Source organism: Pogoniulus pusillus, chromosome 5, assembly GCF_015220805.1.
Source record: "Pogoniulus pusillus isolate bPogPus1 chromosome 5, bPogPus1.pri, whole genome shotgun sequence".
Taxonomy (NCBI): domain Eukaryota; kingdom Metazoa; phylum Chordata; class Aves; order Piciformes; family Lybiidae; genus Pogoniulus; species Pogoniulus pusillus.
Window position 1 is genome coordinate 20,941,354 of NC_087268.1, and position 143,457 is coordinate 21,084,810.

A 143,457-nucleotide genomic window follows, 5' to 3' on the forward strand; every position below is an offset into this window, starting at 1 on the left:
ACTGGAAATAGTCTCTAGGAAGTCAACAGAAGAACTAAACCTCAAGAGAATGAGAAATTTATTTGCTGCTTTTATAAAACAATGATTGCATGAAAAATTATGGAAGCGTATATATAAGAATATAAATATGTTTGTATGTATTTTTATCTATCTATCTTGAAAGGAACTCTTACCTGGCTGTTAAAATTCCCAGATAATGAACCTTGCCAAGATCTCCATTGCCTATATTCAAGAGCATCTTGAGTGACTACCACTGATGCAGACATCTAGTGTAAATGTGCAGTGCTAGATGAAACAGCCCCACCCTTGCCTCAGATAATACAAACAAGAGGTTGTGGCATCAGATCTGCTGTCATCTGGGGAAGAGAGGAAATATTTTGCTGTGTTGGAGGAACCTGAACCCTGTCTAAAGCAGGCAGATGCAGCAGTGCTTTCTGCACAAGGCAGGGTGGCTGTGAGCAGTGCTGAACAAGGTGGTTCCGGCCACCCACTGTGCAATAATCCAGAATACTGGTCCTGGAAGTGGAAGACCCTTGAGTCTGGACAGGTTCAGGCTCCCTAGTTCCACTTTCTTGGATAACTCCCTCGACACATGACTGGGATGTGCAACTTTCCCAGTCCTTTTGGTGAAGCTGGACTGCTCTGCTGAGAGGAATCAAAGATCTTACAGGATCTGAGTCACCAGGTCTTGTAAGTACTAATAATCTGAGAATAAACCTCTTTCTGTAACCCACTATCCACTGGACAATATTGAGCTCTGTTTTTTGTTACTAAGGTTAAGTTGTTCATACAAAGCCTTTCCCTATGGAAGCATCTATGGAGAACAGGCTTGCTAACAGTCATGCTTTGTCAGCTCAGCTTTGCTGAGAACAGACTAGATTCTTACCTCTTTTAGATTCTGTGGACTTTTGACATGCTTTATGCCCAGACTACAGATTTAGCTATTTTTCCAAGAGAAGACTAAATCCAAACCATTATAGCTGAGTGCTTGAACCATGAAACTGTTGTGTAAAAGTGAAATTTGGTGACATTTCTAGTCTCTCTTCCTCTATGAACATCCAACTCTTGATGTTCCTGCATGCCTGATTTTCACCTAGAGAGCCCCTATGCATAAAAATATCATATACCATATGCCTGTCCAGACTGCAATGTATGCTGCTCCTTTTGCAGTGGATGCTGCTCCTTTAAATAACTTTTTTGTCCTTGTTCTGTTGAGAACTGCAACACTGAGGTTGTGCCGAGAATAACGTTCTAAATCTCTAGAGTTAGGTGCTCAAGCCATTACTTAGTAATTTCTACACTCCACATAAGTTTCACTTAAGAGCAAAACGTACTTGGTCACAGTTAGGCAGAAGACACTGCAAATTCTTTCTTCCATGGAGGCGATCAGAGTCATCTCTCTGTAAACCTGCATATTCTTAGTGCAAAACAGAAGTCACATTTAGGGCATGCACCAAAGTGCAGTAGAATGGTAAGCTGAATTTTTTTACTGTAGTTGAAAAAGTCAAGACAGTGAGGAAGGAGTTAATCATTGCAAAATACGTGGTCATTTCCTGAGCTCTGTGGTTGGATGAGTACAAATTTTCCACTATTTCTAATTGCTTTTCATTTAAGAGGCTTCCAAAGTGCACTGTACATCCTAGAGCAGGTAAGGAGTACAGCTTTTCACTTCTTGTTTATTCAAAAAAGGATTATCAGTGGAGTCAGCAAAGTCAAGACTGATTTGTTTTTCCTCATTTTATTTACATCTGAAGGAAGAACAAAGTTTATTGCAATTCAAGAAGTACGTGTGTGTCTGTGTCAAATGATTGTGACTGTAAAGAAAGAACTGCATGGGTTAATAACAGAGCAACGATAGTGAAGAAATTATGTTACACATAGGCAGAAGTCAGAGCTATTGCAGAAAATGCTTCAGTAAAAGAGAAAGAAAACTCTTACTGCTAGCTTTAAGCATTTCATTTTGCATAAACCACTAGCAAAATAAGGCGTTCTCAGGTGTATGGTTTGCTTTAGTAAGGACAGTAGTAAAAAATCATAGTATGTCTTCAACAGTGTTTTGCAAAGGAGAAAGAATCAGCTTCTACATATTGGAGGAGCTAAAAAAACTCACCAAAACAACAGATCATTTGGAACCAGTTTTATTTGTAAATCTGGACCTGGCATCTATCATCAGGTATTGCAGAGTCATGTAATGTAGTCATCCTGATACCGTCCCTGAGGCTTGTAGCAATGAAACACACACACAAAAGTGACTGTGGAACTGTATCATAAACCGATGTAATTTCATCAGGGTCTTCTGATGCATAAAAACTGAACTCAGACAGACGGGCACCAGAAGGAAGTCTCATAACACAGTGCACTCTTGCATACTGTATTTGTTGTCTCTTAAGAGACAAACAGAGAGATTATTTGCATGAAGGATTTTTTAATAGTTCAGAGACAAGAATAAAATGGCCACCCATAAGGCAATTATTGCAGCGATGGGCTTTCACCAGGTCGCCCTACAGAAAGTGAAATTGTATATATTTTGAGGATCCTTGGGTCATATACTGGAGGTTCAAGTCTTTGGCATTTGCTTTTTTCTAAGTCTTTGTGTGTAATCAGTTTTAATGTCTGGGCAATGTTTTCTTAGCTGTGCTCAGTGTTTGGTGTAAAACTGGATTTTATTTTACATAGCTGTACGGAGAAACTACCTAGGTTTTCAAAGGCATTCCTTTGGTTCAGACACGTAAGTCACATCAATATTTGGACTTTGTTCCTAAATCACATCCATCTTATGAGATTGAACCTCTGTAATGAATTTCATCCTTAAAAGACTCTCTGTGTCCCAGATATTTAGTCACTGGGGGCAACTTGGATGAATTTCAGTTGATGCCAGACTTGTTGCCCCGGTTTACAAAACTCTCCAAGTGCAGGTGATTTGATCAAGATTCCCAGGTTTTCCCTTACAAACATCTGTGCATCAGTTTAGACATAACCAGAGAGCATGTCACCATTCTGCTAAGGAAGAGGTTGTGGCATGTCTTCTCCCTTTGGGTATCAGTGCTAAGAAATTTGTGTTCCTCATAGCTCTGTATGGCCTTAGCTGTAAAATGCTTGCGGCCTGTTGTGCAGCTTGTAGATGAAAGCTGCCTACCCATCCTGCAGTCACATTCCCCAGTTACATTGCACAGGCACAGTCCAAGGAAAAGTACTCAGAAGCTCTGCATGGGAAGAGCAAACTGAACCCAGACCTCCCTTACCACCAGCAAGCACCTTGCCCATTCCTTCTGCCTTCAGTTTTTAGTGTCTCTTCAGATACAATTATTGAACATATATATTCACCTTCTGTCTTTCAGTGTGAGTTGGGATTCGACTCAGATGCATCTGCCTGTGCAGACAAAGTTTCTCTCACTGATGACTGTAAGTGCAGAAAAGCCTAGCCTAGGTGATTGAAAATGCTCTCTTTCAGCATATATTTTATGGCGTGAAAAGATGTAGTCCTCATGTCTCTGTCAGAGGGAGGCATGTGTTGTATGTAGCAGCACAAGAGAATGGAACATGAACAAACCCTAGCGAAACCATTCCTTGTATGATAAATGTGGTCTCCCCTAGTAATTGCTGTGTTCTAGTGGCTAGAAGGGAAAAACCCAGCAGGCCACAACCCAACCTCAAGAAGTTGTCCTGTGGTGGACTCCCTCTGTCTTACTCAAAAATGAAGGGACACCAAGACTATTTCTCTATGTGTTTAAAAGATGTGGTGGCATTGTGCACACATATAGCCACCTAACAACTATACTTTGTTTAGTTTCCAGGAAAAAAAAATTCTTTTAGAACAGAAGTCCAGAGGAATTCACCAGTGGCAACTAATGTTTGCAAAGCCTCCAAACGGGCAGAAGAATGATGGTTTTGTTTATTTTTGGTGGTTTGTTCATTTTGTTGTACTAGGCAATATATATCAACACTGTTCTCATATTTTTCACAGTGCAATATTAGTTTGAAAATGGAGCACTTCGCTGAAAAAATTACTTTGTCTAAAAGGGAGCATTTGGCCATTGACTACTGCCTCAAAAATTCCTGCATTAAATGAGCTCGTTTTATAAGTAAATGTCTTCAGGACTGCTGTTTGGGCTTGTTGACTCCTAGTGCCAGCTCCTGAATGGGAAGGTCAAGTTTATGTGCATTAGAGAGACTCTTAGCCTAAGAATTAGGGCTGTTATTTTAAAATAGGTTTAAAATGAGTAACATAATCAATTTTCCCTCCATTTATATGCTAATCAGTGAGAAATATTCCCCAGAATTCATTTTCTACATCATTTAAATGTGGCAATATCAGTTTTATCTGCTTTCTTTTCAGATATTTTTAATCTGGAGCTTTCCCTCCTTACTAAAATTTTCGATCAACGGTTTTATTTTTCACTGTTGTTGATTATTTAACTAAAGCTAAATACTCATATATATATAGAGAGAATACTGTACACATTTCATGGAACAGCTCAATTATTTTAGATGCTGGATATTAGCTCTTACTGATGCCTTCACACAGAAATTCTGCCTTTTTGCTCACAGGCTGCTGAGGGCCCAAGAGTGGTTCAGGCTAAGGTAAGGAATCTACAATCTGGTTCATCAAGAGCTGCATATTTTTACCATGTTTTCACACTACCACCTGAGAAATTTAGGTTCAGCAGCTGGTGAATTGAAATAACAACAGAAATTGCACACTGGTACAGGTCATGATGAAGCAGCTAGAGTTTCTTAGCATATAAGCTGCACCTGATTCAGTTCTGCAAAAGTAAAAGGGGAAATTATCAGGCTGCCAACGAGTATATGCTCTTTCATCTTTTCTTCACCTTCAGATGTGGATATTATGCATCTTTGCTAATCCTGCAAATGTACGTTTTAACAGCTAGTGAACTGTGTTTTGGTGCTGTGAAAGGCAGTGTTGTCAGTGCTTGTCACTGTCTCGCTGTCTGGCATTATCTTTAGATGTGCCTCATGTTTGTTGTTTGGTTTTGGTTGTTGTTTTATTTAACAACTGATTCTCAAAAGATCTTTTTTTGTGGTCATTCTTGCAGCTCTTACTCATAGAGGAAATCTGATCTACAGCACGGAAACATCAGCAGTGACCACGTCGAGACAAATTCCTGAGGGAGCTGCTGGTAAGTCTGATCAACATTTAAGATGAAAAGTTTCACATTTTCTTTGGCAGGATGTTACATGCAGAGTTTAGCTGTATGAAGCAAATGCTGAGGCAATAAGGGAATATTCAGGAACACAAGCCTTTGCTTTGAATAGATGAGTTAACACAAAGAAAGGAATCATCTTGGGTTTTTCTTTCAATTTTCCCCTCATAACTTCTCAAAAATATGATGAGTCTTTGAGAGTCTAAATCATGACCAACCGAAATCTTAGGTAGACCACACTTCTGGCATACAATGGTTAAGCAGATGGAGAGAGAATAAACCTTTTGTATTTTTGTTAGTTCACCTTGTGACAGTCGAGTACTGCAAGGATCAAAGTGAAATCTTTTTGGAGTACAAGGAGTGATATGCACTAGGATAGGGAACTGTGGATAACCAGAAACAGAAATGGTGAGGAGAAGGTGAAAAAAAGAAAAAAAAAAGGGAAAAAAAGAAATAAAAAAGAATAAAAGTTAAAAACCAATCTAGGACAAAGGTTGGTGTCTGGACAGTGATTAATGGGAGAATGACAGGCTTTGGGTTACATGCTGCAGGTGATGTAAATGGGCTTGTGGAGAACATCAAGGTGTGACCCTTTCATCTGTTTTCCTCAAATACTCTAGAGAAAAACCTGAGATAGACCAGTGTCTCCGACCCGACACAGCCCGGTGTCTGTATCCCGAGACAGCCCGGTGTCTCCGACCCGACACAGCCCGGTGTCTGTAACCGGACACAGCCCGGTGTCTCCGACCCGAGACAGGCCGGTGTCTGTATCCCGAGACAGCCCGGTGTCTGTAACCCGACACAGCCCGGTGTCTGTAACCCGAGACAGCCCGGTGTCTGTAACCCGACACAGCCCGGTGTCTGTAACCCGAGACAGCCCGGTGTCTGTATCCCGAGACAGCCCGGTGTCTCTAACCCGACACAGCCCGGTGTCTGTAACCCGACACAGCCCGGTGTCTGTATCCCGAGACAGCCCGGTGTCTCTAACCCGACACAGCCCGGTGTCTGTAACCCGACACAGCCGGGTGTCTGTATCCCGACACAGCCCGGTGTCTGTATCCCGACACAGCCCGGTGTCTGTATCCCGAGACAGCCGGGTGTCTGTAACCCGACACAGCCCGGTGTCTGTATCCCGACACAGCCCGGTGTCTGTAACCCGACACAGCCGGGTGTCTGTATCCCGACACAGCCCGGTGTCTGTAACCCGACACAGCCCGGTGTCTGTATCCCGACACAGCCCGGTGTCTCTAACCCGACACAGCCCGGTGTCTGTAACCCGACACAGCCGGGTGTCTGTATCCCGACACAGCCCGGTGTCTGTATCCCGACACAGCCCGGTGTCTGTATCCCGAGACAGCCCGGTGTCTCTAACCCGACACAGCCCGGTGTCTGTAACCGGACACAGCCCGGTGTCTGTAACCCGACACAGCCCGGTGTCTGTATCCCGAGACAGCCCGGTGTCTGTAACCCGAGACAGCCCGGTGTCTGTATCCCGAGACAGCCCGGTGTCTGTAACCCGAGACAGCCCGGTGTCTGTATCCCGAGACAGCCCGGTGTCTGTATCCCGAGACAGCCCGGTATCTGTAACCCGACACAGCCCGGTGTCTGTATCCCGAGACAGCCCGGTGTCTGTATCCCGAGACAGCCCGGTGTCTGTATCCCGACACAGCCCGGTGTCTGTATCCCGAGACAGCCCGGTGTCTGTAACCCGAGACAGCCCGGTGTCTGTATCCCGAGACAGCCCGGTGTCTGTAACCCGACACAGCCCGGTGTCTGTAACCCGACACAGCCCGGTGTCTGTAACCCAAGACAGGCCGGTGTCTCTAACCCGACACAGCCCGGTGTCTGTAACCCGACACAGCCCGGTGTCTCTAACCTGACAGTATCTCTTCAGGGAGCAGCAGGTTTCTTGGCACCCTCTAGTGGTCTAGACAGAAAATACGTTTTTACCCAACTTTGCACCGCAGCTGCTTGCTGGGACCAGGGATGCACTGGGCTTTAGCTTACTTTGCATGTCTGGAGTAAACGTTCTCAGCCTTTGAAATATGATCTCTGTATCCAAACTCGGTTTTTAGGAATGGTCTTTGGTCGATGATAATTCCTGAGCTACAGAAGATGATTGTATAGGGTCTAGAGCTGTTTAAGGGAACATTAGTTGGTGTGAAGCAGAAGTGTGCTGGAACTGTAATTGTGCAAGCAATTGAATTTTTCAGCCTAAGCTCGGATCTTGACAGAATTTCATTTACTAATATTGATATACACTTCAGGCAGTAACATCTCCTCCTTATTAGTTTGCTGCACTTAAGATACTTGGGGACCAGTATAGACCCCTGGTCAGGCCACACCTTGAGTACTGTGTCCAGTTCTGGGCTCCTCAATTCAAGAGAGATGTTGAGGTGCTGGAATGTGTCCAGAGAAGGGTAACAAAGCTGGTGAGGGGCCTGGAACATAAACCCTATGAGGAGAGGCTGGAGGGAGCTGGGTTGTTTAGCCTGGAGAAGAGGAGGCTCAGGGGTGACTTCATTGCTGTCTACAACTACCTAAAGGGTGGCTGTAGCCAGGTGGGGGTTGGTCTCTTCTCCCAGGCAACCAGCAATAGAACACAGTCTCAAGCTGTGCCGGGGGAAGTATAGGCTGGCTGTTAGGAGGAAGTTCTTGCCAGAGAGAGCGATTGGCACTGGAATGGGCTGCCCAGGGAGACGGTGGAGTCACCATCCCTGGAGGTGTTCCAAAGAAGACTGGATGAGGCACTTAGTGCCATAGTTTAGTTGACTGGATAGGGCTGGGTGACAGGTTGGACTGGATGATCTTGGAGGTCTCTTCCAATTTGGTTGATTCTATGATTCTGTGACCAGTACCTGTTTGTAGCTGCGGAACAACTGGATTTTGACAGGACTGAGAGGGCTAGCCTAGTGCCAGCAAGGAGCATGCTTGAGGCACATGAGGTGTTGGGGTTTTTTTTAGAAGTACAAGTACTTTCATTTCAAACAGAGTCAAGAAGTGGAAAATAGTGTAGCTCTTTCTCTAGATCACTCTTCTAGAATGAAAAGCATGCACATTCAACACTCTCTTTAGAAAGTATTTAAAACTTCATACACCTCCCTCCTTACTAGCTATCTAGTATGCTGGCTATCACAGTCTGGGCTGATTTGCATCTGGCCACCCGAAGGTGGAAGAGGAGGCCATGGTTAATGGACAAAAGAGGAGCCTGTGCTATTGTTCAGACAGAAGGGAGAAGAAACTATTTCACATTTAGTATTCACTAGATAATCCCAAATGCCAATCTGGTGAGTATGTGACTAGGACATGTCCACCACATTATAGTTAATGACTACACCTGTAACTAGGCTAGAGAATCTCTTGTCCTCCTGCATGACATCTTTGTCTTTCCTTGAGTTGTCATATCAATAATTTCTCATTGCACATCTTTGATGTGAAATATGGGCATTACCCAGCAGCTTTGTTGTTGAAACAATCTCCTTCTCAGATGATTAGTCCCATGGTCACACCTGGAAGGCATTTTGATGCGTTTATTTGCTGACCTTAGCTGCTACTCTGTCATTTAGACAGGGAAGGAAAATGTTTGTTTTCTGTCAACCATGTTAAAAGATTGGAGCTAATGGAGATTGGACTCCATGATCTCTTTGGATCCCTTCCTATGCCTAACATCCGTGCTGTGTGTGTGTAATGATATTCAGTACCCAGAAAGAAAACACATCAGGGAATTTTCATAAAAGAAGTATTCATAAAGAGGTTAAAGATTCGGGTCTCCCAGTACTTTTCCTGTGAGACAGAAGATGTTCTATGAAACTAAAAATGCTTCCCCAAGTTTGCACGTTTCCAAGACTCATCCATAGTCTCCTCCAGATGACCTGTGTGTGTGGCATGTGTAGAGTGATGATTTCACATCGTTTCTAATCATTTTACTAACTATCTCAGATCCCATTCTGAGACACTTAATGTCTTCATTAATGCCTTAATTCTTCCACTCATATGATGCTCATTTTACAGAACCTGAAATCCTGTTTCAAGGGGTTAAGCTTTTCGAAAGAGGCACCAAGTTTGAGTTCCTCATTTTCAAATGTTTATTAAAAGACACCTGGATCTGACTCACAGAAGTACTGAGTACCCATAGATCCAGATATAGTCAATAGGAAAGTGGCTTTGAAACAGTACATTTTGTGTAGTGCCAAATGCTCTTAGAAGTCAGGTCCTAGGCAACTCGGGGTCTCTGTTCCTCATTTTTCCATTTAATATATGGTGTTAAATAATCTTCGTATTACAGGAAGGCTACAAAGAAGAAATTTAGCAATCTTTTTGAAGCACTTTGATATTACAACACTAGATGCCACAAAAACACCCACAGACAAATTCTTTATTTGTTATTTAGGACAAGAGTTTGAACAGTGCACTGTACATAGACATAGTGTTACTCACTGAACAAGGAGAAGAAAAACGTCAAAATCTTTCTGATGAGGTATTCTGACCTTAGAATATTATTGGCAGGGCACTGGTTCCAACAAAGATCAGGTGGCTTAAACTCATTCATTTTCCAACTGCCTAACATGTACAGTTTCTCCACAGCTAAGTTGATGCCTTTCTCCAGCTCTTTAACTTCCAGCTTTTCACTACTAGGATCATTAAACTGCAGAGCAACCAAGGGAACCTGCTGATGGAATTCTGCTCCCAGGCTTTTCAGCCTTGTATTTGTCTAGGCTGCTAGAGCAGTGTTGTGAAGGGGTTTTGTTTGGGTTTGGGGGGGATGAAATATGAGGCCGAATTTAAAAAGGTTTAAATAACTTAATATTATATACACAAGGAATTCCCCCCCCCCCCGTTTTCTCCAAACTTATATACAGCTACCCTACACAGGTTCTTTGTATGCAGTTGTGAAATTATATTACAGAATGTCTATTTACAGCAAAAATCAGGAATTTAGCAGAGGTTTGGAAAGTTTTTAGATAGAGAGTTTGCGGCATGAAAGTGCCACTGGTAAAACTACTGAGAGTCTATGCTGCCCAAGTTGGGATCGCTCAGTTACTCACTGGATGGATTCACAGTTTCTGTAGTCCCAAATATATGTAGCAAAGCCACGTTGTTGACCCTCGTGGGCCTGAATAGTTCAGTTCAGGTGTTATTTGGGGCGCACTGTCTGAAGGCTCCACGGGCACGATCAAGCTGGGAACAATGGGCTGGGGCGGCAGCTGGCTGGGAGTGCCTTGGTCGATTTTCCCTGGGCTGGTGTGAAGTGCCGTGGGTCTGAAATCATGCAGTGGCAGTGGCCCCAAAAGCAGCAAAGCAGCTAGGAGCGGTGGGTGGAGGAGGGTGGCAGGAACACTGAATTGTCCCTTTTATGAGGTTTGAGCCCGAGATTGATGGTCCTTGGCCACAATCCTGTCTAATAAGAGTCTGGCAGCAGGCCAAAACATACCAAATAAGGTGAAATACACAGGTCCGGCACCCCCAAATATGGAGGGGGCTCAGGTGGATCCTCACCCTAGGCGCGTAAGCTTACATAACGTGTTTGCTTCAGCCTTGCAAGCAGGCAGGCCAGATTCGAAGGCACCAGGCTTATTATGCTCCTTTGTCCCCCTTAATTTGTTTTCCCCAGGTTTGGGCAGGACAACACCTTTTGGGGGTCCGGGCAAGAATAGGTTAGTAAACACGGCCATTGGGCCTGTGTACCCTCCACCACAAGCAGTAACCTTCCTGGGATGTATGAGCATTGTGAGTATTTTGACAATTTTGTCATAATAGACACCTTCCTTTCCCCTCACTCCCAGGTCTCTTCAAAGCCTAAGATCTCTATTACACAGTGCTTCAATACTCGGTGCATAGGTCAGAGAGAAATACCTTGTTAGTTAAAAGATTCATAGAATCATAGAATGGTTTAGGTTGGATGAGACATTAGAGATCCTCTACTCCAGCCTTCCCTCCATGTGCAGGGATGCCTCTCAACTAGACTCAGCTGCTCAAGGCCTCATCCAACCCAGCCTTGAATGCTCCCAGGGAGGAGGCATCCACAGCCTTCCTCAGCAGCCCATTACAGAGTCCCACCATCGTCACACTGAAGAACTTCTCCCTCAGATCCAATCTAAACCTACTTTGCCTCAGCTTAGAAGCATCCCCTGCATCTTAGCACTAGATATTCTCATGAAGTGTTTCTCCTCTCTTCCTGTAGGATCTCTTCAGGTATTGGAATGTAGCTATAAGGTCCCAGAGTATCCTCTTCTCTAGGCTGAACAACCTCAGCTCCCCCAGCCTATCCTCATAGCAGAACTTTTTCAGCCCTTGGATCATCTTTGTGGTCCTCCTCTGGACTCACTCCAACACCTCTGTGTTCTTTTTATGATGGGGATACCAGAACTGGATGCATTATTCAAGGTGGATTTTCACAAGAGCACAGTACAAGGGCAGAATCATGTCTCTTCACCTGCTGGCCACACTCTTCTTGATGCTGTCTAGGGCACAATTTGCCTTCTGGACTGCATTAGCACACTGCCAGCTCATGCTGAGCTTCTCATCAATCAGTACACCCAAGTCTCTTTCTTCAGAGTGGGCTTCAGAGTAGCTTATTTGTGACTGCAGCTAAAAGAGATTGGCTGCCAGTAGTAGAATGTGAGACTGAGTTAAGATCAAGTCCTTAAGCTGCTTTCCACACCATATGTCTTTTTATCAGTCCTGTTCATGACCTAACTCTGTACATGCTTGTCAAAGGAAATATCTGGAACCCACTCTTTCACATGAAGACGTGACTTATCGGTCATGTACTTTTCCCCATGAGGCATAGCGATATCATTAACACCTCTAAGATGCTGAAGACTAAAAGCTTCCTGCTAGATGTCTGGCTTTCATGTTCTCACTGCTCTATAGATATGCAGTCTTTAAACCTGGTCTTGGCAGATAAAATAGCCTCACAAACTCATCACTTAGATGTTTTGGATGCAGTGTATATTAAATGTTTGAGATTTTAAATCATGTACATTTCTGAAAGCTTTCTTTTTTCTTCAGATTTTTAAATTACAAATTTTCCATCAACATTTCTCAGAGAAACTAGCAGTACATGGTATAGTTTTGCATGTTATAGTAAGCTGATAGATTTGCTTGACTCACATATGTATTCATGCTAATGTTTATGGACAGGCTTACACGAGTTTATGTAGCCTCATATGACACATGAAGAGATCATAACTGATATGGATATCAATAATATCAATGGCTGTTCAAACCTCAGCTTGAAAATGTTTACACTGAGTATGGTTGAATCTTTGCATCTCCCAAGTTGTGCTGCTGCAGTACTGCAAAAACAAACTTTGAAGTTTCTCACAGCAGTGCCTGGGGATTACTCTGTTACATGGGGAACACTAGCACACGGAAAGATTATTCTTATCACAGTCATCAGTAAGAGACCAAAGAGAGACAAATTGTACTACAGAAATATAGGCTCCCCTAGCTGCCCCTAATCTTCTGGTTGCTGTGACTTGTCTCTGAGACTAGTGTAACCCTGAGCATAGAAGGAAAAACAGGTGGTCAGAAGCATCTTTGCCTACTTCTAAAGAGCACAGGGGCACCTGGGGATTTGAATTCCTCATGTCTGAAATAAATGAAAAAGAAATGTATTGTTGCAGCTTGCTGTTGCCAAGAATTTCTGGGTTCAGGCCAACATGCTGCAGGAGCCATAAATGCTTCTTTACCCCCACCTGTCTTATTAAAACAAAGAGTTCTCACCATGCATATATCATCAGCTTTCTTTTTTCTAGTAAACAGGAAACAAAGAAATGCATAAGTAAGAGTTTGATCACAAAGGACTGCCCAGAAATTCAAAATGTACCAGCTATTAGAAAGAGTCATGCTTCTATAACAAAGATATTTTTTGTGTCCAGCTGTGGGCCCAAGAGAGCCAAATGGTAAATATTCTTGCTTTCTGTTGCCTTCAGTGGAAAACAAATGTATTCACCAAGTCCTAGCCCATTCATAAATCATCTGTTATGTGTCAAGTCAATCAATATTCTGTGTAGGATTTGTAGACCGTTTTTTGTAACCACATGACATATTCTTCCATTTATTCTGAGGTGTGGTTTTATTGCTTTGATCCCAGGCTGAAAACTGGATGGGCAAGAGGCATTTTGAGCAGCTAGCATGAGACTCACGATGACACCCTCCCAAAAGGGGATATAACACCAGCAAGATCTCCAGTGGCTCTATCAGCAGTAGAATACACTGGCTAATTTTTTCCCCATAATTCTGTGACTAATGGTAGATGAACTTACAGTAAAGATTATCATTATTGTCATTGCACATTGCATTGCATTGTCCTGAGTTAATATGGCCATGACACAGAGAAAACCATATGCAGCAATCAGGGAAAGGAACTAAAACCAAATTAGGTGGAATTTTAAATATCTGAATTCTAGACTTTCATCCAACTAGCCAAATATTTTAATGCAGTGTAGAAAAGCTTAGTTAATATCGGGATCTATAGTCTGTTCCCAAATCTGTTCTGAAAAATCCAAGTCTTTAAGTCCAAGCAGCCTATGTTGTTTCTGTGAACATATTTATTGACTGGCTCTTAGAAAGTGTTGCCTGGCTCATCATCTCAGTGCACATCACCTGCACAGTCCTTCACAAGTTTCTGGCCCTCACCCTCCAGTTCTGCAGACCAGTGCTGTTGTGCCCTCCTGCTTTCTTCTGGGAAGAAGAGAAACATCCAAACTTTCTCTGAAATAGGTTCAGTCTTTGCTTTCTTTGTCAAAACTCATGCCTCAGTGCTCTCCTCCTCCAGAGGAGAACTGTGTTGAAGAGACTGTCTTGTGGCTGCTTATTTTCTTTGTTGTGATCTGAGATGAAGCATAATTTTCTTCACCTGTAGTCATCAAAGGCAGTGAAGACAGATAACTGCATGATGCTGGTTAATGGAAGTCTTACAGACTGTTACATGCTGTCTTATTGCTTCATGCATAACTGTTAAAGGGGATTGCATAGAAGCAGCAAGTTTAGCTTGCAGCAATTAAACTACTAAATAGCTGTGAATATTAAAATAAAATATTGTCAATTTATCCTGTTTATTTTATATTAATTTCATTCACATTTATTTCTCTTGTGAAATAAATTAATCCTAAAGCATCTCTAATCTAAATCCTTTTCCATAGCCACTCACACTAGTGAAACACCATGCTTTACATTTTGGCAATGACCTACATACAGACATTTGCAAATGACAGCACCTTTTTGAAAGACATATCTGTAAGACAAAGAGTTAAAGCTTCTTTTTCTATGTTAGGACTATAAAGACTGTACTGCTGCTAAATGACTACTGTCCATGATGACAAATGTCAAGAATATTTCTGCAGTGGCTAAACAGACCAATGTAAACATAATGTTTTAAAAAAAGCTTAGCATTCATAGATGATGATCTAGAGTAAGTAAATGTTCTTCATAAATCAGTTCGTAGTTGACTTTTTGACACTGACAGTCCAGCTGTCATTAGTGGTAAACCCCAAGGTGAAGTACTTTATGGCACTCATCCTCTTTTATATCCTTTTGATCTAAGAGATCTCAAATTAAATAACTGAGTAGAAAAAATAATGCTGCCCTATGCTGGAAGGGTTTGGAAATCAACCTCTCTTTTCATTAGATACAGTCCCTTCACTTCAAGATTCAGTCTGGGTGAGCAAGAAACCTGTGCTTTTCTTTGGCTAAAAGTGTGGTTTCTATTTCTGAAGTTCCTATTACAGTTTCCACTAGTTCTGAACACGCCTGCTCCCCAGGAAAAAAAGAAAAACAAAAGTCATTTGGGGCACTTCTGTGTTGTTTATACACTTGTTTAAAATATTATCAAGACTTTTAATTTTTTTTTATGCTTAAAAGCAGGTTGTTTCAACCACTACTTCCTCATTTCTCCTCCCTTCCTCTTAACTCTTTACTATACAATCATTTAGATACTTGCAATTTTCTTCATTTACTGTTTAAGAATAAGTCGATCTATGCATCTTCCTGACCAATTGGGAGTATGAAAGCCAAGAAAATTTTCAAGCACCTTCCTATCAGAAAAGTAAAATAGTGTTGAAGAGGGGACAGCTTGGAAGGAGTAGGCTTTTGCCAGTCTTTCTCCACTGAAAATCTTATGGCCTTCTAATAGTGTTGTATTTTGAGAAGCCTGCATCACACACTGCATCAGAAGTAGTGTGATTGCTTGCCGTCTGCCACAACACAACACTAAAAATGACCTGGTCACCTATCTGCTACTTCGCTTCACATTGATGCATTCATAGACCCACTGACATGAGTCAGTCACATCAGCAAAGACAAGACATCACGAGAGATAGCTGAGGTCTTGTGCTGGGATGAGGATGTGTGTGAACTGCTCCATGGTATGTTCCATGAGCCTAGATCTGTTTAAGAAGCATTAGGTTAGTCTCCACTCTGAGGCCAGCTTGCCCTATATTGTTAACTCCATGAGCCCCGATGAAAACAGCTTCTCAGGTATCTCCCTGTGTAATCCACCCGCTTGGTGGATGTGGAGAGGCCTGTGGATGTGGTCTATCTGGACTTCAGCAAGGCCTTTGACACTGTCCCCCACAGCAAACTGCTGGCTAAGCTATCAGCCCATGTCTTGGATGGCAACACTCTGTGCTGGGTTAGGAACTGGCTGGAGGGACGAGCCCAGAGAGTGGTGGTGAATGGTGCCACATCCAGCTGGCAGCTGTCACTAGTGGTGTCCCTCAGGGATCAGTGCTGGGCCCCATCCTCTTTAACATCTTCATAGATGATCTGGATGAGGGCATCGAGTCAGTCATCAGCAAGTTTGCAGATGACACCAAGCTGGGGGCAGATGTGGCTGGGTTGGAAGGCAGAAGGGCTCTGCAGCGGGACCTTGACCGCCTGGACAGATGGGCAGAGTCCAAGGGGATGGCATTCAATAGCTCCAAGTGCAGGGTGCTGCACTTTGGCCACAACAACCCCATGCAGAGATACAGGCTGGGGTCGGAGTGGCTGGAGAGCAGTCAAACAGAGAGGGATCTGGGGGTGCTGATCGATACCCGCCTGAACATGAGCCAACAGTGTGCCCAGGTGGCCAAGAGAGCCAGTGGCATCCTGGCCTGCATCAGGAATGGTGTGGTCAGCAGGAGCAGGGAGGTCATTCTGCCCCTGTACTCTGCACTGGTTAGACCACACCTTGAGTACTGTGTTCAGTTCTGGACCCCCCAGTTTAGGAGGGACATTGAGATGCTTGAGCGTGTCCAGAGAAGGGCGATGAGGCTGGTGAGAGGCCTTGAGCACAAGCCCTACGAGGAGAGGCTGAGGGAGCTGGGATTGTTTAGTCTGGAGAAGACGAGGCTCAGGGGAGACTTTATTGCTGTCTACAACTACCTGAGGGGAGGCTGTAGCCAGGAGGAGGTTGCTCTCTTCTCTCAGGTGGCCAGCATCAGAATGAGAGGACACAGCCTCAAGCTACGCCAGGGGAAATTTAGGCTCGAGGTGAGGAGAAAGTTCTTCACTGAGAGAGTCATTGGACACTGGAATGGGCTGCCCGGGGAGGTGGTGGAGTCGCCGTCCCTGGCCCTGTTCAAGGCAGGATTGGACGTGGCACTTGGTGCCATGGTCTAGCCTTGAGCTCTGTGGTAAAGGGTTGGACTTGATGATCTATGAGGTTTCTTCCAACGTTGGTGATATTGTGATACTGTGATACTGTAATTGCCCCTCTTGGCAGGTAAGTATAGTCAGGGTAGAATCTTTATATTGTTATTCTCCCATCCCATCTTGGGGTAACATGTTGGGGAGGGGAGTGAGGGATGATATATAAAGGATCTCAGCAAGAGGTAGAGCAAGTAGATATCTATACCCCTATGACCTGACGTTCATCATCCTTTTCTCAAAAACTGAGGAAATCAAATATGTTTGTGCAACAGAAGCAGTCCTACTACACTCCTGCCTGTCAAGAGGGAAAGAAACATGCACACTCAGCACGGTGATTTGCAATGAAGGCACCATAAGCCTCTGCCAAAGTCACCCTCATCTGCCCCTGCAAGTTCCTTATATCTAGACTGTTCTGCCTGCTACAAAAATTCAGAGCTGAGCCAGGCAACTTTTCTCTTTTCAATGCATTTCCTAGTCTGCTCCAACAAGCTATATGGACAGAGTATATGTTCTCAAGGTATCTGGCTAGGAAAAGGTTACATCTGCATGATCTGGGAAGACTGACTAGCTGATTGAGTGGCAGTACAGTATGAAACATCTGTCAGTATGAAATTTCTGACCTAGAGAAAAGCTACTTAGATGGACATAAAAGCAGGAAAGGCAAGTACTTTTACTTGACTGCCACAGAGGCTAAAAACAGACAGTCCAAGATGGGACTATGCTCACTAAGGGACAAATTAGCTGCACAAGCCAAGCAGATTGTTTTGCAAAAGGGGCACAATCCCAAAAGGCAGAGCAAGGCAAATCTGCATTTACAGTTTACATTATATGCCCCATATAATGTAAACTGGGGCAGGCTTCTATACGTTTATAAACCTGACCTATTTGTTAGCATTCATAGATTCACAGAATCTATGAATGCTAACAAATTGATCCCAACCTCACACTAAAGGAGAAAATATTTCTTCATAGGCGAACTTTCCAATATCTGACCTTATGACTAGCATTGAAAAAAGGCCTTAGGAGCCAAATTAATCTGTTGTTGTTGCTCTAAGTACTAAAACTCTAGATTGAAGTCTTCAACTGCTCAGATTTTGCTACATGTGCCCAACATCAATACAATGAAGCCTAGTCACTAAATGTTCAGAGGTGCGTGTCTTAATACCCAGTTCAGATTGAAGGCCTGAAATGACCCACAGATGTAGAATTTAGAAAGTCTGTTCCTCGCACTGTATCATTTTGAGGACTCAGTATACCGTAAATAGTCAAAGTACTTACTGGGGACTTACTGGAGTAGATTCTGCATGGGATACAGCCAGAAGAAAGGTGGCAATGCCATATGCCCTTGAATTCTGTGGATACCTATAGCACTCTCTACAGACTAGAAATGTTTATATAACAAGATTGGAACCAGCCATATATGCAGATATACATTAACCACAATGTTAATATCATTTACCTACAACTTATCCTTACTCTTGCACCTGGATTTGTTCCAGTTTGCATGGTGCTTGTGGGATAGAAAGTCAATGTCTTCCTGGCCAAAATACGGTTGCTACTTTTACATTGGCAGTACTGGCAACAGAAGAGAAGCTTGCTTTTGATTTTGCAGAAAGATTCATGGAAATGCATGCTACCACCAAGACTGATACCTAAAAAAACATATGTGGATGTTTAACTCCCTTTGAGTAGTTAGGCCAAAATTAACTTCTTGCTCAAATATTGTTTTATTGCAGGTGCTTAAAGAAACAAGGAAAAAAATAGCAATATCTATGATATGAACAAAAGCTTGACCTTTAATTGAATGCAAACGGTTTCCTTTTCATTCTTTGCTTCTGTCAGATTATGAATTTGAGCATGACGAGTAAGAACAAAGAAATAATGAAGTATATTTCTATTTTTCATGAAAACTGAAAAACTTGTTTCATTTATGATCAAAATACATGGAGTTGGCATGTGATGTGATCTAAAAAAAGGACACTAACGTAAACATATGTTCAGCCTGAACAGTAGTCTGTCTTGTGATTAGTGCGACCATTTCAAAATATTTCCTGTTGTGATTGTATAACCTTTAACTGATGAATTGCTAGGTATCTTCTCTTTCTACTAGGCTTTGGGGGAAAAAAATGATAGATTTCTTTTGTATTACAGAAAAAGACACGCAGAACTAAAAAACAAGCCTCTTGTGTGTGTGTGTGTAAGGTAGTTTATAACATGATGTAACAATGCTCTAACAATTACCATATTATGCAGTGCACACACAAACAACTTTGATATGTAGTTTATAGTTCGTCTTATAGCTGACCTCTCCAGAGATGGTGTTGAAGTTATGGGAGGTGTGAACTGAGGAAGCCACTTTCAAAATTTGTTTTCTTGTGCATGTGCAATATTTTTTTTTTAAGCATTTCAGAGAATTGAAAGGGGAACCTGCACTGAGCAGCTAGTCCTAACTCATACAAAACTTTCCACACATCATGTGATGAAACGTCTTTTACCACTGCACTCTTATCTTTGGTATCTGAGATGTTTGAGCACTACAGCTTTGATCACCTTGCATGGCTGGAAGGGTGGTGCTAGAAGAGGTTGTGAGAATTTATTTTGCCTTTCCAGGCTCTTCTATGAAAATGTAATGCAACATTGTATAAAACCCAATTCTCAAGAAAATAGACTTATTTTAAAGCTTAAAACTCTCCTTTTCTTCCTCTGTCCCTCTCTGTAGATGTCTATGACAACGTGGCAGAGCAAGAGAGAGGGAAGCACACACAGAAAAAGAAATCCTACTAAAACTGCTGTCCTGGAATTTACATTGCATTTATGTTTTTATAAAAGACGTGCTCAGATGTTAAAATAAAAAGGACACAGACCTGTTTCCTTCAATTCCCTGAACCACTTGCTTGCCAAATCACATGAAACCCCCTGTGGGCTGTAATGCTAAGAGATGATCACAGGCATTGGTGACTTCATCTTGCACACCCTGCTAAGCCTCTCGATTGCCTGGCTGGTGCTGCACAGAGAGGCTGGCTGGCCACCACATGCACGATCAGAAATAGTGCCCTGACTCCAGGTGATTTTGGCAGGACTGGGGAGAGCACAGGCTTGTCAGGTCTATGGGAATAGTCTGAGATGGCTCAGAACTTCCTATAAGCAAGAACAAGCTATGGGTCCTGGCACAGAGCTGGAAATCAAATGATATCCACTATTCTCAGAAAGAGAAGTAAGAAATGGAGCAGGAGGTTGAGTTGTGTTTTCAAAAGCATCATTCCATCTCTACTCCCACGAAGCTCAGGATATCCTTGGGGTTTCAGAGGAGAAAGTGGCTAGTATAGGGGCTGGATTGCATTTCAATCACTGTCAAAGCATCAGATGCCTGTCAGCAAAGAATGTCCCAGCAGCAATTTTCCTTTGAGATCTATGGCACTATAAGAGAGTATTTGAAAAAGGGAACCAAAACCTTTTGACAGGGAAGTCCTCATGACACCTCAGGTTTCAAGCTTGCTGTTTTCTAACCAGTCTCATTTCTCATCAGATACATCCATGTATGATGCATTTCTTTAGGGCAAACATGATGTATGTTTGCATTACATTTATGCTAATACATTCATCAGCTCCAGGGAAAGATTTTTGGCCACTGGAATGTGTTTCTCTGCACTGCTAGCTCCCTGGTACCAATTTGGTTTGTGCTAGCTGGCTCTTCTTCTCTACCAGCTCCCAAACGTAGTTTGCTGGCTAGGACTATTGTAAGCAGACAGGCTGTATGCCATTGCCCATCTGAAGAAGCCTGTGTATAATGTCAAGCTCAGCCATAGGCTCCCCTCTCGGACAGATTTTGTTGCTATCCACTGCTGCTCATATCAGTGATCAAAGAAGCAACCTGTTGTTTATCTTCCAGCTGAGCACTTCAAGGGTCTTTTTTCTGTCCAACTGTTTTACGTGATCTGTTTCATACACTTTGCATGTGGAAAATGTTTGTCCAGTTCCTTCCTGGAAATTTGTTGTAACACAGAAGATTTAGTAATATTCTCAACCCTAAGTATGTGTCACCTTCTGTGTCCGTTGGCTTTCTCTAGTCTTTAGCTTAAAACCTATCACCTTAACATTTAGACAGAGGAGCCTTACCCTTTTTTGGTTTAGGCCAAACTGCATTTTCCTGAATAGGCAGCATCTTCACCAAGTATGTCCTTTATTTTTAGTACATTTATATTATTTTTCTATGCATCTATTTTCAGTTACACACTGAAGCTTCAGGAATGCACCAATATTTCAAAGCAGATCACGTAAAGGTCTTCAGAGGTACTAACAATCCAAGTTTTGCCTTCATCCATCTCTTATTGCTCTATTGTTACTAGTCTTTTATCAGGCCACAATTGCTCAAACTGCTCAAAACTACTTTAGAGATTGTCTGTATATACCTCACGAGTTTCACAATCTTCATCTCCAATAGGACATCTTCACAGAAACAAATATCTATAAAATCTATAACCAGTACACCAGGGGCTAGAATTTCTCTTTCTTTATCAGGTGATGTTTAAATGTTAATGACAGTGGAATCAGTGCACCCTCAGCAAGACTGCAGATGACATCAATCTGAGTGATGCAGGTGACATGCCTGAGGTATGGGATGCCATCCAGAGGCACCTGCACAAGCCTGAGAAGTGGGCCCATGTCAACCTCATGGGATTCATCAAAGTCACCTGGGTTAGGGCAGTCCTCAGTATAAGTACAGGCTGGAAGATGAAAGGATTGAGAGCAACCTTGCAAAGGAGGAATTGAGGGGACCTAGTGGATGAAAAGTTGCACATGAGCCAGCAATGTGTTGCTCACAACAGATTTCTACCGATGCTAAATTCACATGTCTAGCAAAGACCAGACATCAAAGGTGCAATCTATACCCAAATCCTGCTATTTAATGCTACTGCTTTGGGAAAAAAAATGCAAATCCATATAAATCTTACAAGAGGAAAATCTTACAAGTCACAGTTCATATGGATTCTGCATAGGCTTTTGGGGACATGTCTGTTTATCTAGAAGGTAGTAGGAGGTTTACACAAACTGAGACCAATCAGTGGAAGTAATGGAAAAAGGCCTGTTTGAAGATGGCCTACATGCTCAACCAAGTTCTTTGATTCGCCCCTAACAATATTTTTTCCAGTTTCTGGCCCCAGTACATTACATGAATGTTAGAATTACTCTACATTCTTTGCTCAAACTGTTTTCCCAGTACCATGCCAAATTATCCTTTCAGCTACACCTACAAAACTTTTTGGCTGTCCTATTTACGGACTCTGTCATAAGGTAAATTGATCAAGGGTTACAGACTGTGATAACCTTAGTGCAAGTGCAAGAAAAAGCAATGTGTGAGCTTTTTTTTTATCTCTACAGATAATCTTCAAAAGTAAGCACATAACCCTGCCTCAAGTCCTTTGTGGACTGAAAAGGAAAGAAAACATTTTAAAAAGTGTTTCACAGAAAAGGGAGAAGAAAATACAGAAAGTATAGATTTCAAGTAGTATGTACATTTACATGCACATACATATATCTACATGTATATATATACATACAGGTGTATATATATGTGTATGTGTGTGTGTTTACTGTAAAATGCCACTCGGACCATACAGATTCAGTATAAGATTTCTGAAGACTGAGAAATTCTCTCTTGGGAATCTGTCATAGTGCCTAGCACAAACACCTTGTACAAAAAAACCTGCTACTACTTTTCCTGGCATATCAGGTCAGAAGGGGAAAAAACAACTATTTTTCCTTCTTGATGGCTACGTAAGCCAATTACTTGTAGTATAAAGAAACAAAGACTGGAAGGCATTTCTCTCAGTTCTTGACACAGACAATATGCGAAGGATTTAAAGTTATAAAGGAAATCTGTTCATGTGTTATTTAAATTGAGACTTGATCAGGAACTTTCTGTGGTCCAAGCTCTATAAAAACATAAATCCTCACCATCTTGCCATAATTCAAGGGCAATCTAGCTGCGCTAGGGCTTTCTGGCACAGAATAACTCCATGCTACCTGGGATGTCTGACAAAGTAGCTAAAAGGAACTTTGCAAGCTGGTTGTCCATGGCCATGCACCATCTGATAAAAAATGTGGTCTGAGCTGATAAGTTGAATTCTTAGAAGGAGTTGCCTTAGTTTTGCTACTTCTTTTTAAAATACCATCTTGGAAAACATTAGGCTTACAAAGCCTGTGTATGTAGGAAAGACCAACATGTATATAATATTCTAGCTATTAGCTCATAAGCTGGAATGTCTTTATATCCAGATTAGGGTACTTTGAGTGAAATTTAACCAGCCTGGAAAATCCATCAGTGGAGTTACGGAAGTTGGGTTTCAATTGACCTCACATTTTGCTCACAGTATTTTAAAAAGCTGTCTCCTTGCACAGTGATGAAGAAAATTACAGACTGTTCTATTTTGTAGTGTAACTGGTTCAGATGATGACTGGTTTTCGTTAATACTGTCCCAGAGCGTTACTATTTCCATAAACTTGACTAATGAAGAAATGAACTTCTTAAGACCACATTGACTAGTTTCAATCTGAAGTGGGCTATTGACACAAATGATAGTGACTGTGCTTTTGAAGACCTTATCTACATTAAGGTGAATGTTGCTAACAGCAGTACAGAATCCTGACTTTGCTAATTTATAGTTATCAAAGATTCAAGTGAGCTAAAACTCAACTATCAGCAAAACTGCATAGTCCAGAAGAGACATGGCAAATTTAAAGTATGTACAGTTAATATTACTACTTAGCTAGTTCTGAAGAATTGGCACAGGATTTCCTTGTGATGTTTGTTTGCTTTTCATCAGTATACTTAGAGTTCACACTTAGTAAGACTTTTTTGGTTGAGATTTGGAAACAGCCCACTTGCACTCTCTCAGGTTGGAGAAGAGAAGCACTCTCTCATAGGTAGCAATGATAGAAATATTTTTCTTCACTTTGGAATAAAGCTGCTTTTGTCTAGATTGTTAACAAGCTGAACAGTCATGCATTCTTCCATTACATTAAAGCTGGTAATGCTTCTGCATTTTCTTGCATTCTGCATTTCTCTCAGAGTGAAAATCTTGTGGAGAGAAGACACTTTTATTTTAATGCGTTCTATCTGGGGTCAGAACTACGGCCACCATAACGTTTACTTTGAGTAGGTGTACTGAGATAAAGACTGAAGTTTGTCTCCACAGAGTTTTTGATTAATATATCGATTATACTGTAAACATTTCATTGTGAAATACATGCCATCTTTTTTTTTTATTGAAGGCATACACGTGATTTTCTTATGTCCTTTATCTGAAGAACCTTTGGTGAAAAATCCACTTTTATTTTCCTAATAGGTCAGGGATATTACAGCTAGTTAGATGCTTTCAGGTTTGTTTTATTTGCACAGAAATACTTGTGCACACAGAGGGCAGAAGCCTCATTTCCCAAATGTGCTAATTCTAAAAAGAAGATAAGCTAAAGCCCAGAGTGAGATAATGTCTTTGTGATAGAGTATCTATAGGCTCGGCAACAGTTTCTGATCTGTGCAATAGTGAATACTCAGAATAAAGAAAAAAAAAATCAGAAAAAAAATAACAGGGAAGACTCAATACAAAGAGGTTTCTTAGAAGATTCAGATTCAGATCTTGATTATGTGAACCAAACCCTTGCTTTTAGACGTGGGAAACGAAACCCTGCAAGCTAAAATTTGCATGAAATTTTATTGCAAGGGTGAGAAAGAACCATCCAGACAAAACGCAAAGCCCCTTTCGGTAAAGCCCATATTCATTTTAAGGAACATGAAGTCAGAGATGCACTTATTTACATTCCTCAGTTTGGTGAATTGGAACATCTGCAGAAGTGTTTCTCTGAATGAAATCAACGATACTTTAGGAACAATAACTGAGATGTGTCATAGAAGGGTACTATTGTTTCTTGTTCCTCATATTGAACACCCTTACCCTGCCATAAATCAAGGTTTGTCACTTTTCCAATAATTTAGGTGGAAAAAAAAAACAACAAACAGCAAAAGGAAAAAAAATCTTTAAAAAAAAATAGATTTTCCAGCCACATTTGTGTTGATTAAAAATTGTTAATACAATTTAAATATTTACAATAAAAGCTGTGCTTTCATTTAGCTTCATTCTGAATCTGTTGCAATTGAGGTAAATTGGATTTCAGTTTGTTTTTCCTATAATATGACATGTGTCATCCTACAGTCTTCAGCTGCAAAGATCAGTTGAAGAATTTATTAAATAAGATGTTTTTTAGCCCAAAAAAGCCTTAAGCATTCATTTTCAGGACTTCCCATTCTAGTTTAAATAGCCAACACCTTACAAAAAGATAGTGGTTAGCTCTTTGTTTTAAGAGGACTGGGGAGAGACCATTTACAAGGTCTTGTAATGACAGGATAAGGGGTAATGGGTTTAAACTGGCAGAGGAGAGATTTAAACTGGGTGTTAGGAAGTTCTTTCCAGTAAGGGTGGTGAGACACTGGCACAGGTTGCCCAGGAAGGTGTTCAAGGTCAGGTTGGATGAGGCCTTGAACAACCTGTTCTAGTGCCTATGGCAGGGGATTGGAACTGGATGATCTTTGAGGTCCCTTCCAACCTAAACCATTCTATGATTCTATGATTTTGACAGATAGCAAACTAATAATTATGAACAAAATAGATACTGGAAGGCTTTCTACTGCATGGTAAGTTTTGATTTTTAAATATATTTTCTGTCTTAAATCACAAACCAAAGGACAAAACTTTTTATAAAATGCTAAATCTGGTTTTCATTTGGCTCACAGTCTTCCCAGTCTTTTTCACAGGTGCACTTAAGATCAACAACAGGAAGAGAATAGATAAAGAGTGGAAACACATTAGTTTAATTTAGTTGTCTCCTAAAAAGGAAGTAGACACATCTTTACTATTACTTTTCCATGACAAAGAAATAACATGGTCCTCTTCTTATTTTTTTGCTGTTTGATTTTCAGTATTCTCTTTAAGGTTTTATTTGCCATCTTTTGTCTGTTGAGGGGAAAATAATCATCATGACTGTCAAAAAGGCATTAAGCAGCTGTTACCTTTGCTTACAGTTAGCTTGGATGAACATTTGGCATTACTGAATTTCCAAGTGAGCTTTCTGTGCAGTGAGTAGAAGTGGTTACTTCAGAGACTGTAGATGCTCTTAGTACCTAGTATAAAACTTAAATATATCTATACACTAGATGTTTCAGAAATGGGGCAAACAAAAAAGCTTATGATTTATGTTTCTGTCTCAGTTGCTTAGGGGCAAATGTAAATGGCATTAAGACTGGATCTTCTCAATTGAATCCATATTAAGTTTTCACTTCAGTCCACCTGTATGTCCATTTGCCTGTTATAGTTCAGATACAGCTTTCCTCAGAACAAAAGCAAAGCCATGTTTTTCTAACAGTGATATTTATGTAACAGAACTATACTTTTACAGATTGTGCATGTGAAACATTAGCTGAAGGCTGTTTTAAAATTCTCCTGCAGCAAACTTTCTCTTACAGACAATCCATCCAAGCTCCACTGCTCTAATTTGTGTTGAAAACTTGAAATTGAAAGGAAGCAACTCATAAAACACAAGAGGAACCTAATTCTACTCCTCATGAAGGTTCTTTTTGTCTCTTAATTTATGACATTTTCAAGTTAAACCACAAGACACAGAGAAAGACTGTGGTTGGAGTGGAGGAAGGACCTAAAGTTTCTCTGAACAAGATGAAAATATCAATACAGTGTTCACTAAAACTAAATAGACACAATAATGGGAGAGGTAAAGTATGTTGAAATGCCACATAATAGTTCCAGCACTTTAACCTGGGCATTTAAAAAGCAAAGCACCAGAAGTAAGGGTGACTCAGAGCAGGAATGTCTGCTAGCCCTGAACAAGGAATTCATCACCAGACTCTGGCAGTATCTGGCAAAATGAAAGGCAAATTTTGAAGGAGGACTTTCTGTACTTCACTTTTCCCCAGGAGCCTATTCGTCCTCGAGAATGACTTGCAGTAATTGTCTCGAGTGCTTTGCTTGCCTCTTCCTCCCCTGCAGGAAACACTAAGAAACCATCACATTGTTCTTCTATTGCTCTTTGCGATGGACATCTTTCCTACTGAAAATTACGCAAGGCTCTTGTAGACACCTAACCACAAAGTCTGGCACCTTGCAACCCCTCTTCAAGAGATGCTTAAATTTGGGAGGCACTTATGTTTTACTGACAATAGTGCTCCACAAATGCAATTTCCTGACGTTGTCTTGTGTACTGCAGCATCTGTGTGTGAAGTTTTTTAATCTCTTTCTCAACTGGATGCGCTCTCAGAATAAGCCAGTCTAGAAGAAAAGGTGTTTCTGATTAGCCCAAACACGAAACCAAATGCAAGAGGCATTCAATAGCTCTATGACCAATGTGACAGGGAAATTTTCACCTATACACCTACATTCTAAACACATAGTTTTTCTGTATGAATTGTATCTAAGCATGAGATCCCATGGCCTGTGAGAGTAAATATCTTTTTTTGCAAAGAGCTCTATATACTTCAATATTTTTTCCCTGTTTTTTTTGGTGGTGTTTTTTTTTTTTGGGGGGGGGGGGTAGGTTTAGGGTTGTTAGGAAGAAAGGTGCACCACTTCAGAAGGACTTTTCAGGCACTAGAGTTCACAAATAAGTAAGTATTTACTACTGGTAAGCCATAGATAGAAGAGTTTAAATGGAAAGTATTATGGATTTCTCCCAAGAGCATTGTGTCGGTGTGTGCTCTTTCAAGTTCCCCTGAAAACTGAAGAGTTGGTTTTATTCTTTATACAGCTCCACTAACAAGACCAGAATTTAATCTGCAATATATTTAGCTCAAAGTTTTTTAGCAGTTGTGGTCATGTGACATGCTCACTACTTGAAACGTGTTTGCTCTATACAGTGTGCATGGTATATTAGGAGCACATCTCTCACTTCTTTGCAATCCTTCTTTTCATGTGCCTGTTTTCTGGATTTCCAGCACCTCATCTGCAGGCTCCTGAAAGACTGGTAACATTAGTCACTATAATTTATTTGATTCTGACTCTCACTAATTCTGAATACTTTTAGCTAACATTTAAAGCGCTATGCCAAATTGATCAGATCAAGAAACAAAGGAAAAACTCTCACTGAGCTTCTTGCTGAGGTAGCTGTGCTTTTTCTGGATCTGCACTGTTTCTTTTTAGAGTTTAATATCTCTCTGTCATACTACAGTCTTCAGTAGAGACTTCACCTTTGCCAGGTCTCAGGAACCATCAACAGTCAATTTGTGAAAGGTCTAGCAAGTTGTTCAGTAAAAGCCTCTGACAGAAAGCACAGGGTTTTGTTAGAATGGTGATTTCCAGATAGAGTTAGCCAGCACCTAGGGCTAATACCTCAGAGTGACCACCTTGTTACATTGCTCATGGGCTATGACCTCACAACTACATTAATCATAGAATCATAGAATCAATCAGGTTGGAAGAGACCTCCAAGATCATCCAGTCCAACCTAGCACCCAGCCCTATCCAGTCAACTAGACCATGGCACTAAGTGCCTCCTCAGCCAGTCTTCTCTTGAACACCTCCAGGGACAGAGACTCCACCACCTCCCTGGGCAGCCCATTCCAATGCCAATCACTCTCTCTGGCAAGAACTTCTGCCTAACATGCAGCCTATACCTCCCCTGGCACAACTTGAGACTGTGTCCCTTTGTTCTGTTGCTGGTTGCCTGGCAGAAGAGACAGCCCCCACCCGGCTACAGCCTCCCTTCAGGTAGTTGTAGACAGCAATGAGGTCACCCCTGAGCCTCCTCTTCTTCAGGCTAAACAACCCCAGCTCCCTCAGCCTCACAGGGCTTGTGTTTCAGGCCTCTCACCAGCTTTGTAACCCCTCTCTGGACACATTCCAGTATTTCAACATCTCTCTTGAATTGAATCGAATTAATGGTCTCGTTTAAATAGATCTGAAGTTGACAGACATGACTGACACCAACTGACTGGCATCTCCTTTTTTGTTGTTTGTTTGTTGTTGCTTTTTTAATCTACCTTTATAAAGTGCTGTTGGTTGAAGTCATCAAGTAGGAACCCTCTTTTGTTAGCTAGATGTACCCACAGTTATTGTTTGCCTTGGCCTAGCACTGTTTTCAGGTCCCTATTGCCAGTCATTACAAAACTTGCAGTTGCTCTGTTCTTTGCCTTTCCGGTCATTCATTGTCATTTCTTCATTATTTTGACCCTGCACTGCAAAATCGCATCCAAGGACTTGCAGTTTAGTGGAAGCAACCATGCGTGCATGCAGCACACTGAGCCCTGAGTTCCTGCTTGCAGCTGGTAAATGCTGCTACATTGTATGAAGTAAATGAGCTAAACCATAAACGATTGTGCCTGCCAAGAAAGATCTATGTTGGCCAGAGAGTGAAAGCATAATTTTGCTTTGCAGACTGCTAAACTGAAGGTAATTTTGCAGAATTAAAAGTGATGCCAGTAAGACAGCTGCAAAGAGAACATTTTTAATTAATTTATATCTTGCAGAAACTGAACCGCAGTATCTTTTCTTTTTGTCAGAAGCATGCTTGTTACTTCTTTAGCCTGGTACCTTCAGTCTGTAAAACACTCCAAGCAACTGTAACTTGTACCTGGTTCTCAATTATTGAATCATAGAATGCTTTTGCTTGGAAAGGATCTTTTAAGTTCATCCAGTCCAACTGCATCTTTAACTAGGTCAGGATGCTCAGAGCCCCATCCAACATGGCTTTGCATTTTTTCAAGGGATTGGGCATCTACCACCTCTCTGGACAATCTGTTACAGCATTTCACTACCCTCACTGTAAAATATATTATTTCTTGTATTTATTTCTAATTTACTCTCCTTTAGTTTATATCCTTGTCCTACCACAACAGGCCCCGTTAAAGAGATTGTCCCCATCTTTTTCATAAGCCCCCTTTAAGTACTGAAAGGCCGCAGCAAGCCTTCTCTTCTCAGAGCTGAACAACCCCAACTCCCTTAGCCTTTCTTCAGAGGAGAGATGTCCCAGCCCCCTCATCAAATTTGTTTCAATGTCTTGGAACAATGTCTTGGAACAATGTCTTTGTTCCACGTCTTTCTTGTGTCAAGGACCCCAGGACTGGACGCAAGTACTTCAGGTGAGGTCTCACCAGAGAAGAGTACAGGGGCAAAATCACCTTGCTCAACCTGCTGGCTATACTTCTTTTGATGCAGCCCAGGATATTGCTGGCTTTCTGAGCTTCTAGCACATGATGCTGGCTTATGTGCAGCTTTTCCTCCACCAGTACCCCTAAGCCCTTCTCCACAAGTTTGCTCTCAATGCCTTTATCATCTATCATGTACTGATACTGAGGATTGCCCCAACCCAGGTCCAGGACCTTGCACTTGACTTTGTTCTATCTCATGAAGTTCATATGGGCCCATTTAGTAAGCTTGCCTAAATTCATCTGGGTGGCACACCACCCCTGGTGTATCAACTGCACACCACTGGTCACTCAGTTTGGCATCACCCACAAACTTGCTGAGGGTTCCCTTGATCTCACTATGTCACCAATGATGGTATTAAACAGTGCTAGTCTCAGTATGGATCTCTGAGGGACATCACTTGTCATCAATCTCCATCTGGACACAGAGGTATTGATCACTACCCTCTGGATGAGACTAACCAATCAGTTCCTTATTTACCATCCCATTCATCAAATCCATGCCTCTCCAATTTAGAGAGAAAGATGTTGTCGTGGACCATGTCAAAGGTCTCACAGAAGTTCAAATAGATGACATCCACCCTTTATCCACTGATGTAGTAACTCAATCATAGAAGGCCACTTGGTTGGTCAGGCAGGACTGTCATGCTGGCTGTCTTGAATCATCTCCCTGTTCTTCATGTGTCTTAGCATAGGTTTCAGGAGAATCTACTCCATTACTTTCCCAGACACAGAGGTGAGACTAGCAGGTTGAGAGTTCCTGGGACCCTCTTTTCTACCTTTTTAAAAAATGGGTGCAATGTTTCCCTTCTTCCAGTCATTAAAGACTTCACCTGACTGTCAAGACTTTTCAAATATCATGGAAAATGGCTTGGCAGCTACATCATCCAGTTCCCTCAGGACTGTGGGATGCATCTTGTCAGGTCTCATAGACTCATGTGTTCAGGTTCCTCAGGTGGTCACAAATCTAATTTTCTCTTACAGTGAGAGGGACTTTGCTTCCCTGGTCCACTTTTTGTGGTCCGTCAACTCAGAAGGTGTGAGAAGTTGTGAATGAAGATCAAGGAAAAAAATGTAATGAAAATATGATGATTTCCTTTTATTTTGTCTCTATGATATAGCAGGAACAACTGGTTACATGTTCTCCTTTTCCTAATTGGAAAAAAAAAAAACAAAGAAATGAAAAAAATCAGCAGTTATTTGTAATGGATCACCAATTGATTAGGGGGAAAAAGTAAGAAAATATTATGTATTACAAGAAGTGAGGTCATGACATCTACAGCAGACAGGATAGACTTAACTCGTGAAGATCCTATAGCAGAGTATTCTCATGTAGGTATTGATTAGTTTGAGTTTGTAACACATGGCTTTATTTTACAATAATATAAAAGGTGTTACAATGTACAACTGCAAAAAGTATGAAAACACCATTCAGCAGGGAAAAAGCTAGAAAGAGGTGAGATTCATAAAACATTACCACGATTCAGAAGGAGATAGTTTTCAGAAAGCAATTCTAATGGATTCGGTTCATGCAGAGACAGTCTGTCAAACTACATAGGACTTTTTCTTGGTTTGATTAATAAAAGAAGTGGGATCATAGGATGTTAGGGGCTGGAAGGGACCCAAAGAGATCATCGAGTCCAACCCCCCTGCTGGATCAGGACAATACTATCTAACACATGTGTGCTCTTAATTTCTGGTTTGATATACTGTTTATCTCTCTTGATACTTGTCTTCTAGGTTTTTACGCCAACTGTTCATGATATGATCCAGCTGTCTTCTAAGAATCAACAACCCCCTTGTGAATAATGGTTAAAAACGGATCTCGCCTGGATATTGAAACGCTGGCAATGCTCCAGAATAAAGCTATTTCTGTCACCCTTCCAGTTGTGTATACAATGGTGGCTATGATCAGTATCCCTGGCAATTTGTTCTCCCTTTGGGTGCTCTGCTGGCACATTAAACCCAAAACACCATCTGTTATCTTCATGATCAACCTAAGCATCACGGATCTCATGCTGGCCAGCTGCTTTCCCTTCCAGATTTCTTATCACATCCAAAGCAATCACTGGAGCTTTGGCAAGACCCTTTGCAGCCTTGTGACTGTGATGTTCTACTCCAACATGTATTCTTCCATACTGACCATGACTTGTATCAGCATTGAGCGGTATATGGGTGTGGTATATCCCATGAAGCTGATCAAGTGGAGAAGAAAAAGATATGCCTTTGCTGCCTGCCTGGGTATGTGGATTTTCTTGCTAATAGCCTTTTACCCACTAGAAAGCACAGATCTGACCTATGAAGTAAAAGAACTGGGGATAATAACCTGTTTTGATGTTCTCAAATGGGATATGCTGCCCAACTTTGCAGCCTGGGTAGCCTTTCTCCTCACATTATTTGTCGTGCTTTTCCTGATCCCTTTCATTATAACAGTTGGATGCTATATTGGCATAATTCGGAAGCTTATTCAGACATCGAACAGGTATGGCAACAGGCAGAAGACTAGATCCATATATCTAGCCGTTATCGTCCTTCTGGTATTCATCACTTGCTTCGCCCCAAATAACTTCATCCTACTTGTGCATATGATCAGCCGCCTATTTTATAGCAGGAGTTTGTACCCTGCCTACAAGCTCACCTTGTGCCTAAGTTGTCTCAACAACTGCATAGATCCATTCATTTATTATTTTGCATCCAAAGAATTTTACCAGAAGTTCATGCAAGTGTTTCGTCCTAAGGTATTGCTCAGTGACAGTCTGGAAACCAGAAGAGAAAGCTTATTCTCTGGCAGGACCATGTCAGCCAGGTCAATGTCAAGTGGACCTATGGATGGATTAGAGGGTGTAAAGGTCTGTTTGCAAAGGCAGGAAAGTGTTTTTTAGCCTTAAATATCCCAGAAGAAAGGCATCTGTGAGATCCACGAGCAGACACAGAAAACATTTCTTTTTGAATGGCTGCCTTCAAAATGCCATCCTCCAGTGACAAAACTCAAGCCATACTTACATTGTGCATCCTACTTCAATATTTTCTGGTAAGAAATAGGAACTGAATTTATTCAGAAAGGCACTGAAGCAAATCCAAAACTGATGATTAGAGGTTGCCTTGGAATTAGTCCTACAGCATGCAATCAAGGGACAAGTTTAGAACGGAAGTTATTATCACATTGTATAGCCTCAGTGATTAACCAAAGGCTTGTGATTCTCTGTGAAAGGGAAGTATTGCTGTGTAAGAATTACAGCACACACTGGGATTGGATTTGGGGTAGGGGAGTTAATTTTCTAAGCAACGTGCTGAGGGTTTTTTTTTGGCTGGGTTTTTTTAATGTGTTGCTTTCTCTGTTGTCGCATTTCTATAAAAGAACAGGTAAAAATAGCTTGTCATTTTACCATCACTGTATAGCCACTGTGAACTCACCACAACACTCACCCAACTGTTTATCAGAACCAAACCACACCAACCATTGAAAAGGTTTGACTCATATTACTTATTTCAATTTTATATAGTAAAATGTCTCCTACAATGAAAGCTAGAACTGATAATGTTTGAGACTGCTTCAGCTGCTGAACGGATGACATTTTAATGTCTTGAAATTATCAATTTCAGAGGACAGTAGGGAACAATTTATTTGAGAAAACAGATTTTCTCACATTACCCTACTAGAGTAACACTGATGCTGCTTGTATGTGATTGGTATCAATAATCCAGTTTCACCAGTTCACTACAGGCTATATGCAGAAGCACTGCTCCCCTCAGCAGAGAATGCAACTTTACACTGTGCATGGACAGTGAGTTTATCTTTCTTATGGCAATGGTGTGGGTAATTAACCAGATTTTCAGCTGATTATATGAAAATTCAGCCACAGACTGGAGTGATTCTGTATCAGCAGAAACAGATGAAAACCTGTCCCTATAGTCATATATCAGAAACATTCTTTTAAGTGGGTAAACAGAAAAAAAAGAAAAATTTGAAGTAAGGTTTGAGAATGGGAGATGTGCCAAATACCCTGGGCATAGGCTGCAGTGGGTTAATTGTTCATTCCTACATTTGGGATTCCTCTCTGAAATATCCTTCATCTCATTTGTATATACTGTGTCATGTTTTAATTCTCACATCTCAACAACTGCCTGTGTCCCTGCAAAGACAACTGTTACAGAGTATGTACTGGGCACAAAGGCAACGTTCTGAAATCACCTCATGTGTGCTAAAAGAAAGCAGCCCACTGAATATGTTCTTGTGTGTGTCTAGGGCTCTGAGCTCCTGTGTCAGCTCATGCCCCCTAATGCCTGCTTGCACCACGACCTCCAAAGAAAAAATGACTGCTCTTCCTAATCCACCAGACAGAAATTCAGTTAGTTTACTTAGGTTTTGTAAATCTGTGTGTTGGTATAGCAGTCCATGGTTCCACCTTGCTGCTCAAGTCCCTTCGCCATCCACTTTAGCACAATTCCAGCGTTCTCACTACCAAGCATTTTGCTGTGGCAGAAACTTTTTTGAAGGTTATGCTGAATTTTTTTTTCTTAATAATTAGGTATCTTTACAATTAAAACCATTACTCCTACTATATGTAATGTAATGCCAATTTCTATTCTCTTTTACCTTGAATCTGATCCTCAAATACCTCCTAAATTGTGTTGCGGTGTGCCTGATCTGTAACTGACACCGAACAGAGCAAAAAGGGCAGAAAGTACACTTTAGACAATTTCTACATTCTGGAAAATACTGAATTGCTCCTTTTGCAAGAGCAAAAAGATGCTCAAAACTGACTGGAAATATTCTCTACAACCTCAAAGAGCTCTTTATAGGCATTCATCCCTCTCCTGACAGTCTAGAAAGGCATAGGAAGGATGCCTAACTCAGGTATCTTCATGTCATTTTACTAACTAGCCTCTAGTTAACTCTAGTTAGGCCATCCTTCCTTGAGAAAGGCATTGAAAAAATTAACCCAAACCCAGCAATCTTCTGAGTCTAAAGTTTTGGAAGGTTTTTATTTAGAGTGAAGTAGAAGAACTTATTTCTAAAAGCATCCCAATGTACTGTTCTTTGACACTGGAAATTTCCTTCTGGGGCAGCATGAGGTAGCAAGGCTTCTACTCTCCTTGGTCACTAGGTGTGACTTAACGTACATATGTATATAAATAAATAAATAAGTGTAGATTGCCATTTGAGAGGTTATTGAGAAGGTCATGGCTACATTGCCTTTGCTGTGGTGAATATGGGTCCTGGGCAACATGTTTACTTCATTGCCTCTGTGGCTAATGCAATTTTCCTGAGAAGACATGAATGTACAGGCTGCTTTTTTTTTCTTTTTTGGGAGGTGGGGGTGGGATTGGGGTTTCTTTTTGTTGTTGTTTGTTTGTTTGTTCTATTATTATTATCAATTGAATCTATGAATGTGCTTGGACTTTTTTTGTATATATAACAATAAAACCAAACATAAAAAGGACACAATTTATGACTTTTTTCTCCTTTGTTTGCCTGTGCCACCTGTGAGAAACTTCAAGCTTAGAAGAGGGCAGGAAAATTATATCATGAAATTAAAAAAAAAAAATTTCCAATGCTATTGTGGTTTTTTTAAGGATTTTTTATTATTACGACTGTTTTAAGTCTGTTATTTTTTCCAGGCACTTCAAAGGTTGATTTTTTTTTCCTGTGCATGCCTGTTCTTTATACATATATATCTATATTTTCTGAAGCTGTCATTGGCATACCTCCTTCACACAAATTTAAAAATCATCAATGCTTGAATGAAATGTTGGCTAACTTGGAATCTTTCTTGCCCAACAGGTGCACCAAATGCATTCATTTTCACATTCCAATGAATTTCCTAAGAGGCCTAGCAGCCTGGACCCATCCCACTCCTCTTCAGAATCAAGACAGCTGACTGGCACTGGGGCAGCCCCAGCTTCCAGCAATGAGCACCTCTCTGGGGATGGAGTTGGGTCATAGAGCCCCTGGTGGGCCTGACTTGGCAGAGACTGTGGACGGACAGGGCTCTGGGGACTGGTTCCACTGCAGCATCACCAGGGCAGGGGCCGACTGTTTCTGACATGGGATCCTGTGCCCTGAATAGGGTTGAAGGAACCCCAGGGGGCTGGACAAGGATTGGTAGTACCTTTGCAAACATTCCCTAGGTTGACTACGCTCCATTTTTGGTTCTGGGTCTGTTTGGCTACATCTATGGTGAGAGATGAGAGGGACAGAGGTCATCCTTAAGCCACCCAATTATTTTTTGGTCACTTTTTCCATTTTAAAGTGTTTAAAACAACATGAGGTCTACATTAACAACCACCAAAGTGGTTTTTAAGGACATGCTCAGCGTACATGCTATATACCCAAAGTTGTGCATGATAGCATGAATGTTTGAGGGTGAAATTCAGCATTGCTAAGTGTGAAGTAATGCACTTACAGAAATACAATCATAGCTTTGTGTACAAAATTATCTTGCTTGGCTATTAATTATAGGACATAATTACATGCATCATCTCAGCATTGTAGAAATCCATGGTTCACCCACACTTTGTTTACTTTGTGCACTTACTGGTCTCTTCATTGCAGATAGGATCTACATGATGTGGAAAAAATCAAGACAAGGTCATGTGGGATGATCTAATATATGAATTTAAAACCTTATGAGGTCTCTTCAGATCAGAAGAGACAATATAGGCTAGGCAAGAAAGAGGTCTACAAAAATGTAGAAGCTCATTGGGATGAGTTTCATTGACTTTTTCCAAAGAACAACTGGGGAATAACATATTATGCTAATAAGATCCAAACTCAAACCCAGGAGAAGTTAATACCTCTTCTCATCTGTCTCTTCTATTTGACACCGTCTGCCACAACAAGCTCCTGGCAAATCTGGAAGCTCATGGCTTGGACACATTCACTCTGATATGGGTCAAGAACTGGCTGGATGGCTGGGCCCGGAGAGTGGTGGTGAATGGTGCCACATCCAGTTGGCAGCTGTCACTAGTGGTGTTCCCCAAGGATCAGTACTGGACCCAGTCTTGTTCAATACCTTTATTGATGATCTGGATGAGGGGATTGAGTCCAGCATCAGTTAGTTTGCAGATGACAAACTATTCTGTACGTCTTCACCTAAAATGTCTATATTTGAGTTCTGATAACAAGAGGTATTTTCCCCAGATATTGCTGATAAAACTAAATTTAAAGGCATACAAAACTAATATAAAATACAGTTGATAACTCTGATCAAACTGAGATGATAGAAGAAAAAAATTGAGCCTGGCAGTATTTATAGTTTTATTTTCATATTCACTAAAGATATTTGGGTGGAATTATTCTTATTCTTATAAACATGGAAAATTGCTGATGGGGCCTAAGCTCTATTACAAACACATGTCAGTACCTGTTAATGCATTTATGACATCTCATTAAAGCTCAAATTATAATGCACCTCTTTGCTTATTGGTAATAATATTATCCCTGATTGTTCCTATATGTACACACACATACATGCCTACTCAGTTATATTAAGTGATCCCTATCCTTAAACCTTCGACTGTTCGTGGTGCATTGGCTTCAGTCCTGAAAAGTTACAGCTCTCTACAGCTACTAGAAACTTTAAGGAAGGAAGAAAACACTGAGAATAAAATCTATGGGATGCACTGCCCTCTTGTGGAGGTTTAAATGATGTACATATTCTTAAGAGCTCCACAGCATGCTTGACTTGGCACCCCGGAGTGTCATAGTTTAAGACCAGTGTCTTAGTTGTAAATAAAAGTGTTTAAGAGAATTCGAGAGTACATCCCAAAAAGGGATTGAAGAGAACATAAGAGGTACGGTTCTGCACTTTGGCCACAACAACCCTAAGCGGAACTACAGGCTGGGGACAGAGTGGCTGGAGAGCAGCCAGGAGGAAAGGGACCTGGGGGTACTGATAGATAGTAGCTGAGGATGAGGCAGCAGTGTGCCCAGGTGACCAAGAGAACCAATGGCATCCTGGCCTGCATCAGGAACAGTGTGGCCAGTAGGACAAGGGAGGTTATTCTGCCCCTGTACTCAGCACTGGTCAGGCCACACCTTGAGTACTGTGTCCAGTTCTGGGCCCCTCAATTCAAGAGAGATGTTGAGGTGCTGGAACATGTCCAGAGAAGGGCAACAAAGCTGGTGAGGGGCCTGGAACACAAACCCTATGAGGAGAGGCTGAGGGAGCTGGGGGTGTTTACCCTGGAGAAGAAGTCTCAGGGCAGACCTCATTGCTATCTACAACTACCTGAAGGGAGGTTGTAGCCAGGTGGGGTTGGTCTCTTCTGCCAGGCAACCAGCAACAGAACAAGGGGACACAGTCTCAAGTTGTGCCAGAGGAGGTATAGGCTGGATGTTAGGAGAAGTTCTTCACAGAGAGAGCGATTGGCATTGGAATGGGCTGCCCAGAGAGGTGGTGGAGTCACCGTCCCTGGAGGTGTCCAATAAAAGCCTGGATGATGCACTTAGTGCCATGGTCTAGATGACTGGATAGGGCTGGGTTGGACCCATTACCCTGACCTCAGTGCCAGGGAAACTGATGGAGCAGGCTATCTTGGGGGCAATAACTGCGCACCTGAGGGATGGCCAAGGGCTCAGGTCCAGCCAACGTGGGTTTAGGAAGGGCAGATCCTGCCTCTCCAACCTGATCTCCTTCTATGATCAGGTGAGCCGCTTGGTGGATGTGGGGAGGCCTGTGGATGTGATCTATCTGGACTTCAGCAAGGCCTTTGACACTGTCCCCCACAGCAAACTGCTGGCTAAGCTGTCAGCCCACGGCTTGGATGGCAACACTCTGTGCTGGGTTAGGAACTGGCTGGAGGGCTGGACCCAGAGAGTGGTGGTGAATGGTGCCACATCCAGCTGGCAGCTGTCACTAGTGGTGTCCCTCAGGGATCAGTGCTGGGCCCCATCCTCTTTAACATCTTCATAGATGATCTGGATGAGGGCATCGAGTCAGTCATCAGCAAGTTTGCAGATGACACCAAGCTGGGGGCAGATGTGGCTGAGTTGGAGGGCAGAAGGGCTCTGCAGAAGGACCTTGACCACCTGGACAGATGGGCAGACTCCAATGGGATGGGGTTCAATAGCTCCAAGTGCTGGGTGCTGCACTTTGGCCACAACAACCCCATGCAGAGATACAGGCTGGGGTCGGAGTGGCTGGAGAGCAGTCAAACAGAGAGGGATCTGGGGGTGCTGATTGATACCCACCTGAACATGAGCCAGCAGTGTGCCCAGGTGGCCAAGAGAGCCAGTGGCATCCTGGCCTGCATCAGGAATGGTGTGGTCAGCAGGAGCAGGGAGGTCATTCTGCCCCTGTACTCTGCACTGGTTAGACCACACCTTGAGTACTGTGTTCAGTTCTGGGCCCCCCCAGTTTAGGAGGGACATTGAGATGCTTGAGCGTGTCCAGAGAAGGGCGACGAGGCTGGTGAGAGGCCTTGAGCACAGCCCTACGAGGAGAGGCTTAGGGAGCTGGGATTGTTTAGCCTGGAGAAGAGGAGGCTCAGGGGAGACCTTATTGCTGTCTACAACTACCTGAAGGGTGGTTGTGGCCAGGAGGAGGTTGCTCTCTTCTCTCAGGTGGCCAGCACCAGAATGAGAGGACACAGCCTCAGGCTGCGCCAGGGGAAATTTAGGCTTGAGGTGAGGAGAAAGTTCTTCACTGAGAGAGTCATTGGACACTGGAATGGGCTGCCTGGGGAGGTGGTGGAGTCGCCCTCCCTGGGGCAGTTCAAGGCAAGATTGGATGTGGCACTTGGTGCCATGGTCTAGCCTTGAGCTCTGTGGTAAAGAGTTGGACTTGATGATCTATGAGGTCTCATCCAACCTTGGTGATACTGTGATACTGTGATGATCTTGGAGGTCTCTTCCCACCTGATTGATTCTGTGATTCTATGTTTATCTCATTTCATTGGTTTATGATTTTCCTATATAATCTGAGGTTCATAGTGGTTTTGCTCTCTTGCTTGCTTGCTTTTCCCACTGTATTTCCCTCTGGCCTTGCTTGCTTCTCAGCACCGATCATTGTTCAGGCTACGGTAAGAAGGCTGACTGGGAGTGGGGAAGAGGTAATATCGTGTTAGCTGGTAACAGCCACTGGGCTTTGTCCAAGGGGTTCCCGAGCTTTGTCCAGGGCTGTTAGATGGGCTACTGTCTAGTTGTTTATGTATAGATGTATTTGTATGTATTTATTACCTTTTATATTTGGCCTACATTTGTAAATAACAATTTCATTTCATTCCCAAATTCTGAGTAATGTGGTAATTTACCTCTGAGGGTATAAGTAGTGCAAACCCACCACACAGAGTAATTTTCTTGAGTAGCTGGGATTCCATTTGAGCATCTTATCTTAACTCTCTGCATTTTATCTTAATTTCCTCTAAATCTATATCATTGTCTTTGCAGTCATCACTATACTACACAAGTCGAAAGAAGACTTGTTTTTCATACTTGGGCAAATATATTTATGTATCTTACATTATGTATGTGTACAAGTGTTGCATATAAATGCAGATACATAGCATGTGAGTGTTGTGTCTGTAGCACACACCTTACATACACACATTTTCTGAACTCGTTTATCTGTTTTTTAAATATTAAAAAAAAAAACAAACCAGGAACAGTGGTCTTCATAGTGTGACACACTATTTATTTTTCCCTAGAAACTGCATTACCTGGGGCAATCCTGAAGCTAAAGGTGGAACTACCTATGCAGCGCAAGCCAGCCATGTGACTTTAAGGGAGGTTCAGGGATTGGATATAATCTGCTGTCCCTCAAACGCAAAAACACTAGAGATGTTGTCAGTGAACACCCCTCACTTCCAATGATTACAGTTATTGGCCACGGTCTGGTCTTCCCCTCTGTGCCGTTGGCCTCGGCCTCAAGCTACCAATGTAGAGAAAGCAGTCTACAGATCAGAAAGTGCTTTCAGAGCAGACATGGCTATGGCAACAGCTGGGAAAACAACAATACTGGAAGCATGTGCAACTGTTATGTGCTTGCAGCACACTGTTTCATGCTGGAAAGGGCTACTCCACACATTTTATATCATCTGGAAAGCAGCAGAATGGAAGCATTCTTCTCTTTCTTCTGCCCTGTGTTGCTGCTTTGTATAGGGTTAACACTCCTGGGGGAGTGACCCTGAACCTGACCCTAGGGGTCTTGGCCCCTCCTCAGGGGTGGGCCACACTCCAGGTGATGGTTAGCCCACTCCCCCCACTTCCTGTGGTATAAAAGACAGGAGTTCTCCTGTCTCTTCCTCTTTTCGCCCTCCTTCTCCCTACCTGCGTTCATCACACACACACACACACTGATACTGCATACCAGCCACGAGGCAGAGACACCATCACACTACTCGGGTTGTATCCATCCCTGTTTTGTATTTTGCTGTTTTCCCTTCCTTATCCTTTGTAAACTCCCCTACCTCCAATCCCTTTTTCTAAGTTATTGTTAAACTTTTCCTTTTTTACTTCCAAATCGAGTGAGATTGATTTATTGGGGGTGTCCCTACCTCTTATCTCTCTCCCTGTCTTTTGGGGAAAGGAGGGGGAGGAGGGGAGGGCACTCTATAAACTCTATAAATTCTATAAATTGTCATTGGGTCTACCAAATTTATAAGAGTCTCTGGGAACTTGCATTTGAACCCAAGACAATTTATTTGGCGTCTCAACGTGGGGCAAAGGTAGAAAGAATTCTTTCAGAGAAGATTTGGAAGTTAAAAAATGGATATTCTGACAGTCTTAATCATTAACGCTTTTGGATGTCTGTTTTGGGGCTGGCTGTTAAAGTTTATAAGTTACCATGTCTTCTGGATGGTCATTGATATGCTCTGGGAATATTCTAAGCATTTGCCTGCCCGAGTCTATGCCTATTTCCTGAATTCTGTTAGTAATATCACTGTGTTTAGAAATGTTTCTGGAACATGGAATCAATCTGAGTATATGCATTGGAGCACAGAAGCTCCAGATATTTTGGGCGAGAAATGGTACTGGATAGCTGTTATTTCACTGTGTGTAAATCTGGGTTTGGGAATTAATAAGATAGCGGTGAACTGGGACACGTGGAAATATCGAGTGGGCGCCGCCATTAGGGTGCTTAGGGGGAGGGGTGGTCCTCACTGCCCCAGCTGCCGCTGCGGGGGTTGGGCGACAGGGCAGACCGCCCCTAGCGCGGCTCCGCCCCGAACTCCGCCTCCGGTCCCGCCCAGGGCAGCCCCCCGGACCCTGCCCCCTCAGCCCAGCCCCCTTCACCTAGCGCCAATTACCACGCGGCCAGCAAGATCAAATCAAAACCCTCCCGCAGACACAGATCCAGGGCAAGGGACCTCTTCGGGAACCAGCACCCCCCAGCAACAGCAACCAGCTGGAAATGGACCTGATAATGGAGTGATCCTTATCAGCTCCACGCCCAGAAAGGAAATCAGGCACATAAGGCAGGAGTATGTAAGGGCAAACGGACAGTCCCTTTTAGCCTGGCTTTTGAAATGCTGGGATGCAGGAGCAGAAACAGTGGACCTAGATCACAGGGAGGCGAAGCAGCTGGGATCCTTGTCGAGGGATGGAGGTGTGGATAAGGAGCTGGGAAGGCTCGATGGTACCCACTCACTTTGGGCCAGGCTTCTGATAGCTGTGAGGTACAGGTACCCGACTAAGGATGACATGATTTTCCATCCCCTTAGATGGACAGATATGGAACAGGGGATCTCATACCTGAGGCAAATGGCGGTTCAAGAGATAATTTATGGAGCCGACCAGAGGCCCTCGGACCCTGATGATGTCCGCATGAAGCCAGCCCTCTTAAAGAAACTGACTCAGTGTGCCCCTTCCACATATGCCCCCACATTGGGAGCACTGCTGCTGGGCAGAGACCCCAACAACCTTCCCACAATCAGGGAGTTTGTGAATGACCTAAGACAGTTTGAAGACAGTTTGTCGAGGAAAACCTTAATTGCCACTGTAGAGACCCTCACCCAAGAAATGAACGAGCTGAAAGCCTCTTTCTCTGAAATGCAGAAGGCAGAGGAGGACTGCTCTTCACCTTCAGAATGGGTGCAAGTCTCAGCTGTAAGGAACACACGCCGCCGTGCTCCTCCTCCTCCCCGCAGGAGACCAGCCCAGAGCAGACAGGGTACACACAGGGGGTCACTCTGGAGAACACTGTGTGACCATGGGGAAAACATGGACAGATGGCATGGCCAGCCCACCTCAGCTCTATGGGCCAGGGTAAGGGAACTGCAGGGGACAAACACAGGGAATAACTCCTCCAGAAGAGGGGTTGCCCCAGTGTCCCGCAGGCAGCGCTCTCGCTCAAGGGGTGGTGAAGCCAGTAACTCAGGTCCATGTGCCTCATGCAGTCACACTGCTCAGAATTAGAGGTGCCCTGTCTCCAGCCAGGCGGAGGCCAGGGATAACAGAGTATATTGGGACGTGTTTGTGAAATGGCCTGGCACTTCTGAAGCCGAGAAGTACAGAGCGTTGGTAGACACCGGTGCCCAATGCACTCTGATCCCCTCCAGCCACAGGGGGACAGATACTGTTACAATTGCAGGAGTCACAGGGGGGTCTCAGGAGTTGACTGTGCTGCAGGCTGAGATAAGCCTCACCGGGAATGTGTGGGAGAAGCACTCCATAGTAACTGGCCCTGATGCACCTTGCATCCTGGGGATCGACTTTCTCCGGGAAGGGTACTTTAAAGATCCGAAGGGGAACAAGTGGGCATTTGGCATAGCAGCTGTAGAGACTGCAGACAAAGAGCAGCTGTCTATCATGCCTGGCTTGTCAGATGACCCTTCCGTGGTTGGTACCCACAAGGTGGAAGATGTTAAGTTACCTATTGCTTCTCGTGTAGTTCATCGCAGGCAATACCGCACCAACAGAGACTCCCTGCTACCCATACAGCAGCTGATTCGCCGCCTGGAGCAGCAGCTTGTCATCAGCAAGAGCCACTCGCCCTTCAACAGCCCGATATGGCCAGTGCGAAAGGAGACAGGGGAGTGGAGACTCACGGTGGATTTCCGAGGCCTGAACGAAGTGACTCCTCCAATCAGCGCAGCCGTGCCTGACATGTTGGAGCTGCAGTATGAACTGGAAACGAAGGAGGCCAAATGGTATGCCACAATTGACATTGCTAATGCTTTCTTCTCCATCCCCATTGCAGAAGAATGTAGGCCGCAGTTTGCCTTCACCTGGAGAGGAGTCCAGTACCACTGGAACAGACTGCCTCAAGGGTGGAAGCACAGCCCTACAATCTGCCATAGCATCATCCAGACTGCACTGGAGAAGGGTGGAGCTCCGGAACATCTACAGTACATCGATGACATCATTGTATGGGGTGAGACAGCAGAGGAGGTCTTCCAGAAGGGTGAGAAGATCATTAATATCCTGTTGGATGCTGGTTTTGCCATTAAGAGAAGCAAAGTGAAAGGGCCTGCCAGAGAGATCCAGTTCCTGGGAGTTCGCTGGCAGGATGGCCGACGCCACATCCCTATGGATGTGGTGAATAAAGTGGCCACTATGGTGGAACCCACTAACCGGAAGGAGACACAATCCTTCCTGGGGTTTGTGGGCTTTTGGAAGATGCACATTCCCGGGTACAGTCAAATTGTGAAACCCCTCTTTGACGTTACAAGAAAGAGGAATAACTTTGAGTGGGGACCTGAGCAGCAGGTGGCATTTGACCAGATCAAACGAGAGGTGGTCCATGCCATGGCCTTGGGACCAGTTCGAACCGGCCCAGAGATTAAGAACATTCTCTACACAGCAGCCGGTGAGAATGGTCCTAGCTGGAGCCTATGGCAGAAAGCTCCTGATGAGACAAGAGGCCGCCCACTCGGGTTCTGGAGCAAGGCGTACAAAGGCTCAGAGACCAAGTATACCCCCACAGAGAAAGAAATCCTAGCTGCCTATGAGGGAGTCAGAGCTGCCTCTGAGGTGATTGGGACGGAGTCACCACTCCTTTTAGCTCCAAGGCTTCCAGTCCTGACTTGGATGTTTAAAGGGAAGGGTTCGACTCCGCACCATGCCACGGATGCCACTTGGAGTAAGTGGATGGCTCTGATAACTCAGAGGGCTAGGATGGGGACTCTCGAACGTCCAGGCATTGTGGAGGTCATCACCAACTGGCCAGAGGGCACTGACTTTGGAAAACCAGCAGAAGAGAAGGCAGTGACCCGTGCCGAGGAAGCCCCCCCATACAGTGACCTCCCTGAGGAGGAAAAGGCATATGCTCTCTTCACAGATGGATCCTGCCGCCTGGTAGGCAGCAAGCGAAGATGGAAGGCTGCCGTCTGGAACCCTACACGCAGGGTTGCAGAGGCAAGAGATGGAGACGGCGAATCCAGCCAGTATGCTGAGGTGAAAGCCATCCAGCTGGCCCTGGACATTGCAGAACGAGAGCAGTGGCCAATGCTATACATCTACACTGACTCATGGATGGTAGCAAATGCCTTATGGGGGTGGCTGAAGGAGTGGAAGAGAAATGATTGGCAGAGAAAAGGGAAGCCTATTTGGGCTGCTGATCTCTGGCAAGACATTTCTGCACGCCTGGACAAACTGCCAGTTAAAATCCGACACATCAGTGCTCACATCCCAAAGAGCAGAGCCACTGAAGAACAGCAGCATAACCACCAAGCTGACCAGGCTGCCCACATCTGCCAGATTGACCTGGACTGGAAGCACAAAGGTGAACTGTTCTTAGCTCGGTGGGCACATGACTCTTCTGGTCACCAAGGAAGAGATGCCACATACCAATGGGCCCGAGACAGATCCGTGGACATATCCATGGAGGCCATAACTCAGGTTATCCATGAATGTGACATCTGTGCCACCATAAAGCAAGCCAAGCGCATGAAGCCTTTGTGGTACGGGGGAAGGTGGTCAAAGTACAGGTATGGGGAGGCCTGGCAGATTGATTACATCACTCTGCCTCGGTCTCGCAGTGGCAAGCAGTATGTGTTAACCATGGTGGAGGGAAGCACGGGGTGGCTGGAAACCTACCCAGTACCTCATGCTACTGCCCGTAACACCATTCTGGGCCTGCAGAGCCACATCCTGTGGAGACACGGTACCCCAGAGAGAATTGAGTCAGACAATGGGACCCATTTCAAGAACCACCTTGTAAGCAACTGGGCAAAAGAGCATGGGATAGAATGGGTTTATCACATCCCATACTACCCACAAGCTGCAGGAAAGATTGAGCGACACAATGGCCTGCTGAAAACCACCCTGAAGGCTATGGGAGGTGGAACTCTCAGAAACTGGGAGAAGCACCTTGCAGAAGCCACTTGGCTGGTGAACAGCAGGGGATCAGTTAACAGAGCTGGTCCTGCTCAGTCTGCCCTACTGCCCATAGTTGAGGGAGATGGAGTTCCTGTAGTCTGTGAAAGGAATCTACTGGGAAAGACTGTGTGGGTTGCTCCTACCTCTGGTGGGGGAAAACCCATCAAAGGGGTGGTATCTGCAGAGGGTCCTGGTCACACATACTGGGTGATGATGGAAACTGGTGTTATCGAGTGTGTCCCTCAGAGAAACCTCTCTTTAGCTGAAAAGGTTTTGAAATCTCAGAGTTGATTCCATGTGTTCCAGACACTTTCAGGTTATCTTGTATTATAGTTGTATAATAGTTGTATCATAGTTGTGCAATACTTGTATCATAGTTGTACAATACTTGTATCATAGTTCATAAGGGGTTACAAGTTGTTTTTTGTAGTTATACCCTCACCACTACACGGCGTCCAACAGAACCTACATGACAGCAGCAGCTATCCAGAGTCCTACAACATCGCATCACACCACGGCGTCCAACCAGAACCCTGCATCTGATTCGTCACTGATGCCCTGCAGTGAGAGACTGTTCCTGATTTCCCTCCAGAGGATGTCTACAGCCATCTCATCCACACCTGTTCCCCTGATGCCAGACACCAAGAGAGACTGTTCCTGATGTTTTCTTCGCAGAGGGAAAAGACTTTCCTGAGTTCCAACAAGAACTGTTCCTGTTTCACTGACTTTTCTTCCGTTCCTGCCCTGCTCACATCTAAGCAACCTGCACCGGACCAGAGGAGCACATCGCCTTGAGATACAGCCGGGGACCAAGAAGGACTTCACGAACTCTTAACCCATGGACAACTTTTTCCCATCTTTGGAGAAGAAGACTGTTCTTAGGAAGGTGGAAGTGGTCTAACCAAGGGGTGGAATGTATAGGGTTAACACTCCTGGGGGAGTGACCCTGAACCTGACCCTAGGGGTCTTGGCCCCTCCTCAGGGGTGGGCCACACTCCAGGTGATGGTTAGCCCACTCCCCCCACTTCCTGTGGTATAAAAGACAGGAGTTCTCCTGTCTCTTCCTCTTTTCGCCCTCCTTCTCCCTACCTGCGTTCATCACACACACACACACACTGATACTGCATACCAGCCACGAGGCAGAGACACCATCACACTACTCGGGTTGTATCCATCCCTGTTTTGTATTTTGCTGTTTTCCCTTCCTTATCCTTTGTAAACTCCCCTACCTCCAATCCCTTTTTCTAAGTTATTGTTAAACTTTTCCTTTTTTACTTCCAAATCGAGTGAGATTGATTTATTGGGGGTGTCCCTACCTCTTATCTCTCTCCCTGTCTTTTGGGGAAAGGAGGGGGAGGAGGGGAGGGCACTCTATAAACTCTATAAATTCTATAAATTGTCATTGGGTCTACCAAATTTATAAGAGTCTCTGGGAACTTGCATTTGAACCCAAGACATGCTTGTATTAGGTTTGGCTGAGCTGGAGCTAATTCTCAAAGCATCTTTTTAGTGCTGTTTTGCAGTACTGTAGCTGTTGATGCAGCAGTGTTTTGGCTACTGCTGAACAAGCATCCAGGGTGTACTTTTCCAACATTTCCCTACCCCAAGAGTACATTGAGGGATAGGCAAGACATTGGGAGGGGACACAGTCAACCCAGCCAAGCCACACTGGCCAAAGGGGTATTCCATGCCATATCACGTCAGCTCAGATGTAAGAATGAAGTGCAAGAAGGAAGTGTGGGACATTTGTTGATGATGTCTGTCTTTCAGAGTAACCATTATACATAGAGCCTTGCTTCCTGAGACTGACCACAGTCTGCTGATGGGAAGTAGAGAATAACATCACTCTTCACTTTGCTTTCCGTGCATGGCTTGTGCTTGTCATCATTATTATTAAATTGCTTCTATCTTATTACTAACTTACTATAGAGTGGCTTTGGCGGCATTTGGCCCCCAGCTAGGGCCAAACCACCACACTGCTGTGGGCCTGGCAGCTCATCATCTTGGACAACATAGGGACAAAACTTGTCATTCTATGTTCCTTTCTTTCAAATCTCTAGATCTTTCCACTTTGTAATACTTTCTTTGTGGCAGAGGATAAAAGCAAAGCAGTTAGTATGAATCCCTGGCATTCCTCCTTTAATTACTCTCCGAAGGAAACTATACTATTTAAACATGCTGGCAAAGGATGCTTCAGTGGGGCTTAGATAATGGTTTCTACATTGTTAAAGGATGCTTTAGAAATGGCCACATTCCATAGGGGCATTGGTACATCCATTTTGATGTAGCTGTTTCTCTTTGTCCCATGAAATCTGAAAGACAGGCTGGTACTCTTCTAAATACTAGGTTTACTGCCTTCTCTCAACAGCTATGAAGTTTCCTCACATTCAATAACTATGTAGAATAAACATCTTCAGATTAAGCATATTGTAAAAACATTTACAGGGACAGTACATACTATACAGCCCATGTATTTAACTTAAAATCTTACTTAATCTGACTTCTTGTGGTTTCCCCAAAATACGTCTATGAGTTTGTATCACCACTTTAAATAGAAAGTAAATTCTAGGAAGTGATCTTATAGACACACTGAACCATTGTGGGCCTTCCAAGCTGGATAGAAAAGAGGAAGGCACATTTTGACCTGAGCTGAGGAAAATCAAATTGATGTGGGCTCCTAAAAATAGTGTATGAGATCACAGAGCTAAATGGTAAGACTGGTGAAAGAATCATAGAACCACAGAATTATAGAATCATAGAACGTCAGGGGCTGGAAGGGATCTTGAAAGATCATCAAGTCATCCAACCCCCCTGCCAGAGCAGGATCTCCCATACCGGATCACACAGGAATGCGTCCAGGCAGGTTTTGAATACCTCCAGAGAGGGAGACTCCACAACCCACTGGGCAGCCTGTTTCAGTGCTCTGTCACCCTCACCGTGAAAAAATTCCTCCTCATGTTTAAATGAAACTTCCTATGCCTCAGCTTCCACCCATTGCCCCTTGTCCTGTCATTGGGCATCATTGAGAAGAGCCTGGCTCTATCTTCCTGGCACTCACCCTTTACATATTTATAAACATTGATGAGGTCACCTCTCAGTCTCCTTTTCTCCAAACTAAAGAGCCTCAGCTCCCTCAGTCTCTCCTCATAAGAGAGATGCTCCATTCCCTTAATCATCTTTGTGTCTCTACGCTGGGCACTCTCAAGCAGTTCTACGTCCCTCTTGAACTGGGATCCCAGAATTGAACACAGTATTCCAGATGTGGCCTCAACAGGGCAGAGTAGAGGGGCAGGAGAACACCTCTTGACCTACTAGCCACAGCCCTTCTGATACACCCCAGAATGGCATTGACCCTCCTGGCCATGATAGCATATTGCTGGCTCATGCTCTCATGGCCAGGAGGGGCAATGCCATTCTGGGTGTATTAGAAGGGCTGTTACCCATTCTGAAAGTACTCTTTGAATCTGGAAAAATGGCTCTTGAAACTCTTACCATTTTCCTGTAAAACATCATCAATATTCTACAAGAAACAATGACAAAATAATTTGAAAATCAACATGCACCTCTGTTTTCTATACCCTGCAATGATCTGACTTAATTTTTAAAATCTAGAATCCTCTTCATAGCTCACAAACCTAGTTGAATCCTAACAGATCGAGCAGATGGTGCTACATGGAACAGGTAATTTTTTCTTACCAGGTCTATATAAAAAATAATAAAAATAAAACATTGCACAGGTAATGTTCAATTACACAATTATATTTCTAAACAGAGGAAAGCTCCTAATGATTAGCAGGTGAAACAGAATCCATCTGAAAACCACTCATGTTCTTTTCCCTATAGTAATAGAAATTAGATATATTATTTCATGAACTGTGCAGAGACATCAGACTATGACAAGGATTTCAAAGGCAGAAAGAGCCTGGATAAAAGCATAAATCTGAGCTCTTGCAACGAGTAAGGTTTTGCTACAAAAATCCAAGCTGCCTTGTGAAAAATGAAACTCTTTTTTTCCGTAGCAATGTCCCTAGGATTCACTAACATCTTCACATAGGAAACCTGTTGTTCCCCAAACAGGTTGATCTTGTGCTTGCACAGGTGACTCAGCCAAATAATACATCTGGGCTGAAAGTCCAAACATTGCAATATGGGCACTATAATTTGATTATCATAGTGTTCTTTATATACTTGCAAGTATTACCGTGATGGCCATCACAGAAATAGAAGCGCAGAAAAGTCCAGAACAATGAAAAAAAATATCGAGGAAAGGTCTCTGCAGTTCAGAGCTCTAACTGCTATTTTGCTTTTTTTCAAAATACCTTGGATATTTGAAAAAGTCAACAGTTTCATAACCAGCCTTGGACAAGCTAATCTTTTACTAGCACAGCCAGAGAAGACAGAAACATTTCTGATAACTGCTGGTGTCATTGATTTTCACTTTGATCAGCTTGCTGCAGTCTCATACTTGTTCTGCCTGGCTCTTGTTAGGCTGCTATGGAGCAGTTAATAGTGAACAGTTGTCAAGACTCTCCCAATTGTAATAATTTACATGATGTAGTTTAGCATTTCTCATTGGGTTATTTGGATTAACATTTACACCATTTACACTTATTTACATAAATGACATAATGGTAAATGAAAGCATGCATGTCAACAGCTTCATGGTTTTATCTTTTAAACAAACTAATTCACTCTGCCATGTAAGTTTATCAGAATACCAAATGTAGTAACTACTATTCCTTAGAATAATTTAAAAGCCACAACTAATTTAATAATAATAATCTATATTTTTTTACATTATCTGAACTTTCAGAGAAAATAATCTATACAAATTACACATTTATTTATTTAACCTTTAACAGATCTGTTGTGCAAATCAGAGGAGCAGCACTCAAACAGAATTCAGCAACAGGAGGCACATGAAGCTTCTCTTACTTGTAATAAGTTGCCACATTTATGAAAGGTGAGTTATTTTGTATGCATCTCTACAGGCTCTAGAGATGACTAGAGACAGGCCTGTTGTCTATCCAAACAAGTTTCTGGGAACAAGTCAAGTCCATTCTTTGTGTGTGTGTTGGGTCAGAGTTACAACTTCATCACTTTGTTTCTATGACAGTGGAAAAAAAGCTGAATAAAAGACCAAATGAAATGAGAAAAAGAAGAAAATAAGGCCCATTGGTTTGACATGGAAAATTTTGCACTACTGTCTTGTTCTTCTGGAGTGTCTGAATTTTGTCAGTCTTGCCTATACCCCACACAAAGCAAGGCATAGTATAGAAAGATGACTCTGAATAAGAAAATGTTCCTAAGCACTAGAAGCATCCATGCAATTGCAATTTTCTTTTCTTTGATTAGTATTGTAGCCATGTTAGAGATGTACACATACTAGGATTTACAATTATATTAAACTTGCAGGCATTAGGGATAAGGATGTAGTATTTTTTTTCCAAGAGGAGTAACTCTACATCTTTGTCCCATGTGTGTGAGGAATCATGTTTCTGTTATTTGATGAGATTCTTATACTTTCATTCAGTCAAAAATTGTATTAGTATCATTTGAAACTCTCTTTTCCATTTCTGCAGCATCTTTCAAATCTCCTTGTTTGTAAAAAGCAGCATTGCTGTTCCCAGTCTGAAAAACAACAGTGAAAAAAGATGAGCTCTATGACAAGCACAGACTATTTATCTGATCTCCAGTTATCCCAAAACTATTTCCACTATTATGGTTTTGCAGAGGACAGCTGTCTCCATTCACAGCTGTACTTAATGTAATCATTTTCTTCCTGTTTTCAAGTTAGTATAATTTCCCTAGGTTTCTCTAGGTTTTCCTTAGGTTCTCGGTTCTTTTCAACTGAGGAAGAAATGTCTTTAAAGATAAATTTTCAATTCTGCCCTCAAGTCACTGCCACCCATGAAAAAAAATTAAATTCTAATACTCAGGATGATATGCAACCTGTTAGGTTATGTTGACAAATAACTGATCCATACGCACTATGGCAAAAGTAGAAAGCCAAAGGGTAGAGACAGTCCCAGCAGCACCACAAGCAAGACTAGAGCCCCCTGCCCCAACCCCTCCCTGATGCCACAGGAGTCCTGTCTAAGGTCTGCTTTTGGAAGGGTCCATTTTGCATAAAGGTAGTAAGCAGGTAGGTGGGGGAGATGTCATTTTTGGCAACAGATCTTCATCCTGAGCAATCAGTTAGAATATAGGAAGAGATCTTTGGTGCTGCTTGTGTTCAAGTGTTATATGCGTGTACCTGTGATGCTCTGTGTTGTTTGCCATACATCCATGGACACACAGAATGACATAATTGCTTTGTTTGGAAATCCCGCCGGAGTCCAGACATCGAAGGTGTGTGCGTGTGTGTACCTGCTGGGACTATGTGCTCAGCCTCACTGCTGGCAGCACCTTGGGAACAGCAGCACTCTCACGTCTATTTGGCTCACGTTCGACAACCCCTAATACATGCGAAGCAGCAGACTGTCCACGAGATAGATGTCAAGGGACACAATCATTCAATGCAAGTTGCCATTGCTGTGACTGGACGAATTTTTTAACACTACATATTTCACTTTCTTAGTAAATAACAGAAAACATAGCATCACACTGTCTGCAAATTACTGGGAATAATCTAAGTTCTTACGTTGACCTTTTTCTACTCTTAAAAAGGCTAAACATGGGTATCTAAAATGTGCGCCAAATCAGATGATCGTTACAGCTCGTTCTGACGGGAGGGTAGGGGGGTTGGGGGGGAGTGGGGAGGAGGAAGCCCTTCGCTGATACTCATTCAGGAATTAAGGGAGTCGAATGTTAACCGTGGCTCCCACAGCACAAAGCACACCCGTGCTTCCCACTCCTCTTTATTTAAGTCACCAGCCGTTATTTAGGCACTGTACAGACAGTTAGGGATGCCCTGCCCCTCACAGGTACCGCATTGACCACTTCCGTGAGGTCGCCAGAGCCCACTGCCTGTGCGGGACGCCGGCGGCGGGTGGGTTGAACCACCCCTTCCCCGTCCAGGCTCCGGAATTACCGGCCCCCCTTGGCTCCGCGGGCACTCCGCGGCTCACCGGAACAGTCCTGGTCCGGCTCCGCCCCGCGGCCTCGGTGCAGTATAAGTCGGCCGCCGCCAACCCCCACCCCGCTCCAGATCTGCGGGGAGCGGGAGTCTGAGGCGCGTCTGCCGCCATGGTGTTGAGCCCGGTGCTGGGGAAGCTCGTCAGCAAGAGGGTGGTGCTGGCCAGCGCCTCGCCGCGCCGGCAGGAGATTCTCACCAACGTGGTGAGTGCGGGCGGGCTGCTCACGCCGCCGGAACAGGAGAAGGCCGCCGCTGCCGAGCGCGGTGCAGTGCGCAGGCGCCGAGCGCGGGAAGCCCCTGCCAGTGGCCACTTTGGGCCTGCTGGGCCCATCGCCTAGTGGCTCACCGAGCCAACAGCTCTCGGGAGTTGGCGGCACGGGCTGAGACGTGCCCCCTGCAGCAGCCAGGTTCATTATGTTTGGGGGTGATGGCTGCGGCATAACCGCCGGGCTTGCCCGCTCCCGGCTACTGACCCGGGCAGCGGCATGCAGAGCTGGGTGTTTCGGGGGCTCTCAACGAAAACAGCCGACTGCCGTCTCGTTTCTGCTCGCCGAGCTGATTATGAACCTTACCTATGATTTTATTTTGTTTCAATCCAAATACATCTTGGACAGTTTTCCTCTAAGCAAGTATATTTGTGTGCGATCAGATTAATAGAAGAGTGGGTTAAGCTGTTCTTGCTCTGGCTGAACAATGCCAGAATAATTACTTGCGGCATATCGTAGAAAAGTTTGGAAGGTCTTCAAATGGACTGCGGCGATTAAAAATGCCCTTCCGCGTACTGAAATTTCTGGAGTTTGACCTGAACTTCATGAGATTACTATTCTGAGCAGGGGCGGGGGGCTAGCAGGGGAATAGGGTAGCTGACCCTTGTATCCGAAAAGCACTTGTGAAGTGCAAAGGAAGCCAAAACTCTATTTAGACTACTCACTGCCTGTGGAGGAACATGTCGATCTCACTGGGTATACTGCAGGAGAGTTTGGAATGGCAGTTGCATATTACAGTGCAGCTAATTTAGATTGCTTATAGTGTGGCTGTTCGTCATGGGACGTGTTGAATTTGAATGGAAGAAAGCACGTTCTTTGCAAAATAACAGAGATGCATCAAGGTTCAAGCACGCACTGCGTTACTAGAACATAGCTGGGTGCAGTAAATTCATGGGTGTAAATACGAGCAAAAAGTAGGAAGAATAGATTTGTTTTGCTTTGACAAGATCCTACGGAAACTGGCTCTTGTTTGGTACATGTGTAATGACATGTAAAGACTGGGTAGTAAAGATCCTGTAAAAATGTCTACTACAGCTTCAAAAGTAAAGTGCTAGGGACAGAGTTTTTGGGGTTTTTTTGTTTTTTTTTAAAATCCAGTAGTATTTTATACTGTTAGTTTTTTATAGGAAAAGAATGATGAAATTACTAGTGTGGTTAGGCACTAATAAATACTAATAGTAAAACCAACTAAACACAACAGTTTAAAAATTCTGTCTATTGTATGTTTTATTTGGCTTTTTTGCTCACCATTATGGTGGGGTTTTGATGTTTTATGTTGTTGGGCTGGTTTTTGTGGTTGGGGTTTTGTTGCATTAATAACCTTTGATAACAACACTGGAATGCATTGCTTTCCTTTGTTACAGGGGCTGCGGTTTGAAGTGGTTCCTTCCTGGTTTAAGGAGACACTTGAAAAGTCATCTTTTGCAGCCCCTTATGAGTATGCCATGGAAACAGCAAAACAGAAAGCTCTTGAAGTAGCAAACAGAATGCATGTAGTAAGTAAACAACAATTTAATCAATGAGTTTTTTACCTTCAAGTGATGCCTGCTACTGTGACTTCATTTGCATGCACTTTTTAGGTGGTCTCTGGGTACATTCAGCAATTTTGCTGATGATGGAAAATTGGGAGGGTGTGGCTTACACCTTGTTAGGCTGTGCTGCCATCCAACAAGATGTGGACAGGCTGCAGAGCTGGGTGAAGGTAAACCTCTTGAAGTTCAATAAGAACAAGTGTGGGGTCCTGCATCAGGGGAGGAATAACAGCAGGCACCAGTACTAGTTAGGGGTAGCCCTGCTGGAAAGCAGCTCCACAGAGAGAGACCTTGGAACCCTAGTAGACAGCTGTCCCATGTTCTCTTGGAGCCCTAGTAGACAGCTGTCCCATGTTCTCCATGGGACAGCAGTGTGCCCTTGTGGCGAAGAGGGCCAGTGGTATCCTGGGCTGCCTCAAGAAAAGTGTGTCCAGCAAGTCTAGGGAGGTTCTTTTCCTCCTCTACTCTGCCCTGGTAAGATCACGCCTGGAATACTGTGTCCAATTTTGAGCTCCCCAATTCAAGAGAAACATAGAAACATAGAATCAACCAGGTTGGAAGAGACCTCCAAGATCATCCAGTCCAACCTATCACCCAGCCCTATCCAGTCAACTAGACCATGGCACTGAGTGCCTCATCCAGTCTTTTCTTGAACACCCCCAGGGATGGCGCCTCCACCACCTCCCTGGGCAGCCCATTCCAATGGGAAATCACTCTCTCTGTGAAGAACTTCTTCCTAATATCCAGCCTATACCTACCCTGGCACAACTTGAGACTGTGTCCCCTTGTTCTATTGCTGGTTACCTGGGAGAAGAGGCCAACCCCCACCTGGCTACAATGTCCCTTCAGGTAGTTGTAGACAGTAATAAGATCACCCCTGAGCCTCCTCTTCTCCAGGCTAAACAGGCCCAGCTCCCTCAACCTCTCCTCATAGGATTTGTGCTCCAGGCCCCTCACCAGCTTTGTTGCCCTTCTCTGGACATGTTCCAGCACCTCAACATCTTTCTTGAATTGAGGGGCCCAGAACTGGACACAGTACTCAAGGTGTGGCCTGACCAGTGCTGAGTACAGGGGCAGAATAACCTCCATTGTCCTACTGGCCACACTGTTCCTGACCCAGGCCAGGATGCCATTGGCTCTCTTGGCCACCTGGGCACACTGCTGGTTCATGTTTGTGGAAGAATTTCTCACCAGTCGAGGACATAAAGTCATAAACATGGGTAACTGGCGCTGAGAACGTCCTTGGTTCCCAGCGAGGCTAGGAAATCGAGATGTAAACAACTGAGCACCCCACACACAGCTGCAGTGGGCAGAGACTAGATAACCAAGGGGGCTGGAGTGGGTGGTCTGGGAGGCTGACCCTTAGAATGTTGTGATAAGTTAACCTATGCACACCTTACATGTAACTCTGGACCCTCTGACTGTAACCAATCTTAAACTGAGCACGCCTCTTGCTAGAATGCATATAAGTCACTGTATCACGGAAATAAAGTGGATTTGACCATCTAACCATAGTGGTGAACAAAGAGTCATCTTCCCATAGCACTCCACCGAACGTGATTCCCAACACATGTTCAGCTACTATCTATCACTACCCCCAGGTTCCTTTCTTCCTCACTGCTCTCAGTCACTCTGTCCCCAGACTGTAGTGCTGCAACATCCTTCTTTGCAGTGTTTTGCGTAGGGTCTTCGTGACTCTCATAACTATCTTCCTTTGCCAAAACTACAGCCTCCTCAAGAACTAGGTTCTGCTGGAGAGAGTCCAACCAGAGAGCCATGAAAATGACTGGAGGATTTAAGCACCTCCTCTGTGAAGAGAGACTGAGAGACATGAGGCTATTTAGTCTTGAGCAGAGAAGACTGAGAGGGGAATCTTATTAATGGCTATAAATATCTGAGGGGTGAATGTTAAGTGGGAAAACACTAGTATGAATCTAGCACTTTGCTACGTTTTCCATTAACAGTAGTTCAACTGATTGGTTGTGACAAGAGAATAGGTCAGAAGTTGTGACTACAGAGGTGCTAGATCAAAGCAGAAAAAGAACGCAAGTTGTGTTTTAAAGCATTCTGGTCAAAGAAACAAGCAATTTCATTTTAAGAAGGGAGAAGCTGATGTGATACTATGTTCTATAGTCAAAGCATACATTTTGTATCCTAAATATTGTCAAAGTTAGTGATGCAACATACACTATCAGTGGCATATTTGACTTCTGCCCTTGACTTGGATCGACTTTTTGAGCACATGAGGCTGCTCACTACAAGAACCTATTTCGATGGCCAGCTGATTAGATCTCACAAAATGTACCATAATCATTTTTTTTTATAAAGAGCTCTGAAAGAGAGATGTCACCATTCTTCAAAGCAAATATTGCATTATCTCCAGTGTAAATTGTTATCCAGGTTTCTGTATGGTATGACATTAGGAGAGTGGATTTTAAACCCAGTCCCACTAACTGACTTACACTGGACTTTCATTGCAAAACCATATGCTAGTTCAGTGGATTTCAAAATGCTTCTTCATACAGGGATTTTTTTCAGTGATAGCTTTAATCTTACTAAAGGACATCAACAGCCTTTCTACAGGAGAATCACTTCCCTACAAAGTTTTTAATGTAGTGTTACTATTAAAGACATGGTTTCCTGTCTTGCTGTGTTAAATAGTATCTATGTACTTCATAATGTGTAAGTAAATCAGACCTCCCTTGTAAGGACGGATTAAGAGTTTAAAGCCAAGAAAGGGTTGCAAGGACTCTTTATACACCACCCCCAATTTCCCAGAATGGACTGTATGTGTTCCCTTTTCAGAGGGACAAGCAAAGTGTAGCTAAAGAAAATTGTAGATAAAGAAAGTTGGAGTTGTTTTTTGTGGTTTTTCTTCAGCAAAACCTGACAAGGTAAAATGATCCTAGAGGGCTTGGAATCCCTTGCTTCCAAATACTGGGCACTTCCTTTAAAGGAATTCTGTCTGCTACCTTGAAGACCAGAATGACTTTTAAGAATGCAGTTAGTTCTTTTCTGGTTGCATTTGTTAATCAGTAACAAGTTTAGGCAGAATTTTGACCTGAGGATGGTCTGCTCAAGCCTCTGTTTCACTCACTTTTATGGCGATATGAAAAACTGTTATTTTGTAAAAAGTATGAAAGGGGAAGTAGTGTCTTGCTTTCAAGTCAGTGTAGAGCCCTGTTTGTAAACTAGCAACTTTGTTCTTTCTTACTTTAAGTTTTAAAATGCTTTGTTCTTCTACCACTTTTGAGAAATTATTTCATTATGCCTTTGCAGAAACACCTGAAAACACCTGATGTTGTCATAGGAGCAGACACTATTGTGGTAAGAAGTCATCTGTGATTTAGCATAATTGACAAGAAAATATTTTTATGTTTAGGTTTAAAGTTAAAATTGGAAAGTTGTCTTCACTGAGAAGTTTCACCTGCAATATAATGCAACGTTTTGTGTTTTGTGAGTGTGAGTTGTAGAGTTGTGTTTCTTTCCCAGCAAAACACTGTTTGGTGTCTTGAGTGCTAGAAATCTTGCTGCTGTTTTTGCAGAGACACTTGTATTGCAAAAGTATTGCCTTTGATCCTCTAATATGTAATGGAAATCCTGTTCTCGGGCAACTGTTGATTGTCAAGAAGATCTGTCCAGTGTTGTGCCTTGTAGTGGGCATTGCTTTATACTTGTCATCTCCACAGAGACAGCAAACATTTAAGGATGTGGATGCTATGAATACTGCACTCATGTTCTTGATATAATCTGGTTTTCTTCCTCCAGTCAGTCACTTGTGTTTGAAGCCCTGGCTGAAATCATAGCTTAAATGTAATTTTAGAGCTCAGTTTTTGAAAAGGATGAGCACCATATTCACTCTGTCTTTTCATTTTAGTCTGTGGACGATGAGATCCTGGAGAAACCAGTTGATAAGCAAGATGCTTATAGGATGCTATCAAGGTCTGTAGTTTTATATATGTATATACTAAGCTGTTTGTCTGAAGGGGTGCTCTATAGATTCCTTGATGTATATGAAAACTCCATAATTTTGAATGTCAGTCTTTTCCAGTGTCAGTTATTTTTAAATAGAGTAAGCCAGTTCTGCCCCTGAAAAAGTTAGACTCTAAAAACATTACCCACAGGTACTTGCTTTTGTCCCTTCACCTTAGGAAGCTGATCAGGGACATAATGACCCATTTTGTTCTCCCTTTAATTAGTTTTCGGGGTTACTTATCACAAGCCTGTATGTATGCTTCAAGTGGTACAGGAAGGGGAGATGAAAAGTCATGATAGGAAGGGGAACAGAACCATCATAGAAGTCATTGAGGCTTGACATGTAAAGGAAGAATATTGCATGTACAGGACACGCGTTCACGGCCATTTGCTTTAATTTCTGCTAACTGAGGAGACAAATTCTTCTTCCATCAAGTGATCACCATGAGTGGTGGGCTGGTGGTTTTTGAGGCTACTGCTTTTTTCCTAAAGGATACATTCTCCTGCAAGCTTAATGAATCTTTTAGAAACAAAAATGAAATAATTCTAGGCACCTCCTTTGGGAAGGGTGAAATGCGATGAATCCACTGCTCAAGCTTTTGATTTAGGAGGCAAATATGGAAAAGGTACACTAGAATATGGTAGAGGTTTTCATCAGTTTACATTCTAGCTCAGGCATCTAAAGAGTGAATGCAAGTGGCTTGGTAGCTTTTTGAGTTCAATTTTAGGTTTACATTTTTTAGCCTACACGTAGGCTGAATTTTTGATCCTTTGTCGTGTTACTAACTTAGAAGTAGTAGTTTTAAAATTGTAAAAAAAAAGTAGCATATATAATTAGTAAAAGGTTCTAAAAGGAGTCTGGCAAATGATTTCTCAAGACTGTTTTTGTTTGATATTGTGCCAAGTTCAAGTAGTTCATAAATAGTACCTTTTTTTGATTACAGACTTTACTTCTAACACATTCAAATGGGCTGGCATTTGGATTTTGGTGTATTGTTTTGTGGTGTTTAAGCTCAGTATGTCAGTCTGTTATTCGTGCATAGGAAGTACATGTAAAATTTAGCTTCTTAGAACAGGAAACAATGCAGATGATACATACTTGCATATATCCAAGGTGGCAGATTAAAATTTTCACTCACTGTTTCATCTTGCAATTAATTGTGTGGAACCTTGTGGAGGATAGTAAGGGTGTGAGATTTTTCTAATCACATCAATTAGTCTAGGTAATCTCTAAGAAGACTGTTCCTTGACTAGTGTCTCCCAATATTCAAATTCTCATACTATTTACACTTAATATTTCGGGCACAGTAGATTAATAAACTTAAAGCTCTCGAAATTGAACGGCCACAGTGTGGCGCTCTGGACCCACTACAGGAGCGATCCCATGGGTGCGGGGAACGAAGAAATTCAGGCTCTCTTCCTCTACACTCTGCTATGGGAGCCCTGGGGCCAGTCTGGGCAAAGCAGCTTTGTAAGCTCTAGCTGCCTATCATTTGCTGAGTCTAATTTGTATCACGTAGCTATTTGTTGCCAGCTTTCAGCGAAGATGCCTGTAATAGTAGTGTTTATGCTAATTGGCTTTTTCTTATGCATCTGAAGTAGTTGTTTCTTTCTGTGTACAGCGAATAAGCTTATATCATGGACTATGTGTAGATATCGTTACAAATGGGATTTTGGACTCTTGAAATTAATCTCTTGAGAGTGTGTTTTCCTTTGTTTTACCAGTATATTTTCACCTATAGTGAAAAGAAAATGCATTTAATAAGGATACATGTCAGAATCATCAAGTGATGCTTTAATATAATGGTCTGTTTCTCAGGCTGTAGTAATATAATTGTGTAGAACATTTTTGCACATAACAAATTTCATAAAACCATTAATTCTGTACTTTTTTCCTGACAGGTTGAATGGGAAAGAGCACAGTGTTTTCACAGGAGTTGCTATTATACATTGCAGCAGTAAAGGTACATCTGTCATTTTATTAAAAACTTGGTATTTTCATTAAAAATTACTGTCATAAGGACTTGTGAAGAGATAGGACTTTTCATATGCAGTCTGGATTGGCTTCATACTCATGATGGGAATTACAAATGCATAAATTAAAAGCACCCCCACAAAAGCCAGTGTGCTTACTGTATTCAGTTTTCACACAGGAAGGAGAATGGCAAAATCAAATGGACTTTAGAAATACTTCCTCTGAAGGCTATGAGATTAAAACATAACTGTAAACTCTGGGAATACTCCTAAGTTCAAGTAAATCACTACAGACTGGGATGAAGCAGAATCTGATCTGTGTCTGTATTCCTGTGTTCTGTTTACAGTGGCTGATGAATACAAGTAGTTGCTGCATCTGTTGTTACTTTATTTTTCAGTCAATAATGGCAACTTAGAAGCCCATTTTTAGGGGATGCGTAAAGTACTTAATACCTCAGACTGTTAGTGAACTGTAGGGAGCAATAAATCAATGTTCTTTATCAGATAGTTTATTTATATTTTTGAAGGACTTGCTCTGATAATTATGCCAATAATCTTTTAGTAGAACTTTTGCAAAGATCATTTCTAAAAATTTCACTGTACATTTCTCTGTAGGAAAGTCACTTAAAGCTTTTAATCTTTACTGGAATGATTGCTCTTAACTCTTCTAACAGAAATAGTGATCCAGTACAATTATCAATATGCTAGTACAACAGAAGGAGAGCTGCTGCTAATAAAAAATCCCAAACATGTTATCAAGCTTTCTTGTGAGCAATTCAGCAAGAATAACAATGCCTTTTTTCACTCTAGGAAGAAAGTAAAAGTGCACAAAGCTGTGATCTTGATGCTGTGACAGGTGACAGCACATCTCATTTAAAATTTACAGATTTTAGCCACATCATATTCAGAGTAATAAAATGATTATAAGTCTGCCTATCCCCCAAGGGATGTAATCAGTGGAGGTGTAGCTGATCAATTTTTTGTTCGGTTGTTTTTTTAATCAGTACTGGAAAACATTGTAATCTGTCTTCATATGAAATATTTTTTTCTTTACTCTGGATTTCTAAATGTTATTTCAGCACTGACACCATTAACAGATGGTTAGTATTTTTTCATTGGTCTGTACTGTGAGTTTTTCTCCTCAAGAATTTCTCTGCTACCAAAACAATGGAAACAGGAGATGCTGATCTTTGTACCTATAGAAAAGAGTAGAGAGAGCTAATTATTCATAACATGCCCACTCATTTGTGCAAGGCTGTTTCATTTTAGAAAAGCCTCCATGTGCTGTGATACCAAATTTGTGGTGTACCACATGCAATGGGGTTCCATGTGCTGGTATGCAGCACTTTATTGCACCTCTGGCCTTCTGTCAACCAATTCTAGATAAAGAAGTCCGAAATAATAATTTCTTGAGAGGTGATATGGAAATGACGCTGATGGTTACTGATGGGACTGTTGGGTAGCTGAACATGCAGTGCAGATACCACTGCACGTTCACATTCACTCATTTATAACAGATACATGTTTAGCTATGAGGTGTTGTTAAGAGTTCTTTGACAACAGTCATAAAGTTAGAGGGGTATTTGTATTCTTTTTTTTAATTCATTACTGGATGTGTATGCTAGCAGTCCATAAAAAGCTCTGCATAACCATCATTCATTAACTTGAGTGCATCCCACACAGGGAGAGCAACCTAGATTGAAAATGCAAGCTTTTGCTTTTTTAGTGAAGTTATGACTATCCCTGAAGAGCATTATTAGTCATTTGCTATACCTGTGTAGTAGCCTTATGTTTTTGTTTGGGAATTAATACAAAATAAAACTGAGATGTTATCATCCCTGAACTACAGTTTCCATTTCTAATAAGACCTCTTCCTTTCTGTAGATAATCAGCTAGAGACAGAAGTCACTGATTTCTATGAGGAGACTAAAGTAAAATTTTCTGATCTATCTGAAGAGCTCCTGTGGGAGTACATTCATAGTGGTGAGCCAATGTAAGTAAGAAACATGAGCTATCACACAGTACTTGGGTGATTGCCACCCAGCCTAATAGGTCTTAGAGTACATTAGTAGCCACCAGCATAAACCTTTTTGTTCTGTGTTCTGTAAAACTTTGCTGTGTGTATGTGGTAAATTACAGCATGAGTGATGTAAGGTGGGTATTCTGTTCTTCCTGTCCAGAGCTATCATTCCTCCAGAGAAGGTGTGTTTATTTTTATTGTTATTATCTTTATTACCCTAATAAATTTGAAAAGTGAAGATTGTTGAAATACTCTAGATTAGAGCAAGCCCTTCTGCAATACATAATTACCCCTCTGTTAACAGAGGCATGCAGGGAACTTGGATACCTGACACAACGGATAAATCTTACTACAGTAACAGGTGAACAGACTGAGTATTGGATAATAAGGGTATTGGAAAACTTCATTGAAAGAAGCTAGAATTTGGTTGATTTAGTTTATCAAAATCACACTGATGTGATGGCAAGCAACACTAGCTTATTTTTCTCTTCTTGTGGCTAGCTTATAAATGTTCTTGTGCTATAACTGTCTTAGCTTATGGCTACCCTTGTAATATGCTAGATACTTACAGATGGTAATGATTCCACAGAAGAGATAGTATGAGAACAGAATGTCTAACTACTTCTAAGATGACATTGACTAGATGATTTGTTTTTAAATTATTTTTTTAAGTACTTATTTGGAGACAACAAGGGGATGTTTGTGACTTTGTGGAGTTTCCCTTTGTGTTAGCTGAAGCTTAGTAAAGGCAAATCAGGTCATAGCACTATGGACTACATATCTGGTGATCAGAGGTGAACTGTTGGCTTTGTAACTTCAATTCTGACTGTAAGAATATCAGTCATGGTGTTTTTTAACTAATTTGTGCTATAAAACAATACAGTCATGTTTTTTACTGGGGAGAAAGAAGACAGTGTAGACTTTGGATTTAAGTGATGTCTAAGTGAGGCATACTTTCTGAATGTGTAAGGTTCCCAGCTTGTTAACAACACCGAAGTTAAACTGGATTATGCAGAGAGGAGTGATTTGGCAAAAATACAGTTTGTAACAAATTCCTAGTTAAGTTTTTGGAGGGTGATCTTTGCTGTGCAGCTGATTGTAAAATGACCCTGGGTTTTTAGAAAGAGCAACAGAATGCAAGTATTTTGGAATATTCTCATTATCCATTGTAAGGAAATACACTTTAGCAGTGCTGTGCTGCAGCAAAATGGCTCATAAGCAGTGCTGAGTAATTTTGTTGATTCTGCTGAACAGAATGTGTGACAGCAAGAGCTTCTTAGAAACCAGAGGTTCAGAGAATGTATTTCTGTGGTGTCTGGAGCAGAAGCAAATCAATCTTCACTCAAGTAATAGGATAGAAAGCATTTTCTCTGGCCTTGCAAAGGATATGTAAATAGTTTCCTATAAATTTTGTGAAACAGTAAGAAGTCTTTCTTGATGTTTTTTTGGGTTTTTTGGTATTTGAGTCATTTTTTTTCATCCCTTCTCCATAGCCACCCATAGTGATTGCATATTTATGTGCATGCAGGTTTTTCTAAAAGCTACTGCAGTTCAGATAACCATTTGCTTATTTACTCTCTCTCATGCTGTTGAGGATTGGATTGAGTTCTTTAGATATAAAGGACATCATTCGCATATAATATTTTAAAAGCCAGTCATTGGTGACAGGAGGACTAACTCTAGAAGTACATAGCTGACTTAAAGTATGAATAAGGGAGGAGGGAATGCACTATCTTAAGGTAAATTGTGATGAGGCTATACAGTCCTCAAAAATTGTCTGCAGAAAGAAGGCCTTCCCTTTGATGTTTCATTCATGTTCCTCTTCACAATCAAGGATTTTCTGGCTACTGGCAAAGTGTCTGTCTTCTTTTTTGACTCTGTAGAAAGAGGGTTGGACAATAGTAACTTGTCTATTTTTGGCTTGTGTAATGAATAGACTTAGTTTCTGCCAGCGTCTTTGACTCAGCTTTTTACTTTGCAGTTTTTCAATTGTAATCTTCCCTCTCGATCTCTGCTCACAATTTTCAGTCTGGATATCTTATGTGATTTTTGCTCTAAATAGTGGCAGTGAAACCAAAGGACCCTACTGTCCTCTGGGAAAGGTGAATAGAGAGTCTGAAGCTCTGCAGTTTCAGATGTAACGCTGAAGTAATAAAATGTAGACTATAAATGTCTAACTTTCTTCCCTTGTATAATTTTCCTCAAGCGTTACTTCCGTCAAAGCTATAGCAAATGTAGCTTATAGATTTTTTGCAGATAATTACAGTCTCCCAGCACAAATTAGCTCATGGATAACTTGAGGTTATCAGCTCTTCGACAATAAAAGCAAAAATCTTCCAGGTGCAGGATTTATAGAAAGAAGGGCAGCTGTATTGTGCTTATACTAGAACTAAATTTGAATCTTCTTTTCAATCTATCACGTTGCTACAGTTGACTCCTCTGTATAAAATAACTGTTCTTAATTCACCAGAACTCACTAGCAAGTCTTTTTCTTATGCCTGCCTATTTCTCTGCTGCTTTGCAAGTTCCTGTTCAAATGGAAATGCAGTTTTGAATGATTCCATGATGTGTGTCGGCTGACTGGGCATCTAGCTGTTGCCCTTCCCTAGGGAGAGGTGACCAAATTCTGCTTCTCCTCACCTCCATCATGCCAGTCTCTCTCCTCTATGAAACTAAGTTCATATTTAAAGGAACTAAAAGTGAGACTTAAGTATCTTCATATATCTACAGATCAGATTAAGTTTGACTATCCAGTCAATTAACTAGTAGCCGATACTAATGAAAGAAATTAGTGCACAGTTTCTAATGAATTTTAATTGTGTGCTTCATTAAAGGTGAATTTTGTCAGTGATGCGTCTACATCTTTCTAATAGCAAATCCCAGTCATAAGCTCAGGTGGACAGTGTCTAATGTGGCTGATATTTGTCTGCACTTCTACTAATGCAACTGTATTGACCAAGACACATATGCAACTATCATACACATTCTTGCCTTTGGAAACTTACTTAAAACCCAGCCAAGCATCTCCCTTCATTTGTAAGACCAGTAATTCTTGTTAGTGAAACAGTGATTTATTTGATCATTGGCTCTGCATTGGACAATTCAGATATTTGTATACATATATATACACACTATTTTGTGGCTTGACTGAAGTTAAAGTTCTATAGCTCATAAAGAATGTTCTTCAAGAGTTACCTCTTAGAGCTCTGTCTCGACATTTGTGCCATTGTATTGTGTATAGGTTTGGTTCATGTGTTTTTAAAAAATACTCAGTGGATGTTGCAAACATTCCTGCTGTATTTTGTGTGGTTGTTGATTGTGAGGTTATTTGTTCATTTTTAGTAAGTGTATTTTGCACACATTCCTGCTGAAATCAGGTATCCTTTACAAGAGGCAGTTAATTTAAAAATGGCTTGGTGGCAGCAGTGATCTTACTGTTTGTCAAAAGGTCTTTAAAGTGAGTTTGTTGGGATTTTTATTATAATACAAATTGGCTGGTGTTGTGCCTAGTCTTCTAAATTAAACCTTAAAGTTAGTGCTATGCTAAGAAAAGTATCCATTTACAAAAGCCAGTCAGAATAGCCAGAGCTAGTTTTGAGAGCTACATAAATACTGATACATTCTGGAGTCTAGCATGGAAAACTCTTGTTGAAAAATCAATGGAACTGTTACTAGCATCACACTTTTGGGCTAGAAGCTGTACCTGAAGTAGAGTCCTACTAAAGATCCAATGCCAAAATACAAAGTTCAGTATAAGACTAAAAAAGTTGTGGCCAATTGTGTTGATGTCCTTGCTATGATATTCACAGTGTCTTTTGCCTCTCTGTCAGCATATACTAGAGAAACTCAATTTAAAATTTAAAATATTTTTTAATCATTGAATGGTCCTGATTTAGATGGTCTAAGTCTTAAGTATGTTATAAAAGAAGGAATAATTAATGACAAAGCTACACAATGGTGCTTAAAATGCAAGATTAAAGGAACAGCCTTGTTTCCTGATTTATAGTAATACAAAAATTCCATTTGTTGGGGTACAGATTCCTCTATTTCTCTTGGGAGACTATTGAAAAGGGAATCCAGAAATAAATTCTAAAATTTGCTGGTTCTGATAAAATCATAAGATGAAAAATGTACAATCTTTTTTGTGTAGTAACCTTCTTTCACAAGCAATTTTTGTAATTTCATTCTACCTGAAGTTAATAGATCTGAGACTGACTGACCTTTAGTTTCAAAACTTGCTGACTTTCAGATACTTTCAGATTCTCATGTTATCATGTACTAAGCATACTTCTAACTGCTTTCTTCCTTAAATCTGAACAGTAAGATTGTTGGTATATTGTAGCTTATCTGCCTGTATGCATTTACATTCCACACAGTGGAATTTGCTTAATTACACCTGAAGACAAATTGGATTTCCAAGGTTAATCTCTGTGAAATATGTTTCCTGTGCCAAATTACTAGTATTAGTCTGACGTCTAAGATCAGAGTGTTGTGAACCACAACTCAGTGGGTTACATGATTATTTCAGAGGCAAATGGGATGGTAGTGGATTTTGTATGTGAATAGATTGCTCCTCCTCAGGAAAGTCCTATCTTCCTGATCCTCATTTTGGATATTCCTATGACTGAGATCTGCGAGACACCTACTACGTTGATTGAGTTCTGAGGTGTCTCCTTCAGTGTGAGCTCCTTTTGGAGCTATCATATCCCTAAACACCCTTCAGCCTCTTGTGAGGTAGAGCAAAGGTCTTATGCATCTGAGTGACTCAGTAGCAATATTATGGCAACACAATCTGACTGCAGTCAGCTGATGTACTTCCTGCTTAAGTGACTATGGGACTTGGATTGTCTAAAGCATAAAGACTTTAGGTTGCTTACCCTTAGGAGAAATGCTGATCCTTATATTGGTTATGTGATTTATAAATTGAAGTGTTTGGCCTAACTAGTAGATTTAATCTGCCTCTGGTTTCAGTACATAAATCTTTATTCCTGACTCTGCACTACTGATGGATTAGTGTTCTGTGCTGCTTTTACTCTTAACCTTGGTTAGATATGTGTTGGTTTTGCTTTCTTTCCCCCAGGGACAAGGCTGGTGGATATGGAATCCAGGCACTTGGTGGAATGTTAGTTGAGTATGTCCATGGAGACTTCTTGAATGTGGTGGGATTTCCGCTGAATCACTTCTGCAAAAAACTAGCAGAATTGTACTGTCCACCCCCTAAACATAACATACATCATAAGAAGTATGACTCTATCCCTTCTGTGGACACTTTTGAGAACCTAAGTGATGGAGAAAGTGAATCGTCAAATTTCACAGAGCACAAAGGTGCTAATAAGTTGGACATAAGTGGGATGTGTCCCTTAGGCGCCATTTACAACTCCCAGAACAGTTCTAGTGCCAGACCTGGTTTTGTGGTTCCTTTGAAAAATCAAAATGGAGTGTCAAAAAGTGCAGAAAAACTTCCACCTAAAATTCTAGAGCTGATGGATGGTTTTAGAGCTTCAAAGGTAAGGGGAAAAATAAAGCTACTCATTACATTGCTGACTGAGATTGTTTCATTGGACTTCAATAAATAGAAGGTAATGTGAAATGCATGAACTGGGGTAAGAATGTATTAATAATTAGTATAAAAGGACCAGAGAGTTGAAGATAGCTGAAACTTCTGCTGTAGTGCAAATACTGGGGGTGTTCTGTATCTGTTCTTATCTGGTTTATGACATTTCAGTTATCTGATAAATGTCTCTTGTCGATAGGAAAGAAAGATTGGTTTGTTGGGTTTTGTTGGGCTTTTTTTGACTGATCACAAGAGCAAAATCAAGCAGAAAGTTACCTTTATATACTCCATAAAGAAAACATTTAATATGTTTATCTGACTTAAAACTGTAATAAGAATTGCATATATTATATTTCTATTCTAGCTTTTATTATGATTCTGTGGAAGATCTTAATTTTATTGTTCCCCATTAAGGAAGATTATCTTTTTAAACCTCATTTCATGTTCTAGGTATGTTTAGCTGATAGTCTCCATGTGGTATCTGATGGAGACACACACATAACAGCTTACAAACAGGTCACACTCTGTGTAGCAGCCAGGTATGATGGGAAATAAATAGCTAGATATCTTAAGCGCTGGAATGTAGTGAAGTGAATAGTGAAAAAGGTGAAGGAGAAATGAACATAAATCATTCAAACAAATCAATGATCTCCCATTATGTTTTAAGAAGGGGTGAACATGCTGCTAAAGTGGCTTCGAAACAACAAATGTAGAACTAAAGATATAAAAATTTGAGAGAGAATGGAGGGAACACACAAAGCAGTAAACAGGAGTTTCACTGAACAGGCAGAAAGTTTTTCTGAGATATGAAGGAAAACCAGAGTGTGGTCACTAGATCTGTGGGTGTGCTGCTTGCAAAGCAGTATTGAAATAATTGAAATAACACTGGCCTTCACATTGCTATATTTGCAAACTTCCCCATGTGTCAATAGGGAGTGAGTTCTTACATATTCAAATAGGTAAGATGATGCTTAGAATTTCTTCAGTTTAAACATTTGGAGAATTGTCAGCACTCTGTGACACGTTATCTATGCTGTGTACAGTCGTGCTACTGAAATCTGTTATGCAGTGAAATAGCAGGGGCTATAAAGAGAAGCAGAAGCTTCCTTTTCCCCCTAAGCCAGTGTAAAGTCATAGTAAGAAGTGCTGAGTTTCATGCTGGGAATATTTTTCCGTAGGCTTGTATCTTCATAACATGAATTACCAGTTGCAGTGGATGCTTGCTGTGATCTGACAAAACTGATCACCTCTCCACTTGTAGAATAGGGATAAGGGCACAGAAATATTTAATTTCACAAAATCTCCCAATTTCTATTCACTTCGGTCCTTAAGTGTTGTTTCAGGGACTTCCTGCAGGTGAAGATGTTGGTGCCTGTTTTACTCTGAACAGCTGCGTTGCAGAATAGGAGGACATCAGGGCTAAATCATACTTAGCAAACTGAATATGTTCTAAATTTACATAGTCTGATCCATACTCAGAACTCCAGGGTTTCTTTGATTTTTTTTTTTCCTTTTATTTTTCCTCTCGCCTTGAATTGAGAATTACAGAATGGCAGAAGGTGATTTGGATAAGCTAAGTTTTTTTAACCCTATCTTCTCACCTTTTTCTTTCCTGTTCTTTGAGTTTCCCGATGATACCAGTCCAAAGATTGACCAGGTTTTTGAATCCAAAGGGTTGTAGAGTAATTGCATTTGGCTCAGTATTGTGAAAGCTTGGATTGTAATAAATCTCAGATATACTTTCTTAGTAGAATAAGAAGGAAAACTATAAAAGAGGATGAAGATGGTAAAATATGTAGACACATAATAGTAGAACTTATTTTTCTCTATTTGATTTTTATTAATCATAATGTCAGTCCATTTTTTTCCTTGACTCTCTTTGATTTTTAATGTACATTATAGTTGCCTGTAATCGGCAAGAAATGGATTGTGATTGCTGCGTACACTTCCACTCTTGTGCTCTGCGCAAGTTCCTCAGGTTTAGGTGTTTTAATTAGTTCAGAATACTGAAACTGCAGAATTGCAAATTAATTTCAAATTGAGAGATATGTATTACCACATCTCACTAGCTGGTTTGGTTTGGTTAGCATAGCTCTGCAAGTTCAGTTTTTCAGCTTAGACAGCTGCATTGGCTCTGAGTTTTTCTTCACCATCAGGCACTAGCTGTTGTCTTTTTCCCATTCCATGTGTGCATGTCCCATTAAGGTGTGCATGCAGTACAGCTGTGTTCTGAAGTTTAATTTTTTTTTCATTATTATTATACAAAGACCAGTATTATAGCAACTGAAGCTGTAACAGTGCCTTAGTGGAACTCTTCTGTTTCTTACATTTTGGGTGAATCAAATTCAAAATCTGTAGGCTACGTATCAGAACATTTGGAGTTCCCGTCTCTACCAAATATCTGCATTCAGAATTCTGTTACTTGACTAGAGTAGTGAAACCCTCTGAAAGGAAATGTATCTTAGCAATTTTTAGTTTTGTTAAACCATGGTGCACTTTCAGTAATTGTGTAGACTATTTCTGGGCAAAAGGTAAACTTACTTTGTTTCTTGCTAACAGTCTTTTAAAATCAACATGCTCTTCTAACAATTAACATTTTTTTCCTACATGTAGGCTCTGTTTATAGCCTCTAAACTGAAAATATTTGATCATCTAAAAGATAAGGGACCACTGAAGGCTGTGGATATTGCAAATGAGGTTGCAGCCTCTCTGTGTGGAACAGAAAGAATCCTTGATGCATGTGCTGCTCTTGGATTACTGGAGAAAACACCACAAGGTAATTAATTTCTCCTTCCTGCAATTGTGTGTAATACCAAAAGATATGCAGAATTAGAAGAGGTGCTTTGAAGGTTAGAGAGTCTGACTGGATCATGAGGGTAACTTGGATTTCAGGGAAAGAGGAATGGATTGATGCTTTTTTGCTTTCTTTATTAGTAGCTGGAATGTCTTCATTTGCATGCAGGTTTTATTTAATGAACACATTCAGGTCTCCTTTGAGGAATCCTTTGATTGCTTTTACATTCTGGACATAGTACTGACCAAATTTCTAAGAAAAAAAATTGTGGGCAATGCTAGGGAGCAGTGTAATAGTTCATCTGCACTTGGGTTGTAACAACCTCATGGATCACTACAGCCTTGAGGGAGAGAGGCTGGAAAGCTGTGCACTGCCAAGAGAACAGGGGCATTGATCAACAGCCAGCTGAATATGAACTGACAGCGTGCCCAGGTGTCCAAGAATGCCAATGGCATCCTGGCTAGCAGGACCAGGGAGAGAAGTGATTGCCCCCACTGGTGAGGCCACAAGTTCAGTACTGTATTCAGTTTTGGGACCTGCACTAAAAGAAAGACATAAAGATGCTCAAGTGTATCCAAAGAAGGGTGACAAAGATGGTAAAAAGTCTTGAGCAACTGAGGGAACTGGGATTGTTTAGCCTGGAGAAAAAACACCAAGGGAAGACCTATCAATCCCTGCAACTCTGTAAAAAGAGGTTGTAGTGAGGTGGGTGTTGGTCTCTTCTTTGAAGTAACATGTGATAGGACAAGAGGGAAACAGCCCAAAGTTGCACCAGGGGAGGTTTATATTGAATACTAGGAAAACTTTCAACAAAGAGCTTGTAAAGCACTGGAACAGGCTGCCCAGGGAAGTGATTGAATCATCATCCTTGGAGATATTAAAAGGCATGTAAATGTGCCTAGTGACATGATTTACTGGAGGATGTGGTGGTACTAGGTTAATGGTTGGACTGGATGATCTCAAGGGTCCTTTCCAACCTAAATAATTCTATTATTCTATCAGAAGAGATCAAATTCAATTTCCTGCCTCAGCAACAGAGTCACAGTCTTCAGCAGAGAAAACAGGAGCACGCCAGAATGTGTGCATCTTCTGGACTGGAACAGTACTTGAAGTTTTATGTGAGAGAGTCAGTAGTGGGAAATAAAGGAGGCTTTCAGGTCTGTTAGAGGACAAGAGCAAGGAGAATGCCCTAAAGGCAAAACATGCTGGAGAAAGCATGAAATTAAAGGAAGGAGAATTCCTAATCTAAACAAAAATGCAGTCAAGAATGAGGAACTTAAAATAATACTCTTAAGTGAATATTAGGTGTCTGAGGTACTGTGGTTTAAAAAAATTTAAAATCAGTGTTTATTTGTATCTTTCAGTACCTGTGTTCTTTTCATAAGCAAAGCACTTGCTCCTTTAAGAATAAGACCTTTAGAACTATTTCATAGAAATCTCTCCACAAAAGTTTATAATCCTAAGATCAGGATTTGTTAGCTATTTAACAGCTATACAGGAAAATGTGCCTTCAGATTTTAAATGATGGTGTTAAAATACTAAAACAAAGCTCATTACAACTGGTTTCTTTCCATAAGGTTACAGTAATACAGATTCAGCAAATACTTACCTGACCTCAGATGGTGAATACTCAGTTCATGGCTATATTATCCACTCTAATGACCACCTTTGGCCTCTCTTCACAAATTTGGAGTCTGCTGTCAAAGAAGGCAAGAGGCAGAGCCATCGAGCCTTTGGAACGAAAGAACATGATTTATTTAAGGTAATGTAAACTCTTACTAGTATCAAAACCATCTGTAAGGAGGCCAGAACTGATCTTGGAGCAAATGGGAGACTGAGCTAAGAAAGGTAGTCAATCTCAGAAATAGCAGAAACATAATGAAACTCACTAGTCCTAAACTCTTCTTGCCTTTAACTTCAGTCTCCCATTTGCTGGAGCAATCACAGAATATACTGGGAATTTCAAATGCTGATGAAAATTCTCTGGCTAAAATATTGTCCATCCAGCTAACATACTCTAAGAACAACCACTTAAACTTATGTGGCCTTTTCATAACACGAGATAACAACTGCATCCAGTTCTGGAGCCCCTTATTAGGAGAGGGATGTGGATGTGCTGGAGCATGTCCAGAGAAGGGCCACAAAGATGAGCAGAGGGCCTATGAGGACAGACTGAAAGAGTTGGGGCTGTTCAGTCCCAAGAGGGGGCTCCGAGGTGACCTTCTTGTGACCTTCCAGGATCTGAAGGGGGCCTACAAAAATGCCGGGGAGGGACTTTTCAGGATATCAGGTAGTGACAGGACTAGGGGGAATGGAGCAAAGCTGGAAGTGGGTAGATTCAGACTGGATGTGAAGAGGAAGTTCTTAGGCATGAGTGTGGTGAGAGCCTGGAATGGGTTGCCCAGGGAGGTGGTTGAGGCCCCATCCCTGGAGGTGTTCAAGGCCAGGCTGGATGAGGCTGTGGCCAGCCTGCTCTAGGGTAGGGTATCCCTGCCCATGGCAGGGGGGGTGGAACTAGATGATCCTTGTGGTCCATTCCAACCCTGACTGATTCTATGCTTCTACCTTATCACACATGTACTCCTTCCATATTGGATGCAAATCACTTGGTAATGATCTACATCCAGTTTAATAAGTGCTATATAATCAAAAGTATTTTCAAAGTTGCTTTGTGTTGAAGCAGTGGAGAAGGGATACAGTTTTTTTTTATGAAGGTTTGTAGTTTTGTATATGATTCAGGCCAGTACATAGTTATATTTAGAACTGCAATCCTTTCTTCCATTTCCATCTCTGTAGCATTCCTTGTCCAATGGTAGCCCACGTGGATGTGTTCACACTGGAGAATTGCATAGAGTTGTAACTAGCCTATGTTGGGGAACATAAATATTTGTGTGTGTCTAATGAGAGGGTTAGCAGAGTGAGCAGGAGGGACTTCACCTCTGACAGTGGTGCTGGCTTAAATTGTAATTCTGAGTTGATGCTGAGGTTCTTGGTTTGTACTAAATATCTAGGTGCTGATGAAGCCAGTCCTCTAAAGCTACAGCTCTCATTTACAGTTGATGGAAGAAAATAAGGGCTTTTGAAGACTTACGGTCTTGTTAGCCTAATGTTAGTATCTAGGTTACTGGTGCTAGAACCAGTAACCTGGAATCCTTCAAAGGCATTTTAAAGGGAATTTATATACTTTGCTTTAGGAGATACCCTGCAGTAGACACTTAGATCTATGTGCTAGTTATTTGAATGTAGGTGAACTGAATCTCACCCATTCTTAACTATCTGGATTACCAACTTGAGTTTGCTTGGGTGATGCTTGTGCAGGAGTCACGACCAGTTCAGCCCTGGGCTCCATATGCACACAGGATAGCATGTCCAATATGGGCTGATTGTGACACTCTGCATGCCACAACCTAGAAATACTTCTGTTTCATGGCAGCTGTAAAGCCAGACATAACTGATTAAGTCTGTACAAAAGGGATACATGAAGGCATTCATGCGTAAGTTTCATTTCAAAGGTAAAAAAAAAAGCATGACATTCTGATACTGATTCTGATTCATGAGCTCTTTAGGCTATGGCCTGGCCCTGCCATCTATTTGTTTTCCTATCATGGGAGAATAAATGTCAGAATTAAATTTAAGATTATACTAAGATGAAGGAAGAACACTTGGACTGAAAGAGACAATTCAATTTAAAGTCTGGAGATACCTTGCTGTGGAGCAGATGTGTTAGCAAATATATATCAATGGCATAGCATTTCGTTAAAAAACACTTTCTAGGTTACCTCTTCTTCCTGCTAGAGTGCCCCAGCTTCAATGTGTAGAAGTGCTGAATTTAATGGCCCTTGGAACATTACCAAGGATGCAAACAGGTTCAAACTAGTCAAATATATGTCCTTTGAGACATACTGCAAAATATGTCTGTTATCAGTACTTTGGAGGGGATCCAAAAATTTGCTTATCACAATAGTGAAACACCAAAGAACTTGGATGAGCAACTAGTCAATGGCACTTCTAACTGTTCTTCTAATGTTAGCATTCTAATGTTAATGGTGTGCAGCTACTGCCTTGGTTCTACATACTTCTAGTTATATAATTAAAATAAACTTGCTTGTTTTTTTTTCCTTTTTAGGACTATTATCACAGCCAGGAGTTGAAGCAACGTTTCATGGCTGCCATGCATAGCATTGCTCACCTGACAGCAAGAGATGTGGCTACAGCATTTGACCTGTCACAGTTTAAATCTGCTTGTGATTTAGGAGGTATTTCTTGTAATAGAGCTTGTATACAAATTAAAGGGAAAGTTTGATTTCAGCCCTATATATTATTATTTAAAACATATGTATATGTTGTTTTTCTAGTACTGTAACATTAGAATAAAAGGGCTGAGTGCAGTTAACTGAAAGTGGAGTTACTTAAATAGTATCTGAGTAATTTAAGCGAATGTTTGCCACAATCAGTTGAATACTGACAGAACAGCTCAACACAGAAAGCAAGATGGTTTGTGGCTCAGGTAATAGAATATTGGGCTGGGAGCTCCGTTTTCAAACTTGCTCTTGATGTGCTTTAGTGTGTCCAAGACATTCAAAAGTAACGAAGGATTTTACTTCTGAATCCTTCTATACTGGACTATCAGACTTGACATGCTGCACTGCTAGAACATAAAGGGTTTTGATTATTTTAGAACTGATTCCTTTTGTGTCTGGTTTCAGTTATTATTATCTAAGAGGACCACCAAATATTGAAGACCAATTACAACTCTTCTTGTTAGTGTCCTTTTTTTGCCCTGTGCTTTGAGTTGAACAGAGGAAGTGTTATTACACAAGGAAATATCACTTTACTTAGTGCCTGAGGAGGTGGGATGGCATGTCAGAGGAATTAGCACAATACTGGTGGTGCAAACGTTGCCATTTGTGCAGAGACTCCAAGAATTTACCATCCCTATCCTTGCCCATGCCAGAGAGTATTTGTCAAGCTTCTTCTATCGGTGTGTCATAAATGGTAGATAGTTCTAGTGCTTTTCATCCACAAAGTACGAATTCTTGCCCTTCCATTACTATTCTTCTAGCTCTAAAAATCCTGTAGTACTTGTATCAAAGATCCTGTTAACAATTCCGTGACAGTAAGCAGTTGCGCTTGCATTCCCCAGGCTGTAAAGGATTGCTTTATCCACCAGGAAATGGTCATGTTAATCATTAAGCTGTCTACCTCTAATTCTGCTTTGACGTCTATTTTAATGTTATGTACAACCTTGTCTTTAAAAATGTCTGCAAATGCTGGGAGAAAAGTATTGATTTGACTTTTGTACACTTCCAACAGGTTGCACTGGAGCCCTGGCTCATGAATTGGTACAAGTATACCCAAATCTCAAGGTCACAGTATTTGACCTTCCGGAAGTCATTGCAAATACATCTAACTTCCAGTCTTCAGGACAACACACAGCTTCAGTGGCATATGTATCAGGTAAATGTCACACAGGATCTTTTGTCTTATTTGTTATCCTGGAGCACAGGGCAGGCTCTTGCTGCAGAAAATGATGTTCTATCCTGTTCAAACCACACAGGTGTGTCCTAATTAGTACAAAGCAATGAAGGCCCATCCATGCTAAACAGGGACATTGTATTTCTCAAGCTTGTGGGGATTAAAAACAATCTGGCTGTGGTTGCAGAATGTGGATAAATAAGGAAGTAGAAATTAGGTCGTTTTTTACTATCATCGGGAGTGGAGCCTGCATGTTTGTCTCAAGCAAGACAAACACGGTATCTACAAATTAGTGATGTTTTCTTCTTTGTTGTAGGGTTTCTCTCCATTCTTATGTGTTACAGAATTCTTACCTATGATCTGCATTTCTCTTCAGCTGTGCTTTCCTTATCTGCAAATCAGTGCATACCTATACCTGTTCATTCTTGTTTCTTTCATTACCTCTGCTGAAGCTCCTACCTTCTCCTCCGCAGTTTCATTTAATTTTGTAGGGGTGATCTTTGTGGTTTCTCTAGGAATGTAATAGCTCTGCTTTCCAACAGGTGACTTCTTCAAGGATAATATTCCAGAAGTTGATCTTTATATCCTTTCCCGCATTCTTCATGACTGGCCTGATGAAAAAATACACATTCTGTTAAGCAAGATATCAGCTGTGTGCAAACCAGGTAACTTTTTTTACCTTGTGGGCTTACAGGTACATATTAATACACATATTAGAAAGGTATACTTTTCTGTCCAATCATGGTAGCCTGTGCTTGAATGTCTGTGCTGGCATTATGGTAATGTCTACTAAGGAAAATAAAAAGAAACATAGCTGCTAACAAAACTACAAAAAATAAGCCTTTTTTACAGTTACAGGTTTCACATACAATTGTTATCTCCCCTGTAAGCACTGTATCATCACATAACAAAGTATATGTTTACATATAGAATAGTCTGTCTAAAGCTCCTTCATGTTAATGAAGAAACAGTTTTTGTTCTCACTTTGCTGTCTCAGAACATGGTAAATATGAGTTCACTGCTTTATGCACAGATTTAATGAGAAATGTCTTCTGCTTTCTGCTACATTTGAATCCTAGAATTATAGAGCATCTTGAGTTGTAAAGGACCTGAAAGGATCACTGAGTCCAACTCTCTGATCCTCACAGGACTACCTAAAACTAAACCATATGATTGAAAGTGTTATCCAGATGATCCTTGATCTCAGAGAGGCTTGGTGCCATGACCATTTCCCTGGGGAGCTTACAACCATTGACTGACCACCCACTCCATGAAGAACCTTTTGCTAATGTCCAATCTGAACTTCACCTGAGGCAGTTCTATTCCATGTCGTATTTCCACAAGTCCTCTCACTGGTCACCAGAGAAAAGATCAGCACCTCCTCCTCAGCTGTCCGTCTTGAGGAGGCTGTAGATGGTGATGACGTCTTCCCTTGGCCTTCTCTCCTCCAAGCCAAAAAAAGTGGTCTCAGCTTACTTTTGAGGCCTTTCACCATCTTGATTGTCCTCTTTTAGACACATTAATAGTTTCATGTCCTTCTTATATCAAAGTGGCCAAAACTGTACACAGCAGTACTTGAGGTAGGGCTGCAGTGGTGCAGTGCAGAGTGGGACAATCACACTCAGCTGGCATGCTGTGTTTGATGCACCCTAGATGCCACTGGCTGTTTTGGCTGCTAGGGCACACTGTCCACTCAGATAGCATTGAAGATCAAAGGAGAAGACAAAGTGGAAAAACTGACTGCTAAGGTCATCTGATTCCTTAATCCAGCAGAATTAACTGTAGCTGTGGTTTGCTTCATAGAACATTGAAAATTATATCTAACCAATGAAGTACAATTCTTTATACATTCTGAAATAAAATTGTGGGTGACTTAATCTTCTTATGCAAAGATTGAGGTATAACAGATACTTAAAGGAGTTGCTTGATTCAAGTGAAAGCAAGACTAACTAAGAGCAGGAGTCAGGAAGCCATCTGAACTTTACTGAAGTGAAGATAGTGCTGTAAAATCCTCCTTCCTTTTAACTATTAAATGATTGCCTCAGAGATTACTGAAAACAAAGTTGTGTCACTGGAGAATAAAGACCATTAAAACACTAGGCTGAGGGGCCTCTATAACCATCTCTGAACAAAACACTAAAAACTTAAATGTAGAAATACTTTACTGAACCACTTTTGGTTGTTTTGGAAATGCAGGAGGTGCCCTGTTAGTGGCAGAAATTGTGCTTGATGAACAGAAGATGCACCCTCCTAGAGCTGTACTACAGTCCCTCAGCATGACTGAAGGCAAGCAGAGAAGTGGCTCAGAATATATACAGTTACTGGAGAAATACGGATTCACAAATGTACAAATTAAGATCACAGGAAACCTAGTAGATGCTGTTTTGTGCTTCAAGAAGGATCTGTCACCATAGTGTGCCCAATAACAAATGGGGATGCTGGATTTTTACAACACTTGTGCAATTTACCTACTACCAACCGGCCTGTATTGTCAGTTAGAATCACTTTGACCCTTTATCTGAAGCACAGATGTTACCGACCTTGAATAAAGGTTGGACTGCAGCTTCTGCAGGACTGAGTTCTAGACATATAAAAAGTGTCTGGAGCAGGCAGGGACTTCTATGTGTTAAATACCTTCATGTCCAGTTCTTTTGTGTAGTTTGCAGACTGCATTAAGCTTAGACTTGACTGTATAGGATGGCAAGTTAAAGCTACAAGATTTTATGAGTCACATCTAATACCATACTTGTCTTGGACCTTAAAAGGGAATTTTCTCTCTTCAGTGTTATTTAGTTGTTTCTGCTAATTTTTATCAGAAATTATAAAAATTAATACCATCTGTCTGGATTTGAGGATGATGGTCCTCTTTTCCAATTTTTTGTGAGCCTTGACCAAAAAACATCATAAGGATACTTTTTTTAAAGCATTTTTTCAACAGACAAAAGTGAAAATAGGTCAAAGCTCAAACACGCTCCTATAGCAGCCAAAGAGAAACTTCTGCAGCCACTGACCTCCCATAGTATGTACCCACAGAGGCTGCAGGTGAGAGCTGTTACCCATTGCTTCCTATCAGTTTCAGGGTTTTCTGAATACAGTTAAATGGCCATATATGCCTCCTGTCTCTTTACTTGAGATGAGTTTTAGGATTTATGTATAAAACTTTGTTACCAAAATTAAAAACAGAAGTTTCTGCATGTTCCAGTCTTCAATTGGTGAAGTATCTCCAATATTCTATCTCTTTGAGTAATTTGTCACTAAAGTCACCTCTCTTAATGGGTACTTTCTCCTAATACTTCTTTGATATTTATTTTTTCTATTTAAAATGGACTTTGTAGTAGAAACCTTCCTGGAGATTAAAGTTGCAATTTCAAAATAACTTCTCTGTCAGTTGTGAGTTTCTTGCCTGTCACTTCTACAGCAATAATGGATTAGTATTTGTTGCATGCATCTGTTCTTAAATTAGGCAGTGGGATTTTGCTGTCTGAAATGGTATTGGATGATAACAACAGGAGCACAGCTCAGCTGCCGTCTTTGAACACAGGGAAAGAAGTGGCTTTGAATATCGAGGTTTACTGGAAGGACATGGATTCACAAATGTCAAAATCAGGTTGACAGGGAATTTGCTAGATATTGTTCTCTGCATTAAGACCTAGAAAAAGTGGATTTTGTGGTAAAATCTGAATGTCTCTACATGTTTCTTGTTTTGTAATTATGTAAATAGTTGTTTATGATACTGATGGGAAACTAAGAGATGTGCCAGCTTTCTGAAGTTACTTTTAAAAATAAGGAGAGATTGATTGTATTTACTTGGAACTTGAGTAGAACGATGCCAGAAGATTCTGCAATCATTTGATGACAGTGATACTGTGGGTGTACAACACAGTTTCTGTGGTACCCTCAGAAACACGTCTCCAACCACAAATGGTGTCAGCAGCCCTCCAGGAGTGTATACATTTAGTCTGGAACTAAACTATAGCATCTGCTCTATCACCAGGTGACCTCTCCCCCAGCAGAGAAGGGGATTTAGGAAAAAGAACATCCACAGGCTGAAATGAAAATAGGTTTCATAAAATAGCCAGCCAATGCAACACACATAGAGTTATACTCAGCATTCCAGAAGTGCAGCAGTCACAGTATTCAGAAAGACAGATCTCAATAGTAGAAGAGGAAAGAGTACTAAGAGCCCAAGCAGCAGCCTCCCCTCTTCTCAATAAACTTCCTCCTTTATGCTGAGTATGATGCTCATGGTATGGGATATACCTGTGAGCCAACTCAAGTCGGCTGTCCTGGCTGACTCAAACTGCTAACGGCCTGCAGACTCTGACCAGCCTGGGACTCTGGCCCAGCAAAACCAGAACAGGGAGTAATCATGTTGCTAAGAAATCAGAATTTCGTCATACTTGGAGCAATTAGAATAGTCCAGTTCTTAGACCAGCCCATTTCCCCCCTATTTCAGGAGATTAATGCAAGTATCATTTCAATACTCCATCACTATTCCTTTTAAGATAATTTTGTTAACACTTTCTACTGTAAATAAGCCTTCTCTAATGAAGTCTGGAAAGTGCTACTGCAGTGTAGCCAAGACTGGAAACAACTGGAGCAGCAGCTGGTCAGAAGAGTCAAGACTGATTCCTCTGCCTTCTGTGAGGTTTCTGGAAAAAGGCAGCTGCATAAAAGAACAAGTCTCATCTGTGATATAACTGGAGTTTAAATGTGTGGGCACCACATTTGGTTCAAGTACGTTTTTCTCCTCCTTTGTAGCCCTACTTGGTTTGTGAGCGCTTATGAAAATGGATAGCAGAATATGAGATTAGATTTTAGCCTGGAGGAGGCTCAGGGGTGACCTCCTTGCTGTCTACAACTACCTGAAGAGAGGCTGCAGCCAGATGGAGGTTGGTCTCTTCTCCCAGACAACCAGCAACAGAACAAGAGGACACAGTCTTGAGTTGTGCCAGGGAAGGTATAGGTTGGATGTTAGGAGGAAGTTCTTCCCAGAGAGAGTAATTTGCATTGGAATGGGCTGCCCAGGGAGGTGGTGGAGTCACTGTCCCTGGAGGTGTCCAGTGAAAGCCTGGATGACGCGCTTAGTGCCATGGTCTAGTTGATTGGACAGGACTGGGTGCTAGGTTGGACTGGATGATCTTCTCTTCCAACCTGGTTGGTTTTTTTTTTTCTCTTATTATAAAAAGGATTTTCCTAGTTAGATGCATCTGAGCTCTCAAGGTGAACAAAAAAGGACAACTATTGGCTGAACAGTTTCAGGTCACAAAATTCACGTTAAATTTTTCAAATCCACAGCACATCAGTCCCAAAGTATGAAATCCTTTTTTAATGAACAAAAAATATTAGGGTGGGAATTATTCCCAGCCTTGCACACTTTGTGTTGCACTATGAGAGTATTCACTTTCAGTTATGAGCTTGTTTTTTGGTTTTTGTGTTTTTGTTTTTTTTTAATGAACAGCTGAAAAACTCATCTGTGTGTGCCTAAGAATGTGCACCACAGCCTGGAGCATGGTAAGTCTAACCCTGCATGGGCCTGGGAGGAACCTCCCTGTATCTGTATCACGATTTAGCACATAAAATAGCACACCATTTACTTCTAACCTTTTGATGTGCAAAAAATTAAAAAAATGAATAGTGACATTATAATACATATTGCACTCCAGCAAGAACAAAGTTGTGCCTGGCACATTCTGTTCTCACAGCATGGAGTCTGAGGTGCCTCATTCTGAAATCCTGCAAAGTCCACACACATGTAAGCAGTGGTTTCACACACCTCAACTACTGCAACGTTGTGGCTCACCACCCAGATGTTAAAAAAAAAAGAACTTTGGCTTTATTTACTTCTGTGGGAAACGTCCATCAACAGTGAAAGCAGTAACGTACAGTGTGCATGAACTAACTGCTTCCAGCTTGAACAATTTCAAAGAGTCACTTCTGGAATATTAGGTGTAATTTCAGACAGAAGTTTGGTCATTAGGTGAAATTTTCCCAATAAATTTAGCAGATATTACTACCAGAGCACTGTCTTTGTAGGGACAGAGGCCTTGCTGTGGGTACCTCCTTAGGTAACATGCAAAAGAGCTTTTAAGAGCAGCAAGCTTGAATACCCAAACAAGACACTGGGGCATTTTCCTGTTATCCTTCTAGGAAGCCACAGATACTTTCTCTGACATTTCCTTGTCTCAGGTCACTTCAGTGGTGGGCAGAAGAGCCTGAAAATCTGATGCTTAACACCACAATGGCGAGGAGTAGTACAGGGGACAGAACATAGAAATTAGTTTGCCTTACTGTGAGAATGGCAAGGAAGGAGAAAAACCTTCTAGTGCTCCAACAGTGCCTCAAACCTCCTATGGCTGCTGCTCAAAAAAAGTGCCCTACACCGGCTTCCCGCAGTGGCCAACGAACAAGCTTCCCAGTTCATTTGGTTGTAGTCGCTCATCGGCTAGCTCGACTCCTAAACCCATACCCTGAACTCGGTGCGCCACCAGCTCGCACTCCACGTGGCAGACCATTTCTGCGAGGTGTGACCCGTTACATTGTACAGGCTGTACCAAGATGGGTACAGAGACACCGCAAAAAGTGCTTCACAAAGCAACTGTCGCGTAAAGACTTGTGAGGCCATGGGTGACCTGAACAGCGCGCTGCGAGGCACTGCGAGGCACGGCAAGGCACGCCACGCTGCACTGCCGGGTCTGCCGCGTCGCGGGATCGGGTTTGGGCAGAAGTGAGGCCCCTTGTCCTTTACAGGTGGCGGCTGCGGGCGCAGAGCACCGGCAGGCCTTAGTGCCGCCCTGGTCTACGCGGCACTGCGCCACTGGCGCCGCAGGGGCGGGGGGAAAGCACACATGTCTACTTCCTTCGGCGCTCCCAGCGGTCACGCCGCACCCCACAACCCCTCGGAACTGCCACCCGGCGCCGGCTCGGCCCAGCCCCGCCTGCCCCGGACAGTAAAGCCCTGCCTCTGGGGCGATGCAGCCAATGGGACACTGCAGGGCGGAGCCGGCGGGCTCCGGCATTTAGCTCATGCGCGGCAGCAGGCCCGCCTTTTCGGCTTGAGCGGCAGCGGAGTTTCCTTCCCGGCGGCTCCGGCGCGGCGTGAACATGGCGGACCAGGCCATCTCCTTCCTCAAGGACTTTCTGGCGGGCGGCGTCGCCGCTGCCATAAGCAAGACTGCAGTGGCGCCGATCGAGCGGGTCAAGCTCCTGCTTCAGGTCAGCGGCGCGGCAGAGCCCGGCGGAAGCAGAGGGCGAGGGCAGCCCGTCACCTTCCCATGCAGGCGCCCGCCGAGGCCCCCGTGGGCCGGGCCGGGCCGGGGACAGCGGGAGGCGAGCGGGCGGGGGGTGCCTGCCGCCGGTACAACAAAGGGCGCGCGCGAGGCGGCCTTCTGCCGGCGGCACCCACCCGGCGGCGGCTGTGGGGTGGTCACGTGGGCGGCGGGCGCCCGCCGTTAGTAGGGAAGCCGGTTCCGCTGTGCGGGGCGCCGCCAGGGGTGGGCGCCCGCCGGGGCAGGAGGGAAGCCGGTTCCGCTTGCGGGGCGCGGCGAGGGGTGGGCCGCGAGGGGACGGGAAAAGGGTCGAGGGGCGGCTCCCGGTGTCACTTCCTCCCATCCCGCTCCTGGCGCAGAGGGCAGGGGGAGGGCGGCAGCGTGCCGCCATTTTGGTGACCCTCACGTGACTGCGCGGCCGCGCAGCGCATTGGCTGGGCCGGGCCCACGTCCGGCGTGCGGGACCCATTGTGACCCCTGCGGGCGGGACCGGCGGACCAAGGTGACTGGCGTGACCTTCGTGGCGGCCGCCGGCGGAAGCAGCCGCGGAGGTCTTGTCCGCGTCTTCATCCCCTTGCGTCCGCCTTCGTTGGCTGGAAGTCCTCTCGGCGCCTTGAAGTTGACTCAGTCGCTCTCTACGCCCACAAGCGCCGCTATCAGTAAGGGCTGTCGGTACCGGATCGTCCAGGCGCGGCGTGCTACCTTGAGCTTGCCCTTATTTCTCACAGCTGGCCCTGCTTTGGCAAGTCCTGAGCTGTTACGGGGTTGAGAAGCAATTTTAAGCCTGTCTGCTTCTTAGCTGTGGGAACTCTTGTACAGTGCTGTTTTTTGCTTCGTGTACGTTCATTCCCTGGCTTTGCGTGTAAAACCTAGGCTCTCAACCTTTGACAGTTGACTCCTACAAGTCCTCCAGTTCTGCAGTGTTCCCCAAAGTACAAACAGATGACACTTTTAAGTTCAGAGAGTCAGACCGACCTAGGTTAAAGTTTGCTGTCACAGCTGATTTTATTATGTTTAGCAGGCATGATCTCTGCACACAACTGCCATCAGGCATTCAGGCTTAACAGTCTTTGTTTTGTAGTGAAAGCAGACTTAAGTCCAGCTGTAGTGCAAGGCAGTCAAGGCATACAGTCAAAATAATTGTTTTTATTTGCAGGTGCAACATGCAAGTAAACAAATTGCTGCTGATAAGCAGTACAAGGGCATCATCGATTGTGTAGTGCGTATTCCAAAGGAACAAGGAGTGCTGTCTTTCTGGCGAGGAAACTTGGCAAATGTCATCAGATACTTTCCGACTCAAGCTCTCAACTTTGCCTTCAAGGATAAGTATAAGCAGGTGTTCTTGGGAGGTGTAGACAAGCACACTCAATTCTGGAGGTATTTTGCTGGTAACCTGGCTTCTGGTGGTGCAGCAGGAGCCACTTCCCTCTGCTTTGTCTACCCCTTGGATTTTGCAAGAACCCGTTTGGCTGCTGATGTTGGAAAAGCTGGCGCAGACAGAGAATTCTCTGGTCTAGGAGACTGTCTAGTCAAAATTACCAAGTCTGATGGTGTGCGTGGCTTATATCAAGGGTTCAATGTCTCTGTCCAAGGCATCATCATCTATAGAGCTGCCTACTTTGGGATCTATGATACAGCAAAAGGTAACATTTTGGAGAGGATCACATAGACCTGTTTTCAGAATTGTGTTGTCTGTTTGTATCTGTTCCTGGATGTTGCTGTGTATTTGTACTTAGGAACTGAGTGTGGTCGGGGCGGAGGGCTATGTTGGTGTCATTAGTGACACTGTAGTGTTCAAGGCAAAACAGGCGTTATTTTGATGGCAGTAGGCCACCTTTTGGTTTTGCAGTTAAAGAAGTTTCTCCTAATGCAAACAAAGCATGTTGGTAACCATACCCAATTGGTTCTTTTTTTTTTCTTCAGTGCATTACTGTAGTTAATTTGGACTGATTGAAGTGTGCTTAAATGGAATGGGATTGAGCAGTGCTTTTTACCTTTTACTTGGGCATAGACATCATTGATAATTTGTAGTTTGATGTAATTCAGAGAATGACTTAGTTATATTTATTTCTAAAAATAATAGAAAATTGATTTCTTCTCATTCTGTCCAGAAAAGAATTCTCATGCTTAAACATTACTTGTTTTGATTACCAACAGGAAAAAAGTCTTTTCATTCAGTGTGTTCTATATTGCCTCAACATGTTTCAAGTTTCTTAACTTGTTGCAGTTTCAGAGTATGTCTTTGCAGTGCTTTGTAATTGTAAAGTAGCTGTCATGCAGTGAGTGAGATGGAGGAGGATAAAATGCTAATTACCTTTTTATTGCAGGCATGCTCCCAGATCCCAGAAATACTCATATTGTTATCAGTTGGATGATTGCCCAGACAGTGACTGCCGTGGCTGGTGTGGTCTCCTATCCTTTCGATACAGTTCGTCGTAGAATGATGATGCAGTCAGGACGCAAAGGAGGTATGCTATTAATTTGCACAATTCTTCTAGCAGTATTAACAAGATGGAGTTCTTCATCTTTTTGGTAGTTGTCCCTCAGCGTTTAGAGGTCTTTGTTCCATTCATTTAAGTTGCTACATATACATGATAAAACAAAATGCAGCAAGCAGCTCAACTTGTGGTGTTAAAAATGAAGCTGAGGGTATTTCTTTATAGAATATAAAATAGATGAATGGACTGCCCCTTCACAGTGACAAATTACATGAAAGGAATTAGGAGCAGTGTGATTGCCAAAAAGAAGGCATAACATTGTGATTTTGCTTTTCATAGCTAGGCACACAGATGGGAACCTTTTCTAGACATCCAAATACTGTGTTACAGTCTTAAAATGTGGTTTGGGACATCACAAAGTAGCTAAAGAAGTGAATTGGATACAATTACAGGAGTTAATCTTTGTTTTTTTTCCACAGCTGACATCATGTACTCTGGAACAATTGACTGCTGGCGGAAGATTGCAAGGGATGAGGGAGGAAAGGCGTTCTTCAAGGGTGCATGGTCTAATGTTCTCAGAGGCATGGGGGGTGCATTTGTGCTTGTGCTGTATGATGAATTCAAGAAAGTCATTTAAACAGCCTAACTAGAGTTTGAAATCAAGTTGAGCAGATCATGTAGAATAACAACCATTATGGACCATTGACCTTCAAGAAATTCCTGTGAGTCTTATTTATCAGAGCCCGATGATACTTGTAGATGGGGCTGGAAACTCAATTGAGGACTGATCCACTTCTCAGTAATGTGCATGAAGACACTGAATCTGGCAGTTCAGTGTGGTGATTTTCTATCTTTTTTTTTTCAGCAACAGCTGGCATTGGTTCTAGGTCCAAAGTGGCTGGGTCCAATTTAGGCACAAAAAAAGTATGCCTGTGGATCAGTCCCCAGTTTCAAGTCCTATCTTCTAGGACCATAAAATTGTATTTCAAAGTACTTGCTAACAAATCATGTTCTTTTCCACTTGTACTGAAGCACTATATACCATTTTGCACAGCTGAACATCTAGCAATTTTGTTCTTAAATTGGGGCATTCTGCTGTAAAACAATAAACATACTTACTCTGTGTTGAAATTATTACATAAAAGCTTTTGGAAAGCCTCTTTTGTTTGAAAACCTGTTTCAGATAATGGTTCCTCTGGTAATGGTTCTTCTGATACACTTAAACACTGCACTCTGTAACCAAATAAGTTGACTTTTTTAAAAGAAATAATTGAATGTGAGAACTTTACTGGGGGGAGGAGGGCAGGGAAGCATGGGTCATACTAATAGAAATTACTCCCATTCTCTGTGCCTGATAGTGTATGATGGGCTGCTGCTGCAAGTGGCTTTTTGCATGATGAGAAACTCATTTGCAACTTCTATTTTAAATGAAGGGTTTTCTGTTGTAGTGCTAGGAGAACCCAAAATCCCAAGGACAGTCAAAAAGTAATGCCCTTGGTAAAACAGCTTAAAGTGAATTTTTTAAGAAGTAAGAATCAATATAGAAAGCAACATGGCATTCATGCAAAAACCCAGGAACCTAGTAAATGCCTTCAACTTCTGAATAACCTGTGTATTGTATTGTTGCTGCTATTTGAAAATGCTGATTGTGCCATACAAGATACTGTTTGGCCTGATTTGTAGCAGTGATCAGTCCCTCTGTGGAAAGTGAATTTAATCAATTAATGTTCATTCCAAGAGGTGAAGTGGAGGGGTGGGGGGTGTGAGGGAATACGTATGCTTCTGCATAGCTGTAAAATATAGATCTAGGTAGGTCAGCCTTCAGTATTAACAGGTTGATGTCTGCTTCTGGGGAAGAAGTGAATGATTTCGCACACTGTTATTCGAGATAATACCTATGTGCCATTCTTCCTATGTGTATAATCTTACTTTTGTACTTTGTAATCTGCAAAGACGTAGAGGGACCAGTAAAGGAAAATAAGGTGTTCATCCTCCAGTCATATTTTAAGAACTTGCCTTGTATCTTAAGAAAGAAACAGTGTGTCACTGTATGAGTCATTGAAGGCTGACTGATCTGTCTTTTGTGTGCCTTCTGAGGTTGCTGTTTCAGATGAAGTATTTAAATGAACTACTTGGTTTTGGCTGATCATTACCCTCCTCAAACGTAATTTACTTTATGCCTTTACTGTTGCACAGGCACTGCTTGTAACATCTGTATTTGAATGTAAGTACACAGCTGCTTTGTACACTAGCTTGTGGCAAACCTCACTTACCTTCTGCAAGTGGTTTTATCCTGTTCAATAATGCTAGCTCCCTTGTGGTATGGACAGGTCACTTGATGCTGACCTTGCCAAATAGTCTGCAGTTTCACTTGTGATCATTGATTTGGGAGAAAAGAGGAAGAGTTTCTATAGAAATACACGTCTTGGGTTTATCTTCAGTGTCATTGACTAGAGAGGTAGAGATAATGGTAGGATAGTGTGTAGTGGCCCAAGCTTTTTGAGGAGTAATCAAGTGACAATTCAGCAGCCCCTGAAAGGCAGAGGACATTTTTCATCTTGCCTTCCACTCTCTCTTCAAAACTAGGTTTTAACCAGAAGAAATAGGAAAACACAAGTGTAAGTGTGGTTGGTTTTTTTTTATTGTGTGTGTTATTTTTTTTTTCCAAAGTGGAACTGCAGTTTACTTATGCTGTGCTGATTCAGCATGTGCCACTTGGTGTTCAGTTTTTTTTTAGTCTGTGGCTTCCTTCATCATGCAGCAGCAATTTAATGTGTGATTTTGCAGTGTGGGAACATAAGAGGCAAACAATAAATGAGACTTTTAAAAAAAGCATTTGTTTTCTGCCTTATTGAAACTGCTGTTGAAATAATATTTAATTAAAAAGATTGGAATTTGTATAAGAAAAAGCTGGCATTTTTAGAAGGCCTTGCCAATAAGGCTTGCACACTGAAGGGAATGAATTCATGAGTGCGAGGAAATCTTTAGTTATTTAATCTTATTTTTATTCTAATTCTTACATAACATTTTGCGCTTTAGTTTCAGGCAACATCTGTGTGAGTTCAGTTAATAATTCTGTTGCAGAAGTTCATATCTGCATTGAGCGTATGGAGCTCATGAAATGGCTGGCTGCCCAGCATTGACTCCACTGGGCAAGTGTCATTTTATTTCCTGTTGTCTGTCTTGCATAAGGTTTGCTGAATAGAGTGACCATTTGGTATTGCTGATTGCAAGGTTGAAGGGTAATTTTAAACATGCTTTAAATGCAAAATTTCTGCTTCAGAAAACAGTATATAAAAATGATAATCTGAGAAAACTGATCTATGTGGCAGTCCTGTTCTGTAGGAAATGAGTATGTCCAGAGGAAAAGCATCATGGCAGTGGGGATAGGAAGTAAGTTTCTTCCATTGCAGATGAGAGGCCTTGTTTGGTGAAGAAAATCTCAGCAAGGTTTAAGCAAGTGTTCACAGTAGGAAGTGGCACAAAAGCTTAGCCACCAAGACTCAGGGTTTTGAACAAAATGAAACAAAGTTTACTGGTTCTTCTCTTTTCTCCTGCCTTCTGCTTCATTTTAGGTGTATTTTTATGGAGCAAGTAGTTTTATAGGTGTTCGATTCTGATCTGGAGTACCTGTTGGAGGGATCCATTGTTTTCTTTCACAAGGATTGAGGAATCCAAGTGTCTCTTTCTGAAAGTCTGGTCATCTCTTTAACAATAGTTATTTCCTCAATACAGTCTCTTTTTTGTAGATTTGCATATTCTAACTAGAGAAAGAAAATTAACACAATAAGCTACAGAGTCACTGTTGAAGATTAGAGAAATTGCTAAATGTTAGATACACCAGTACCAAAGGCACCTCATCTTGCTATGGTAATGCCGAACAAATCCTTGCAAAGCAGGAGAAAATAGTTTCCTTTTAAGGAGAGTTAAAGACTATTTAACTTCTAATGTGCTGATCAGTGCCAGCTCTTAGCAGAAGGGAATAAATGCTGAACAACCTTAACTGAGACAGTAGAAAAAAACTTAATGATGACTAGCTGATCTTTTCTAGATACAAGCTAGACTTAAACTAAGTTGGTCGTTACTGTACAATCACTGTGGTCAAACTGGAGTTCTGCACTTTGGCCACAACAACCCCAAGCAGTGCTACAGGCTGGGGACAGAGTGGCTGGAGAGCAGCCAGGAAGAAAGGGACCTGGGGGTACTGGCGGGTAGTAGGCTGAAGATGAGCCAGCAGTGTGCTCAGGTGGCCAAGAGAGCAAATTGCATCCTGGCCTCTATCAGGAACAGTGTGGCCAGCAGGACAAAGGAGGTTATTCTTCCCCTGTACTCAACACTGGTCAGGCCACACCTTGAGTACTGTGTCCAGTTCTGGGCTCCTCAATTCATGAGAGATGTTGAGGTGCTGGAACATGTCCAGAGAAGGGCAACAAAGCTGGTGAAGGGCCTGGAACACAAAGCCTATGAGGAGAAGCTGAGGGAGCTGGAGGTGTGCAGACTGGAGAAGAGAATGCTCAGGGGTGGTCTCACTGCTGTCTATCTGAAGGGACATTGTAGCCAGGTGGGGGTTGATCTCTTCTCCCAGACAACCAGCAATCGAACAAGGGGACAGAGTCTCAAGTTGTGCCAGAGGAGGTACAGGCTGGATGTTAGGAGGAAGTTCTTCACAGAGAGAGTGATTTGCCATTGGAATGGGCTGCCCAGAGAGGTGGTGGAGTCACCATCCCTGGAGGTGTTCAAGCAAAGCCTGGATGAGGCAGTGCCATTGTCTAGTTGACTGGCTAGGACTGGCTGCTAGGTTGGACTGGATGATCTTGGAGGTCTCTTCCAACCTGGTTGATTCTGTGACTTATATGGGAGTGAAGGTAAGGTCATTGTACTGATACAGTGGAGCTTAAAATAGTGGGGGAAGATAAGTTAGAATTCTAAGTAAGAGGACTAGTTTGGGGGAGGGAGGAACAAACTTCTTATCATATTGAGGGTATGTTACAGAGCATCAAACCAGGATGTGTGGGGAATTTTATCAAACCTGTAGGATCAGTAAATGCTGCAGGGCTTTGTGGTCATTATGTTTTGTGCTGCTTGTCTGTTCTCTGAGGAAGGCTGTACCAGCACACAGTTTGTCTTGCAAGTTCTTGCAATGGATTTAATTCAGGTAAGGGGGAAAATGAATTAAATTTCTGAGTGAGGGTGAAAAAAACATTTGATGTCAGAATGACGAGAAAGTGAAAGAAGATGAGTAAAATAAAAATGTCTTCAAGAAAAGACTGGATGAGGCACTTAGTGCCATCATCTAGTTGACTGGCTAGGGCTGGGTGCTAGGTTGGACTGGATGATCTTGGAGGTCTCTTCCAACCTGGTTGATTCTATGATTAGAGGAACGCCAGTTGTCAAAATTACTAAGTGAATTGTTTGGCAGGGTCTTGCCCACAGCAAGTGTTAGGGTTGGAAGGACAGTGCAGGAAAATTAGGGTTGTGAATCATGAGATTTTCAGTCATTAAGGAAAAGTTGTATTGTGAAACATAATGGAAAAATGCAAAAAGTCATAAAGTAAATAGGGACAAAATGAGGAAATGTAAGGTTTTAAAAAGTGTGATTAGCAAAGGATTTTATAGACATCAAAATGATTCGTAAATATGTTAGAGCTAATTGCCAGGAAGGGTATTCAGTGGAGCAGGAGACCTCCCCTGAGGTAACCTCTTTGGGTTTATTATCAGCTTTTAAGAATTACAAGCATTCAGTCAGTGTTAAACATACCTGAATGTGGAATGAAGAGCTAAAATTAGGCTTTAAGACTAGGTTGACATTGGCAAAGAGAAGTTTAAAAGCTCTTTAGAAATGTCTGAGACTTTTGAATTGTGTTCACAAAGCATGGTGGCAGGTATGAGGCAAGTTGAGGGCTTTGCTTGGACCTTGAGAATTACTGCTGCCAAGTCACTGCCTGTACTGAAGTCCCTGCACCACCATTTACAAAATTACATCCATAAAGGCTTCTGGATTGTAGTAGAATTTTTTGAGTCATTCTGGTAGTGTATATACAAGAGATTGCAAGCACCTCAAATTCAGTAAAAGCAAGCAAATCAGAGTGTCTGCAATTTTTCAGACTGCCTGCTACTTTACTAGCAATTACCATTGTAATGACAGGACAAGGGGTAATGGGTTTAAGCTGGAAGAAGGGAGATTCAAACTAGATGTTAGGAAAGGGCTCTTTACAGTGAGGGTGGTGAGACACTGCAATACGTTGCCCAAGCAGGCTGTGGATGCTCCCTCCCTGGAGGTGTTCAAGACCAGGTTGGATGGGGTCTTGAGCGACCTGTTCTAGTGGGAGGTGTCCCTGCTTATGACAGAGGGTTGGAACTGGAGGGTCTTTGAGGTCCCTTCCAATCTAAACCATTCTATGATTTAATAATATGGACTGTGGAGTGCTGCTGCTCTGCAGAAATAAGGATGAAAAGTAATGCATTCTAAGTATGTTAAAACAGGCTATTAAAAAAAAATCTGTAAGTGTGGATAGTTAAACATTAGAATATACTACATCAGGATGCTACAGAATATTGGTGAAACACAATTTACACAGAACATCTAAACTGTCCCAGCTAATCCTATACGGAGGCAAAGCAGAAGGCAAATTAAAACTGTTGGAACTTCCCAGCCCTGTTGATTTTCATGATTCCATGCACCAGGATTTTTACATGCATGTAGGTGAGATTTATAAAACACATATTCACATGTATTACTGTCATTGCTATTTGAAAATGCTAATGAAAGGTGCTTCCTCATTTAGGTTGTTTTCAAGGTATGAACAACAACCAATCAAAGCTGGTGCACACAGAAATTGGTGATCTCAGCTGAAGTGGTGACTCCGATCATAAAATGTGGCTGCAAATACATACAGAATAAACACTAGTCTCAGGACTGGCATAAAACATCTCTAGTTTCAAAACAACATACTTTTATGAAAGAAAACGGGTTATTAATGGATCAAATTTATTGGTTATATACATATACATATATGCACATTCTTCTAATCTCTGGCCTGTTGCAATTCGTAGTTATCAAATAGGTAACAAATTTGACTGAATTGAAAGAAATCATACCTGAGTATCTTCATCAGGTAATGGATTAAATTTGTCTCTTGGTTGTGGTATGGGAGAAAATAGGCTCTTGACACTGCAGTACCTTTGGGCAGGAAATGGGATTGCAAAGAACTGTAAAATACTATTAATGATGTAACTTAGACAAATATTTTGAGATGCTCCTTAAGGACATTTTTTTGCTTTCAAGGTTGACTAGCTGTAACTCTACAAATCACTGAGAAAGAAACTTTAAATATGACTGTAGCTGGTGGGAAGCTATTACTACACCTTTCACTAGAGCAGCTAGAATTTATTTAGTGATGAGAGGCACAGTAACTACTTTATTAAACAATTACTTTCAATAAGTCACATAACAGGTTTATTCCACCACTAAGTGTAGATTTTTATCAATGTTTGTTTGTCCTAATTCCCTCTTGTTTAGTACTGTATGAAGCCAGTGGCTTCAAAGCTTTGTGGTTGTTAAATGCTTAAAAGTATGAATAGAAACGTTTTTTCTTTTTTTGCAGGATCTGGTGGAATCAGTCACTTACTTTGACATCCTCTCCCCCTTTTTCACTTGTCATGATTTTTCATGCCAAAGTGGCATCCACAACAATACTGGTAATAAAACCTAATGGCATTGATACTCGGATTATTTCGTTTTGTACATAGGAGACAGGAGGAATATGTTTCATAGAAATAATTCTGTAACAACAGTTTCTACATTTGTTAAGGTTGATTTACCTTTTAAAAAGACAATATTGGAGCAGTGTTACTGAGATTGTTCCAAGTGCTATCAGAAATAAAAGCACAAAGATAAAGTAATCTTTTCCTTGACCTGAAACATTGAAGAGAGAAATATCTTAGCATACCAAAAAAGCTACCTTTAGGATTGTCAGTAACGAATGCAAATTTCACCTAGTTTTTTGAGTAACCTGAAGGATTTCAACTTGACTTCTTACAGAACCTTGTTAAAAAATTCAGATAAACTTGAAGAATTTTAAACCTTTTCAGATATTTTTTTTTTTAATTCCACAGAAGCCAAAGAAGAAGCTGCCTAACAGAACAAATAACAGAGCAGAAATGATGGAACTGTAAAAAGAGTGTTGAGGAAAGGATGAAAGGGAAGGTACAGAAGGATGGAGGTAGTATTCATGGTTCAAGTTTAAAAGAACTGAAAGGCAGCAGCCTCTCAGCACTTTGGACTGAAGACCAGACTAAGTCTATCTCAGCCTTTTCCTGTAGCTTGCACATCTTGAGTAACTGCTGCCTTTACAGTCCCAGCTAATCAAAGACTGGTATCAGTCATCATTGGCAGACTGCTGGAGCTTCCCCACAGTAGTAATTTCCACCCATTTTCTTCCATGCCATTGGATAAGAGCTAAGGTTTTATTCATGTCAGTGAGTATGAAGGAGAAAGGGAGGCAAACATGGTAATAATGGGGGGGGGGGGGAAATCTGTATTAAAATAATATTTCACAGTCTTACCAAACTCGACAGGTTCACTCCATTCGCCCCATTTTGAGCTTAGGAGACAGTTCTTTCCTCGTGCTCTGATTTTCAGAATATATTTTTTTTCCTTATTGTAATTTTGAAATTCATATCTGTTGTTCCTTACCTAAAATCAATGTAATTAGACTCTGTGTATCATCTCACAGGCAAATATTAATACAACTTGGGGGTTAATTTCATGATATTGATTCTATAAAAAGTGAATTCATATGACTTTGTAGGTATGTGCTTTTTAGCTCATCCACCAAATCTTTCTGCTTTGTTTGTTGTTTGTTTAGGTTTGGGGTTTATTTTTAAGTTTAAGCTTGATGAGTTTTTAGATTATTGCGGTTTAAGGACACTTTTTTTTTTAATCCTCTTTTTTTTTTTTTTTAATGGATCTTAAGAAAACTGAAGCTAGAGAAATACCCTGTAAATTCACCCTACAACCTTTACAGGGATTGCAAATATTCCCTGGACTGTGTGTGTCTTTGCTAAACAGATTAATGTTTTCAAGACAATCCGATAACAGGTATGTTTGATGTGGGCTCATGACACTTTATGCAAGGCATGGAATCTGCCAGTTGTAAGATGCTTCCAGGGCTGAGAGGACCACTCATTTTACAGGTAAGGATTGATGGTGTGTATTAACTTACACAGGTTTTTAATACCTTGACATACCATCCATAGTTGCCCTGATCTACAGTGGTACTTATGCACCAACAGATCTGAGAAAGAGAAGGTTTCCAGTTTTTTCTAAGGCAAATGTCACTTCTGTCTTAAGCAATAAAGTATGTGCAATAAATGGAAAATATGAAGTTTTGTGAAATGTGTGCAAAGTTCTGCCTAGTGCAAGCTACTCCATCCTAAAGAGATATATTAAGCTTACTCATAAAAATACCACAGGAACATGCTTTCCCAAATTCCGATTGCTATATAGATATAATAACTATAGTTTCAGAAATAAGAACATTTAATATACTGGAATTTATATGCTAAAGTGGGCAAAACCACAGATTTGTATATGACAAAAGTGCTTACTGTTATAGGAGGATCCTTTTTCTCTTCTTTGGGTTTATCCTGCAAACCAAAGATGAATCTTTATTATTTCCAAATAATACAATATTTCTTCCTCTTTTGTTCTCATTTGCTTGTTCATACTGATTGTAGTTAATTTTAAACTGAAAATTCAATTGGATTTGCTCTCACAATGTCCCAGAATATATCACTTTATACAGAGTTTTGGCTTCTTTCTTTTAGTTTTGGAAAAATAAGGAAACATGAATTATCAGTGGTTGTGAGAAGCTGCATTTGCTTCTAGGAGGGTTTTTGCTCTGTGCATTCTCATCCAGCAGAAGTATGTCCTAATTACGCAAGCAGTCAAATCATCCTCCAAACACAGCAGATCTAGAAGCTGTGATTTCACAATAGTTTGGTAAGCTGGAAGATTGATGTGAACAGCCCATTTACCCTCCTTCCAGTCAAAGTCTCTGGGAGATGTCTGAACGATCTATCAGGGGCTTTGCCCAAAGTACTGTGAAGAGCTGCTTACACATCTCTTACAATCAAAAATTAATTAACGAGAATGAAACATTGACCTGGATTGATTTTTGAAAAAGAAAAGTATAGGTTAAAAACTGAGTGAACAAAATCATCAGCAGTGATTTTAGGAAGGACCCCAGAAAATGTTGAAAAGCTAATGTCCTGGAAGCATCTGTCATATGTAATGTCAGAATGACAGCTGCCATTAATGAAAAAGTCAAAAGATGTTGCTGGAAAGAATATGACCTTTCAGAAAATACACCTGCCGTGTCTGCTGCATTGTAAAGTAGACTACTATTTCCCCATTACTCATTGTCAGCTGAGGTCTTTCAGCTTAGGACATGATGAAAATCATCAGCCTGTGCTGTTAACGGAGAGGATGCAAATGAGTGGGCAGCCAGTTCCAGCATTTCACCACCCTCACTGTAAAGACTTTATTCCTAATATCCAGTCTAAATCTACTCCCCTCAAGATTAAAGCTGTTCCCTCTCATCCTGTCTCTACAAGCTCTTGTAAAAAGTCCCTTTCCAGTTTTCTTGTAGACCCACTTCAGCTACTGGAGGGCTGCTGTAAGGTCTCCCTGGCGCCTTTTCTCCAGTATGAAGTCTCAACTCTTGCAGCCTGTCTCCACAGGGGAGGTACTCCAGCCCTCTGATCATCTTTGCAGCCCTCTTCTGGACCAGCTCCAGCAGTTCCATATCCCTCTTACTCTGTGGGTACCGGAAGTGGACACAGTACTCCAGGTGGGGTCTTATGAGAGCAGAGGAAGGGAGCAGAATCACCTCCCTCATCCTCCTGCTCACGCTTCTTTTGATGCATCCCAGGATATGTTTGGCCTTGTGGGCTGCAAGCACACATTTAACACTTTCTTTACCTCAATTTTCAGTAGTAAGACAGATTGTCTCCAAGACAGCTGGCCTCCTGAACTGGTAAGTGAGGTCAGGGAACAGAGCATCCCCCCTGTAATCCAGGAGGAAGCAGTTATGGACCTATTGAGCCTCTTGGATCCTCATGAATCTGTGTAATCAGATGGGATCCATCCTAGGGTGATGAGAGAGCTGGCAGCTGAGCTGGCCAAGCCACTATCCATCATTTATCAACAGTCCTGTCTCCCTGGAGAGGTCCCTGAAGACTGGAAGCTGGCCAAGGTGATGCCCATTCACAAGAAGGGTTGGAAGGAGGACCCAGGATATTACAGACCTGTCAGCCTGACCTCAGTGCCAGGCAAGTTTATGGAACAGATCATCTTGAATGCAATCACAGAGCACCTACAGCATGGACAAGGGATCAGCCCCAGCCAGCACAGGTTTAGGAGGGGCAGGTCCTGATTGACCAACCTGATCTCTTTTTATGACCAGGTGACCTGCCTGGTGGATGTGAGGAAGGCTCTGGATGTAGTCTGTCCGGACTTCAGCAGGGCCTGTGACACTGTCTGCCATAACAAACTCCTGGCCAAGCTGGCAGCCCATGGCTTGGACAGGGGCACTCTGTGCTGGATGGCTGGGCCCAGAGAGTGGTGGAGAATGCTGCCACATCCAGTTGGCAGCCAGTCTCTAGTGGTGTGCACCAGGGATCAGATGACAGGATTGATTCTAGCGTCAGTAAGTTTGCAGACAATACCAAGTCGAGAGCAAGTGTGGATCTGTCAGAGGGCAGGAGGGCTCTGCAGAGGGACCTGTCCAGGCTGGATAGTGCCATGAGATTTAGCAAGGCCAAGTGCCAGGTTTTGCACTTTGGCCACAGCTACCCCATGCAGCACTACAGTTTGGGGACAGTGGCTGGAGAGCAGCCAGGCAGAGGCACCTGGGGATACTGGTCGACAGCTGACTGAACACGAGCCAGCAGCATGCCCAAGTGGCCAAGGTCAAAGGCATCCTGGCCTGTATCGGGAGTAGTGTGGCCAGCAGGACCAGGGAGGTCATTATGCCCCTGCACTCAGCACTGAGCAGGCCACACCTCGAGTATTGTGTCCAGTTCTGGGCCCCTGAATTTAAGAAAGATGTTGAGGTGCTTGAATGTGTCCATAGAAGGAGATCAAGGCTGGTGAGGGGGCTGGAGCACAGCCCTGTGAGGAGCGGCTAAGGGAGCTGAGGTGGTTGAGCCTGGAGAACAGGAGGATCAGGGCAGAACTTACTGTTCTATACAACTGCCTGAAGGGAGTTGTAGCCAGGTGGAAGTTAGTCTCTTCTCCCAGGCAACCAGTGACAGAAGAAGAGGACAGAGCCTCAAGCTGGGCCAGTGCAGGTTTAGGCTGGATGTTAGGAAGAAGTTGCTCACAGAAAGAGTGATTGTCCATCAGCATGAGCTGCCTGCAGAAGTGGTGGAGTCACCATCCCTGGAGGTGTTTAAAAGGAGACTGGATGAGGCACTTAGTGCCATGGTTTAGTTAATTAGGCATTGAACTTGATGATCTTGAAGATCTTTCCCAACCTGTCTAATTCCTTGATTCTGCGATTTCTGGCTCATGCTGAGTTTTTCATCAGCTGACATCCTCAAATACTTCTCCTCAAGACTACTCTTGAACTATTCCTCACTCAGCCTATGTTTGCATTGGTAATATTGCTGTAGCCATATACTGTAACCTACATCTTAATGTGGAACTTTCAAAATATTTCACAGAATATCTTACTGTCAAATTACTGCAGCCAGTTGCTAAAGTGTATGTGCCAGTGTGAACTTTCCCCTGAGTTGCTGGTGTGTAATTTTTCAGAAGAATGGCTTCTGTTTCAGCACTGGTTTCAAAACAGGTGTGGAGAAATGCGGAGGCTGATGGGGGCAAAACAACCCCATATGTTGAAACTGACGAGTGGCTGTGAGATTCCCAGCATCTGCAAAATACTGTCAGGGTACTGGAGCCAAGGTGCCCTGGAAAGCAGGCTGCCATCGGGCAGTTGCCTCCTGTGGGACATGCTCTTGCAGGAAAGCATTTCAGGTGCTCTCCCAGTCTTAGGACAGAGACCCTTTACAGTATTTCACTGTTTTATGATTTTCTACTTTGAACTCTTATTAGTTTGAAACAAGGTTACGAGTGGTTGATGTGCAAGACCAACAGAATTGGAGCAGGGGGACAACACAGTTTATAAAACAGAACTTAATAAATAAACAGAATTTTGCATATTACAGATATGCATATATGTAGGTATGGTGCTAAATGCAAATCAATAAATTGTTTTTACCTTGTTTTGTATGTTAATTTCATACTGAAAACATTTTGTGTTTTCCACATGACTTGTAAGAGGTGGTTGCCATGTAATTATGCAACCTGCTGACTCTCTAGTACAACTGACAGCAATATGTAATGGAGGAGTGAGTATTTCTGGAAAGAAAGGAAATAATTAACATCAGTAATCAGTTACAACTCATTTACTCATAGCTAAATATACCTGAGATTAAGTCAACTGATGTTCAACTGCATGCTGCTGATGTTAACAAATATTATCTGGTAAACAGGAGTAAAATACAGTAGCAGAACTTGGGAATGTGTCATTTCAGTTGTTGGACATCTGAAGTAGCTGAAGTAGCCTCCAGGGCTCAGTGTTGGGACCACTTCTGTTTAGCATCTTTATTGATGACCTTGAAGGCATAGAGTGTGTCATCAGTAAGTTTGCAGATGACACCAAGTTGGGTGGCAGTGTTGATCTGCAGAAGTGTAGGGAGGCTTTACAGAGGGGCTCAGATAGATTGGATTGATGGGCCCAAGTTAATGGCATGAGCTTTAACAAGGCCAAATGCCAGGCCCTGCACTTGGGCCACAACAACCCCAACCAACAGTACAGGCTTGGGGAAGTGTAGCTGAAAAGCTGACTGGTAGAAAGGATTCAAAATGACAGGGGGGTTCAAAATGACAGGCAGCTGAACAGGGGCAGCAGTGTGCCCAGGTGGCCAAGAAGGCCAACAGCATCCTGTCATGTATTAGATATGCTGTTGCCAGCAGGAGTAGGGTGACTGTGCTTGGCACTGGTGAGGCCACACCTTGAGTATTGCGTTCAGTTTTGGGCACCTTAATCCAAGAGGAATGTTGAGGTGCTGGAGCAAGTGTAGAGGAGGACAATAAAGCCTGTGAAGGGCCTGGAGAATAAATCTTGTGAGGAGTGACTGAAAGAGCTGTGAATGGTTAGTTTGAAAAAGAGGAGGCTATGAGGAGACCTCATCATTGTCCACAGCTACCTGAAAGGACGTTGTGGAGAGGCCAATACTGGTCTCTTCTCACAGATAAATAGTGATAGAACAAGTGAGAATGACCTCAAGCTGTGGCTGGGTAGATTTAGACTGGACATAAGGAAAAAGTTCTTAACAGAAAGAGTGGTCAGGCATTGGAATGGGCTGCTCAGGGAGATGGTTGAGTCACCAACCCTGGATGTGTTTAAAGGCCTTTTGAATGTGGTGCTTGGGGATATGGTTTAGGGTGAATCTTGTGGGTAGGGATATCATTTGGGCTTGGTGATCCTGAGGTCTTTTCCAACCAGAATGCTTCTGTGATTTTGTGAAGCTCATGTGAAAAACTTATTAAGGCTTTTATGTAATTCAGCAGTACAGTCAGCAGACTGACATTTTCTTCTGCCTCTGGATGTCACATTGACAGCACAAATCTCCATAGACTTTTTTTTTGCTTTTAAAGTTTTTGTGTGTGTGTGATATTGTTCATACAGAAGATCAAGCTATCTGGATTTAAGTGTCTACAGTATAGCTGACTCGGTGTGACCTAAGGGTCTAACACTATAGTCAGTGGATTCATCATCAGTAGTGCCTGCTATGTCTGCAAAGTTGTTACACCATGGATCAGGTGTGCTTGTCTGGAGAGCTCTGAGCCTTAAAACCTGCACGAGCTGCAGGCAGGAGTCAGTCTCATGCTATGCATTTCAGACCATGAAGGACACCTAGGAAGACCCTGGTCTCTTACAGGTCCTAAGCCACATCTTCAAGGCTTGCAGATGCCTCAGATGTCTGAGGTGTCTCAAATAGCACTAGAGGCATATTTTTTAGGCAACTGAGTCCTGTCTCAGATCTCTGTTGGAGATTAAGCACCTAGTTCATGCATAGGCACCACATATTTAATACAGTCTTAATTTGCAATTTGAACCCACTCTCTGTTTTTAGGACATACCTGCTGTCAGAAAGGCATCGAATTAAGAGCCAGCTAAATAAGCCCAAAGGTGGCCTTGAAAGCCTAACCATTATGTTTCACCTCTTGACTTCTATGGATATGCTCAGATCATTTTTCTGAGCAGTTATTTCGGGCACCTCTGCCTTTGCTTGTTTTTGTAAACTTGTGCAACAATATTCTGTCAACTACTGGGAGCAAAATCTATCTACAGTGTATAATCCTGAGATGGCTACAGACTATGTTTTGTTCTTTTCAAAGGAAAATTCCCCACTTCCTTATTTCATAAAACAGAAAATAGAAACATTCACTTACCAGTTGTATACAGTTGAATGTACTCATCATAGAACTGGATTAGGGACTCTTTGCTAGACCCATTCACCACGAAGTAAGCCTTTTCAATCTCTATGCTCACATTGCGGAATCTACATCCTGTGTTTCTGCCATTTTCATCTTTAATGTAAAGCTCACATTCCATTACATCGTCATCTCTGTATGTAGCAAGGTATTTTAGTTAAGTGTGGGCAGTGTGATGTGTCAAATGAGAATCCAGACTTCTCTAGATTCAAACAGATCTACTCGCCTCGAGTTCTGCCAGTAGAGAAAATATTGAGTGTCTCCTGGAGCATCCCTGCCTGCTTGCCAAGTGCAGTTCATGAAGGAAATGTTATAAACGACACAGGAGAAGTTTTCAACTGCTGACCCATCCATGCCTGCAAACACAGGAATATCCATGGTGAGGAAAAATTGTGTGATTGCTCCAAGCTGGAGGACCATGGCACATGCTCAGCTGTGTTAGACCCCTGCAGCTCCAGATGATTATAACTTGAATTAAGCACGACAGCTGAGAGAAAGCCGGACTCTGGCCCTATTTTAAGCTGTGCAACCTGGGAACGATTGGAGCATTCACATAGGCCAAAGAAGGTGCATTATCTTATAACGCCATCCCCACTGCTATGGAACAAAATGCAATTATTGTCCAGGAATCCACTCTTGAAGTGTCACCCACAGTATTTAAAAGGCTAAGACTTTCAAAAGGAAGGTTGGGCTTTTTTTCTGCCCTCTAATCAAATAGCCTCCTAACTAGATACTCCCACTCTGATACAGGCAACTGTGACTTGATATCTTCCTTTTCTGGAGCAGATTGAAGTGGAAACCTTATTTCTTTGGAAGCTCCCGTGTGACTGGACTGTGCAGATATGCTCAGTCTCTTTCTGTCTTCCCCTTCAGCCAGTTTTTTGCTTCTTTCTCTAGTGTATCTCAACTTCAGCAAAACGGTGGAGTCTTCCTCCATTACTGCCTGCAGCACTCAGTATTAAGGGAACTCTTGTGGAAGCATGAGGGCATGCCCTGGAGAACCTGAAGGCTTGGTTGCTAGGGCCATCTGGGAAGGAACACCAAGAGCAAGAGGTTTTTAGGAGGTGCTGTGTCCTGGCTTGTGTTTTGAGGGTCGCTGTGTAAGTGTGTCCTCTGTTGAGCTCCCAGCAAGAGATGAGTTAAGAAGGATGGTGAAAAATGGGCTGTAAAAACTTCAAGTTTGGAATGATGAACCTGGGACCTGCCTAAATCCTGCTCTGCTTAACTCCCCCACGGGGCAATCTCAAACTGATTGTTGCATTCAGTTTGCCTCTAGCTGCTTATAACCAGCATTTCCTCTCCTCTCCTCTTTCCACTTTATGGGTTTCACTGATCTCCAGACTGCATTTAGCAACCTCTGTGGTCTGCCTCCTGCCACACTCACCAGAAGCACATAATAAAAGCATTTAATAAAGACATGAATGCTAACATCTTGTTTTGTAACAGACAGAAGAGATTTTGAATCTGCCCTTAAACCACTGTAATTTAGTGGCGTTTTGGAGAGAATAATGCAGTTAGTGATATTCACCTGTGCTAATGCATCTCTTGCAGAGTTGTGGAAACACAAATAAATTTTACATATCTACAAAAAAAAAAAAAAAAGAAAGAAAGAAAGAAAACAAACTTGTCACCCACTCTGTAAGGTTATTTTTCCCTCCAAGGTAATGATTACATTTAGAAGACAGCAGATAGAGAAAACCTTACCCAGACCATGAACATTACCTCCAGGGATAAAGGTGCAGTTTTTTGAGATGTTTGTATTTGGCAGTTCAATGGTAAAGAATACCCCTTTGTGCAGAGGCACATATTGTTCCACTGGAAATTTGCATAGTGTAACATTCACCTGAAAAAAGAGAACACTGGATGTTTTAATTCTCAGATTTGTCCTGTCATGGCATTAGATGATGATGGATATGAAAATGAAACTCTAAAACTCAATTGCAAGGCCAAAATCTTGCTTGTATGTCTATGTGGTGTATGCTCAGGAGCTAGCTCTCTTCTTGACCACCTAAGGGTGACATAGAATGGAAATGAGCAAACTGTGTAACTACAAAAAAAACTTTGCAGCTCAGGCGTTGGACACCACACTTGTGTGGAACTGTTGGAGAAGGCTAATTGTACCCTCGTGGCATAATGGAAGTTGATTAATAAATAGGAGAACCACAATGGGATTTAATCAAAAGATTAAGCAAAGCAGAATTCCTAATCTGACCTCTGCAGAGTTCAGAATGATGCCCACAGCATTATATTAATAATCTTCAATGAAGATGTGATGTGTTTGTGTTATGTATATTTCTAATTAAGGCATCTGCTTTAATAACCAAACCGCTGTCCATCATATTCTAAAAGTCATAGCAATCTGGTGAGCAACCTGCTGACTGAAGAAGGAGAAATGTAAACTCTCTCTTCAAAAAGGGATAACAGGAAGAGGAAACTATAGGCCACTCAGTCCCAACTCTGTGCTTAGCAAGATCATAGAGCAGATCCTCCTGAAGTTCTTGCTAAGGCATACAGAAAAGGAGGAAGAAGTGATTGGCAGTAACCAACATGGCTTCACCAATAACATGTAATGAATCTGGAGGCTTTCTATGATGAAATTACAGCATCATTAGGTCGGGGAAGAGCAGCTGATGTCATCTATCTGGACTTGTGTAAAGCATTTGACACTGTTGCATGTGACATCCTGGTCACCAAACTGGAAAAGCATGGACTTGAAGGGTGACCCACTCACTGGTTAAAGAATTGGCTGGATAGCATCACTTGGAGAGTTGTGGTCAACAGCTCAATGTCCAATGGGCACCAGCGACAAGTGACATCCCTCAGGGTTCAGTACTGGGATCTGTATGACTATTGTATGACCTCTTTGTCAGCAATATGGGCAGTGGGATTTAGAGCACCCTCACAAGTCTGAAGATGACACCAGCTGTGGAGGGAACAGATGCCATCCAGAAGGATTTGGACAGGGTTAACTGGTGGGCCAAATCCAACCCCATAAACTTCAACAAAGGGGCCAAGGGCCAGGTACTACAGATGAGTTGAGGCTATATCAAGCACAAATATAGGCTGGGCAAGGAGTGGCTCAAGAGCAGTCTTGAGGGGAAGGACTTTGGAGTGTCAGTTGATGAAAAACTCAACATGAACCAGAAATGTGCTCTTGTAGCCCAGAAGGCCATTGTATCCTGGGATGCATCAAGAGAAGTGTGATCAACAGGCAAAGGGAGATGATTCTCCCCCTCTGCTCTGCTCTCATGAGACCCTACCTGGAGTACTGTGTCCAGTTCTGGTGCCCACAGCATAAGAGGGATATGGGTCTGCTAGAGTGGGTCCAGACGAGGACCATAAAGATGGTCAGAGGACTGGAGCATCTCCTATATGGAGACAGGCTCTTTAGCCTGGGGAAAAGAAGGCTCTGGGGAGACCTTCTGGCAGCCTTACAGTACCTGACATGGGCCTACAAGAAATCCAGAAAGGAACATCTTACAAGAGCTTGTAATGATAGATTGAGAGGGAGCAGCTTTAATCTTGAGGAGAGTAGATTTAGACTGGATATTGGGAAGACATTCTTTACAGTGAGGCTGGTGAGACACTGGAACTGGATGCCCAGGGAGGTTGTAAATGCCCTCTCCCTGGAGGTGTTCAAGGCCAAGTTGGATGAGGTCTTGAATAACCAGGTCTAGTGGAAGGTGTCCCTGGCCATGGCAGGGGACTTGGAACTTGATGATCTTTAAGATCTCTTCCAATCTAAACCTATCACTTGGTCTCGCAGCCCCTTTCTTTTCAACATCTACATCCCTATTTATGAGTCAATGTAGCTACAATTGAAGTCTACTGCCTCTGTTCCACTTTGACTCCAGAACTTCAGCTCTGTGATATGTATGAGATTCTCATCCTGCAGCAAATGTACCCTGGCATTGGTAATGGCTTTCAACAGCCTCTGACAGATCAAATCACACAGATTGCAAACAATCACTGATCAGATTTTATCTGCAACTGGTTCATTTTTTTTTTAAGTAAGTGAAATGGATAAAATGTAAAGAAAAAAATAATTATTAATCTCAACAAATTGAGGTTTACCTCATTCTCTACACTTTCCATGTCCCTGTCCATTATGGTACATTTGTACTTTGAGAAATTCTTGCTACTCTCCCAGGACAGTTCCATTCTTCTCCAATTCAGTCTCACGTTTGTAATAGGTGATGCTTGTTCCTCTGCTGAAAGTGATACAGAAAATGTTCAGTTATGTTATTTGCTTTGTTGAATGTAGATGATAGTTTCTGTCAGACTAATTGCAAATAACCAAAGACTAAACCCAGTTCCTTGGATTATATCTTCAAAGCTATACTTACATTCCATACAGTGGATGTCAGCATGCAAAGCATGAAATGTCATCATACACCACCAAATCATGCAAATAAGTCCAAGAGTATGAAACATATTTTCTTCTCTGAAAAGAGATAATGAAAGTAGGGGAAAAAATAAAACAAAAAACCAAGACCCCAAGCAAACAAACAAAACAACACCAAAACCCCTCAACAGTTTGGTTGCTGCAAAGCCTACATCTTTTCTTTAATGGGAAGGGTCTAAGATGTTGTCTAATTCACCACTAGAAAAATATTCTTTTGACAGGACAGGGCTGTTTGTCAAGACCTCTGGCAAGCACCTCTTATTTGAAAGAAATGAATAGGTTCACTATTGTGTAGCACAAGATAGTCGTTTGAGGTAGAGAGACACACACTTATTATGGTACATACACTCACTGTTTTGGGTGCAGAGACCATGTTTTAAGATTACTGTTGTCCTACATTGTGGGAACCCAAGGGACTAGTTAATGGGATGTGGGAGCCCAGAGAGTGGTAAGCAATGGAATATTTTGTTGTACTTTGAAACTCTGTGAAAAAGAATGGGAGTGTGGAGATAACAAAATGCTGTATCACTGAAGCAGATAGGGAAAAAAACCCAGACATCTGTTAGAATAAGACAAAACAGTGGATTTGAGGGCTGTGGGAAAGTGAAGGAAAACATGTACAAATCTCTCAATAAATAGCTACTGGTTCCACAGCTCGAGGCCATTGGCCTACTCACAGCAGTGGTCACCTGCTCCTGCTCTCAAACTGGTCTGTCAGTTTTGTATTTCTGCTCACTGTGGTGTGACCAGCTGGATTGGGCTCATTATACTTTCATGATACAGATGAGCAAACCCAAACCACACACCTATCCTAACCATACCATCTGAAAGTCAGGCTTTCTTGCTTTCTAACATTCTGCACATCACTGCAGCTTTTCTTATGCTCCAGTTTTCTTATTTGTCCAGCTCCTGCTGCAAAGCATGTATGCAGACTGGCTGACTTTCAACTGTTTGCTGAAGACATCTTTTGAGAAGTGGATGACTTGGTTTTTGTCTGTGTCATGGTGTAAATAACTCAACTTCTCCATGGGTCCTTTCTTAAAACCTGCCCTACCACCGGGTATGTTCAGAGCCTGTACCTGATCCTCTTCCTGCCATCACGACTTTCGAGTGCACAAGAAATGGCCATGAGATTTGAACTCTCTAAGCAAAACAAGAAAAGAAAGATCTTAATCTCTGTCAGATTTTAGCTTGAATGAAATGCTGCCCTGCTTAGTTTTTTTGGACTATGTCAAATTTGCAGTCTTGTTCGAATGGCTTTTAAAGATTTTAAGATTTCATATAGTGAGACCTTCATAGCCCTTAGAAGAGTGTTTAGAGCAATGCCCTGAGTGACTTCTCAGTCTTTTCAATGAAGCTGACTGTGAGCGTACTAATGTTTTTAATATGATTTTAAAATCAATTTTAACACTTTCTATCATCTATTCTATCATCTTCTTTTCTGACCACAGATCAGCTAAGAACAGTTTTCCATTCAGAAAGATGGAATTTCTCGCTGTTTGTTTTAAAGCCTTTGACTATTGCCATATAGACCATATTGTTAATTGTTTTTTGAGTATCTTCATATTTTTTGTATATTTGTCCATTTCTCTGGGCTGAGTTGCTTCAGTTTAAAAGTTGTTTTCCTAAAGTAATTTTTGTAAGCAGCAACCAAATCTTACACATGGTGCGGTTTCTTTTGCCTTTTTTTTTCTTGTCTCAGAGTACCCAAATGTTGTCTCTGATGAAGCAGCACGTAGTCCCTGTGAAAGAGGCTCTGCCTCCCCTTCCAGCATGTGTGAGCGAAGGGGAGGGTTCATACTTCTTCCTGGTTCAACAAGGTAGTTAATGCCTTTGCTTTCATGTGAAGTCCTTCTCTAGCTTAAGAAACACTTGATTCTGTCTGGGCTGGAGTTAGCCTTCCCCAGAGCAGCCCATATAGTGCTGTGGTTTGTATTTGTATCTAGAATGGTGTTGCCAACATTGTTTTGGCTATTATTGAGCAGGGCTTACACAGCATCAAAGCTGTCTTTTCAACCTCATGCACCTTCTGAACAGGCCAGTGGGATGGGGATGAGCAAGAGGTCAGGAGGGGACACCATTAGAACCCCTGGTGATCAAAGGGATATTCCATATTGTACACTATCTTGCTCAGCTATAAAAACTGAGAGAAAGGAGGAATAACATGCAGGAAGCATTTGTTATTAATGTGTGTTGCAAAGCAACTACTATGCGTAGTATAGTACTACTGAGGCCCTTCTTACTAGAGAGTGGCTGAAGGTTGTCTGATGATCTAGGAGAGAGGGAGGGACAGAGTGGCTTGGTGGGTACCTATCAGCCAATGGACATCAAACCTCCACAGTACTTTTTTCTGCTTACTGTTGCAAATGAGTCTTCACTTTTCAAATTACATTAACTCTATATGTTCTTAGAGGTTTACATCCTTTAACCTGGAACTGTCTACTTCAGATTTTTGCTTGTTTCAGTATTGGAAACTGAGGAAACATGTTAAAGATCATTGTAGGGAATTTAAATTAATAAGGAAGTGTAAGTACCTGCAAACAGCAACTTTGCCTTCATTCATGTAGTGTGGAGATCTCAGCAGAGCTAGTCAAACATTGGCATCAGTTTTTGACAAACATATATGAATCTTGGGCACCATTTTCCTCTTCTCAGAGGTAGCTAAAACCCTTTGGAAGAGATTTTTCTATTCCCTGCATTTGTTTTTCTAATTTTTTTATATGAAGAAGCAACACTGGTTAATGTCGGTTGGGTGGGACTTACTTATTTCTTTGTTTGTTTTGTTTTAGTATCACAGTATCACAGAGTATCACAGTATCATCAGGGTTGGAAGAGACCTCACAGATCATCAAGTCCAACCCTTCACCACAGAGCTCAAGGCTAGACCATGGCACCAAGTGCCACATCCAATTTTGCCTTGAACAGCTCCAGGGACGGCGACTCCACCACCTCCCTGGGCAGCCCATTCCAGTGTCCAATGACTCTCTCAGTGAAGAACTTTCTCCTCACCTCGAGCCTAAATCTCCCCTGGCGCAGCCTGAGGCTGTGTCCTCTCCTTCTGGTGCTGGCCACCTGAGAGAAGAGAGCAACCTCCTCCTGGCCACAACCACCCTTCAGGTAGTTGTAGACAGCAATAAGGTCACCCCTGAGCCTCCTCTTCTCCAGACTAAACAATCCCAGCTCCCTCAGCCTCTCCTCGTAGGGCTGTGCTCAAGGCCTCTCACCAGCCTCATCGCCCTTCTCTGGACACGCTCAAGCATCTCAGTGTCCCTTCTAAACTGGAAGGCCCAGAACTGAACGCAGTACTCAAGGTGTGGTCTAACCAGTGCAGAGTACAGGGCCAGAATGACCTCCCTGCTCCTGCTGACCACACCATTCCTGATGCAGGCCAGGATGCCACTGGCTCTCTTGGCCACCTGGGCACACTGCTGGCTCATGTTCAGGCAGGTATCAATCAGCACCCCCAGATCCCTCTCTGTTTGGCTGCTCTCCAGCCACTCCGACCCCAGCCTGTATCTCTGCATGGGGTTGTTGTGGCCAAAGTGCAGCACCCTGCACTTGGAGCTATTGAATGCCATCCCCTTGGCCTCTGCCCATCTGTCCAGGCGGTCAAGGTCCCGCTGCAGAGCCCTTCTGCCCTCCAACCCAGTCACATCTGCCCCCAGCTTGGTGTCATCTGCAAACTTGCTGACTGACTCGATGCCCTCATCCAGATCATCTATGAAGATGTTAAAGAGGATGGGGCCCAGCACTGATCCCTGAGGGACACCACTAGTGACTGGCCGCCAGCTGGATGTGGCACCATTCACCACCACTCTCTGGGTCCGGCCCTCCAGCCAGTTCCTAACCCAGCACAGAGTGTTGCCATCCAAGCCATGGGCTGACAGCTCAGCCAGCAGTCTGCTGTGGGGGACAGTGCCAAAGGCCTTGCTGAAGTCCAGATAGACCACATCCACAGGCCTCCCCACATCCACCAAGCGGCTCACCTGATCATAGAAGGAGGTCAGGTTGGAGAGGCAGGATCTGCCCTTCCTAAACCCATGTTGGCTGGACCTGAGCCCTTTGCCATCCCTCAGGTGCGCAGTTATTGCCCCCATGCTAACCTGCTCCATCAGTTTCTCTGGCACTGAGGTCAGGCTGACAGGTCTGTAATTCCCAGGTTCCTCCATCCGACCCTTCTTGTGGATGGGGATCACGTTGGCCATTTTCCAGTCTCCTGGTCCAGTAAGGAGTGGAGGCTCTTCTTGCCCTTCTTTTTAGAATTGATAAATTTATAAAAGTGCTTTTTATTATCCTTCACAGAGGTGGCAGCCTAAGTTCTAGCTGGGCCTTAGCCTCTCTGATTTTTCTCCTGCATAATCTGGCTACATCCTTAAACACGTCAAGAGAAGCCTTCCCCTCCTTCCAGAGGTGATACACCCTCTTTTTTTCCCCCAATTCCTTCAGGAGCTGTTTGTTCATCGAGGCTGGTTGCCTTCCCCGACGGCTCATCTTTTGGCACATGGGAACTGCCAGCTCCTGTGCCTTCAAGAGCTCCTGTTTAAAGTAGGTCCAACCATCCTGGACCCCTTTGTTCTCAAGGACTGCTGCCCAGGGGACTTTGGAAATAAGTTTCTTAAGCAAATTAAAGTTTGCCCTCCAAAAGTCCAAGGTGTGGGTTTTGTTGTAGTGCCTCCCTATCTCCCTGCATATTGAAAACTCCACTATCTCGTGATCACTACACCCCAGGCAGCCTCCCACTGTCACATCTCCTACCAGCCCTTCTCTGTTGGAGAGCAGCAGGTCAAGCTGAGCTTGACCCCTAGTAGGCTCACTTAACAGCTGGGACATGAAGCTGTCCTCCATGCACTCTAGAAATCTCCTGGACTGCCTCCTCTCTGCTGAATTAAGTTCCCAGCAGATATCTGGCAGGTTAAAGTCACCCACAAGGACAAGATCTGATGATCTTGAGACAGCCTCCAATTGTTTGTAAAATATCTCATCTGTTTCTCATCCTGGTTGGGTGGTCTATAACAGACTCCAACCAGGATGTCAGATTTGTTTGTCCTCCTTCTGATTTTAACCCACAAGATCTCTACCCCTTCGTCCCACACCTCAAGCTCAGTGGCAAGGAGTGACTCCCTAATATACAGGGCCACCCCTCCTCCTCTTCTCCCTTGCCTGTCTCTCCTGAAGAGGCTGTATCCCCCCAGTATAGCACTCTAACCATGCCTGTCATCCCACCAAGTTTCTGAAATGGCAACTATATCATAGTCACCCTGGTGGACCAGGACTTCCAAGTCCTCCTGCTTGTTACCCAAACTGTGTGCATTGGTGTAGATGCACTTCAGCTGGGCTCTCGATTCCTCAATTGACTCTAGTTTCTTTCCCACTCTCTTCTTCTCAGAGGGAGTAATTGCCTCACCCACCCCCTTCAGATCTAGTTTAAAGCCCTGTTAACCACTGTTAACACCACCACTTGAAAGGCCAATGAAGACATTGCATGCCTTACTCATGCACCTCTCTATGATTCGGAGAGACTGTTATTCCCCCCTCCCTACCCCTACCTAAAAGTTAAACAAGGACCACATCTTCTGGGGTATGTGTTGCATCTGTCACAGAAGACCCTGGTGGAATATACACCCACCACCATGAACTTGGACTATTCCTCTGAAATTCTTAGTGGATCCAAGGAGTGGTGATATCTTCTCTCTCGCTCTCTCTTTCATCCCCTCTTCTTTTTCTTGCCATTTTTCTTCTGCTCCTGTCCATCACTGACCTTTCATTGGCTCTGATAAACTTCAACCATCATCTGTTTTGGCATTGGCTTGCTTTTTAGTTACTCCAAGAGAATTTTGAATCTTAACATGACCTCCCTGGCTGTCCAGGGTTGGCTTGGAATACCATGACAAAATGTTAGGCAACAAAATATTACTCTCAAATTGCTACCTAAGTGCAAGTTTCCCAGAATTCATTCAGTCTTTGGAACAGTATTTTGATTTCTGTGATGCAAAACTGTGTCAGGTAGTCCATATGCCACTATTTCTATTCAAATAGGCCCACACATGCTGGAAGAAAGGGGATGATTAGAATCTCATGAAATTCAGCAAAGAGAAGTGCTGAGCCCTGTACCTTGCAAGGAACCACATCTTACAGGAGCATAGGCTAAGTATGACCTGCTGGAAAGCAGCTTTACAGAGAAGACTCTCAGGGTCCTGATGTGCAAGAAGCTGACCATGAGCTAGAGGCGTGCCCTTACAGAAAGAAAGGCCAAAGGCATCTCGGACTGCATTAGGAGGAGTATTTCCAGCAGGGTTAAGTGTGGTGATCCTCTTTCTCAGCTAACACTGGTAAAGATAGACCTGGAGTCCTGGGTCCTGTTCTGGGATTCCCAGTGGAAGAAAGACACACAGCTACTGGATAGAATCCAGTGAAGAACCACGAAGATGACTAAGGCTCCAACATATGAGAAAAGGCTGAGAAAGCTGAGGCTTTTAACCTCAAGAGATGAAGTCTCAGAGAGATCTTATTCATATGTACAAATACCCAAGTATGGGGAGTAAGGAAGGAGGAGCCAGACTCTGCTCAGTGCTCAGTATCCCACTGGCTGGACAAAAAGACAATGGGTAAAAACTGAAATAATGAAAATTCAACTTAAACATATGAAAATACTTTTTACTGTGAGAGTAGTCAACCAGTGGAGCAGGATTTCCAGGGAGGTTATAGAGTCTTCAGTACTGACAATACTGAGTGGACAAAGAAACCATCTGTAACTGACCCTGCTCTGAGCACGGAATGAGACAAAAGAAAGCATGGAAATGCCTTCCAGCCTCAACCATCCCAACATTCTGTGATTTGCTTTTTTTCAAGAAATAGAAAGCCATATATTTCTACTTAGATTAATACATAGAAAGGGTGTAGACAATACCATTTCTTTTAGTTATTACAATAATGAGTAACAAATGCCAATTAGTGCAAATGGCATCAGATATTTCATAGTTTTCCTTGAATCTTGCAGAAATCTTTAGAAATTTTATGTATACACAGACATATATTTTTAATCAAATAGGCTAAAGAACCACTACCATTTGCCTAGACTTTCTTAAGGAAGAAACTAATCCACATTTTGTATATAGGCTAGTGTAGCAGTGCCTAAATTAATCCTGGTATTCTGCACAAAATCTTCTGCAGCAAATCAAATCAAGAGACAACACAGGAAGACATACCTTCTCTTGAAAAAATCTCTCCTCCTTTGTCTTGTTTGATTTTGGATCACAGCAGCAAGGATACTTGATTTTCTCCTTGTTGTCATGTAGGCATCAATAAGTGTTTTTCCAGTCAACTTTTTTTTTTAATGTATGCCAGCATTGAGTAGGAAATGCTGCAAGTCAGAAAGTGACTCAGTTTATAGTCTCTCTTACTGCTTTCAAACTTCCTTCCTGTTTTACAGATGTTGGTGATTTCACATGCACTGATCACGCAACTAACCCTTCCTGTTACTTTGGGTGAACTAAGCATTAAGAGCCACAATATGCAGACTCATTATACAAAAGCACATCAATTCTCAGTAGTATTACATACATCAGTATGTTAATGAAAATACTTCTCCTAGAAATAAACACTTTTTAATGAATAACATGTTCTGGAAATAACAGAAGTGGCATGTGAATAGTCCATGATTAAAGTGCTTAAACCATGGACATTTATTTCTGTCAGGATCTGACTGGCTGTATACATTGTTTACAACCCTTGCAGTGGTGCAAACTCTCCTTTAAGGGAGAAATTGATCTAGGTGAACCTGCATTAGCTGGGGGGTTGGACTAGATGAGCTTCAGAGGTCCTTTCCAGCCGTTATCATTCCACGATTCTGTGATCAATTCTTAGCATGTATCTGCAAACAGCTAAGAAAATTCTGTCTAGCATATTTGTCAGCAAAGAAGTGGCAAAAAAATATCAGATTAAAATTTCTGAACTTTTGCACTGCCTGATTATGGGTTAGGGTTGTATTGGTTAACCTTAAGCTACAAAATCATAGGTTAGGTGCAAAAGTGTCTGAATATTCAAATTAGAAGAAAATATCCAAAGTATTTATGGAATTCAGTAATGTCAAGTTTGCAAAAGAATTTGCAGTCATATAAATATGATAATCTAAGCCACGAAGTTTACTTAACTTTCAACAACTTTAAATGTGGCTGTGGGTCATGCTGAGTGTTAGCCACTTCCCAGTTTGTTTTACGTGACACTTGACATGCAGATGTGTAGTCTTCATGCAATAGATCTTTTTTATTTCATGCTGTTTTCAAACTCTTGTAGCAAGAGTGATTTGAATTGCCCTCTACCTTCCACTCCCAATACAGACACAAAAGCAAGAAGGTGAAGAATTTTCAAGGGTTCTCAGAAGTGGGGCAGGATTCTTACTAGTTAGTCTCTTAGAAGAGCTATTCTTAACCCCATTTTCCTCGAAATGTTTTTGGTTTGGTTTTGAATTTTTTGGTTTTTTTTTTTTTTCTTTACTAGTGTATGTGCTTAGATCCACCAGTAGCAAGTTACTTCACAGACATTTTAAATTTAGTGTCAAATTAAATGTCTTTACTTTTCTGCCCACATTGCTCAGCCTCGCCCACCTTTACCCAATGATTCTCACCAGAAGGGCATGATAATAATATTTCCCACTTTAAAACTTGTAGATTATGGACAAGAAGCCTGACAGATAATTTTAGTTATTAATACTGAACATGGAGTGCATGTGAAGTAGTGGCTGAACTGCAAAATCTGATCTCTAGGAGCACTTATCTAGCATTGACTCAGTGTTTCCCAGCTTGTTTGGTACCCTGGGAGCAGCACAGGCATATTTCAAGTCTACCCTCTAAAGGATTTAATTTGATCATTTCATGTAGCTTAAAAGAAGACAGTCAGTACATGTGTCAGTGTGGTCTGAAATTGCCTATTCATCAAATACATTTTCCTTAAGTACCGCAAGCTGCATCAGAGATTATTGCTACCTGGTGCAATTTTCCTATAGCACAGTTCCCCTGTGCCACGCAATCTCATGATGCAAAATGTGTGTCAGTATGACTGACTAATTCTGATGAAGGGATTGGCATAGTGATGAAGTGGCATGCTTGATCAGCTTTTGGGTGTGCTGTAGAGGTGTTTGAGTCTGAGTTTGGGGTGAGATATGAGGCCGATTTAAAAGTTATTGAATAATTTATTAATATATACAAAGATATTTTCCCCCCAAACTTATATACAAACTAACCCACGCAAATTCTTTGGTACGGTTGGTAAAACTATTTTACAGAATGTCTATATGCAGCCAAATTAAGCAACTTGGTAGAGGTTTTAGAAATATTCTAATCAGAGAGTCCTGTGGCACAAACTGCCACTGCTAACGTTAATGAAATTCCTTAGCAACTTGAATCAAGAGAGTTCAAATACTCACTAGTTGGAAGTCTCAGTATCTGTGTTCCCAAAATATATATAGTGAAAGCCTTGTGGTTGATTTCACATGGAGCTGATAGTTCAATGCAAATTGGGGCATGCCATCTGAGAAGGTTCCACGGGCACGGTCGGGCTGATGTGGTGGGCTGGAGCGGCGGCCAGCCAGGAATGTGTTGTTCGATCATCCGCTGGATCGGTGCAGAGTGCCGTGGAACAAAGGGTCACATAGAGCGAGCAATGGTAGTAGCCACAGGCAGGCAGAGAGAGGTGAGTGGAGAGGGTCAGAGGGTGGCAAGAGCATCTTGTTTACCTGGATTGCCCTATTTATTGGATGTGGGCAGAGATTGATGGTCCTTTGGCCACAATATCATCCAATAGGCTTCTGGCAGTCAGCCAAAACACACCAAATTAGGAAGGGCCCACAGGTCTAGTTCCCCCAGATATGGGGATACCATGGGCCTCGCACCCAGTGGGCCACACGCTAAGCACGTGGGCTTATGCAACCACTTAGACAACCGCGTTATACAACCTGGGCCCCGGGCAGGCCAGACTTCGTGGCACCAGGCCTGTTGTGCCCCTTCTGTCCATTTAACGTGTTTACCTCTAGTTTGGGCAGAAAAACATGTCCAGGCAAGGCAAGGCATGAATAAGCTTATTCGGGCCTATGGGCCCTCCACTACAGGGTGACCTGAGGGAGGGTCCTACAGTGAGATTTGAGCAGTATCTTCATGCTGACCAAACAGTGGCTGAATTAATTTTAACTGATCCGTTTTAGACTCTAGTCTGGGCTTTATATGCACCAACTGGCACAGCCACTTTCCCCCTCTTCTAGGGGTCTGGCTGCCTGTGGTCCCTCACTAGGTGGTGTGAACGGTTCCCAGTCAGGGAGAGCATATTGCTGCTGGCCCCATGGTTGCCCTCAGGTCCTGATCAAGCCCGGGACTTTGACTCTTCTGGGTACCAGCTTCCTTCAGGACATATGAAATACTTTGTATTTTGGGGCCTTCCAACAGGACCCACCTCCTCCTGGGGACAGTCATCACAACTTGTGAACTACCACAGCCTGCAACCTGGTGTTCACAACAAGCCAGCAATGATTTAGATGTTGTCAATACGTTGTTTTCTGGTTTATTCTAATTCAGTACTGGTGATTGGTTGAGACTGCTGCTAGCATAGCCAGGCTTGGGCATAGAACCCTCCAGTTCTCCCAAGACAAGCCCTTCCAGTACCAGAGCTCTTGATCCACAGCTGTAGAGTACTGTACTGGGCCATCTTGCAGTTTAGCGTTAACATTTACAGTGCTAGAAGGAAGTCTGAGAAAAAACACTAGGCTAACAAAAGCTTCATAAATGTTACCAGTATTTCATACAACTGTAGCAGATGGAACAATTCTGTTCAAAAAACTTCAAGAAGTTGTCAAATGTTGTACGAAGTTGGTTTGTAACAGACTGAGAAGACCTGCTGACATACACAGAACAATTTTTCAAAAACACTGTTTAAAAAAAAAACCAACTTATATTTTTTACCTTTTCCTCTTCTGGATAATGTAAATTCAAGTGAGCTTTGGATGATCTCAGGGTTTCTTTTGGACTGTTCCTTCAGCCTGTCTTGGTCTCATTGGATGACAGCCCTCATTTTGAGTAAATCAACTGATAATCCTAATTTGGTGTGATCTGCAAACATGATGATGATACATTCCTTCATCTCCTTCAGATCATTGATAAAGACACGAAACTGTATAGGTGCCTGTAGTACCTCACTGTTCACAGACTTTTAACCTTGGCAAACTTTAATAACTGCTCTAGGTGACCTTCTTTTCCTTAACTGCCTAGCACTGTGCTTCAAGAGGGCTCACACCATGAGTTTCCAAGGTTGATAGGTCTAAAGTTTTCTGACCTGAACTTGTGGCCTTTTTTTTTTTTTTGACATGGATGTTACTCCCTTGCAGGAAGAAATGGGAAACAAATGAGAAGTTTGTTTAGCTCCTATTTAGCAAAACCATAATGCCATCTTCTGAATGTCTCAATATTGATTTGCTTTCTTATTCTCTTTTCTGCAGAGAGACAATGAAGGGTTCATAGCTCATGGGTATTTTTTAGTGGATTAGAGCCAAACTATGCTTTGCTCTGGTGATTTTGACCAAGAGGAAAGATATAGTGGAAGGTTTTATAAGATAATGTAGTCTAGTAAAACTCCATCACTCTCAAAGCAAGTGATTATATGAGCATTTCAACTTTGGCCACTGCTGCATAGTCAGAGAAGTATAAAGATGATTTACATGTGTCCAGCATAAACTGATCCTTGTTTAAAAACTGACCTTGTTGTCCTGATATGCTGCAGAAAGCTCCCGAGGTGAGTCTTTGACTAAATGTCAATAATTAACTTTGTCAAAGGCAGTAGCTGTGCCAAGAGCTGTTTGCTTCCAGCCTTTGGCTGCATTGGCAACTGAATGCCTCCCCAGTGCTGGAAGATGTCCAGGAACAACTGTTCCCAGCATTGCTTTGGCCAGGATTTACAAGCAATGTCCTGAACAACTCCTGAACACAGTCCAGAGGTTAGCTCAGGTCAGGGTTAATTTCTAAAGGCAATTTGCATGTGCCTACCTTATTTAGAGACTTAATAAAATGTATCTGGGCTCTTACATGACAATTTGCCTCATTACAAGAAAATAGTCCTGAGAATATTTAGTTTAATAATCCAATGTCTGGTATAATTATAAAATTAGTCAAATAGTCACATAGCTGCGTTCAGATACCTAACACAGAAATCTGAGCTTTTGAGCCTCAATGTGAAAAACAAATTTACACCAAAGCAGAAACCTGATGTACCCATGATACCTCACGCAGTTATGAAAAGCACTGTGAGACAAACCAAATCCAAGAAACCATAACAAGCAGCAAGATATACAGGTTATCAATGTTAGTGGGGCTAATCAGAGGATAAAGTTCTTTTTCTTGTGAAAGTGCTCAAAGACTAATCCTGTTAAGGTGAGAAATTGCTGAAGCATTTTATCTTTGAGTCTGAAGACCACCTTTGAAGTCATAGTGAGCTTCCAGCATTACTCAGGTGGGAACAATTGATGGTTCACCAACCAAATATCCAAACTGGGGAGTCAATATGACAAGGCTTAGTATAACTTCAGATCAAGGCTAAGCCTTGTAGGGAATTTGACTTTAACTGCCTGTGCTCTGATATTACCTGCTCAGACTCCGACTTCCTTGCTGGAATATGCTTCTATCCCAAAGATAGGGACCCAGATATCAAATTATACCAAATCCAAAGGAAGGACCCAGATATCAAATTATACCAAATTGTAGTTGCTGTGCTCCTGATCTCTATCAAAGGTATCAGGAGACACTACAGAAGGTGAAAGTATTTGCCTCTTGTCTTCTGTGCTGACCTGACAGCAGTCTCTATTGACTTCTTAGATCTTAAAACAGCTTGTTATTCTTAAATATTTGCCCATTCAAAAGGGATAAAGAAAGTATTTTTTTTTCAAGTGTCAATAACAATGTTATTCTGTTACTGTGCTAGTTTAACACAGCCTTTTCCCTACAACATCAAAATGAGTGGAAAGTAGCACACAAAAAGACTCTGGGTTGAGATAAAGAGTTGAGATAAGGGTTTACTGAACAAATGAGATAATAGTAATACATTGCATGATTACCTTGGCCTATTTGCAGAAAAAGCATAGCAGAAACCAGCAGCAAGTGGGCTAAAAGCCCAAGTCAGGAGCTACTCCCCCATCCCTCCCTGTCCCACTGCCGTCACAGTGGAAGAACTAACACCCAAAAGCCCAGGACCCAAACCAGGAACTGGAATGGGAAGCCTCTCATGTTACTATCTGTATTTCAAGCACTGTACTACTTTGCTCCAGCCAGCACTTTCATTTTAAAACTGGCATGAAGCAGGATGATTTTGAATAACAGCAGCAAATATTCAATTTAACCCATTACAATTTCATAATACTCTTTGCTTCTATAAAAGCAGTAATATGGACTGTGAGCATTACATAATGGAGGGAGCCACCACAGCAGCATGTGATGAAGATGTAGCTGTGCCTACTCTAGTATCTTTCCACACAATCAAATGATGAAATATATCCTTTGTGTATCATTCATATTACAAACTTATCAACTCTTTAAAAAGAAAAATCTCCTTGATCCTGGCTTAGAAAAGTGAAAGAGTGGGGGAAAATGCACCAAATAAAAAAAGATATTTCTCAAAAAACTGGAACCCAACCAAATAAGCATGTGAATTTTGACAGAACTAATACAAGAATACAGTAAGTAAGGCCAAAAGTTTTTTTATTGAGAAGCCTGTAAAAGAGGTAACCCAAATATAATAATAAATAATTTCCTTTAAAAAAAAAAAAAAAAGGCAGCTTGTCAGAAACCACCGAGTAAATAAGCGATTGAGGTATATTACAAGATTTTTTAAAGTTATGTAAGGTCACAACAGAAAGTATTACTGAGTATTTTGTTCCATAGATGCTCTCAATGATGTTGTTATGCTGAGACTTTTCTTCAAAAGGAATATGAGGGAAGATCACACTGAAAATGGAATGCCAATCGAAGAGGAAAAAGATCAGAGGGGGAAAAAAAAGGAGAAAAAAAAAATCATTGGATCATTAAACCAGGAGAAACATCTAAGCTGTCCTAAGGAGAATCCTCACATCGATAAATGGTTACAAGCAGTTTGGCCTAATGAAAACTAAAGATGACTGTGATGAAGTTCAATAACCCGATAAAAGTGCGTGACGGAATAACAACTTGGCAGAAGAAATACCAACTTCACATAAAATGTACAAAAATCTTTACTTGCACACATATGAAGAAACTTAATATGCTGAAGTCATGAATAGACTGGCTGGACATTTCACACTGCCCCTATGTATTGCTGCTGGTATAAGATAAACTTCTAAAATTTGTTCTGTCTGGTCTAAAAATGCCTGACTTGGGAGGCTGCATCATCTGAGCATGGCAGAACTCCACTGATCCTCTGAAACAGGGGAAAATATTATCGTCAGAACAGAATCTCTTCTGAAACCTCTTATGCTGATAAATTGTGTAAACAATCCAATGTAGGGATCCAGAAAACCAAGGATATAAAGAAACTCAGCAGTCTAGCACTGGAAGGAGTAACCATGTGGGTTAGATGAACCTGGGCCAGCATTAATAGGAAGAGAGGATAACATTAAGGGCTGAAATGATAACAGCTTTCTGCAGCTTACTTAGAGAGATTGACTGTAATGATCAGCTGAATCTGACATTTAGGGGGAAAAACCTCTCATGCCTGCCACATCCAGGTGCTATTACTCTAAGCTACTACTACTCTAGGCAGAGAAAATGGGCAATAAAGCTTTTACAGTACTCTGGCCAACAACACTAAAGCAGGATCTCTTCTGCAGAACACAATCTCAAATTTGAAACATAGCAAAGTAAACCTTAGAAATCAACACACTCAACATTTTAGAAGTCTGAAAGCATCAAAAGGGGAAATGAGTAGTAGGAACATAAAGTACGGAAGTACTACACAAGTAATTTCTGGGCAGATATCAAGATAATGGTAGCTGATTTCTTAATCTGTAAGTAACACACTTCAGTCCTAAGATTAGTTAGGGTTTTAGACATACTCCTGTCCTTTGAGATTCCTGTTGATTATAGACCACCAGTGTTTTCAATCCCATTCTCCAAATTGTAGTTGCTCAGGCCTGCTTTAAGAAACTCAAGGAAACTTCAGGTCTAAGGAGATCCATAACAGTGGTATTCAGGCATCAGAATTTTTTCCCATTTTTATTCACCTCAGCAAATTAATTATTTTTATTTTAATATGAGTCAAATTCATTATTTTTTCCTTAAAGAAATTCAAATGTAATTACAAGTTGTTTACTGAATTTCAAAAAATATTCACAAAATGGAAAATATCCACTAAGGACAAGTTGCTCAAACAGCTTAAAGTAGCCAAAATGGAAAAAAAAACCAAACAAACAAAAAAAAAACAAACCCAAACAAACAAATACTATGATATTAACAAAAAAATCCATGCAAGGTATCATTTTCCCTTGTCTGCACTACAGTTTTTGCCAAGGGAAGAAAGAAAGTGAAAAAAGCCTGTGCAATATTCCAGACTTTTCATGGGAATGTGCCATTGCTTTTCAAATTCCTCAGTTTTTCTTGGTTATTTTGGTATATCAGCAACTAGTATTATCTCTTCATTTTCAGGTATCATTGACTGATTTTTTCTCTCTAAAAGCTGAAAGGAAAATACAAACTTTCATTAGTTTTATAGATAAGGTTAGGTTAGCCTCTACTTCCACACAATTCTGAGAATATTTCAAGTTTGTTGCACAATTTATAGAACTATTGCACTTCTTCATTTCTTATCTGATAAGCTCTGCCAAGATGCATGTAACAGTAATATTTCAGCAACTTCATAAAGCTGATACATGATTTTTGCCTGCCTTGGAGAAGAAAGACAGAATGTGTGCTTTTCTCCAGTGCATCATACAGGGTACCACATTTAATGTGAAGGAATTAACTTCACTAAGATGTTGAAATAGATGAGTACACACTGGCCTGAATTTTAACTAATTGAATAGGCCATTAGAAATTTCTGGATGTAACATGATAAACTGCTGGACAAGAAAAGGGTCCAAAGTGAACTTCTGGTCAGTACAGTGGTCCAGTCAAAATCTGTGTGTGACCACTGCAGTCTGTCTTGTTACTTTACAAAATCTTATGTTGAACTGATTTCTGTGTCAGCCTGATTTCTACCCTTTGTATGTAACTTTCTAGTGAACTTCATTGAAGCTGGACTAATGGGCAAAGAAGAGAAGACCCGCACCTAAAAAACCCCAAGGTGAGAGCTGATGACCTGGCCATGGGACCCAAGGTCCAGACACAGAGATTAGATGCGAGGAACTCATGAATTTACAGTTACTGTGAATGGAGTGAGGATGTATGCACATGTACCTGGCAAACTTTGGCTTTGTTCAGCCAGAGAGGAGCAGCACAACTGGGCTGTCTGGAACCCCATTTACATGTCTGTTCTTGATGCTAATGTGATGCCAGCAAGGGCATCCATTCTGGTCTTTGTCACTGGCTGCATTAGTGTCTTTTGTGCGTGTGTTTGTGCATGTGTGGGCTGCATGCCGGGAATATGTATGGGCCTTACTGCAGTCTGAATCTACCAAGGGCAGTATCAACCCTGTGCTTGTTAAACAGAATAACCTTTCTGAGTTGGCAGAATTGCTGCTTTTGACTTCCCTTAATAAACCTGCCTGCTGATTTTCTCTGTTAATTCCTCTAAATATGTCCCAGAAAAGTTATTCTCTATGTTAAGTCTCTTATTTAAAAAAAAAATACCTGCAGTAGAGTCTTGTACGTACCTCTGGATTTATATTACTCAGCTCAAAAAATGCATTCTTAGGCCTTGGGATTTGTGGAAATGCTGCTTTCCAACAGTCAGTTCTGGAGATCAGAAGAGATGGAATAGAAAAGAAAAAACAACTGACTGATGTGCCAAAAACATTGCACCCCTGAGCCTGCTCTTATGTTCCTCTTCTAGAATAGAAATGAATTGAAAAATCTACATCAACTCAGCACGGAATGAGCACAAAGGAAAAATCAGGAGAACACTAAGAATTTGGATGGTAGTAGTTTTATTTTTGGTTAAAGATTAACTCATAGTTATTTTCTTTGAAAGGAACAGGAACACCTAATTGTCTTGCTCATTAAGTTACTACAACTAGCATGTGTAAACATTTTAACAAGCTGAAAGAATAGTATCTTCTCTGAATTACTGCTCATGTCTATAGGAAATAATATTGTTTTTTCTTTCCATTTCACTTACATGGTTTATTTCAAGAGTCAGCCTTCTTAACTGACATGAATTCAGATACATTCAGCTTGCTAGGACAATCACAATGAATGTTGCAAAATCTTTACTGATAATCAGCCTGTGTGCTTGCAACAAATTCAGCAGTCCAAGAAATCAGAAAACCTATTGTGTAGACAGTCTATATTGCAAACATTCAGAGCAGCTATACTGTTAATATAAGTAATCACACATAGTTGGAATATCGACAGAAGAGGCCCTGGAAAAATTGTGCGGATCAGCCAAGGAGGGACTTTGAGCATCCCCATTACAGTGCTTGTCTTAGTGTCACTTGTTTGGATTGATTTCTACTATAATGTAAACGAAAAAATATTATCCATACTATAGAGATACCTCTACATTATTTGTTAAAGCCTTGCAAAATATAATAAAAGCATAAATTAAGTTTACCTTTTGCAGAACAAAATCAAGACAGCTGCTGATAAGAGTGTTGCAAATGCTACCACAAGTAAAATCCATACCGAGGAAGAAATAATTTCTTTATTTCCTGAAACAATCATAAAGTATTATTATTCATAAAGTGGAACAGATGCACAACTGCATCAGATGTCTGCTCTGGTGACTGAATAGTGAATGTCAGTTTCAAGGGTTTCTTTTGGAATAAAAGTTAACTCTTTAATTTAGCACCACAGTGATAATGTCTGCTAAGAAAGATTAACATTAAGCCTGTTTGTCCATCCCCTGCAATGAACAGGTACACACTTAATTTGCAAATGTGTAACGTTTTTATACTGCTTTCCAGCGTTAGTGTTTTAAGAGATGTGTTAATTCTGTTCCTCTTCTTCTTCCTCTTCTTCTCAGTAATGTGGAGGGAAACAAAATGTTTTTGTCAATCCTTTATATATCTGTGTGCCTCTAGGTGTTCAGCAATGTGTTAGGTAGACAAGACACCGTTGGAGAAGTAGTAGCACAGATTTATTCTTACCAAACTCAACAGGTTTACTCCACTCCCCCCAGGCTGAGCTCACCAGGCAGGCACTGCCAGCTGCTCTCATTTTCAAGAGGTATTCGTTTCTCATACTGGATCTTGGAAATGTGTGACTATTCCCTCCTTCCTAAAAACAGAGTAAAACTGAGTTGTTTTTCCTTGTGGTCTAAGTGTTGATAATATGCAAGTTCCACTTGCCAGTGAAACTTTTACAAGGCCAGAAGAACATTGCTTGCTAAAGCAGACTGCTGTTAAAAAGCAGAAAACCTCTACATATGCATGTTTATTATGTATATATTATGTTCATATCTGTGTGTATGTCCTTTAAAAATAATTAGCCACTCAGTAAACTTTTTGTTTAGCAGCTTTTTATCCTTTAAATTAAATCCTATAATTTCTTATTATGTAGCCTGATCTGTTGATAATTTCAGCACATTGAGAGATGCAGAAAAATGTCTTGAATTGTCTCATTTCAACACTTCTAGCACTGAGTGATTTGAGGAATAAACTGCAGACACCTCACTTTCCTCAGTCAATGCATTATGACTTTTCAGGAAAAGCATAACTTTCCAGCTAAACCTGTAAAATACGCAGAAGAATGCAAGACTTAGTGTTACTAAAATTTACTGAAACGTTCCTACTCTTGGGTACTTTCAGGATAGATATGGGATGTGCAAGCAGCAGCAACCAGAAGAAAGCACAACATAGCTGGAGGTATGCTGTACTGGAGGTATGACATTCTTCATCCCAGAGGATCCCAAGGGCCTTTTATGATTGTTGTAGGTTAAGGATTTACTATTATACCATAGAGAAAAAACTTCCCCAAGGGACTCAAAAGTCCCAAGGGGAAGGCACAGGTTATTGTAATTTGTTACTCCATTCCATGTCCTGTATTATCCCTATATAGGGTCAGTGCTCTCTTGGCTCCGAGCTCTGAGCTCTTAACTTATGCTTTTGCTTGCTGTGTGCGAGGGAGGCCTTGAAAGCAGTGGGAAGCTCTGTCATGAGACCTACCTCAGGGCCTTAGTCCAAGGCAGGCATAGGCCATTGTTGGTTGTAGATATCCTTTTGTACCTGGTTTACTTTTGTAAGTGCTATTTCTATTTAACTTTCAGTTCTGTGTGAGTGTTTTTATTTACTCCTTTGGGGTAAAATCTACGTTCTGTCCAGAGCTGGCCACTCAGACCATTGTTAACAATTGTCATTGTTTTCCACAAACAAAATTAAATTCCTCAGAGGTGTTTTCTCTGTGCCTCTTTTCTTTGCTGCGACTGATACATAAATTCACAGTATCACAGTATCACAGTATTATCAGGATTGGAAGAGACCTCACAGATCATCAAGTCCAACCCTTTACCACAGAGCTCAAAGCCAGACCATGGCACCAAGTGCCACATCCAACCTTGCCTTGAACAGCTCCAGGGACGGCGACTCCACCACCTCCCCGGGCAGCCCATTCCAGTGTCCAATGACTCTCTCAGTGAAGAACTTTCTCCTCACCTCCAGCCTAAATCTCCCCTGGTGCAGCCTGAGGCTGTGTCCTCTTGTTCTGGTGCTGGCCACCTGAGAGAAGAGAGCAACCTCCTCCTGGCCACAACCACCCTTCAGGTAGTTGTAGACAGCAATAAGGTCACCCCTGAGCCTCCTCTTCTCCAGGCTAAACAATCCCAGCTCCCTCAGCCTCTCCTCGTAGGGCTGTGCTCAAGGCCTCTCACCAGCCTCATTGCCCTTCTCTGGACACGCTCAAGCATCTCAATGTCCCTCCTAAACTGGGGGGGCCCAGAACTGAACACAGTACTCAAGGTGTGGTCTAACCAGTGCAGAGTACAGGGCCAGAATGACCTCCCTGCTCCTGCTGGCCACACCATTCCTGATGCAGGCTAGGATGCCACTGGCTCTCTTGGCCACCTGGGCACACTGCTGGCTGATGTTCAGGCGGGTATCAATCAGCACCCCCAGATCCCTCTCTGTTTGGCTGCTCTCCAGCCACTCCGACCCCAGCCTGTATCTCTGCATGGGGTTGTTGTGGCCAAAGTGCAGCACCCTGCACTTGGAGCTATTGAATGCCATCCCATTGGACTCTGCCCATCTGTCCAGGTGGTCAAGGTCCCGCTGCAGAGCCCTTCTGCCCTCCAACCCAGTCACATCTGCCCCCAGCTTGGTGTCATCTGCAAACTTGCTGATGACTGACTCCATGCCCTCATCCAGGTCATCTAATCTGAATATTTGACAGGGAGAGTTGTCAATGTAATGTAAAAGGAAAAGCTTTTCCAAAATACTTACAGAATGGCAATGAAGTTCTGCCTTGCATGTATGAAAAATGGCACGTAGCATGACTATTTAGCAGTTTGGCACATTCATGACATTCAGAAACATGGAACCATAAAGCATATGACATTGAGCATATGCTGGTTTAAAGGCATTTGCATAACATTTGCTTTTCACAAATCAGTATAAAGCTACCACGTATCACTGATCAATAGAACAAGCAGACATACTTGTATAGAAGTATACTTGGGTTTTCCCTCAGGGTTATCCTGAAAATTGAGAATAAAAAAAGTTACTTTTATGACTTCTTGTTTTGCATATAGACAAGCAATTAAAAAAAGCAATTTATTGTATTATTTATTATTTTTATATAACAAGTCTTTTTTATCTACTCTCCCCTTCTTCTGCATTGCTTGTTTTTACTTACCTGACGCTTTGCTCAAAAGAACTAGTAATTTATCTAACATTTAGCATCTAATACATAATTCATATACAATGCCAAGTTTATATAGTAGCTGATTATTCTATGGGAAAGTTTCTGTTTTCTTTACCATAGGATTCAAGAAATAAGATTTATTTCAGATTGGTGATTACACTGAAACATCAGTGAACTAGACATGAATGAAAACTAACTTTGTTCTTAAACCAAGGGGGAAAAAAACAAAAGAAACAAAACCCAAAATGACAACAACAAAAACCAAACCAAAGCCCCAAACCAAACAACCCCCCCTCAAAACCAAACCCCCCAAAATATACAAACCCCCAAAATCCAAAAGATAAACATCTGTGAAATAAACTTTTTCAGTTTACATCTAGTGTTTCTACTTGACTATAAATATCACTATATTTAGTTACAAATATGACGTAAATATTGTTTCCCTTTCCCTCTGATGAAAATATGCAGATCATACATAACGTTCACAGGTAATTTAGGCTGTTCTCTTTTGATAGAATAAAATTCACTCATCCCTTCTGAACAGCCATACTAGCTATCATGTAATATAGTGAGCACACAAACTGGTGACTGCAGACTACATCATCTCCATTTAGTCTGCTAAAGTTACATGGCTTTTAAACAATTTTGCTTTCTATATTTCTCTGTCTTAAAACAAAATATAACTAATCCAAACTTCCTTTATCAAATAACTGCATGCTTGCTCATGTGGCACCTGAGCATGAGTTTAAAAAGCATGCTGCTGTACAGGACAGCTTCTAGAATCTGTAGTCAAGCTACCTTAAGCACAAGCATCAGTTTAGGAGAAAGTGAAACAATATAATCTCCATTTTTTCTATGTGTTCATAGTAAAATTATACATGAGAAAGGAAAAAACTGAGGTAATGGAAAACTTCAGAAGGTGGAGTTGCATAGGGATAGCTAATCTTTTGCCAATTGAAGAGATGTATTAAAGGGCACTGTGTTAAAACCAACCCAACCCAACCAACCAAAATGGAAGAGAAAAAGTATACGATAATTATAAGATATTTCCTCCTGAAGGGATGGCGACATCAACTTACTATCTGAGCTGATGAAGATCTGTTGCTTGCCAGGGGCCAGGGTCTAGGATGCTGCAGGAGGACTGCCAAACTAGTGGACTAATACCCCATCCTGATCTTCTGTGTGAACACTAGCATTACGGCCAGGAGTAACCTGAATGGTTTCAAGAGTGACTGCAAAGCTCTGGGGAATGCTCAAGGACAGGAAGCACAGATGGTAGATGGTGTCTCCTGAGTTCTTTCAGTGAGAAAAATGCTTGAACAGAAGAATGGAATTACACCCATCCAGCAGGTCAACGCCTGTCTGAGTGGCTGATATCACAGACAGGCTTTGCCTTCTACAACACAGGGGCCCTTTTAGAGAAATGGGGACTACTGAGCTGGCATGGAATGCATCTCATCAAGTAATGTGTCTTTGCAAACAGGCTTGCTAACCTGGTCCTTGTGGTCTGTGTGAAGGAGTGTCTTGAGCTTTGTCTAGAGACAAATAAACTGGTAAGAGCTTGTGAGTGGGCATCAAAGAGTAGACCAACAAAGGCAACAATGTAGTAGGTTTCAGTCCTAGATCTTCCTATAAAGAAAAGGAAGCAGATAAGATTGCCTTTAGGTGGTTTGAGAAAGCCTCACAGCCACAGGAACTGCTACTCAAGGAAAACTGTCCTGGAGGGCAAAGTTGATGGTTGATCTACAAGGGCAGTTAGTTTCCCCAGAGCACAGAGTAGTCTGTTCTGATGTGCAGAAAATTGGGCAAATATGCCAGGTAAGCAAGGTAGAACATGAAGTATGAGCTCAAAGATAAAAAGGAAGCATGGAAAAAGTAGAGGAAGTGATTTGGAATGAATACAAAGACATGGTTTGCACATGTAAAAATGAAATCAGGAAAGCTGGTTTAAGCCTAGGAGAGGAGGTGAACACAAGAAAGATTTTTATGAGTGCACTGTCAGCAAAACAGATATTAAGAAGAATGTGGACCTCTTACTCACTGAGTTGGGAAAACCTATCAAAAAAAGATGTAAGAAAAGCTGAAGTATTTTGTTCTAATTCTGCTCAGTTTTCACTGTCAAGATTTGCCTTCAGGTTTCCCAAATATCCTGATCAAAAAATGCCTTAACTTAAAAAAAAAATGCTGAAGAAAGCAAAACTCTCAGCAAATTCAGTTTTTCAATCTTGGATATGAAAAAATATGATTGAAATTAGGTTACTAATGATGTTATCTTTTTGCTGTTGTTTCTGTTTCCTCCAAATACAAGCAATTTCCAGTTGTGTAAATGGAGTTAAAAATCTGAGTGTAACGCTCTCTATGTTGGTCATAGTGTATTAGTAATCCAAGGTAAATTTATACCTGGCAGTGATAAAGCAGTCAATTTTGCAATTCAGTAATTGCTGGACCTTGATATAATTCGTAACATGAAACTGGATAATAATAGAAAAAGAGAAAGAGAAAGACAAGAGTTAGGCTGCATGTGAACTGAATATTCATTATAAACCAAATGCTGGGCATATTGAAAGACTTTAGGAAGCATGTATTGCAGCTCTGCTGCAATGCACTTTTATTCCAATGTCACACAGAGGTTTCCATAAGCTTTCTGTACTGTAATGCCCAAGGGATTCAGAGGAGTGACACAGTTTGGTAGCAATTAGTTGGGCTTACAGAAAATCTCGTGTGTGCAGTACCAAGCCCTATGCAGACTAAAAAATCCCAAATGGCAGAAATCCAAGGAATGACTTCAGCCATCCGCCGCGGGGCTCAGGCTGATCGCAGTATTGGCAGGTTTGAATTTTGTAGTCGCTATCTGCCACCCTCTGGTCATTTGACACAATTCTGCCACAGTTATAGCAGGTCTACTCTTGCAGTGGAACACAGCAGTCTCATTCCTTCCACGTTGCTGTAAAAGGCCTTGTAAAGCCAAGGTCCGAATTAAATTTTCAGTAGCCTAAATGATTCCCTCAGTAAAGTGCATTTAGTCACACTCCCTTTCTGCTTTCTCTCACTTTTATTTTCCTTTTATTGAACATGATAGAGTTTCATCTCAGTATGTTGCTTATATATGATATCTGGATAAGCTATTTACATTTCATATACAGGGAAATTTCATTCACCTCCATCAATGCACACTTGTTAAGTGGATGCACATTTCTCTGTCCAGTATTTATAGCCCAGCTGTACCCTTTAGTATAGATGCAGTCGCTATTGGAAGGACTCCAGGACAGGTCCACGAGGTGTTAGTGGAAGAAGTACATTTTCTGAGATTTGTCACGAGTTGTGATATGTTCAAGTTCATTAATTAACATGATTTTCCTCTTAGTCCCATGCAGTTATACTCATCCAGTGTGTTTCATATAATGTCTCCCACAGACATAAACAGGGATAAACAAAAAAGGGCGGCATGACATAGTAGTATGTCTGCAAGGTGCAGCTGCAGAGCAGTACGGTGCTACGCATGAGGAACTTTATTTTCCTTTAATCCATTTGTGGTGGTAAAAGTAAATACAGGTATTAATGTTAAATGTAGGTGAAGAAATCAATCTTACCTTATAGTTTACGTTGATTTCATATCTAAAACAATTGTCTTTGTTAGAATGACTTATTTGTGGTCGTTGCCATTGAATTATGCAATCATTTTTAATTTCATCACAGTTGACAGTGATATTTGATGGAGGCATGAGCTTTTCTGAAATGATAGTGTCAGGAATTCAAATAATTAAAAGTTTCTGGGTTTGTGTTTTGTTTGGTTGGTTGTCTTTTCCCTTTGATAAGAGAGATTGCAAGTAACACCTCTATGAAGGAAGAAAAATAGTTGTTATCTATCTATTTTTCTTAGAAACAATGTTAGAAATAATTGGAATACTGAAGTTTTCAAAATTCTGTCCCCAGGATTAGAAAAAGGACAGGTACTAAGTCAGGAAACATGATTCAAGGGAAGGGTGCTGCAGAAGATGAAGCTGATGCTAACCCTATGTCATGAAAGGCAATGGGCCTAAAACATGTCCTGACTTGCCCCTCCCTTCTGCTGATGGGGGAATTAAGGGCAGGAGGAAAACAAAGGCTTGAGCCATTATGTCCCCTCCCAACGTGATAAACAGGTACCCACAGGTGTTTATGCACTTGTTAGAGTCTTGCCCAAATAAGAGTAAGCAAGCCCTGTTTTCACCTAGTATGGTCAGTTTGGCAAAGTGCCATTCTGATTGGTGAATCTCTGTGATCAAAGGCACCATTACACTTGGGAAAATAACATAAATGGAGCTAAGTTGCAAGTAGAGTTCTCTGCTCTCCCTTGTGCTTCAGACCAGCTTGGCTTTGATGTACAAATTTGACTACCTGGAAACTTCTTGTGCTTCAAGTTTATCAGGAGAAGGCATTAAGTGCTTCATATATGATGAGCAGTAACACCGATATCACGCTCTCTGCAAACCTCTATGCCAAGTCTAGAGTCCAAGAGGAATCAGGATCAGGTCAGAGATTGTCTGCCTCTCCAAGCACTCCATTAAAGTCTGGGAAGATCTAGAAGTCTCAACCACCATTAAGACATCAACAGAACTCCCTTCAAGTGATTGGGTGCTGTCTGGTAACTGTATTTAGCCCTGGGAATCTGGAGATAATATTTGGTGAGTAAATATTTAAAGCCTCTCTCTAACCAAATCCATGTGCCTTCTGCTTTATGCAGAAAAGAAGCTGCTCAAGACCAACTAGTGGGGAAGTGGTATCATTGACTGCAAAGACCTCTTTCAAATGTTCAAACAATTGAATTAACGTTTGCTAGGTTATTGCTAGTTATTTCTTAAGCATTCTAGATTCCCTGTTTTCCCTCTATGTAATACTTTTCATGAACATGCAAAGAACCTATTATTAAAAAAGTAAGTATTGTGGTGAGATTTTTTGATATTAAAATTAATAAACTACATTAATTTAGGAATAAATCCTGCCCATACTGTTGCACCCTAAATTAGGAAATCCAGAGATAATTTGTTTCTTCAAGTCTCCTCCCCTGATGCTTCTGTGACATGTTGGTGTTGCTTGCTGGATGTTGTGAAACACACTGTTTATTACCTGCTGCTAACATAATTAACCATATGAATTTAAGAGAGGTACTTCACTTCCAAGAATCTAGCCAACTTCTTCATGTCTCCTCTAATGTCACAGATGTCAGCAAATGTACAAGACCTTTATATTGTGATCATTGCTAAGAACTTGATTATCGTAACAGCAAAAAGCACTCACTTGTGACAAAAGTGGTGGTAAAAGGCTGATAGAGGAAGTCTTAGTTTCAGCTAGACTGCTACTTTAGGTCAATATCTGGAGACAGGAATGATCTATTTGTTGATGGGTTATTTGGTCAAAGAACATTCTTGTTCATTGGCCATGAGTGATATTACCACTTTGTCCCCTTCCTCATAGGATGAAGCCTTTTTTGTACATTTTTTGAGGCAATACCAAAACCAGTGAGATGTTGACAAAAATAAATTTGCCACAGTTAAAGTAACTACTTCCAAGGAGGGTGCCACATGTGAAAAATCATATGAAAACCTGGGGTATTTTCTACATGTAATAATTTCTTTATCCAAGTGTGTGGTATTACTATATGCTGCCTGCACTGGCAACAAGGAGAAATCTGTGCTCAGACAAACTTCTGAAATGTCTCCTCTGTTGAAAGATGTTTGGCCATCACCGAAAGGACAGTGGTGGGAAGTACAGTCTCTTAAGACCTGTGGAACTTGATGGAGAAAGACCTAAAACTAGTAAGAGTAGACCGCTAAAGCATCTGAGACAGACTGCAGCTGTGGGGCTTTCTGACTTATTTTCCATCATTGGTCTTTTGCTTGGGGAATAGGTTGCCTCACAAAGGCAACAGTCTGTTGGCTACAAGTGAGACAGTGTGCTTTGTTCCTTCTCAGGGTAAAATGTCTGCCACTCTCATGCAATAATGAAATAAAGAAACTGTTTACTTACCGATTGTATACAGTTGAATGTCCTCATCATAGAACTGGATTAGGGACTCTTTGCTAGACCCATTCACCACGAAGTAAGCCTTTTCAATCTCTATGCTCACATTGCGGAATCTACATCCTGTGTTTCTGCCATTTTCATCTTTAATGTAAAGCTCACATTCCATTACATCGTCATCTCTGTATGTAGCAAGGTATTTTAGTTAAGTGTGGGCAGTGTGATGTGTCGAATGAGAATCGTCTTCCCTAGATTCAAACAGATTTACTCACCTCGAGTTCTGCCAGTAGAGAAAATATTGAGTGTCTCCTGGAGCATCCCTGCCTGCTTGCCAAGTGCAGTTCATGAAGGAAATGTTATAAACAACACAGGAGAAGTTTTCAACTGCTGACCCATCCATGCCTGCAAACACAGGAATATCCATGGTGAGGAAAAATTGTGTGACTCCTCCAAGCTGGACAGCTATGTTAGACACCTGCAGCTCCAGAGCATTATTGCTTGGGTTGGGAAGAACTCATTTCAAGTAGTAATACTGGAATATATTTACACTGATAGATGCAGTGAAGAATTTGTCATGGATTAATCCTCCAAAAATATGATTAAAGCAACATCTTGATACAACAAGTTTCAGAGGAGCCTAAACTGCTCTAGTACAAGCTGACACCTTAAAGTGGCTGCACCTGTGTGGTAGATATAACTGCCCTTTCAAACACAAAAATTCTCACAGACACCCAACAAAGGGATGAGACTTGCTAGGAGATTAAAAAATCAGCCTGATACCTCACAGGCATTGTTCTATGGGCTTGTCTCCTCAACTAATTGAAACTGCCCACAGTACTCTCTTGACTTTGGGTATAAATAGAGTCCTGCTGCAGAACCATTTTGAGTTGCTGCCCATGCAGTATGCGGTTGGATGCTCTCCTCTTAGAATGGGATACCATCTGAAGATACTTCCACTGACTGAGTTCTGATGCCTCCTTTGGTGAGCTTTTGGGTACTTTGGGAGATTTTTCCTTTTTGAATGTATGTATACACATTTTAGTTCATCATTCTAGAAAGAATACTCCTTAAATATAACGTTAATATACTACTGCACAACCAATTGAGCTTTAACAACTGACATACAAACCTGCAGTTTAATTGTGTTGAAAGGGCTGATGAATAATTTTGATTACAGTAAACGCACATTTTGGATGGCTGTTGCTGTCTGCTTTGTGGGGGTCTCCACAACACTCTATGCTTTGATTTGTGCCTATGAAACATTGATGCCACAATGCCAAACACTGAAACATTTGCTTGTCATCCTTCGGCACTCTGATGTAGCATTTAAAGGATGTTTGTTTTTCAATGCTCTCTGAAATGAATGGAAAGTGTGAGGAACTTTGGCAAAATGGATGGAAACAGCCTTGAACTCTAGATAAAGAGAATGTAACTAAGGCAGGAGTAATACATGTACAGGGAAATGAATAATCCCAAGAAGATAACTTTGTTACTTGCTTTGGAGTATCTCTGTAGCTTGTGGAGGCCAATGAAAAAGAAAACTACTTCACTCAATAAACGTCATATTTGCAAAGGAGGAAAAGCTGTAATTGTATAAGCAACGAAAATGAACTAATTTGAAGAAGACACTTTTTCATGAAGTCATGACAGTTCATGTGTAATCCATTTACAGAAGATCTGATTTCTAAATTTCTTGCCCACTGTCAACTATTTGGATTTGAACTGGAGCTGAAGTCTGAACTTGATATGCAGCTGAATTTGAAAAGGAGTGTAAAAAATAAGGGATTCTACAGGTACACACATCAGGAGAAAAAGTTTAAAGGAAGTTTATTTACACTAATAAATACAGAACTAGTGACAACTGATATCAAGAAGGCTGAGGTACTCCACAAATTTTTGTCTCAGTGTTTACTGACAGTCACTCTTCCCACATCTCTCAAGCCCCTTAATCTCAAGGTGAATGGAGTCCCTTCCATCACAGGACATTGCATCCAGCTCTGGGACCTTTAGTACAAGAAGGACATGGACCTGTTGGAATGAGTCTGGAGGAAGGCCACAAGAATGGTCAGAGGACTGAAACACTTCTTCTCTGAGAAAAGGCTGAGAGAGTTGGAGTTGTACAGCCTAAAGAAAAGCAGGCTCTGAGGAGACATTTTTGTGACCTTTCAACACATAAAGGATGCTCCTAAGAAAGATCAAGAGGGACTTTTTGCCAGGATCTGAAGTGACAGAACAGAGAAAATGTTTTAAACTGAAACTAGATATATATTGGACATTGGACACAATTGTTTTATGATGGGGGTGGTTGGACATCGGAAGAAGTAGTGAAAATGCATGGAAGAGGAGCAACCTCCTCTTTGGAGACAAAGAGCAGTAAAAACTAATCACGGTGAAAGAAGTCATTGTGGACCACTCTCCCCTAGATCTGTGACCTGCCCATGTGTCTGCTTCTATATCATCTGACCATCTCTCAGTTCTGGTGAGAGGAAGGACTAGGTAGACTTCTTGAACAGTCAGAGAAATAGTCAAGTAAAGAGTAGCAAATAAACAGGTGTGGATGCCCTTTAGTCGTGGAAATGTTGAAGGTCAGGTTGTATGTGTCCTTAAGCAACCCAACCTAGTGTAAGAAGTTTCTGCTTATGGCAAGAGGGTTGAACTACATTATCTGTAAAAGTTGATTGGCCCTCAAGAGCAATTCCAGAGATACTGTGTCTTCACAGGCTTCTGTGCCATGGCAGTCAGCCCTGAATAAACACATCACTGCATCTCCAGTGTGCATGAATGATTATGCCTTGTTTTCAGTTAAGTCACTAAGGACCCATGTATATAATTCAGTCTGTCCTTCATACTTAGTCATTTGTACAGAATGAGATGTCTCTCCAAAGTTCCTCTGAAAATAGTAGATGAGAGAATTATTTCAGACCATGACTTTACAGGAGTCTTTTAAAGGCAATAATTTCATAAGATCAGACAGACATATGCTTCAGTAGAAAGATGGTCTCCATAAAATCTAGAAAGGACTGCTCAAACATAGACATCTTATTCCTACCAAGAATACTTTTCTCCAGTTACTTAAGGATATGAAAGAGACAAAATGAGTGTATTTATTTATATCTGTTAAAACTTTCCATAGCAACTTTACCATTCTAATCAGGGTAAAATCTCTTACAATCGTGGAACACTAGACCTCAGTTAAACTCATGCTACTCATCCAACTCAGTTCTGATTTAGCAATAAATTTCTAACAGATGAATCTGACATCTCTGCTGTGAATGTCACATAGTAGAATTGTAAAGGAGCAAGACTGATTCTCACATCCCTGAGACTGAAGCCAACCTAAGCACGGCTATCTGTATTGATAAGCACATTATACTCCACATCAGGTGACTGTTCCATGGAAGTGTTGTACTTACAGTCTGTGCAGTGCCAACCAACACAAAACTGGGTGATCAGCAACATCCACTGGGTCATGAAGATGAGTACAAAAGGAATAACCATCTCTTCCTCCTTGGAGATAGAGAATGATGAAACTTGCTCAAGGTTGGAGTATGATCTGCTCTCTAAATGTGTGTAGTCTGACCTGCTCATCTGCCTGCTCCTACATCATCTGTCCATCTCTCACTTCTGGTGGGAGGAAAGACTAAGTGACTTCTCAAGCAGTCACAGGAATGTTCAAATAAATAGTGACAAAGTTATAGAAGTTGTCCTGCTCTGTAACAAAACTTGTGTGGTGTTTCATAAAACTGGTAATCTTGGGAGCGCTGGGTAAACGATCCACACAGACATTCGGTGACTGCTGTTTTAAAGTCTAAAGAATATTTATCTATCTGCTATATTCAAAGGCTAGGGTGAATAGATACTGAGCAGGTGGGTAAATAATTGTAAACTAAAAACACTAAAATGAGCCATAGCAATACAAATCAGCTTGAATTACCCAGTGGTGAATATGGTAGGTTCAGTGAGAGTGTTAGCTGGTTCATTTTCAAGGACTATTTTGATTACATCTTTAAAAATGGATCTAGGACTGGTGTCTCAAATGCCACAAATCTGCTACAAAACTCATTAAAAAAAATCAAAACTGTGGTTAGGACCTTTCTAAGCATACAGTGGATACTTTATTTATGAAAAGTTTCATTCTACTGAGATCCATATACTCCTCTCACAGCTCTTTTAGATTTTAACTAGGAAATCATCTTGCCAGCCCTGGACTACACAGAACCTCAGTGAAACAAAATAATCACAAAGACAAAGATGAACCTACCTTCTGTTTCAAAATGTCTTTATCGTCTTTATCTTTCCATCGTAGCTTCCAAGGTCAGAGATGGTAGAAAGACTCTCTTTTTAAATGGTTTTGTAGCTATAAATAGGGCTGTCTCCCTTCCTGCTTGTGATTTAGAGAACTGCTGTACCATTGGAAGTGTTACAAAATACAGTGTTCATCACTTCCCTCCTAATTCTTACCAAATTCATGTGGTTGCACAAGTCATTATTTCACTTAGCATGAGCAAGCTGTCAGCTGGTTAAATTTTCCATTCTGCTGTACAGAGTCCAGTGGTGCTTGGGAATCCAGTGAGTGCATGGAAATCTGTTCTTTCACAGGAATTTGTCTTTCACTCTGAGTGGTATCAAGTAGTACAAAGTATCTCTCAATACAAACTGTTTCTGGGGGTTGGGGCAGTGGGAGATCCCCATGGAAGGCAGTCAGGCAGAGATTGGTAGCCAGGGTCTATCCCACCCCTAGCCTGGAGCAAGCCATCCAACTCTGGGCTTCAGGCACACTCTCTTGAGGATGGGGTGGGTGGGTCCACCACTGGGTCTGGCTTAGAGGATGCTATGGCAGGGGAGAGTTGTGGGGAGTTGGAGACTGCGGTTTTACTGGTGCAGGGGCTGACTGCCCCTGATATGGAGTCCTAGGAGCTGGACAGAGTAGCAGGGCCTTTGAGGGGACTGAGCAGAGACAGTCTATGGAGGCAGTCAAGGAGAAAACAATGCAAGTTGTAAAAGGTCGTTACATCTCTGAAACAGAGGATTTCAAATCTTGGATGTGAAGCCTTCAAATATGATAGATCAGTACTAAAAGCTGTAGTCTGGCTTTGTTCTCAGTTCTTTTCCGTGAATGTCAAAAACCTCAAACCACAAACCACTGTAAAACTAGGCAAAACATTGCACCTAGTAAACATTCAACAACAAAAAGCCACTCCAGAGCCTGCAGTTGAGCACTTTTTCCGTTCTCAGGTCATAGCTGTGTGTTTTCTAAAGGAGAGAGTTGTTATAACAGTATAAAACATCAAAACCTCCCATATACCCTGAAGGCTGTGCTTCACATAAAAAAAAAAAGTAATTTACTTCACTCAGAATTCTATAATCCATGTAAAGTAATTTCATTTCTTCATGTTGAAATTGAAGCATCACTAGAAAATACAACAATATATGTCAACATTTTCCTCTTAAAGACAATCAGATCTGTTCTGCCAGAATTAAACACTGGTAAGAGAGAGAGCTGCCCATGTGCTTCTCTACCATTCTCATTTCTTGCCTACTATATTTGGAAAGTGTTTTCTGCTGGCCAGCAACTTTCCAGGATGCTCTAGGATTCATCCTAAGGTAATTCTCTTTATTGACATATGAAGTGATTCACCAGTAGTTCATATATCAGCTATTCATGTACAACAAAGACATAGTCATTTCCAAAAGAGAAGACCAAAGATGGGGCAGTGCTGACTGTCTATGGGGACACACAGAAGGCTTACTTTATGGAGACCTAGAAATGCCTTGGCTTGTGAGTATTTCTGCTTCTTAAACTCATGCTAGAGCATGAGTCTGATGAGTGATGAGCTAAGTGGACCAGCATTTTCAGATTCATTCTCACAGGTTACTTGTAGAATCAGATGATACCTAGTTATCACTGAGCCGAGCCAACAACCCAAACTGGATATCAGACCTGATTAATTTTCTGCAGCTCATACAGTATAAAGGGAAGAGCAGGACAAATCTACTCATCATGTTAATAAGGTTTAACTGCAAAAATATTTTCTACAAAAATAGAAGTTGGACCAGCTTCACTTGTGCTTACTTAGTTCTAGAAACATAGTGCAAGGCATGAACTGAAAACTTGTATATCAAGTGGCATCCTGTGCTTGTGGTCATGCATTTAAACATGGCTGTCAGTAACTTGGTATTGACTGAGGAGACAAACAGCCAGACTTTTAAAATCTTGTCCCTAGAAACAGTTTACAGTGAGATTGCTTTCTTTGTATGCTAGGAAAGAATAGAAGTGTGTCATGGTTTTAAAGCTAGCTGACAGAAATAAAGCTTTCAAATGAAATTGGAGAAAAAATACAGAATTCTATTTGGAGAGAGATACAGAGAAAGACATTATAGAGCAATTACCACATCCCTGGCAACCCCCCTTTAATTTTCCCCCAACCCGAAAAAACTGAATCTACACTCCCCAGTGCTCCATCCCCTCCTGCCAATGCCTCTGCCATCCAAGAGGCCTAAACAAGCCTCTGGAGACCCCAAAACAGGCCTACTGCTTCCATGTTCTTCCCGATAAAGTAGCTCCCTCCAGACACAGGGCAGGAGGAGGAGGAAAGGAGAGTGAACTGACCTTGTTTGAGTTTATAAAGAGATAGCAGATTTATGGGATTGAATAACAGTCTTCTAGTCCCCAGAAGATTTTTTTGACCCTATCATTCTCAACCTGGGACAAAGTGTGACAAAGTTTCTGTGGAGCATAGTTATGAAACAAATGGTGGAAATGAAGAGCAAAAATGTAGTCAAAGAAGAAACTTTTTTTTTTTTAATGATGTAGTGGGTTGGGAATTACACACACACACACACACACACACTCCATTAGGCATTCACCCAGACTAGACTCAGCTGGAAGTTAAGGAATGAAGCTTTGTATTTACAGCTTAACACAGTTTACAAGCACATATATACACAATATACACACATATTTACAGTTGTATAAAAATTAAAAGTAATACAGAAATACAGAATCTTTCCTGAAACAGTAAGACTGCCCAGAAGGCTCCCGAAGCAACCCCTCCCACTCTCCCTCCTTTCTTTCCCCCTCAGAAATAACCAGATCAATCTTCATATAGCTCATGTGATAAATCTGCAGAGATCTGAGGTCAGATGTCAAAAAGATGACAAGGAGGTTAGAGGAAAAGGGTTTGATTGGGTTACATGGCTCTCATGCAAAGGAGCCAAGGCAGATACAACCAGACACACACAGACCAAGAGACCAGAAGAACTGAGAACTAACAAATGTATGAGAAGTGTCTTATCCATGTTTTGACTACTTGCTTCTCTCAGCAGAAGGAGTGATATAGCCATCATTGTTACTTTCTTCTCATAGCCAAGGATTTAATTTCTCTGATTAAAGAATTCCAATTAGCCTCAAACTAGCACAAATGATAAGAATTACTGTGGCTGTCCCTACTAAAAGTGTCAACAGGTAAAGCAAGTGAAATTTTAGATTTAAGTTCTAGGGCCATGAGATCTAGGGTCATCCAGAGCTAAAACTAGCCCATTTTCTGAAGTTTCATTGTACTTCCAGATTAAAGATTTTCCTTATATATTCATGTCTGTATTTTCTGAACACCTACTGTACAGATGAAAGAAAGGGCTTCTGATTGCAAAGAATGAACCCACACACACACACTTTGTCATGTCCTCATCTTTGGAGAAAATCACTGCATTTTGTGGAAAAGGGAGGGGAGGGGAGGGAGTGTTGTAGGAAATGTCATGTAAAGCCATCTGGGATTCTGGAAAATGAAGGAAGATAGAGTCTCCATGCCTTTTCCTCTCCTTTACCTCAGGCCTTCACCTTGCTTTATCTCCATCCTCTGGTAGGTCAGTTCCTGGAGCACATTGGAGTTCCAATTCATTCCATCAGCAGACACATCCAAACTAGGAGCTCTGCTCACCCTCTTGTATCTTAAACTGCAGGAGGCAGTTGATGGGAACCATACAGCTCAGAGATTAGGCTAGAAAAGAGGAAGGCTAGGATCCATTTCACCAAAATTGCATTAACTGATCCTGCGCCACTTTAGAGATGATGTTTAAGAGCAGCTGTGGCTGTAGGTCCATATTCCTATGGAGATTTCTTGCCAGAAGCAGCTGGACACCAAAGCTGTGGCCATTGATGGTTGTGGCTGGATTGCTGCACAGTGTCTGTATCTGAGACACTGTTTACTGTTGATACAGTGGGATGTTGACTGCCCTGGGTATCTTTATGTATTTTCTGTGCTTGAATTTGGTCCAGTGAAGTGCTGTCAAATTGCAGATTTTGAGTCATTCCGTTTATTCATTCTGCAGTTGGTAGACAAGGACAAACACATCAGTACAGGGCTGGGTTCTCTTTCTTCAGTGAACTCTCAACTGTTAGCTACATGTGTACCACAGGAAAACTCCCACATTCCCACTGTTATTATTCCCCACACCTATAGAGGAAGCAACAGAGGAGCATTGTGCTCTGGTACTCTTTCTGATTATTCACCTCTGCAGTACAAAGGGCAAGTCTGGATTTTGAGGTTGTAGTGGGCTAAGAAGTTTCTCCCTTTCATTCTCCTCCCTCCCCCAACTATTGAAACCAGCTCAGATGGTTTGGAAGTAAGATGAAGCTCTATTTACAGCAAAGCAAAATGTAGAGGCATAAATTTACAAGTACTTACAATTATATGCTAATTTAAAAGTAATACAGAAATCTAAATTCCCTTCCTGACAAAGAAAGTGCCCAGAAGAGGCTCAAAGCCTCTCTCTCTCTCCCCCTTTCTCCAGACAGACAAACGAAACAACCAGCAAATCTTGTTATTTGCTAGTGGAGAGATTAGAGAGGAATGAAGGAGAAGCATAAGGACCCAGAGCAAAGTGGGACAAATGGTTTACATTTTGGCTTTTTATCCCTTTCAGCAAATCAAAGAATGAGATAGACTTCATCATTATTTTCTTTTCACAACCAGTGATCTAATTTCTCTCATTAAAATATTCCAATTAGCCTCAAACCAGAACAGAGATTTGCATACTTTTTGTTTTTAAACTGGAATATAGTGCATCAGAACTACCCAAATAATCCACAAGGACAGCAATGTTAGCACAGACAAAGGAACTGTCCTACCCAGGGGATTTCTTTGCTGGCCTATTTTTAGGCAAGTCCTCACCTGACACTTTTCAAAATACCCAAGCAAAGCTGGTGCTATGGATGATGCTACCAAAGTCTGTTATCTTTCAGAGGCCAGAAAACTAGTGTTGAGTGACCTTGCTATGAGCCAGGGTCTTGAAGAGAAAAGAAGCAGAGGAGAAAGAAACAGAAGAGAAGCCAGGCAGAGACACTAGGGCTGTTTACAAACTCTACAGGAAGCAGAGTCACTTCAGAGACAGGATTAAAACCTTGAAGAATAACTTAGTGTTCCAGCAACAATAGGACTACTCACAGAAGCTGCCTGGGTGATTTGCTATGCCACCGTGTTACAGCTTTTGCATAGACTGCAGAAATACAAACAGGAGACAAGAGTCTCTCTTTGGTACTCGCAGCAAGAACCTTTGTATTGTTCATTTCACCAAAGATTTACATAATTTGAAAGAACATACACTTTCACTCTTGATATTTTTGGTCCTCTAAACTTTCAACCTTCTTTCTGTACATTGTCAGAAGTGCCCAGGTGGCCAAGAGAGCCAATGGCATCCTGGTCTGCACCAGGAACAGTGTGGCCAGTAGGACAAGGGAGGTTATTCTTCCCCTGTACTCAGCACTGGTCAGGTCACACCTTGAGTACTGTGTCCAGTTCTGGGCCCCTCAATTCAAGAAAGATGTTGAGGTGCTGGAACATGTCCAGAGAAGGGCAACAAAGCTGGTGAGGGGCCTGGAGCACAAATCCTTTGA

The 143,457-nt window shown here is 41.9% G+C and overlaps 5 protein-coding genes and 1 long non-coding RNA gene across 11 annotated transcripts; 3 read left to right on the plus strand and 3 right to left on the minus strand.

Annotated features, from left to right (window-relative positions):
* The first annotated feature begins 650 nt into the window (after positions 1 to 650).
* P2RY8 (P2Y receptor family member 8) lies at positions 651 to 35,308 on the plus strand. Of its 5 annotated transcripts, XM_064144007.1 has the most exons (5): positions 1,621 to 1,648; positions 3,339 to 3,402; positions 4,549 to 4,581; positions 5,055 to 5,138; positions 31,744 to 35,308. In XM_064144007.1, the coding sequence occupies exon 5, from the start codon at positions 31,812 to 31,814 to the stop codon at positions 32,883 to 32,885; it is 1,074 nt and encodes a 357-aa protein (XP_064000077.1). In that variant the 5' UTR covers positions 1,621 to 1,648; positions 3,339 to 3,402; positions 4,549 to 4,581; positions 5,055 to 5,138; positions 31,744 to 31,811; the 3' UTR covers positions 32,886 to 35,308. The 5 variants fall into 5 exon arrangements, 4 of the variants coding, with proteins under 4 accessions (XP_064000078.1, XP_064000077.1, XP_064000076.1 ...); XR_010302432.1 differs by lacking the exons at positions 4,549 to 4,581; positions 31,744 to 35,308 and adding an exon at positions 19,519 to 19,676; XM_064144006.1 differs by lacking the exon at positions 4,549 to 4,581.
* Positions 35,309 to 50,010: 14,702 nt separating this feature from the next.
* Positions 50,011 to 53,424, minus strand: LOC135175398 (uncharacterized). The gene is made up of 2 exons (XR_010302349.1): positions 53,338 to 53,424; positions 50,011 to 51,898 (listed from the first exon to the last, which is right to left on the minus strand). It is a non-coding gene; the product is annotated as an uncharacterized LOC135175398 (long non-coding RNA).
* A 31-nt stretch (positions 53,425 to 53,455) lies between these two features.
* Positions 53,456 to 80,311, plus strand: ASMTL (acetylserotonin O-methyltransferase like). Of its 2 annotated transcripts, none has more exons than XM_064143471.1 (13): positions 53,456 to 53,548; positions 54,976 to 55,107; positions 58,423 to 58,470; positions 59,021 to 59,085; positions 61,021 to 61,082; positions 62,977 to 63,085; positions 68,193 to 68,619; positions 71,280 to 71,442; positions 73,038 to 73,222; positions 75,587 to 75,716; positions 76,774 to 76,917; positions 77,478 to 77,600; positions 79,132 to 80,311. In XM_064143471.1, exons 1-13 carry the CDS (start codon positions 53,456 to 53,458, stop codon positions 79,347 to 79,349), a joined length of 1,899 nt encoding a protein of 632 aa, XP_063999541.1. In that variant the 3' UTR covers positions 79,350 to 80,311. The 2 variants fall into 2 exon arrangements, with proteins under 2 accessions (XP_063999541.1, XP_063999542.1); XM_064143472.1 differs by lacking the exon at positions 79,132 to 80,311 and adding an exon at positions 78,084 to 79,124.
* A 3,664-nt stretch (positions 80,312 to 83,975) lies between these two features.
* SLC25A6 (solute carrier family 25 member 6) lies at positions 83,976 to 88,769 on the plus strand. Its single transcript, XM_064143476.1, has 4 exons — positions 83,976 to 84,150; positions 85,360 to 85,846; positions 86,531 to 86,671; positions 87,121 to 88,769. Exons 1-4 carry the CDS (start codon positions 84,040 to 84,042, stop codon positions 87,276 to 87,278), a joined length of 897 nt encoding a protein of 298 aa, XP_063999546.1. The 5' UTR covers positions 83,976 to 84,039; the 3' UTR covers positions 87,279 to 88,769.
* Positions 88,770 to 89,295: 526 nt separating this feature from the next.
* Positions 89,296 to 106,643, minus strand: LOC135175399 (granulocyte-macrophage colony-stimulating factor receptor subunit alpha-like). The gene is made up of 11 exons (XM_064143475.1): positions 106,556 to 106,643; positions 106,284 to 106,420; positions 103,932 to 104,052; positions 102,436 to 102,565; positions 102,168 to 102,343; positions 99,928 to 100,067; positions 96,251 to 96,289; positions 95,207 to 95,336; positions 94,463 to 94,556; positions 93,740 to 93,821; positions 89,296 to 90,405 (listed from the first exon to the last, which is right to left on the minus strand). Exons 1-11 carry the CDS (start codon positions 106,641 to 106,643, stop codon positions 90,298 to 90,300), a joined length of 1,245 nt encoding a protein of 414 aa, XP_063999545.1. The 3' UTR covers positions 89,296 to 90,297.
* A 15,571-nt stretch (positions 106,644 to 122,214) lies between these two features.
* LOC135175675 (granulocyte-macrophage colony-stimulating factor receptor subunit alpha-like) lies at positions 122,215 to 137,063 on the minus strand. Its single transcript, XM_064144011.1, has 9 exons — positions 136,979 to 137,063; positions 133,838 to 133,967; positions 133,572 to 133,747; positions 131,156 to 131,295; positions 127,360 to 127,398; positions 124,859 to 124,988; positions 124,324 to 124,420; positions 123,425 to 123,506; positions 122,215 to 122,289 (listed from the first exon to the last, which is right to left on the minus strand). The coding sequence occupies exons 1-9, from the start codon at positions 137,061 to 137,063 to the stop codon at positions 122,215 to 122,217; spliced, it is 954 nt and encodes a 317-aa protein (XP_064000081.1).
* Between the last annotated feature and the right edge of the window lie 6,394 nt (positions 137,064 to 143,457).

Coding starts and splice junctions, on each gene's coding strand:
- LOC135175399 (XM_064143475.1), bottom strand. CDS start 106,643: ATGTTTCATACTCTTGGACTTATTTGCATGATTTGGTGGTGTATGATG. Junction 106,421..106,555: donor TGACATCCACTGTATGGAAT/GTAAGTATAGCT, acceptor TATCACTTTCAG/CAGAGGAACAAGCATCACCT. Junction 95,337..96,250: donor AAAAGGATCCTCCTATAACA/GTAAGCACTTTT, acceptor CATTGATTTTAG/GTAAGGAACAACAGATATGA.
- LOC135175675 (XM_064144011.1), bottom strand. CDS start 137,063: ATGGTTATTCCTTTTGTACTCATCTTCATGACCCAGTGGATGTTGCTG. Junction 133,968..136,978: donor TGGTTGGCACTGCACAGACT/GTAAGTACAACA, acceptor CTGTGTTTGCAG/GCATGGATGGGTCAGCAGTT. Junction 133,748..133,837: donor CTCTACTGGCAGAACTCGAG/GTGAGTAAATCT, acceptor TGCTACATACAG/AGATGACGATGTAATGGAAT.
- P2RY8 (XM_064144008.1), top strand. CDS start 31,812: ATGGTTAAAAACGGATCTCGCCTGGATATTGAAACGCTGGCAATGCTC.
- ASMTL (XM_064143471.1), top strand. CDS start 53,456: ATGGTGTTGAGCCCGGTGCTGGGGAAGCTCGTCAGCAAGAGGGTGGTG. Junction 58,471..59,020: donor TAGGAGCAGACACTATTGTG/GTAAGAAGTCAT, acceptor TTTTCATTTTAG/TCTGTGGACGATGAGATCCT. Junction 59,086..61,020: donor GCTTATAGGATGCTATCAAG/GTCTGTAGTTTT, acceptor TTTTCCTGACAG/GTTGAATGGGAAAGAGCACA.
- SLC25A6 (XM_064143476.1), top strand. CDS start 84,040: ATGGCGGACCAGGCCATCTCCTTCCTCAAGGACTTTCTGGCGGGCGGC. Junction 84,151..85,359: donor GGGTCAAGCTCCTGCTTCAG/GTCAGCGGCGCG, acceptor TTTTATTTGCAG/GTGCAACATGCAAGTAAACA. Junction 86,672..87,120: donor GCAGTCAGGACGCAAAGGAG/GTATGCTATTAA, acceptor TTTTTTCCACAG/CTGACATCATGTACTCTGGA.